Source organism: Oncorhynchus masou, chromosome 28 (genome assembly GCF_036934945.1).
Source record: "Oncorhynchus masou masou isolate Uvic2021 chromosome 28, UVic_Omas_1.1, whole genome shotgun sequence".
In the NCBI taxonomy this organism is placed as follows: Eukaryota; Metazoa; Chordata; class Actinopteri; order Salmoniformes; family Salmonidae; genus Oncorhynchus; species Oncorhynchus masou.
The window spans coordinates 66,567,079-66,711,257 of record NC_088239.1 but is presented as its reverse complement, the minus strand read 5'-3'; the positions used below and the strand labels follow the sequence as shown (position 1 = coordinate 66,711,257).

The window sequence follows — 144,179 nt, the reverse complement described above, 5'->3', positions numbered from 1 at the left end:
GGCTGAAAAAGATAATAAAAGAAAAATAGAAAAGTCGATAAAGGGTGAGGAGAAGCAGTACAACGGACTCTAGGAAGAAAAGAAAAGTCAAAGGGTGAGGAGAAGCAGTACAACGGACTCTAGGAAGAAAAGAAAAGTCAAAGGGTGAGGAGAAGCAGTACAACGGACTCTAGGAAGAAAAGAAAAGTCAAAGGGTGAGGAGAAGCAGTACAACGGACTCTAGGAAGAAAAGAAAAGTCAAAGGGTGAGGAGAAGCAGTACAACGGACTCTAGGAAGAAAAGAAAAGCCAAAGGGTGAGGAGAAGCAGTACAACGGACTCTAGGAAGAAAAGAAAAGTCGACGAAAAAGACAATCGAAATGATGGAAATGTTTTTGGAAAAGAAGGTCAATTGATTCAAGACATCCTGTATGACAGTAGGTCTGACTGATTGTAGTTCAAAACAGTGATGCACAAACTAATCTTGCACTTGGTTCTGAAGCCTAACTCTATGATATACAGTATATATATAAGCACTCATTGTCCAGTGCCGCTTTTTAAATATATATATATAACATTTAGGATAGAGGTAGCCTGTAGAATATGCATTCAAGTCGAGGCCTACACTGAACAAAATACAATTATATATATCGAGGCCTACACTGAACAAAATACAATTATATATATATATATATAATTGTATTTTGTTCAGTGTAGGCCTCGACTTGAGGAAAAGAAAAGCCAAAGGGTGAGGAGAGGTGTGCAATATTCATTGTAACATTTTAGTGCAACAGTCATGTGATTCATTCCCACTGAACATAAAGGTAACATTTAGGATAGAGGTAGCCTGTAGAATATGCATTCAAGTATGCATTCAAGAATGCATATTCTACAGGCTACCTCTATCCTAAATGTTACCTTTATGTTCAGTGGGAATGAATCACATGACTGTTGCACTAAAATGTTACAATGACAATGTTACAATGAATATTGCACTAAAGTACAAGTTCAAATGTTACAATAAAGTTACAATATTAATGTTGCACTAAAGTAACAATGTTGAAATACGTTGATGGTTGTTGTCTTTTTGTCTTTGCTCTCAGAATTCATATCGTGTTTTATAAGGGTTTTTGATGTGTACAATAGTCACACTAGAATGTGATGGGGCATTCTAGTGGCAATGCTGGGGACTGCTAGTGACAGACTTTTAAATGTCTTAAAACTTCTTGATGCGCCCATCCCGTTAGCGGAATCATTTTTGTCAACATCCGCTGAATTGCAGAGAGCCAAATTCAAATTAAATGACTAAAAATATTGAATTTTCATAAAATGGCGTGTCAGATTTCAAAAAAGCTTTTCGGCGAAAGCATACCAAGCGTTTATGTAAGGACATCTCTCTCAGTAGACAAAACATTACAAACAGCTAGCAGCCAAGTAGATTGGTCACGAAAGTCAGAAAAGCAATAAAATGAATCGCTTACCTTTGATGATCTTCGGATGTTTACACTCACGGGACTCCCCGTTACACAATAAATGTTCCTTTTGTTCCATAAAGATTATTTTATATCCAAAATACCTCCATTTGGTTGGCGCATTATGTTCAGAAATCCACAGGCTCGAGTGGTCACTACATTGCAGACAAATTCCAAATAGAATCTGTAAAAGTTCGTAGAAACATGTGAAACGTTTTTTATAATCAATCCTCAGGTTGTTTTTACAATATATAATTGATAATATTTCAACCGGGAATGTAGCTTCTTCAATAGGAGAGAGAGAGAAAATGTCTGCTCCAAGTAGTTGCACATGCAAAACGCTGCTGGCACCCAGCAATATAATGACCCGATGTGATCTTTCTCGCTAATTTTTCAAAATAAAAGCCTGAAACTATGTCTAAAGACCATGGGGAAGCCATAGGAAAAGGAATCTGGTTGATACCCCTTTAAATGGAGTGAAGGCAGGCAATGGAACAGAGAGTTTTCAGGATAAACAGCACCTCCGGGTTGGATTTTCCCCAGGTTTTCGCCTGCAATATCAGTTCTGTTATACTCACAGACAATATTTTGACAGTTTTGGAAACTTTAGAGTGTTTTCTATCCTAATCTGACAATTATATGCATATTCTAGATTCTTGGCCTGAGAAATAGGCAGTTTCATTTGGGTACGTTTTTCATCCAAACATCAAAATACTGCCCCCTTGTCTCAAGAGGTTTTAATAACTGGGTTGGGATATATATAATATGTTAATTGTGACCGACCATAAAACACACTTTTCACCTACTTTTCCATTAAAATTTCAAAAAATAATGATTAATTTCCTCAAAGGGTTACTAATGACACTTGATTTGGATATTTTCATGTCTGGGAAAAATTCAGGATTAAATGGGTTAACCAGCATGGCTACCACAGCATTCTGCAGCTATACGCCATCCCATCTGGTTTGCTCTTAGTAGGACTATCATTTGTTTTTCAACAGGACAATTACCCAACACACACCTCCAGAATGTGGAAGGGCTATTTGACCAAGAAGGAGAGTAATGATTTCATATTTCCATGTGTTATTTCATAGTTTTGATGTCTTCTTCAATGTAGAAAATAGTCAAAATAAAGAAAAAACCCTTGAATGACTAGGTGTGTCCAAACGTTTGAGCATGTGGACATTAAAGATGTGGACATTTTCACAACTCTTGGCACAAAAATGTATTCAGGTCATCAAAATGGTTTATGTTTAAAAACTCTGCACATTTGTGATCCACCGCCTCAATTCGATCTTATGTAGCAACATTATAGATTTTTTTTTTACATTGGATAAAAGTAGAGACTCCGCTACAAAATGGTATATCATACACTACAGTTGAGGAACAATGGGAAAGTTATTCTGCTTTGAAAGTTGTTGAACTTGATTAAACGGCCCTTGAATATTTTGGTACACCTGGAGAGCTCTTCTTTGTCTACATCTATTCAGCATCGCTCACACCCTCCTAAGCCTTATCCCCACCCATTTCTTTACACTAAGGAGAAACTCCAAGTAAAAATATACTTTATCTAGTCCTTGGTCTATATCCGAATATGACTTTGAAAGTGTCCAGATAAAAATATTGTATAACTATTTTATAATTACTAGATGATGCTTACCCAGACACTTGTCTAAATTGATGGGTCGTGAAAGAAATGCCATAAACACCCACCAATAACATCTAGCTAAGTGGATGGGACAATATTGTCTAAATATGTACACATGTTCATAAAATACAATAGATGGCCATAAATCACCCTCAGACACACCTGGCTCACTTGATGGTTATGTAATCATTCTCTTGCAAAGTGGTCCTTTGTTTCGATATGTAGATAGTTAGCTAGCTTGCTAACTAAACAATGAACCATAATCCCAACCCATAGATAGCTACAGTAAGGTGACCAGATTTCTGAAATTAAAACCGGGGACATTTCCAGTTCGGCAGTCAATATATCATTAAAATATCCAATGTTATTATCTATGAAATGAAAAAGGGGGACAATTCCGGTTTCATGTATTTAGTCTGACAGGCACACTGTGATAGAAAAAACAACTATATTACAGAAACATTACAGACAAGACAGAACTGTCCAATCTGAACAGTGGTCCTGGTAGTCTGGGTAGAATAAGAGCAGAAGAGAACATGAGCAAAAGTGAAGAAACAGACAATAGTATATGTGAAATACTTAACAACATAATAAAGAAATAAGACGATGATGTGATTGGTAACTACATAATATACTTATACCAATCTAATCTGTATATTTCTCAGAAGAATGTATCTTCTTCAGGATTACTCTGTCTTTGGCCAGCTTCTCCATGAACTCCTGGCAGGGGAGGTTGAAGTTTATCTTCACAATAAGCATGGCCTTGATGGTAGGAAAAGTGAACATATTTCTTGCTGCTGTCCATATATCATTCATTTATGAGAACACTCTCTCAACTGGTGCATTACTTCCAGGTAAGCACATGACAACAGACGCTAATCTAGCCACGTTAGTGTGTGGGATGTCATTCTCTTTGAAGTGGGTAACCACCGTGCTCCATATCTGACTAAGCAGTGTCTCAGATTCTTCAGATTCTCCATTCTTCAAGTGATCCCCCTTTAGGAACTCTTGCAGGCCAGTAACCTCGTCAAACAATGCATCCTCATTGATGGTCATATTGGGGCATTTTTCCTGCAGTGTGCATGCTGACTTCTGGATCTCTTCACGCTGAGGTTGTCTTTTTAAAAGGAGACCATGTAAATATTTTAGATTATCTGTGTGCTTTCCCCATGCTTGCAAGTAGTTCACAGCTGTAGTGAAGAAGCATTGGGATCTTTTGAGAAAGCTCTCTTTTAGACATTGCTCCATTTCCCTCTAGCTCTCTCAGAAGTCCTCTGACCAAAACTGGAATGAAGTTGTCATCACACCTTGTAGTCAATTTTCCCTCAATGTTTCTCAGAATTGCAGCTAACTCCACAGCACAGCGGTCCTGGCATTCAAGCATCTTGATCATGTCACTGAATATGGTCACGTTTCCATGAACAAAGGCCAGCCAAAGTTCAGTCAGTGGATCTTCGAACATTGCTCACAGGACAACAGGGCATTTGTCTTCAGAAAGAAAAAAGGATTTCAATGGCACATACCTTTTCAGCACTCTTTCTAGAGCAGGGAGCATGGACAGCCAGCGAACATTGCTGTGTCTGAAAATGTTATGGTACTCCTGGCCAACAAACTCACAAAAGCGCTTCAGTCTTTATACTCGGACGGTGAAAATATCCAAATATCTTTGTGAGCAGGTACTCAACATCAAGGGGAATCATAACCAAAGCTGTTCTGGCCGTGTTATGAATGATGTGGGCAGGACAACCTAAGCCAATCACCTCCCGCTGCAGAGCATTTTTAACTTTGGTATGGACATTGTCCCTCCCCAGCCTATTCAGTCCTTCAAAGTTGGTATTTGTGTTATTGGCAGAGAATGCCACGACTTTGTTTTGCAGGTTACATTTTTGGATGACCACCAGGACCTCAGCTGTAATCTCCTCTGCTGTTTCTCCTTTCAATTCAACAAAATCATGCAGTTTTGTTTCCACAGATGTGTTGCCACCATATATCTTACAATATCTGACTACTACTGGCAGCAGCTTTACATGTCCATGATTGGACGCATCAATGGACAGGGAAACAAATTCAAACTGGTCTAGGTCCTGTGTTACCAAAGTAGTTGCCCATGGTGTAACACGTTACTCACTATGACTTCACATTTTGTCCTAGCACATGTAAACTTCGGCTCATAAAGCTTTCGTGTCAGTTGTGCTGTGCAGTCCATAGATCAATAACTATGATTGTGTCGCATAGTGTGGTATGCAAAGACACCCACTGCACAGCTAAATCATATTCTTCTTGGGAAGAATGTGGTGACAGAGGGCATACCAACATGGGCAATCAAAGAGGCTTTATGCTTTTTGGTCTGTTGATGTTCTACCACTGCCGTTCTTCCCCCGCTGCCAATTGAAAAAGAAGAATTACAAAGGGTGCAGTTAACCATTCTATCGTCATGACCTGAGCATATAAATGGAAATTCTCTCATCATGTTGTCATTAAAATGGCACTTCCGTTTCTTGGAAAGAGCCATTGTGCCTCCACTGTCTGCTCTTCTTCACTCTCCTTGTGTCACTATTCTAACTCTCTTAACTTTTTCTTCTCCTCCAATCTTTCTCCTCCTCTTTTCTTCACTCATCTTCCTGCTCTTTAACTTTCCACCTCACTCTTCCACACTATCCTCGCTTCACTCTTTTTACTCCCTTAATTTTTCCTCTCCTTCTCCAATCTTTAATAATAAATACTACACTATTAGATAAAATACTTTGGTTAACAGATTCCCATTGCTTGCCTCTTTTTTTTATTTTATCTAAAAAAAATGGTTTGCAATAATACATTGGCAGGCTCTGTATTCATGTATTTACCTTTCCTCCTCTCTCTTTCACTCTTCTTCCTATCCAGTCTTCCTCCTCTCCACTCTAACAGAAAACATTATGCTAATATTATCCATAAAAATGTCAAAATATATTTTCACACTACTTATGCCAAACCATAAATTGTAATCTACAAATAAATATTCTCATCATTTAATTGTGCATTAATTTAATATAATCATATTTTCAAAATAGCGTGTCCACTGCATGTTTACATGTGAACATTTTTGAACCTAGCTCCCATGACAGTAGCTGGCTAACCGAGCTAGATAACTTAGTCAACATAGCTAATGTTAGCTAGCATAACCTATTTAAAACCTTATAGAGAAGAACATCTATCTATATAATAAATTGTGACAGTATAACATCATTAGTTAGTATCTCAAATGAGTGTAACTTTGCTTGTTTGTGGTGATGTTGTGGATTCACTTGACACTTGCTAGCTTCTGGCTGAGTTTTCCACAGCAGTTTTCTCTAAAACTATCGCGAGCAAGTAGTTAGTAGAAGAAGAGTGAATGAAGCTGCTGCAGCGAGCAGCCCCCTCTGCTGGACGAAACAAGCACAACGCGATTGAGACGTCAGCCGGTAGGCTCTGCTGCCCGGTCTTGCCACGTATAATATTATTTCACTTTGCAGTCTGTTTATAATGCACAGTTAAAAACGGGGACATTTCCGGGGACAGCTCCAGCCGGGGACAGGCCACCAAAAACGGGGACGTCTGGTCACCCTAAGCTACAGTACAAACAGATTGTCATAGCTAGCCACTATGCATGAAATGCTGGAGTATGACTCTGCAGGTAGCTAATGCTAACCAACTAGGTTCAATGTTCGCTAGCTAGCTAACATTAGGCTTTAACTAGCAATGTAAATGGCTTTCTGAGATATGAATAATAGTACTACACAGGTCATACACGTTACGTTAGCTAGCGAGCCAGAAAGCAAAGTTTGCTAGCTAGCTAACAGTAGGCTTTAACTTCTACGCTACTACGCTAGCCTGCGTGCTAGCGTCTACTCTGCGGCTTCCCTGTTCCATCTATTGCTGCCCCCTGGATCAAATGATCACTTGGCTACATAGCTGATGCCTGCTGGACTGTCTATTAATCACGGTTCTCCATTCTGTTTATTTTTTGTTTATCTGTCAGCCCAGCTGCGAACTCAGGCTCTGTGTGTAGTTAACCGACCCTCTCTGCCCATTCATCGCCATTTTACCTGTTGTTGTTGTTTTAGCTGATTAGCTGTTGTCTTACCCGTTGTTGTCTAAGCTAGCTCTCCCAATCAACACCTGTGATTACTTTATGCCCCGCTGAATGTCTCTCTCAAATGTCAATATGCCTTCTATACTGTTGTTTGGGTTAGTCATCATTGTTTTAGTTTACAATGGAGCTCCTAGTTCCACTCATACCTCTGATACCTCCTTTGTCCAACCTCCCACGCATGCGGTGACCTCACCCATTATAACCAGCATGTCCAAGGATGCAACCTCTCTTATCATCACTCAGTGTCTGGGTTTACCTCCACTGTACCCACACCCCACTATAACCCTGTCTGCACATTATGCCCTGAATCTATTCTACCATGCCCAGAAATCTGCTCCTTTTATTCTTTGTCCCAAACGCTCGAGGCGACCAGTTTTGATAGCCTTTAGCCGTACCCTCACTTTACTCCTCCTCTGTTCCTCGGGTGATGTGGAGGTAAACCCCAGGCCCTGCGTGTCCCCAGGCACCCTCATTTGTTGACTTCTTTGATCGAAAAAGCCTTGGTTTCATGCATGTTAATATCAGAAGCCTCCTCCCTAAGTTTGTTTTTTTAGCACACTCTGCCAACCCTGATGTCCTTGCCGTGTCTGAATCCTGGCTTAGGAAGGCCACCAAAAATGTTGAGATTTCCATACCGAACTGCAACACTTTCCGTCAAGATAGAACTGCCAAAGGGGGAGGAGTTGCAATCTACTGCAGAGAGTGCCTGCAAAGCTCTGTCATACTTTCCAGATCTATACCCAAACAGTTTGAACTTCTAATTTTAAAAATTAATCTCTCCAGAAATAAGTCTCTCACTGTTGCCGCCTGCTATCAACCCCCCTCCGCTCCCAGCTGTGCACTGGACACCATTTGTGAATTGATCGACCCCCATCTCGCATTAGAGTTCGTTCTGTTAGGTGACCTAAACTGGGATATGCTTAACACCTCGGCAGTCCTACAATCTAAGCTAGATGCCCTCAATCTCACATAAATCATCAAGGAACCAACCAGATACAACCTTAAATCCGAAAACATGGGCACCCTAATAGACATTATCATGACCATCTGCCCTCCAAATACACCTCTGCTGTTTTCAATCAGGACCTCAGCGATCACTGCCTCATTGCCTGTATCCGCTATGGGTCCGCGGTCAAACGACCACCCCTCATCACTGTCAAACGCTCCCTAAAACACTTCTGCGAGCAGGCCTTTCTAATCAACCTGGCCCGGGTATCCTGGAAGGATATTGACCTCATCCCATCAGTCGAGGATGCCTGGTCATTCTTTAAAAGTAATTTCCTCACCATCTTAGATAAGCATGCCCCGTTCAAAAAAGGCAGAACTAAGAACAGATATAGCCTAGGTTCACTCCAGACCTGACTGCCCTTGACCAGCACAAAAACATCCCGTGGCGGACTGCACTAGCATCGAATAGTCCCCGTGATATGCAACTGTTCAGGGAAGTCAGTCTCACTGATAATTCCCAAAGCCAACACCTAATTTATTTCCCTCACCATCTTTAAACATCAGCTATCTGAGCAGCTAACCGATTGCTGCAGCTGTACATAGTCCATCTGTAAATAGCCCACACAATCTATCTACCTCATCCCCATAATGTTTTTATTTACTTTTTGGCTCTTTTGCACACCAGTATCTCTACTTGCACATCATCTGCTCATTTATCACTCCAGTGTTAACCTGCTAAATTGCTCCTATGGCCTATTTATTGCCTACCTCCTCGTGCCTTTTGCACACACTGTATATAGACTTTCTTTTTTCTACTGTGTCATTGACTTGTTTATTGTGTTATTGGCTTGTTTATTGTTTATTCCATGTGTAACTCTGTGTTGTTGTCTGTGTCACACTGCTTTGCTTTATCTTGGCCAGGTCGCAGTTGTAAATGAGAATTTGTTCTCAACTAGCCTACCTGGTTAAATAAAGGTCAAATTAAAAATGTAAAAATGTAAAACTTGCAATGAAAAACACTTTCTGACAAAATTAGAAAACGTAACTAGACTCTTACTGTGTACATGGATGAACGCTTCATGGCAGCTTTTACATTTGGTTTGTAGCTAGCTACAGCTTGTTTTATCAAGTCACTTTGGTTCACACCGAACCTTGTGCAGAAAAGTAGTCCATCACAACTATTTCCCACTGATCTTTGTCGACAGAACCTGCTAAATTCTGGGCAGCAATGTGTTTGTGAGCAGTAGCAACTTTTGTAGATTTCTATGGCTAACGTTATATCTTTCAAAAAAGCTGCGGTAGCAAGGATTATCTACACATACTGCTCATGATATAGACAGAAGCGCACTACATGACAGACCAATCTGAACTCATCTCTCAGTGTGTCCAGCCCATCCATTATCTCAGTCAATCATAGCTAGCGGGAAGGTTGCTGGCTTTTTCCATGGCTAAACCAACCAGGCTCGTAATTTAACAATTGTATTTGTATTTACAGATGACATACACATTTGTTATTAAGGCACATGAAAGTTCACATGTTCCAGAAGGCATTTCTGCCAAAAAATGCATTTTGATTTAAAAAAAACTTTCAAATGCCTCCTGTGAAGTAGTGACTTGCGACATAAGCCTAATTTCTTGAAACAGGTCCCATTTTAATTTGACTGAGTACAACAAACAAATTCACAAAGTCATTTGATCACTGCACAAAATCACTCTTTCAATTTGGATACATATTCAATCTAAGTATCTGCTTTTCAAAATGCAATGCAGTATTCACTCACTTACTTTGATTACTATTTTCTTTGTCATGTTAAAAATAAAAATAAATATCACTTAATCAAACAGCTCAACTGGTAACTACTGAACCAAAAACATGTAGTGCCTAGTTCACGTATACAGTACCTTGCAAAAGTATTCATCCCCACTGGCATTTTTCCTATTTTGTTGCATTACAACTTGTCATTTAAATAGATTTTTATTTGGATTTCATGTAATGGGCATACATAAAATAGTTCAAATTTGTGAAGTGAAATGAAATGTTACTTGTTTCAAAAAAATTCAACAAAATGAAAAACGGAAAGGGTGTGTGCATATGTATTCACCCCCATTGAAGCCCCTAAATAAGTTTTGGTGCAACCAATTACCTTCAGAAGTCACATAATTAGTTAAATAAAGTCCACCTGTGTGCAATCTAAGTGTCACATGATCTCAGTATTTATACACCTGTTCTGAAAGCCCCCAGAGTCTGCAACACCACTAAGCAAGGGGCACCACCAAGCAAGCGGCACCATGAAGACCAAGGAGCTCTCCAAACAGGTCAGGGGCAAAGTTGTGGAGAAGTACAGGTCAGGGTTGGGTTATAAAAAAAAATATCAGAAACTTTGAACATCCCACGGAGCACCATTAAATCCATTATAAAAAAATGGTGAGAATATGGCACCACAAAAAACCTGCCAAGAGAGGGCCGCCCACCAAAAGTCACAGACCAGGCAAGGAGGGCATTAATCAGAGATGCAACGAAGCAACCAAAGATAACCCTGAAGGAGCTGCAAAGCTCCACAGCGGAGATTGGAATATCTGTCCATGGGACCACTTTAAGCTGTACACTCCACAGAGCTGGGCTTTACGGAAGTGGCCAGAAAAAAGCCATTGCTTAAAAAAAAATAAGGCATGTGGGAGTCTCCCCAAACATATGGAAGAAGGTACTCTGGTCAGATGAGACTAAAATTGAGCTATCTGGCCATCAAGGAAAATGTTATGTCTAGCGCAAACTCAACACCATCCCCACATTGAAGCATGGTGGTGGCAGCATCATGCTGTGAGCATGCTTTCCATCAGCAGGGACTGGGAAACTGGTCAGAATTGAAGGAATGATGGATGGCGCTAAATAAAGGGAAATTCTTGAAGGAAACTTATTTCAGTCTTGCAGAGATTTGAGACTGGGACGGAGGTTCACCTTCCAGCAGGACAATGACCCTAAGCATACTGTTAAAGCAACACTCAAGTGGTTTAAGGGGAAACATTTAAATGTCTTGGAATGGCCTAGTCGAAGCCCAGACCTCAATCCAATTGAGAATCTGTGGTATGACTTCAAGATTGCAGTACACCAGCAGAACCCATCCAACTTGAAGGTGATGGAGCAGTTTTGCCTTGAAGAATGGGCAGAAATCTTAGTGGCTAGATATTCCAAGCTTATAGAGACATACCCCAAGAGACTTGCAGCTGTAATTGCTGCAAAAGGTGACTCTACAGAGTATTGACTTTGGGGCGGTGAATAGTTATGCACGCTCAAGTTTTCCGTTTTTTTTTCACAAGAAAAAATATTTTGAATCTTCAAAGTTTTAGGCATGTTGTGTAAATCTATTTTAATTCCAGGTTGTAAGGCAACAAATAAGAAAAATGTCAAGGGGGTGAATACTTCCGCAAGCCACTGTATAGCTTGATAACTGCTGAACAAAAAATGATAGTGTAATTTATGTTTTCAATTGACATTTTAGTGATTCAGCAGATGCTCGAATCCAGAGGGATTTACAGAAGAAATTAGGTTTAAAACTTCTCTAGGGTAGGGGGCAGCATTCGGAATTTTAGATGAAAAGCATGCCCAAATAAAACAGCCTGCTACTTGGGCCCAGAAGATATGAGATGCATATAATTAGTAGAGTGTGGATAGAAAACACTCTAAAGTTTCCAGAACTGTTAAAATCATGTCTGTGAGTATAACAGAACTGATTTGGCAGGCGAAAACCTGAGAAAAATCCATTCAGGAAGTAGTTTTATTTTTGGTTTTGTAGTATTCTATTCAATGCCATTACAGTATCCATGGACATAGGACTCAATTTGCAGTTCCCATGCCTTCCACTAGATGTCAACAGTCTTTAGAAATTGTTTCAGGCTTGTATTCTGATAAATGAGGGAGTAAGACCAGTCTGAATGAGTGGACCCTACCGTGTCACAGAGCTTTTTCATTGCGCAATCCCGAGAGAGTGCCTTTCTTGTTTACCTTTTATATTGACGATGTTATTGTCCAGTAGAAATATTATAGATAAGTTAGGCTAAAAACAACCTGAGGTTTGAAAATAAATATTGTTTGACATGTTTCTATGAACTTTACAGATACAATTTGGATGTTTTTTGTCTGCCTGTTTTGACTGCGTTTGAGCCTGTGGATTACTGAAGAAAACATGCAAACAAAACTGAGGTTTTTGGATATAATGAGACTTTATCGAACAAAAGGAACATTTATTGAGTAAATGAATGTCTTCTGAGTGCCACCATATGAAGATCATCAAAGGTAAGGGATTAATTTTATCTCTATTTCTGACTTGTGTAACTCTTCTACTTGGCTGGTTACTGTTTGTAATGATTTGTCTGCTGGGCTATGTTCTCAAATAATCGTAAGGTATGCTTTCACCGTAAAGCATTTTTTAAATCTGACACCGTGGTTGGATTCACAAGAAGTTAATCTTTAAACCTATATAAAAAAAAAATTCTGAATTTTTATCATGAGTATTTCTGTTTGAATTTGGCGCTCTGCAATCTCACTGGATGTTGGCCAGGTGGGACGCTACATACCCTAGAGAGGTTATTAAGTGCCATGCTCAAGTGATCCAAGTCATATATGGATGTGGCTGCACTACATTATCATTATCCATTTATAATGTAATGTACAATGCATTGCTGAAATATCTAGGTTATACAGTGCCTTTGGAAAATATTCAGACCTCTTGACTTTTTTAAACATTTTGTTACGTTACAGTCTTATACTAATATATATATATATATTTTTAATTCTCAGACAAAGTGAAAACAGGTTTTGAGAAATTGAGATAAAAAAAGAAAAGAGAAATACCTTATTGACATAAGTAATCAGACCCTTTACTGTGAGACTCAAAATTGAGCTCAGGTGCATCCTGTTCCCATTTATCATCCTTGAGATGTTTCTACAACTTGATTGGAGTCCACCTGTGGTAAATTCAATTGATTGTACATGATTTGGAAAGGCAAACACCTGTATATATAATGGTCCCACAGTTGACAGTACATGTCAGAGCAAAAACCAAGCTTCTACTTCCTGACGGGCCGCCCCCAGGTGGTGAGGGTTGGTAACAACATCTGCACCCTGCTGATCTTCAACACTGGGGCCCCACAAGGATGCGTTCTGAGCCCTCTCCTGTACTCCCTGTTCACTCACGACTGCGTGGCCATGCACGCCTCCAACTCAATCATCAAGTTTGCGGACGACACTACAGTGGTAGGCTTGATTACCAACAACGACGAGACGGCCTACAGGGAGGAGGTGAGAGCCCTCGGAGTGTGGTGGCAGGAAAATAACCTCACACTCAACGTCAACAAAACAAAGGAGATGATTGTGGACTTCAGGAAAAATACTTATAGTATGTCACGTTCTGTCACGTTTTAAATGAAGTGTTTGTGGTTTTGTGACCCACCTGTCTGGCATGATTGACTATGTCCTATTGAGTTATTGTTTACTTATAGTAAACAATACTTATAGTATTTTTACTAAAGTACTTTTCACCACTGCTAATGAGTCCATATCTGGCCATAGGAAATGTCCATGTGTGTAATCCCAATATCATACAGTGTCTTCAGAAAGTATTCACACCCCTTGACTATTTCCACATGTTGTTGTGTTACAGCCTGGATTTAAAATGGATTACATTTAGATTTTTTTGTCACTGGCCTACTCGCAATACCCCATAATGCCAAAATGTTTTTAGAAATGTTTACAAATCAATAAAACAATGAAAAGCTGGTCTTAACTCATTAAGTATTCAGCCCCATTGTTGTGGCAAGCCTAAATAAGTTCACAAGTAAACATTTGCTTAACAAGTCATATTAATAAGTTGCATGGACTCACTCTGTGTGCTATACTAGTGTTTAACATAAAAAAACATGTATGACTACCTCATCTCTGTACCCCACACATACAATTATCTGTAAGGTCCTCAGTTGAGCAGTGCATTTTTAAACACAGATTCAACCACAAAGGCCAGGGAGGTTTTCCAATGGCTTGCAAAGAAGTGCACCTATTGGTAGATGAGTGAAAATGAAAATAAAGCAGACATTTAATATCCCTTTGAGCATGGTGAAGTTTTTAATTACACTTTGGATATTGTATCAATACACCCAGTAACTACAAAGATATAGGTTTACTTCCTAACTCACTTGCCCGGAGAGGAAATAAACCACTCAGGGATTTCACAATGAAGCCAATGGTGACTTTAAAACAGTTACAGAGTTTAATGGCTGTGATAGGAGGAAATGAGGATGGATCCACAACATTGTTGTTACTCCATATTACTAACCTGATTGACAGAGCAAGAAGAAGGAATCCTGTGGCTCAGTTGGTAGCGCATGGTGCTTGCAACGCCATGGTTGTGGGTTTGATTCCCATGGGGGACCAGTACTGGGGGGGGGGCAACATTTCCCCATTATTATTTTCTAAATCCTTCAAGGTCTGTCAAATTGGTTGTTGATCATTGCTTGACAACCATTTTCCAGTCTTGACGTAGATTTAAGTCAAAACTGTAACTCGGCCTCTCGGGAACATTCACTGTCTTCTTAGTAAGCAACTCCAGTGTAGATTTGGGCTGGATGTGTCAATGTGTAGTTCGTACATTCATAATCAGAATTATAATCAGAATTATAATGAGCAGAATTAATATCTTACCTCAAGTAGCCAAGAAATCCCTAGTTTGAAAGCTACAGTTTTTCTGGAAGCTGTGCTGTGCCATTTTCCCCTATGTGGGCCAGTCCACTAACAATTCGTGTTCAACCAATGAGCTTTAGCCCCTCCCCTTCAGCCCCTGAGTGACAGCTAGCAAGATACACACACAGCAGAGTGGGAGGGAGAGTAATGACGTGGTGCACATATCTGCACATATGTGACCTAGTACGATATTTTCTGGGATAACTTCTGGCTCTTGAGAAATACTTGCTAAAAAAGTCAACAAAAGTACCAGATAATCTCTTTAAGGCTATTGCCAATGGATAACCTTAGAGTTGACAAATACAGGCCTAGACTCAGGGAAAATAGACAGTTTGGGGGGGAAAGTCCACTCCGGAGAATGTCGTAAAATAGAATGGTCTTATTTTTCTGGTTGAATTCTTTGGTTTTAATCTGATTGGCTACCATACAGATAGTCTAAACCATAGTTTATAGGGTAATGTGGGGTAACTAGCCCACTCTAAGAACAATGTCCAACTGCTGACACAAAAAAGCAACGCTTGGTAAAAATTTGATATGTGGATGATGGTCATGCTTAGGCAAACAAACTATGAGGAGAAGTGGCTACAGTTTACACTTTTTTAGTTATTTAGTCCCGGGGTAACTTTGTCCTGATCATGCACACATTCTGATTGTGCCCACATTTTCTATACTAAAATGTGCCTCTTATCTGTCCACTGTGTCCGCATTGGGACCAGATATCCTGGTCTGTCCCTGTATGTACATTATTGGAAAGATATTCTTTCAAAATAATATTTATTTATTTTAAGACACATATTGATGACATAAGTCAATGATTTTAGAAGTCAGGATGATGATGATTTAAATGGTTTCACTGTCCAGATCTGTATACACTTGTAAGGGCAGGATGATCTGATCACAATGCCTCTTTTAATAATCTACACCTGTCTACAAATGTGGGCACAGTCAGAGCGAACAAGATCAGAACAAAAGATGCATGTTAGCACCAGGTATAAACAGGGCTTCAGAAAGAGTCCTGTTATTGCCTCCTTTCCTTCAACTCTGCACTGATGTGAAATAACTATGCAGGTGAAGTCAATAACTTAGCATATTGCTTTCTCCTCTTCTATGTTTTTAGATCAGTGCTGAGGATCGACAGGAGAGGAAGGAAAGAAGGCAGGAAAATGAATGAGTGGAGAGAAGACAAAGCCAGCCAAGACGAGGAGACAGGAGGTAGAGGTAAATAAGATGAACCCATACTGTATAAGAGCATTAAGATCAAGGAGAGGAGATGAGGAGTTGAAGCCAAAATGAGATAATTGAGGTGCACCCCTCATGTTTCCTGTCAGCAGGTGAAAGGACCAGGTAGTGTAGGTCCATATCTTTGAAGTGTAAAAGGACAGGACATCTCTCTCCTCTCAAATCGATCACCTTCTGTTTTATGCATTTGATTGGCATCATAGCAACCTGATAGCCACTTTCTCACTTAGTGTGTGTGTGTAGGAGTGTGTGGGCGAGTGTTAGCGCACAACTTAACAGGTCTCCACTCTCTCTTTAAGATGTCTGTATCGACATGATGTCACCCGTCTCTATGGGGCCACATGATTTAGTGAAGCAAATAATTGCTAATGTTATTTTGAAGTTTCAGTGAAGTTGGGTTCACTGTGTAATCTGAGTTCACACATTGTTCAGAATCAGTACTGCCGAAGGTGACAAAAAGCCACTTTGGGAGAAATAAAACAAGCAGATTGCAGGCTGCCTTTGTTCACAACTGAGTCACAGCAATTCACTTTGATAGTGAGTTTCTGAATCTCAGAGATGGATTGCATACTCAGATAGAAATACAGAGAGGTGGAGGGAGGAAGTATAAAGGGGAACAGGGAGGGAGATAAAGATACAAAGAGGAAGGGAGGACCAGAAGATCAAAAAGAGGGGGAGAAAGTTATACAACGAGAATCAGAGAGGGAGAAAATACAGAGGGAAACAGAGAGAGAACACACACACAGTGCACATACACAAACACACACATACACGGTGCACACATACAGGTGTATAATCCCAATACCTTATCTACACCTCCTGCAGGTCACATAGGAGGGAGATGGGGGACAGGGAATTGTTTTCCCCTCAACAATGAGAGCACATTATCTTATACCTTGTTATTTCCAGATGTATCTTGGCACTCCCTCCCTCCCTCCCTCCCTCCCTCCCTCCCTCCCTCCCTCCCCCTCCCTCCCTCCCTCCCTCCCTCCCTCCCTCCCTCCCTCCCTCCCTCCCTCCCTCATTCTTTCTTTCCCTCTTCCTTCCCTCACTCTCTCTCTCTCTCTTGCTCTCTCGCTCTCTCTCTCTGTATGAGAGCGAGAGAGAGCTGAATGAATAGTGTATGAGGAATTGGAGATTAATTTGTTTTTAATGTGCTGTGTCCATATTGGAGCAGAGAGAGAGGGGCTGGGCCGTTACAGTAACAGCAGCTGTAAGGGTTTGGATTACAGAGTAATAATACTACAATACTAATAATAATGTCCTCTTTAAATCTGCGTATTCCTTCAAAGCTCAGTTGTCCTGAGTCTGCACAACTCTGCCAGGACCTAGGATCAAGAGAGACACTCAAGTGTTTTAGTACTATATCTCTTGACACAATGATGAAAATAATCATGGCCTCTAAACCTTCAAGCTGCATACTGGAGCCTATTCCAACTAAACTACTGAAAGAGCTGCTTCCTGTGCTTGGCCCTCCAATGTTGAACATAATAAATGGCTCTCTATATCCACCGGATGTGTACCAAACTCACTAAAAGTGGCAGTAATAAAGCCTCTCTTGAAAAAGCCAAACCTTGACCCAGAAAATATGAAAAAATATTGGCCTATATCGAATCTTCAATTCTTCTCAACATTTTTAGAAAAGGCTGTTGCGCAGCAACTCACTGCCTTACTGAAGACAAACAATGTGTACGAAATGCTTCAGTTTGGTTTTAGACCCCATCATAGCACTGAGACTGCACTTGTGAAGGTGGTAAATGACCTTTTAATGGCATCAGAACGAGGCTCTGCATCTGTCCTCGTGCTCCTAAACCTTAGTGTTGCTTTTGATACCATAGATCACCACATTCTTTTGGAGAGATTGGAAACCCAAATTGGTCTACACGGACAAGTTCTGGCCTGGTTTAGATCTTATCTGTCGGAAATATATCAGTTTGTCTCTGTGAATGGTTTGTCCTCTGACAAATCAACTGTAAATTTCGGTGTTCCTCAAGGTTCCATTTTAGGACCACTATTGTTTTCACTATATATTTTAACTCTTGGGGATGTCATTCGAAAACACAATGTTGACTTTCACTGCTATGCGGATGACACACAGCTGTACATTTCAATAAAACTTGGTGAAGCCCCAAAATCGCCCTCGCTAGAAGCCAGTGTTTCAGACATAAGGAAGTGGATGGCTGCAAACTTTCTACTTTTAAACTCCGACAAAACAGAGATGCTTGTTCTAGGTCCCAAGAAACAAAGAGATCTTCTGTTGAATCTGACAATTAATCTTAATGATTGTACAGTCATCTCAAATAAAATTGAAGTACCTCGGCGTTACTCTAGACCCTTATCTCTCTTTTGAAGAACATATCAAGACTGTTTCAAGGACAGCTTTTTTCCATCTACGTAACATTAGCAAACATCAGAAACTTTCTGTCCAAAAATGATGCAGAAAAAATTTATTCATGCTTTTGTTACTTCTAGGTACTGCAATGCTCTACTTTCCGGCTACTCGGATAAAGCACTAAATAAACTTAAGTTAGTGCTAAATACAGCTGCTAGAAAAAAAAAGATCATATTACTCCAGTGCTAGCCTCCCTACACTGGCTTCCTGTCAAGGCAAGGGCTGATTTCAAGGTGTTACTGCTAACCTACAAAGCATTACATGGGCTTGCTCTGACCTATCTCTCTGATTTGGTCCTGCTGTACATACCTACACGTACGCTACGGTCACAAGACGCAGGCCTCCTAATTGTCCCTAGAATTGCTAAGCAAACAGCTGGAGGCTGGGCTTTCTCCTATAGAGCTCAATTTTTATGGAATGGTCTGCCTACCCATGTGAGAGACACAAACTCGGTCTCAACCTGTAATTCGTAAGTCGCTCTGGATAAGAGCGTCTGCTAAATGACTTAAATGTAAATGTAAATGTAATTCTTTACTGAAGACTCATCTCTTCAGTGGGTCCTAGGATTGATTGTAGTCTGGCCCAGGAGTGTGAAGGTGAACGGAAAGGCTCTTGAGCAACGAACCGCCCTTGCTGTCTCTGCCTGGCCGGTTCCCCTCTCTCCACTGGGATTCTCTGCCTCTAACCCTATTACAGGGGATGAGACACTGGCTTACTGGTGCTCTGTCATGCCGTCCCTAGGAGGGGTGCTTCACTTGAGTGGGTTGATATACTGATGTGATCTTCCTACCTGGGTTGGCGCCCCCCCTTGGGTTGTGCCGTGGCGGAGATCTTTGTGGGCTATACTCGGCCTTGTCTCAGGATGGTAAATTGGTGGTTGAAGATATCCCTCTAGTGGTGGGGGGCTGTGCTTTGGCAAAGTGGGTGGGGTTATATCCTTCCTTCTTCGGATGGGGCCACAGTGTCTCCTGACCCCTCCTGTCTCAGCCTCCAGTATTTATGCTGCAGTAGTTTATGTGTCGGGGGGCTAGGGTCAGTTTGTTATATCTGGAGTACTTCTCCTGTCTTATCCGGTGTACAAAGTGAATGTAAGTATTCTCTCTCTAGTTCTCTCTTTCTCTCTTTCTTTCTCTCTCTCGGAGGATCTGAGCCCTAGGACCATGCCTCAGGACTACCTGGCATGATGACTCCTTGCTGTCCTAACCTGGCCGTACTGCTGCTCCAGTTTCAACTGTTCTGCCTGTGACTATGGAATCCTGACCTGTTCGTCGGACGTGCTACCTGTTCCAGACCTAATATTGGACCATTCTGGTCATTTATGAACATTTGAACATCTTGGCCATGTTCTGTTATAATCTGGCCACCCCTCATAGCCTGGTCCCTCTCTAGGTTTCTTCCTAGGTTTTGGCCTTTCTAGGGAGTTTTTCCTAGCCAACGTGCTTCAACACCTGCATTGCTTGCTGTTTGTGTTTTAGGCTGGGTTTCTGTACAGAACTTTGAGATATCAGCTGATGTACGAAGGGCTATATAAATTAATTTGATTTGATGTTTCTGGGCTAGCCTGTCATGGGGCCCTGTGTTTTGGTTTATCATGTCACATGACCTGGATTTTAACCTTCATATATATATTTATATATCAAACTGTCCCCTTTCTTTTCTTTTTTTTACCAAGTTTTTATTTGTTTTGTCATTTTTTTGTTGGGGGTTTAGAGGTACAATATCAATTTCAATTCATATATTTTGCAATATATTCATGTTGACAATAGACATTCTGCCGGCTAAAGCAGGTGAGATATTAGTCCAATAACTGAAGTCAGATTGAATTGATTTGAACATTCTGTTAACGTTTCTGGCAATGGTTTTATCTAAGAAAATACATCTTTCTATTCCAACATATTTAGAATTGGAAACAATTGGGATTACGTAAGTAGAGATGGAGTCCTCCAAAGGGCAGATTTGGTCATATTTATTTTATAACTGGAACTGAATTTTTCTATGATCTCCAAAGCATTTCTGGGGGATTGAGATACATTGTCTAGAATCTAGATTAAGTAAAATATCATTGGATTATAATGAAATTACGTGATCTGTAGAATTAAGAGATGTTGGTGTAATTTATTTTGTTTGTCGAATTGCCTGGGCCAGGGGCTCCATAGACAATAAGAATAGTAGAGGTGAGATCGGCTCACCTTTCCTGCTACTTCTAGTTATTCTGAACTGAACAGAGCAGGTATTGCCTGTTATTACTATGGCTACTAGGGATGGCATATCATATTTTAATCATATTAATGAAATTGGAGTCAAGTCCCATATCTTCCAAAACAGACCAAAGACATGGCCATTCTAATCTATCAAAACCTTTTTCTATGTCTATCACACCTTGATCTGTTCACCTGTCTTGTGCTTGTCTCTACCCCGCTCCAGGTGTCACCCTTTCCCCCTTTATCCCCTGTGCATTTATACCTGTGTTTTCTGTCTGTTGACAGTTTGTCTTGTCTCTTCAAGCCTACCAGCATGTTTTTCTGTACTCCTGTTCTCTTTAGTCCCTGTTTTCTAGTGCTTCCTGTTTTGACAAACAGTTTTCTGCCTGCCCTGAGCCTGCCTGCCGTTCTGTACCTTTTGACACTGCCCTGAATTCCTGACCTTTGCCTGCCCTGACCCTGAGCCTGTCTTCAGATCTGTACGTTACGTACTCTATCTTGGATTACTGACCTTTGCTTGCCCTGACCCTGAGCCTGTCTTCAGATCTGTACGTTACGTACTCTATCTTGGATTACTGACCTCTGCTTGCCCTGACCCTGAGCCTGTCTTCCGATCTGTACGTTACGTACTCTATCTTGGATTACTGACCTCTGCTTGCCCTGACCCTGAGCCTGTCTTCCGATCTGTACGTTACGTACTCTATCTTGGATTACCGGCCTCTGCCTGCCCTAGACCTGTTGTTTGCTTACCCCCTGTTTTGTAAATAAACTTATGTGATTTGAACTGTCTCCATATGGGTATTATCCTAAGTTCTGATAGCGTCGAGAGCTGCCCAAGGAGCATTGGATTCTAATGAAGCATGGAAGATATGTAATAGACAACGGAGGTTATATGAGGATAACATTTTTTTTAACAAACCCGCTTTCATCATTTTTGAAAATAGTTTTATATCTGTGTTTATCAAAGATAGGGGGCGATAGAGAGAACACTCAGTGGCGTCCTTATCTTTTTTGAATAAATTAGTGCTGTATTGACATCCCTTCCAAATTAACCTTTGGTGAACAGCTGTTTCAATCATTTCAAGTAACAGTGGACCTAATTGGTTCCAACCAGGTGATTTGCCTTTATTTATGTTATGCCCTTTTGAGTTAATGGAGAGAGATTTGGGCTCCTAGCACGCTGGCTTCTACAGTTGAGAGAAGAGGAATTATTTTATAATTTAAAAAGGTCTCAGTCTGGCTTGGTGTGGGTTTACAAATAGTGTACAATTATTTATAGAAACAAGATCATATTTGGTTGATTGATTTAGGTTCTGATAGTAATTAACCTGATTCAGATTAAATAGTTGTAATATCCGCTATATTACTGTGAAGCTTGTTAGCCAGTAGACGACTGGGTCGACTGCCATTGAAGTAATGATAGAAACTGAAAGTGTATGTTGAGAACGCTCTAACGTCGTTAACAACTGATTCTGATATCTTCTGTCATTGTGATTTATTCAACCCAAATTCAAATGCAGTTGCATTGTTTGTTTGTTTTTCAATTTAAAGTTTAATTAAGTTTGTCAGTCAACCAACAAAACACATACCACATTCACAGATGTGACAGACTTAAAATAAAATAAATAAAAATGAGAACCCCCCCCCAAAAAAACTAATAACAAATAATGATTAAAAAATATATATATCTAAAACTTGCAGCAGCATTATCAAGGTTCTTATTAGCTATTTCCAGCCTTAGCTGAGATAGTTCCTGTAACGGCTTTCTTCCGTCGAAGGAGAGGAGGACCAAAATGCAGAATGCTTAGAGTTCATGGTTTTTAAAAAACCCGAAACAGTCCTATCTGGTGCAGAGAACACAAAGACAGGAAACAACCACCCACAAACACCAACACAAAACAAACTACCTAAATATGGTTCCCAATCCGAGACAATGACTAACACCGGCCTCTGATTGAGAACCATATCAGGCCATACATAGAAACGGACAAACTAGACACACAACATAGAATGCCCACCCAGCTCACGTCCTGACCAACACTAAAACAAGGAAAACACAAAAGAACTATGGTCAGAATGTGACAGTTCCATTGTTTTTAATAAAAGCTTTGATGGGGTCCCATAAAACCAGAGGATCATCGACTGAATTTTTGTTAATAATTTTGAATTCATTAAATTCACCTTCAAAATGTTGATATAAAATAGGATTTTGTAGTAAGGAAGCAATAAAGCTCCATCTTGTGGCTATTTTACGAGATTCTGATGTTTGCTTTTTGGTAGTAAGGATGATGATCAGATAGGCTCAAATGTCGAATTTCAATTGTCTTGAATAAAGAAAATAGAGGAGTAGATAATAGTATGAGATCGATTCGGGAGAATGTTTTGTGTCTGTTTGAATAGAAAGTGTACTATTTTACTTTAGGGTTATGAGCTCGTCATGCATCAATGAGGTTGTAATCAGAGAGTGAGTATATGTTGCGGAGCCTTGGTTGCCTGTGGATTGTAGTTGGTCTTATTAGATTGGTGCCGGATATACAGAATTGCATTCATGTCAGTCCCAATAACCAGTTGGAATTCAGTTAATTCTAACAACATGCTGTTCAGAGAATCAAACAAACTTTGGATCATATGAATTTGGAGCAAACACATCAAAACCTCTTAGATTTAAAGTCCCCTGTTTAGAGAAACTGTGTGGTTCTGGTTCCAGTTCCGACAGACATTGTAGCTTATTAATTAATCTGTGGACACCGTAGATCAAAATGGCTTGCATTGATAGCCCTGATTCCCATGGACATGGTAGTATATTGTCTGAGTTTGTGTGATGTAGGATCTGAAATCTGAAACCATTTGAAGCTGGGATATCCCTCTTACCATTTAATTTGCTCTTCTGACTGTCCATCAACTCCTGGCTGAACCCTATGTCACAGCAACGGACAAAGCACATGCCTGCAATCCTTACAGAGATTGCAGTTATAATGGTTAGTTGTTTTCAGTGGTGACCCATCATTCAACATTTGCCCACGAAGGACCGCCATGCTATCTTCCTATTCAAGTGAGCACAGCACAGCAAGATGTGTCCAAAAATGTATTGTATGCTGCTGCATAAATGATGTAATATGCCAGTGAGATATATATACTGTAGCTAAGAAAGTAATACTAAGTGAATGTTGTGTAGTAAGCTTTTAGTAACCCATGTGCCTCACCTTAATAATTTGGTCCTTTGTATTTATTTTTAATTTAACTATGCATGTCAGTTAAGAACAAATTCTTATTTACAATGACGGCCTTCCCCCGACCAAACCATAACAACGCTCGGCCAATTGTGTGCCGCACTATTGGACTCCCAATCACGTCCGGTTGTGACACAGCCTGGAATCAAACCAGGGTCTGTTGTGACACCGTTAGCACTGAGATACAGTGCCTTAGACCGCTGCACCACTCAGAGGCCCTTAGCCTACTGTTCTGACTTGGTGGTGCACATGTAGCCTATAGCCTGTTTTAGAGAAACGTTACCATTTAATATTGTAAGAGCTTTTATTGTCTGCTTATATGCCCCCTTTATTTATCCTACGGTTCTGACTTGGTGTACAGGGAGAATACTGTAAGAACGGCCCATGTTCTGAATTCTGTCACTTTGCATTTCAAAGGTGCTGAACAAATAGTTATATATTTCATTCTCTAGCAAGCACTCTTATCCAAAGTAGTTAATATATACATTTTAATATTTTTTTCATACTGGTCCCCTGTGGGAATCGAACCCACAAGCGTGTTGCTGCAAGTGCCATGCACCTCCAACTGATCAGTTGATTGGTAATATTGACTATGTCCATCCTAGCTCGCTCATTGTCTTAATCAAAATTACTGATTGCCTCTTATCCACTCATTGTCCCCTTAAGCCATAGTTTGTACATCTCAATTGTCATTAGGAATCAAATTTGTTGAAGCAAGTCAGCCATATCAGTTATGGTTTTTTTTACGGCAATAAATGAGCCTGAATTAACTGTTTCGCTGCCAGACAAGGCTCCGCTGATAGCCAGGTATAGCAGTGCTAAGGTGTTGGGACTTCTCTTGGGACAGTTTTATGTAGGCCCTAACAGTTTTGTGGCACCGTTTGTCACTGTTATAGTGCAATTAATGTTTTGTTTATTGTTGTGTTGTGTAGTGGCTTTGCTGGCATGAATGAAAAAAATATAATTTAACTTGCCCCACCAAGATTTACATGCGAAAATGTAGAAAGCATATACGTCATTTCAAGCCTTTATTCATCCAGTTTGTTGAATAGGAAATACATCATATAAAATATTTAATATTCTCATGTTTGTATCATATTTGTACTGTGAACTTCAGCTTGTGTCCTCAAAACTGACCACACCTCAGCAATTTATAACTATTTTTCCCAGAAAGGTGAGATTTTAACCTCTCGTGGAGTATGCAGTATTACTAGCTATTGTTTATGGGGATTAAGCAGATTACATTTTTGATTACATTTAGTTACATTTAACTGGTTTTATAAAGGCAATTTTCTTTCCATTATGGATACATATAATTTCTGAAAGTGATTCTGCCAACAAAAGAAGCTCGTCAAAGGTAAGGCATTAATTATATTTTTATTTCTGTGTTTTGTGTCACGCCTGCAGGGTTGAAATATGCTTTTCTCTCTTTGTTTACGGAGGTGCTATCCTCAGATAATAGCATTGTTTGCTTTCGCCGAAAAGCTTTTTTGAAATCTGATACGTTGGCTGGATTCACAACAGGTGGAGCTTTAATTTGTTATCTTGCATCTGTGATTTCATGAACGTTTGATTTTTATAGTAATTTAGTTGAATTTGGCGCTTTGCATTTTCACTGGCTTTTGGGACACTAGCGTCCCACATATCCCAGAGATGTTAATGAGAGAAATAAGTATTTGAAACCCTCTCAACAAGAAAGATTTCTGGCTCCCAGGTGTCTTTTATACAGGTAACGAGCTGAGATTAGGAGCACACTCTTAAAGGGAGTGCTCCTAATCTCAGTTTGTTACCTGTATAAAAGACACCTGTCCACAGAAGCAATCAATCAGATTCCAAACTCTCCACCATGGCCAAGACCAAAGAGCTCTCAGAGGATGTCAGGGACAAGATTTTAGACCTACACAAGGCTGGAATGGGCTACAAGACAGTTGTTGCGATTATTCACAAATGGAAGAAACACAAAATAACGGTCGATCTACCTCGGCCTGGGGCTCCATGCAAGATCTCACCTCGTGGAGTTGCAATGATCATGAGAACGGTGAGGAATCAGCCCAGAACTACACGGGAGGATCTTGTCAATGATCTCAAGGCAGCTGGGACCATAGTCACCAAGAAAACAATTGGTAACACACTACGCCGTGAAGGACTGAAATCCTGCAGCGCCCACAAGGTCCCCCTGCTCAAGAAAGCACATATACATGCCTGTCTGAAGTTAGCCAATGAACATCTGAATGATTCAGAGGACAACTGGGTGAAAGTGTTGTGGCCAGATGAGACCAAAATGGAGCTCTTTGGCATCAACTCAACTCACTGTGTTTGGAGGACAGGACAACTTCGCCGCATCAAAGAGACGATGGACGGGGCCATGTACCGTCAAATCTGGGGTGAGAACCTCCTTCTCTCAGCCAGGGCATTGAAAATGGGTTGTGGATGGGTATTGCAGCATGACAATGACCCAAAACACACGGCCAAGGCAACAAAGGAGTGGCTCAAGCAGAAACACATAAATTTAAGGTCCTGGAGTGGCCTAGCCAGTCTCCAGACCTTAATCCCATAGAACATCTGTGGAGGGAGCTGAAGGTTCGAGTTGCCAAACGTCAGCCTCAAAACCTTAATGCCTTGGAGAAGATCTGCAAAGAGGAGTGGGACAGACTCCCTCCTGAGATGTGTGCAAACCTGGTGGCCAACTACAAGAAACGTCTTACCTCTGTGACTGCCAACAAGGGTTTTACCACCAAGTACTAAGTCATGTTTTGCAGAGGGGTCAAATACTTATTTCCCTCATTAAAATGCAAATCAATTTATAACATTTTTGATATGCGTTTTTCTGGATTTTTTTGTTGTTATTCTGTCCCTCACTGTTCAAATAAACCTACCATTTAAAATTTTAGAATGATAATTTCTTTTGTCAGTGGGCAAACGTACAAAATCAGCAGGAGATCAAATACCTTTTTCCCTCACTGTAATTATAACATAAAGTTCAATTCTCATTTCTGGAAAAGGCTTAAAATAAAGGTTCAAATCCAGGTCATGTGACATGATTAACAATAACACAGGGCCCTAATATATGGGATGGCTTGGTTCTATTACACCTGCTTAGGGGTTAGCTTGGATTCTTAGAATAAGAGGTTTACAAGTGTGGGTGTACGTCCGTGTGAATGTCTGCGTGTGTGTGCGTCTGCGTCTGTGTGTGTGTGTGTGTGTGTGTGTGTGTGTGTGTGTGTGTGTGTGTGTGTGTGTGTGTGTGTGTGTGTGTGTGTGTGTGTGTGTGTGTCAGAGCTGGGATCAAATGTGTATCTGAGTATTTGTTATTTAAAATCAAATCAAATTGTCACATACGCCTATTTCAACAGGTGTAGTAGATCTTACAGCGAAATGCTTACTTACAAGCCCTTAACCAACAATGCTTTAAGAAATTAAGGAAAAAAAGTGTTAAGTAAAAAATAGAAAATAGAAAAAAAAGTAACAAATAATTAAAGAGCAGCAGTAAAATACAAGCAAGGCTATATGCAGGGGGTACCGGTACTGAGTCAATGTGCGGGACCACCGGTTAGTTGAGGTAATATGTACATGTAGGTAGAATTAAAGTGACTATTATAAACACAGAGTAGCAGCAGCGTAAAAGAGGGGTCTGTGTAGCCCTTTGATTAGCTGTTCAGGAGTCTTATGGCTTGGGGGTAGAAGATACAAAAATACACAAACAAAATGTATTTTCAAATACACAGCCCAAAACAAGAACATTTATTTTGAGTATTTGAATGGTTATTTGTAAAAACCAAATAGTCTTCCTAATTGTATTTGAAAGTGCTTTCCAATACTTGTAAAATACTGGTGTAAAATACTGCTGTAGACTCGACCTACATCTGTATGTGCTCTCAGTCACCTGGAGCTGCATGGCAAATGGTCCAGGAACACAAGGCAAGCACAAAGAACAACGCCCAAGGACTAGTGGCACAACGGTCTAAGGCACTGCATCTCAGTGCAAGAGACGTCACTACAGTCCCCGGCCCAGCGTTGTCTGGGTTTGGCTGGGGCAGGGCGTCATTGTAAATAAGAATTTGTTCTTAGCTGACTTGCCTAGTTAAATAAAAAATCAACCATTCCCCCTCTGAGGTGCCAAAATGTATCTCTCTGCTACAGTATCCAAAGGACTGAATACTGTGATTAAATAATGTTATAATATCTATGTGAAACTTGTTCAATGAGGATAACTCTGATGTATGATCTCTGTAGTTACTTGTATCTGCACAGAGTAAACTCTGAATGACTCTATTATGTAAAGGGGTGTCTTCTCATTAATTCTGTCTCATTTACATTGGTCTCATCTCCCACACAAGCCTCTAAATGCTGTGACACCCTGTGGAGATTGGGTAGGTTACTGTAAACTTGGTATAAGTTGATTGCTCAATGGTCGTTGGTTTTAGGTTGAAAGGTTACACCTTCAGATGTTATAAATGGAACTAAATGCCTTTGTTCTCTCTATTATCCTATATCCAGTCCATGGAGGAATGTTGTATGATCAATTCTAATGTCCTAGGCTTCTAGCCCTCTGGCCTACTAGGCATCTCTCTGTGCTTTGTCTTCAAAATTAACCTTAGGTTCTACATGCCTAGAAGTATGATTGGTAATGTTAGTAACTTAAGCTTCATGCCTTGTATGTGAATCCATTCATTGTACAATGTTAATTAAATATCTGCCATTGATATAGACAATTCTCAGACCAATTCTTGCTTGTCAACCTTGACTCATTGCCTAATGCTTGCTTGTTTATTTGAGGTATCTTTATGGAGCCAGTTAAACATTTTAATAGGCTAATTGCTTAGTCTTATTACGAGTTGCATGTGATGTATATATAATATACTGTGTATATACATATCACAAATGAATGCCCACTACACTATTTTGAAATGCATGGGAGTGTATTTCACTACTTTCTCTCTCAATTCAATTCAAGGGGCTTTATTGGCATGGGAAACATGTGTTAACATTGCCAAAGCAAGTGAGGTAGATAATATACAAAAGTGAAATAAACAATAAAAATTCAACAGTAAACATTACACATACAGAAGTTTCAAAATAATAAAAACATTACAAATGTCATATAATGTGTATATACAGTCTCTCTCTCTCTCTCTCTCTCTCTCTCTCTCTCTCTCTCACACCCAACCACACAGACCCACACAAGCACATACACAACCACACAGACCGACACAAGCACATACACAAACCCACACAAGCACACACACAATCTCACAGACCCACATAAGCACACACACAAACCCACACAAGCACACACACACACACACACACACAACCACACAGACCCACACACGCACATACACAACTACACAGACTGACACAAGCACAAGCACACACACACACAACCACACAGACCCACACAAGCACATACACAACTACACAGACCGACACAAGCACAAACACACACAAGCACACACACAAACCCACACAAGCACACACACAATCACACAGACCCACACAAGCACACGCACAAACCCACACAAGCACACACACAATCACACAGACCCACACAAGCACACACATACACAACCACACAGACCGACACAAGCACGAACATAAACACATCCTGATCTATGCTCATCAACCCTGCACTCACAGCAAACACACACACCATCTTCACTCTAACTATCTTATCTCTCACTTACAATAAAAATACTTCAAAAAGTGATTCCTTGTTTTTATTAGCTGCATCTTCAGTGATCAGAAGTCTCTACCTTCTCCTCTCTCTCCCTTTCCCTCTCTTTACTTATCTCTATTTCTCTCTGTCATTGGGTTGATGGGTATCTGAGCCCCAGTTGGAGACCTCTAGGATGGGAAATCATCTTAGCCCTTTCCCCTGGGAGTGTCATTCTAACACAATATTACTGGGCGTGTAAGAGGAGAGGAAAGGAGAGGAGAGATGAGATCAAGTATGGGTGAGGAGAGGGGAAGAGGGGAAATAAGAATATCAAATCTTATCACACCCTGCTATCCCTCTATCTGTCCTCTCGATCTGAATCACTCTCTCTGTACTACCCCTCTCTTTACCTCCATCTAACACATATGTCCTACCAATTACCTATACTTTAGGTTGTTATTGTGTACAGTTGAAGTCGGAAGTTTTCATACACTTTAGCCAAATACATTTATACTCATCTTTCCACAATTCACAATTTAATCCTAGTAAATAATCCCTGTCTTGGCTCAATTAGGATCGCCACTTTATTTTAAGAATGTGAAATATCAGAATAATAGAGAGAATGATATATTTCAGCTTTTATTTCTTTCATCACATTCCCAGTGGTTCAGAAGTTTACACATACTCAATTTGTGTTTGGTAGCATTGCTTTTAAATTGTTTTACGTGGTTCAAACGTTTGGGTAGCTTTCTACAAGCTTCCCACAAAAAAAGTTGGGTGAATTTTGGCCCATTCCAACTGACAGAGCTGGTGTAACTGAGTCAGGTTTGTAGGCCTCCTTGCTCGCACATGCTTCTTCAGTTCTGCCCACACATTTTCTATGGGATTGAGGTCAGGACTGTTAGTGCTGTCACGCCCTGGCCTTAGTATTTTGTGTTTTCTTTATTATTTTGGTCAGGCCAGGGTGTGACATGGGTGAATTATGTGTTTGTCTTGTCTAGGGGTTTTGTAGATTGATGGGGTTGTGTTTAGTGTAGTAGTCTAGGTAAGTCTATGGTTGCCTAGAGTGGTTCTCAATCAGAGGCAGGTGGTTATCGTTGTCTCTGATTGGGAACCATATTTAGGCAGCCATATTCTTTAGGTATTTCGTGGGTGATTGTTCCTGTCTCTGTGTTTGTTTGCACCAGAATAGGCTCGGTCACTTTGGTTTTTCTTTTTTCCTTGTTTTGGAAGAGAAGAGAAGAGAACGTGAGACGGGTGAGCCATTCTCCTTGCGGAGATGGTGCAAAATTCATCAACACGGTCGGTCCCTGGGATTGGGCTTGCCAACACGATTCGGTTTGCTTGGAAGGAAAAGGAGTTGGAGCCTTTAGGACGGGAAACTTTTGGAAGGACAATATTGATGGGGATTCTAAAGCTGACGGTGAAGGACGTGTTTTGTTTCCAAGGCAACTCGTTGGAGGGAGCATACGACGTGGCACTATATACAGAGGAGAAACATGATGATATCCTGAGAAGGGCAAGAGCAGTGGGAGGTGAGAGGCCGATGAGCCACTATGAAATAACAAGCCTGGTGAAGAACAACTTTAGGGTTGTAACTGTCAACATATACAACCCATACGTTAAGGACGAAGAGGTGAGGGCCTTTCTGGGGAGATACATGGATAACGTCTCCTCAGCAAGGCACCTCAAAGACTCTCTTGGGTTTTGGAACGGGAGGAGAGGTTTCCAGGCCCTCCTCAGGGAGGACCCAAAGGGACATGGTGGCTACCTCCATCCTCCTGCTATGTTCTCCCTGGGGGCTGACAGGGGGACGTTGTTTTATGCACGTCAGCCTCCATTTTGCAGGCGCTGTATGGCCTACGGCCATATCTTCGCCTCGTACAGCGCAAGAAAATGCAGATTTTGTGGATCTGGGGAGCACGAGGCGAGGGATTGAGACAAGCCTAAGGCGTGCCACGAGTGTGGCTCGTCAGCACTCGTCAGAGGTCATACGCGTCTGCGGCTGGTGGGGGAGCAGGGGCAGGGGATGGGGGAAGAAGAGGAGGGGAAGAGTACAGGTCCAGATGGGAAGGCCGCAAGGAAGGAGGAGGAGCAAGGAGCGGCGGATGGAAGAGAGAAGGAAACGGAAGGCACGGGAGTAGGAGAACCAGGAAAAGCAGCGGAAGAAGGCAAGCGAGTGGAGGAGCATGAGAGAGAAGAAAGCGAGAGAGGGGTGGTGGAGAAGGAGACAGTGGAAGAGCAAGTGGAGTGGGGGGAAAGTGCCCTGGTGGAAGAGATGAGGGGTATGGTGGAGGAGCTGGCGGGGGGTGAGGGTGGTATCTCTCCACTGCCGCCATCACCAAAGAAGAGAATGAAGAGGAGGGTGCGATTGGCCGACAATGAGAGGGAGGGGATGGTCAAGAGAGTGATGGGGTGGGAGAAACCTCTGGGTTGCTGCTGGTTTCCCCAGACCCTCAACTTCTGGTGGGTGGGGTCACACCTAACAAGACTCAGGACTGGGTACAGGAGGAGTTGGGGATTTTTTGTTTGGGGACTCAGCCTCCCCTATTTTTTTCCAAACCAGCTGCAGCACTGGGGAGGAGAGTGGGGGTAGACCCAGGGTGCAGGGCACCCCGGAGCCAAACACTATTCCTGCATCCTGGGTTGGTGAGATGGAGGAAGAGGGGGGGTTGTCGATGGTGTTTTCACAGGTAGATATGGAGCAGGGGAGCATCGGGTGAGTCTCCTGTTTTTGTTTTTTTGTGTCTGGGTTTAGTATTTGAGTGTATTACATGTTTTTATTTCATGGGGTTAACTTTACATTTGTAAGTTTAAATGTAAGGGGTTTAAGGGATTTTGTTAAGAGGAGGGTGGTTTTTAGTTATTTGGAGGGTGTGGGGTTTGATTTTTGTTTTTTACAGGAGGTTCACCTGAGGGATGGAGGGGATGTTAGTAGGTTTAAGAGGGAGTGGGACAAGGGGGACTCGGTTTGGGTTATTGGGGGGGTGCACTCATCGGGGGTAGGGATTTTGTGTGGGCACAGGGAGGTAAAAGTGGAGGGTTCTTTTCGGGTGATGCAGGGGAGGGTTATAGGGGTGGATGTCACGATAAGGGATTGTAAATTTAGATTAGTGGTGGTGTATGGGCCACAGGTGGTGGCAGACAGGAGGGAGATGGTGGACTGTCTGGTGCCCCTGTGTGTCACAAATAGGAAATTAGTGATAGGGGGGGATTTTAATACAGATTTAGGAATAGGGGGGGATAGCAGTGCAGGCGCCATCACCGGGCTAATGGCTTGCCATGGTCTGGTTGATGGTGGCCTGCACACTACTCCGAAAATGGCCGGTCCTACATGGCGCAACTCCAGGGGGTTGTGCGGAGGCTCGACTATATTTTTGTGTAAGTTGTCTGGGCGGCTGTTGCCTGTTTTCTTTTCGGATCACGACGGGGTGCTCCTGCAGGTGGGGTCGCCAGTCTGCCTCTTTGGTAGGGGGTACTGGAAGTTAGATCGGGAGGTGCTGGAGGAGCAGGCTTTTGTTGACAGGTTTTTTGGTTTCTTTTGGAGGCTTGAAGGCCTCCGGTCCATGTGCGAGGGTGTGTTAGAGTGGTGGGAATTAGTTAAGGTGAGGATTAGGGCTTTTATAATAGGGTATTGCAAGAGGAAAAAAAGGGAGGAAAGGAGGGAGGTGGATCGTATCCAAAGGTTAATTGAACTCGAATACGAGGCAGGCAACCTCGGCGGGTCGTTTGACTAGGAGAGATCCCCAACCCTAAAGGCGCAGCTCAGGGAGTTGCAGGAGCGGAAGGCTCGAGTTTTCCTGGAGCGTGCGCATAGTGGCTTTCTAGAACACAATGAGACTTGTTCTGCTATGTTCTTTAAGTTGGTTAGGGCCAGACAGAGTAGGAAGGTAATGCATGGCGTTAGGGAAGAAAATGGTAGTATAGTTAGAGAACCAGAGGATATGGTCAGGGTGACAACTGATCATTTCCAAGGTTTATTTAAGCAAAGGGAAGTAGATGTAGAGCAGGGAAATGTGTTTTTAGAACACTTGTCCAGGGGGTTGCCGGTGGACATTAGAGAAGTGATGGAGGCCCAGATCTCACTAGAAGAGGTTGAGAGCGCTCTTAGGAGGATGGGAAAAGGGAAGGTGCCTGGGATGGATGGGCTGCCGGCTGAGTTTTATCTCAAGTTTTGGGGTATACTTGGACCAGTGGTCCTCAAAGTCTTGAAGGCCATCCTTGAGACGGGGGTCCCGGGGGATCAATGGCTGTTGGTGTGCTGTCACTTTTATATAAGAAGGGGGAAGTAACAGACCTTGGCAACTGGCGGCCGTTGACCATGCTGTGTGTAGATTACAAGCTACTTGCAAAGGTTTTAGCAGACCGGTTGTGCACAGCCCTTCCCTACGTCGTCCATGAGGATCAGACGTGCGGGGTAGAGGGCCGCTCTATTAGATGGAACCTACAGTTAATCAGGGACTCCATCGCTTGGGTTGAAGATAGAGGATTGCCTTTAATGGTAGCAGCGCTAGATCAGGTGAAAGCCTTTGATCGCGTGAATAGATCCTTTTTTATTCAGAGTGTTAGGTCGATTAGGATTTGGGGAGAAGTTCATAGGATGGATTCGTACATTATATGTCGGAGCGGGGTGCCGAGTTAGTGTAAATAGTCACTTTTTGACCTCTCGTCTGGGGTCAGGCAGGGGTGCCCACTCTCGGCTCTCCTCTTCGTTCTGTACATGGAGCCTCTGGGGTCTGCCATTAGGGCAGACACAGGGGTGGAAGGCTTGCTGATCCCTGGAAGTGGTGGGCTGCGTGTTAAGATGACGCAGTACGCCGACGACACTTCCTTGCTCCTATGCAAGGACTTGTGCATGACAAGGTCCCTTGCCATCTTTGGGGATTTCACCCGAGCGTCGGGGGAGCGGTTCTGAACCATGCAAAGTCTTCCGTCAAGTTCTTCGGAAGATGGCGCGGTAGAACGGATGCGCCCGCGGGGTTATCTCTCTGTGAAGGGGCCCTGAGGATTCTCGGGGTCCATTTTGAGACCTCCGGCTCAGCGACGCTAAACTGGAACATGCGTATCGCAGTGGTACAGAGGAAGCTAGCAATGTGGAAGGCTAGGTATTTGTCATTTATGGACAAAGTCCTGGTCCTAAAGGTGGATATGTTACCGTCTCTTTTGTATTTGGCGTACATCTACCCATTGCCGGCTTGTCTGAGGAGGCCTCTAGTGAGGCTTGTGTTTCAGTTCATGTGGAGTGGCAGGTGCGAGTGGGTCGCCAGGGCACGCATGATCTGTCCCATCGGGGAGGGAGGTAGGGGGGTACCACATTTCCCCCTCAAGCTGGACGCAATTTTTGTTTCTTTCTTGTTAACGGAGCTTGCTCATCCAGTGATACACCCGTCCGGTTACCTCCTGCGGGTGTTCTTCTTGTATCAGGCGAGAAGCGTAATGGTGTGGTCTAACACGGGTCCTCGGGCGGAACAGCTGCCGTGGCACTTTGGTCATGCGGCCAAGTGGCTGCGTGCGCACCCTGAGGTTGAAGTTGCCCGGGTAGGTTTAGATCACAGGCACCTGTACGAGGAGGTCAGAAAGGCAGGAAGTCTGGCGCCTGTAGTGGGCATCTCGGAAGTGGTCTGGGAGGGAGTGCAGGTGCGGGGTCTGGACAACAGGCTCAAGGACCTGAATTGGTTGAGCCTCCATAAGTGCTTGCCGGTACGTTCCATCATGTACCGGTATAGTTTGGTGCAATCCCCCACCTGTCCAAGATCCTCTTGTGGCAGGGAGGAGACTGTGCACCATGTCTTTTGGGACTGTGCCTTTGCCGGAGTAGTATGGGCTAGGGCACGGGTGTTGTTAGGTTTGGTAAGGGGGGATTTTGTATTGACGTGGGCCAGGTTAGAGAGGGGTGTAGGGAGAGCGAGAGGGACGGATAGGGACAGGTTTCTGCTCTGGCTTCTCATGAGTCTCTTTAAACGGGGGCTGTGGGAAGCAAGGCAGAACATGGTGAAGACAGGGAGAGATTGGGGGGTGGAAAGGATAGTGAGGAGGGTGGAAGGAGATTTGAGGGGGAGGATGAAGAGGGAGGAGAGGAAGTGGGGGCAGCATGCTGCTCGGGAGAGGTGGAAGTGGGGTTTAGGGCTGGGTGTTATTTAGATTTGTAAGGGGATAGATTAGGGACGGGGAGATGGGGAAAGGTAGTTTGTAGGGTGACGGGGAGGGAAGATGCTCCCCTGAGGTTTTGTTTGGGGTTGTTGTTTAGTTAAATTAAAATACCATTATTGGAGTATGTATGAAAATTATGAGTTGTAAAGAATGAATGTATTGAAGGTAATAAATTATTTTTTATAAAAAAAATAAAAAAAATAGGGTTGTTTCGGTTTTTCGCGGTTCTTGTTTTTGTATATTGTTCATTTATCATCTTCATTAAAGATGTATAAAGATAACCACGCTGCATTTTGGTTCTCTCCTTCAATGGAAGAAAACCGTAACAAGTGCTATTATATGATACATGATACAATACCAGTACTTGTTGCATTTACAACTTATGTTGGCATATTGGCAGTTAATTAGAAAAAAATATTCTGGAATCATTCCTCTAAAACTGTCTGGTTAGCTACCTCATAAACATACAGGGCAGATCAATTATTCAAAATAACATTTACTTTTATTTGTATTTTTACCATATCTTATTACAGCACTGGCAAACCATGGTTGACCAGATCCCAAACCTTTATCCCATCAATAAGGTTCATGTCCATTCTAGTATTCTAATTCATAGTTCTATGGGACTAAACCTGACCCTTCACATTTACTAACATTTCTCTCACTGAGCTGACAGCACTGGACAGGATGGAGAGAAAGAGACTGATGGTGAGAGATGGAGAAGGAGAGGGACCAAGAAATGGGCTGAATGAAAGATTCAAAGGAGATATATGGAGAGGACATGAGAGAAAGAGAGAAGAACAGGGACAGATGTACATATTTGTATCCTACCAATGCACTGTAATGACATAACAGCTGTATAGAGCAAGATGACCTATAGGACAGACGAAATGACATACTGAAGGATAAATTGTCATTTTGGCCTTTCTTCTGAAACCTACAGAAACACACACACAGAGATAGAGTTAACTCTGATCATCTCTAAATCTCATCAGCTGTAACCAGGCAGTGCTCGTAAGCTTACACATACAGTTGAAGTTGGAAGTTTACATACACTTAGGTTGGAGTCATTAAAACTAGATTTTTTTCAACCACTCCACAAATTTCTTGTTAACAAACTATAGTTTTGACAAGTCGGTTAGGACATCTACTTTGCGCATGACACCAGTCATTTTTCCCAAAAATTGTTTACAGACAGATTATTTCACTTATAATTCACTGTATCACAATTCCAGTGGGTCAGAAATTCACAACCATTTAGTTAACTGTGCCTTCAAACAACTTTGAAGAAAATTGTTGGCATGGCTTTAGAAGCTTCTGATGGGCTAATTGACATCATTTGAGTCAATTGGAAGTGTACCTGTGGATGTATTTCAAAGCCTACCTTCAAACTCAGTGCCTCTTAGCTTGACATCATGGAAAAATCTAAATAAATCAGCCAAGACTTCAGAAACAATGTGTAGACCTCCACAAGTCCGGGTCATCCTTGGGAGCAATTTCCAAACACCTGAATGTACCACTTTCATCTCTACAAACAACAGTACGCAAGTATAAACACCATGGAACCAAGCAGCCATCATACCGCTCAGGAAGGAGACGCGTTCTGTCTCCTAGAGATGAATGTACTTTGGTGTGAAAAGTGCAATTCAATCCAAGAACAACAGCAGGTACAAAAGTATCTATATCCACAGTAAAACGAGTCCTATATCGACATAACCTGAAAAGCTGGGAAGAAGCCAAGGCTCCAAAACCACCATAAAAAGCCAGAGTACGGTTTACAACTGGACACGGGGACAAATATCATACTTTTTGGAGATATGTCCTCTGGTCTGATGAAACACAAATAGAACTGTTTGGTGATAATGACCATCGTTATGTTTGGAGGAAAAAGGGGGAGGCTTGAAAGTTGAAGAACACCATCCCAACCACGAAGCACGGGGGTGGCAGCATCATGTTGTGGGGGTGCTTTGCTGCAGGAGGGACTGGTGCACTTCACAAAATAGATGGCATCATGAGGGAAGACAATTATGTAGATATATTGAAGCAACATCTCAAGACATGAGTCGGGAAGTTAAAGCTTGGTCGCAAATGGGTCTTCCAAATGGACAATGACCCCGAGAATACTTCCAAAGCTGTAGCAAAATGGCTTAAGGACAACAAAGTCAAGGTATTGGAGTGGCCATCACAAAGCCCTGACATCAAGCCTATAGAACATTTGTGGGCAGAACTGAACGAGCCTACAAACCTGACTTCGTTACACCAGCTCTGTCAGGAGGAATGGGCCAAAATTCACCTTCTCGGAAGCTTGTGGAAGGCTATCCGAAACGTTTGACCCAAGTTAAACAAGTTAAAGGCAATGCTACCAAATACTAACTGAGTGTATATAAACTTCTGACCCACTGGGAATGTGATGAAAGAAATAAAAGCTGAAATAAATCATTCTCGCTACTCTCTGACATTTCACATTCTTAAAATAAAGTGGTGATCCTAACTGACATAAGACAGGGATTTTTTACTAGGATTAAATCTCAGGAATTGTGAAAAACTGAGTATTTGGCTAAGGTGTATGTAAACTTCCGACTTCAACTGTACAGTCGTGGCCAAAAGGTGAGAATGACACATTAATTTTACCAAATTCTGCTGCCTCAGTTTGTGTGATGGCAATTTGCATATACTCCAGAATGTTATGAAGAGTGATCAGATGAATTGCAATTAATTGCAGTCCGTCTTTGCCATGCAAATGAACTGAATCACCAAAAAACATTTCCACTGGATTTCAGCCCTGCTACAAAAGGACCAGCTGACATCATGTCAGTGATTTTCTCTTTAAACCCAGGTGTGAGTGTTGACAAGGACAAGGCTGGAGATCACTCTGTCATGCTGATTGAGTTCGAATAACAGACTGGAAGCTTCAAAAGGAGGGTGGTGCTTGGAATCATTGTTCTTCCTCTGTCAATCATGGTTACCTGTGTCACGATTGTTGAAATGGACGGACCAAGGCGCAGCGTGATTTATGTTCCACATGTTTATTTAATGTGAAACTCCTCAACAAAACAATAAACAAGCAACTAAACGTGACTATGTGGTGCAACAAGCACATACACAAACAATATCCCACAAATGCAGGTGGGAACAGGGACACCTTAAGTCCGCAAACCTGAAACCAAATGGGGGGTGACTAAAGTCAGTGGTTGCTACGGTGCAGGTCGTAGCCCCCGCCCAGACCCTGAATCCGGCCATGGCGCGGGCTGAACGTCGTGCCTGGACTGGGCATCGGCACAGAGGAAGGCTCCGGCCTTGGAGCGGGACTGGATGCCATGCCTGGACTGGGCACTTGCGCAGAGGAAGGCTCCTGCCTTGGAGCGTGACTGGGCATTGGCGCATGTTGCACCGGACTGATGACACGCTCCTCAGGTCGAGTGCGAGGAGCCTGCACAGGATGCTCCGGGCTGGGGAGGTGCACTGGAGGCCTAGTGTGTGGAGCCGGCACAGGTGGCACCGGACTGGTGACACTCACTTCAGGGCGAGTGTGGGGAGCTGGCACAGGACGTACCGGACTGTGGAGGCGCACTGGATGCCTGGTGTGCGGAGCCGGCACAAGAGGCACCAGACTGCTGACAGGCTCTTCAGGTCGAATGCTGAGCAGAACACACTTGGCCAAACATCAGCTCCATGTGCCACCCCCAAAAGAATCTTGGTTTCTGTGGCAGCGGACTGAAGATACGCTTTTCATGGCGAGTGCGAGGAACCGACACAGGACATACCGGGTTGGGGAGGTGCACTGGTGGCCTGGTGCCGGCACAGATGGCACCGTATTGATGACACGCTCTTCAGCACGTCTGCGCTGCAGCCTACTCCTCGCCTCCACCTCTCTCCGGTATCCCTCATTGAATTCCTCCACCGTCTGCCATTCGTGCTCTTGCACTCTCCGCTGCTCAGCCGACAGCTCCATGTTCCCCCCACCCAAAAATCTTGGGGTTTCTGTGGCCGCTGCCCCCAGCGTCGTTGCTGTCCTTCCTGAGTCCTCTGCGCCTCCCGCCAAGGAAGGGTCTCGCATCCACTCATGACCTCCTCCCATATCCAAAACTCCTTTACCTCATGAACTTGCTGCTTGGTCCTTGTTTGGTGGGATATTCTGCCACGATTGCTGAAATGGATGGACCAAGTGATTTGAGTTCCACATTTTCATTTAAAGTGAAACTTCTCAACAAAACAATAAACAAGCAACGAAACTTAACTACGTGGTGCAACAAGCACGTACACAAACAATATCCCACAAATGCAGGTGGGAACAGGGACACCTTAAGTATGATCCCCAATTAGAGACAACGATAATCAGCTGCCTCTAATTGGAAACCACACTCAATCCCAAACATAGAAATACATCAACGAGAACACCCCCTAGTCACACCCTGACCTACAACACCATAGAGAACCAAGGCCTCTCCATGGTCAGGGCGTGACAACCTGCAAGGAAACACGTGCCGTCGTCATTGCTTTGCACAAAAAAGGGCTTCACAGGCTAGGATATTGCTGCCAGTAAGATTGCACCTAAATCAACCATTGCTCGGATCATCAAGAACTTCAAGGAGAGCTGTTCAATTCAGGGCGCCCAAGAATGTCCAGCAAGCGCCAGGACAGTCTCCTAAAATTGATCCAGCTGCAGGATCGGGGCACCACCAGTACAGAGCTTGCTCAGGAATGGCAGCAGGCAGGTGTGAGTGCATCTGCACGCACAGTGAGGCGAAGACTTTTGGAGGATGGCCTGGTGTCAAGAAGGGCAGCAAAGAAGGCACTTATCTCCAGGAAAAACATCAGGGGCAGGCTGATATTCTGCAAAAGGTACAAGGGTTGGACTGCTGAGGACTGGGGTAAAGTCATTTTCTCTGATGAATCCCCTTTTCTGATTTTTTTGTGGCATCCGGAAAAAAGCTTGTCCGGAGAAGACAAGGTGAGCGCTACCATCAGTTCTGTGTCATACCAACATTAAAGCATCCTGAGACCATTCATGTGTGGGGTTGCTTTTCAGCCAAGGGAGTGGGCCCACTCACAATTTTACACAGCCATGAATAAAGAATGGTTCCAACACATCCTCCTAGAGCAACTTCTACCAACTGTTCAGTAACAGTTTGGTGACGAACAATGCCTTTTCCAACATGATGGAGCACCTTGCTTGGCGGATTGCAGAGGTCATGAAAAAGAAGGTTCAACACTGCAAATATTGACTCTTTGCATCAACTTCATGTAATGGTCAATAGAAGCCTTTGACACTTAGAAAATGCTTGTAATTATACTTAACATACAGTACTCCATAGTAACATCTGACAAAAATATCTAAAGACACTGAAGCAGCAAACTTTGTGGAAATTAATATTTGTGTCATTCTCAAAAGATTTGGCCACGACTGTATGTACACAAGTATTCAGACCACTTGACTTTTTCCACATTTTGTTACGTTACAGGCTTATTCTAAAAATCATTGTTTTTTCCCCTCAGCAATCTGCACACAATACCCCATAATGACAAAGCAAAAACAGGCAAAATTTGCCCAAATTTACAAACAAATAGATATTAAATATTACGTTTACATAAGAATTCAGACACTTTACTCAATACGTTGTTGAAGCACCTTTGGCAGCGATTACAGCCATGATTATTTTGGGGTTTGACGCTACAAGCTTAGCACACCTGTATTTGGGGAGTTTCTCTCATTCTTCTCGGCAGATCCTCTCAAGGTCTGCACAGCTATTTTCAGGCCTCTCCAGAGATGTTCGTTTGGGTTCAAGTACGGTCTCTGGCTGGGCCACTCAAGGACATTCAGAGACTTTCAGAGTCTCGAAGCAACTCCTGCGTTGTCTTGGCTGTGCGCTTACAGTTGTTGTCCTGTTGAAACCCCAGTCTGAGGTCTTGAGCATTCTGGAGCAGGTTTTCATGAAGGATCTCTCTGTACTTTGCTTTCCCTCGACCCTGACTAGTCTCCCAGTCCCTGCTGCTAATACCATTCTTCACCCTAGGGATAGTGTAAACAAATCAAATCAAATCAAATTTTATTTGTCACATACACATGGTTAGCAGATGTTAATGCGAGTGTAGCGAAATGCTTGTGCTTCCAGTTCCGACAATGCAGTAATAACCAACAACTAATCTAACTAACAATTCCAAAACTAATTTCTTATACACAGTGTAAGGGGATAAAGAATATGTACATAAAGATATGAATGAGTGATGGTGCAGAGCAGCATAGGCAAGATACAGTAGATGGTATCGAGTACAGTATATACATATGAGATGAGTATGTAAACAAAGTGGCATAGTTAAAGTGGCTAGTGATACATGTATTACATAAGGATGCAGTAGATAATAGAGTACAGTACTCTTAAACTCGGACATAACAGAGATGCTAGTTCTAGGTCCTAAAAAACAAAGAGATGTTCTGTTGAATCTGACAATTAATCTTGATGGTTGTACAGTCGTCTCAAATAAAACTGTGAAGGACCTCGGCGTTCTCTCTTTTGACGAACATATCAAGACTGTTTCAAGGACAGCTTTTTTCCATCTACGTAACATTGCAGAAATCAGGAACTTTCAGTCCAAAAAGTATGCAGAAAAATGTATCCATGCTTTTGTCACTTCTAGATTAGACTACTGCAATGCTCTACTTTCCAGCTACCTGGATAAAGCACTAAATAAACTTCAGTTAGTTCTAAAAATGGCTGCTAGAATCTTGACTAGAACCATCAAATTTGATCATATTACTCCAGTGCTAGCCTCTCTACACTGGCTTCCTGTTAAGGCAAGGGCTGATTTCAAGGTTTTACTGCTAACCTACAAAGCATTACATGGGCTTACTCCTACCCAGCTTTCCGATTTGGTCCCGCCGTACATACCTACACGTACGCTATGGTCACAAGACACAGGCTTCCTTACTGTCCCTAGAATTTCTAAGCAAACAGCTGGAGGCAGGGCTTTCTCCTATAGAGCTCCATTTTTATGGAATGGTCTGCCCATGAGTGTAGTCTGGCCCAGGAGTGTGAAGGTGAACGGAAAGGCACTGGAGGAACAAACCTACCTTGCTGCCTCTGCCTGGCCGGTTCCCCTCTCTCCACTGGGATTCTCTGCCTCAAACCCTATTACAGGGGCTGAATCACTGGCTTACTGGTGCTCTTCCATGCCGTCCCTAGGAGGGGTGCGTCACTTGAGTGGGTTGAGTCACTGATGTGGTATTCCACATCCCCCCCCCCTTGGGTTTGTGCCGTGGGGAAGGTCTTTGTGGGCTATACTCGGCCTTGTCTCAGGATGGTAAGTTGGTGGTTGAAGATATCCCTCTAGTGGTGTGGGGCCTGTGCTTTGGCAAAGTGGGTAGGGTTATATCCTGCCTGCTTGGCCCTGTCTGGGGGTATTGTTGGATGGGGCCACAGTGTCTCCCGACCCCTCCTGTCTCATCCTCCAGTATTTATGCTGCAGTAGTTTGTGTCGGGGGCTAGGGTCAGTCTGTTATATCTGGACTATTTCTCCTGTCTTATCTGGTGTCCTGTATGAATTGAAGTATGCAATCTATAATTCTCTCTCTTTCTCTCGGAGTACCTAGGTCCTTGGACCACGCCTCAGGACTACCTGGCCTGATGACTCCTTGCTGTCCCCAGTCCACCTGATAGTGCTGCTGCTCCAGTTTCAACTGTTCTGATTGCGACTATGGAACCACAACCTTTTCATTGGATGTGCTGCCTTGTCCCAGACCTGCTGTTTTCAACTCTCTAGAGACACAGGTGTGGTAGAGATACTCTGAATGATCGGCTATGAAAAGCCAACTGACATTTACTGTGATTATTATTATCTGACCCTGCTTGTCATCTCTGAACATTTGAACATCTTGGCCATGTTCTGTTATAATCTCCAACCGGCACAGCCAGAAGAGGACTGGCCACCCCTCATAGCCTGGTTCCTCTCTAGGTTTCTTCCTAGGTTTCGGCCTTTCTAGGGAGGTTTTCCTAGCCACCCTGCTTCTACACCTGCATTGCTTGCTGTTTGGGGTTTTAGGCTGGGTTTTTGTACAGCACTTTGTGACATCAGCTGATATAAGAAGGGCTTTATAAATACATTTGATTGATGTTTATTTTTCTAAAAACATGTTTCCACTTCATCATGATGGGGTAGTGTCTGCAGATTGATGAGGATTTTTATTTATTTAATCAATTTAGGAATATTGCTGTAACGTAACAAAATGTGGAAAAAGTGATGGGATCTGAATGCTTTCCAAATGCGCTGTATATAACAGTGGTATCCAGTTGATCTAGTAGAACTAATCCCTGGCTCTCGTGGAGGATTCCAAGCACTTCGTCCATAGTGCAGGATTTCATTTCCAATTCAGTTTGATTTGGGTGGAGCCGCAAGCCATGTCAGAAAGTGCATAAAGGAGGGAGATGAAAACCAAGCTTCAATCATTTTTTCAAGGGTGCAGTTAGAGTGGAACGTTAGTAGGTTGGAGAATTAGGGTGGCGAGTTGGTGAATAAGTGGTTGGAGAATTAGGGTGGCGAGTTGGTGAATAAGTGGTTGGAGAATTAGGGTGGCGAGTTGGTGAATAAGTGGTTGGAGAATTAGGGTGGCGAGTTGGTGAATAAGTGGTTGGAGAATTAGGGTGGCGAGTTGGTGAATAAGTGCACAGGGTTATGGTGTTTAGGGGGCCGACTTAGCTGATAGTGAAGGTAGATTGAGTCTGAAGTTATCAGTGTTGGACCAGACCTGGGGGTACCACTTTTTCCAGAACTGGAAGTTAGTTCTGAGGATAAATAGTTTGTTTTAGCTTGAACATGAGCATCTACAGATATACAAACTCAAAAACGAGAATGGTGTAATAACATGCTGTTATACACAACACACACACTCCCCCGCCTCAACATTTGCTTTTTGGCAGACATACCCTCTCCACTGCAATCACAGGACTGTAGGGGCCCGGTTTCCATGACAGCAATTATCACTTTGATCCTCCAATCAGGGGGCGGCCTCAACAGTAAATGTGCTTAATGAAGTAAGTGTTGGCACTGGCTCGCGATGACAGGCTGTGTTTTTGTGTAACGGACACCACACTGTTTGCTTAGTGAGGAAGCGGTACTCAAAACCCTTTAACCACTGCCCTGCTAGCACATGAATGCCTTCCTGAAGCGTCTTACCTGTCGCGCCACATGAAAAGCTAACTATTGGAACACTTCAGGCTGAGGAGTTATATTCAAGTTATATTCTAGTGCTTAGCAAGGCAGACGGGTGTTCGCACGCACAAGAAATTATTGGATTTTTTTTGCAACACTCGTGTACTGCAACATGGCAGGTGAGGTTTGGATGAAAGAGAGACAGAGGAAAAAAAGAGAGGTGGGGTGTGTGGGTGGGTGGGAGACTGACAAGCTAGAGATTACACCGATCTGCTCTATCTGTATGCAGACTATGCTGTCTTCCTTCACCATAATAACCACCATGCTAATATTGACATGGTTGATAGAGGTTAATAATTGAAAGTGTTGACTATTTATCTCTCTCTCTCTCTCTGTGTGTAATCTTTCCATATTCAGGCAGCCTGCAGGCCAGTGCTTTTGTTCCCATTTCTCAGCTGCGTATCAAATAGAGAAATACATGTGTTAATGAGCTGGACGTGATGGGTGGCATGTGTGCGTGTTGGCGTGTTAATAGGCTAATGAGCAACAGCTTGATACAACCGCAGTGTGTGTGTGTCTGGGAATAAGTTAAACAGACCATCAGCTATCCTTCACAATCAGTTACAGCCAGATGTCAATGAAGTGGCCAAGGCGTCGGGGGCCAACTTTCACAAAAGAGACACCGAAATACAGCGATGTACCCAGAGAACCTGTAGTGAGAACACACACACACACAAACAGAAATACAGCAGGGTCAGAGAGAGGAAGGTCTGACTGACTCAGATACATCGGGCTGATCTGACCCTAGTAGCCCCGGGCTGGAGCTGACAGGAGGCTCTTGCAGCAGACATGCCCATAGACATTAAGCCCTCCATGGGGTGGATGACAGGGTCAGACACCCTGGACCTCAAGGAGGGGAGACCAGGCCAGCAGCAGCCTGAAGGCAGGACAGTTTCCTCCACATCAGACCTCTGTGTCTGGAAAGAAGGAGAGAAGAGAGAGAGAGAGAGAGACAGGAGTTGCATTGCAATAGAGTGAGAGAGAGCGAGAGAGAGAAAAAGGAATGAGAAGGAAAGAAGAGCAGTAAACAAGTAGCATCCTCTCTGCATCTTAGTCAGCCCAGCTTACATAATCCTCCTGGGTTCTCGTCCCTAAACCCATAGCCTTTCTCCATCCTTTCTATATACCTCTTCACCTCTCTATGCCATTCACCCTCTCCCTTATCACTCATCATACCCCCCTCTTGTTCTCTCTACACCCTCCCAACCTCCTTTCCTTCAGTATAAATCATTTCCCAAGTTGCCCTGCAAGTCTGGCATTTCTCAGACCTGTAGGACGTGACTGTCCTTCTCTCTTCGACCCCCTCCCTCCCCCTTCATCCTATTCACTCTTCCTCCTCTCAAACTCTCCCCTCTAAGTGAGAGTAAATTAGTAGTAATGTGTAGAGGAGAGGGCAGTAAAGAAGGACCAGGAATAATTCCTAAATACGCAGAAAAAAGCATACACACACACACACACACACAATGATTAATTGGGCATCAATGTCCTTTCCTTTCAGTAACCATGGAAACCCAACTTCATAGGCCACAGGGGATTATAGCCCTGGGCAAATCTCCAGTGACAACCTAAACCTAGGCTATTCCCTCTCCATTTAGTTGCCCTATATGGGGACCAGGGTGCCATTTAAATGTAGTCCACTCTATGGGGATATGGTGTCATTTAAAAGGAGTGCACTATACGGGATGTGTCATTTAAAAGGAGTGCACTATACGGGATGTGTCATTTAAAAGGAGTGCACTATACGGGATGTGTCATTTAAAAGGAGTGCACTATACGGGATGTGTCATTTAAAAGGAGTGCACTATACGGGATGTGTCATTTAAAAGGAGTGCACTATACGGGATGTGTCATTTAAAAGGAGTGCACTATACGGGATGTGTCATTTAAAAGGAGTGCACTATACGGGATGTGTCATTTAAAAGGAGTGCACTATACGGGATGTGTCATTTAAAAGGAGTGCACTATACGGGATGTGTCATTTAAAAGGAGTGCACTATACGGGATGTGTCATTTGAGACACAGTTGGTGCCTTTGAACGAATTCACATATTTCTTGCCACAATAGCACCACCAGCACTGTGGTAAGACTTGGGTCATCATCAACATACTATGAAAGAGAATGGAATAACACTAATGAGGCTATGATTCAAGACTAAAAAACTGAGACATTTGTTGATGTTCTGTCTGATACAGGATGAATTGTGGCGAGAGCATGACAGAGATGTAGACAAGCTTGAAACAAACAGCTGTTCCTCACTCCAAACTAACCAGCTCTATGACTCCCTTACAAAGTGTGAAGAACTGGCCAGATATGATGTGGTTTTATAATGACACCAATCGGTCAGTGCCTGAATAACATCTGATGTCATTTTATAGGATGTCTATGGAACATCTGAAGAGAAACACACAACTGGGATCATCTGGTGGTAAATATTACCCTCTGCTGGTGACTCCACAAGTTGCAGAAGCAAGTCATATCGAATCAAATCAAATATGATGTCGCATGCACCAAATACAACATCGTGAAATGCTTACTTAGAAGCCCTTAACCATCAATGCAGTTAAGAAAATATTTACTAAATCACCTAAAGTAAAAAATAAAAAAGTAACACTAATGAGGCTATATACAATGGGTACCAGTACCGAGTCAATGTGCAGGGATACAGGTTAGCTGAGGTCATTTGTACAGGTAGAGGTAAAGTGACTGTGCATAGATAATAAACAGTGAGTAGCAGCAGTGTAAAAACAAAGGGGGGGATAAAGGCAAATTGTCCGGGTGGCCATTTGATTAGCTGCTCAGCAGTTTTATGGCTTTGGGATAGAAGCTGCTCAGCAGTTTTATGGCTTTGGGATAGAAGCTGCTCAGCAGTTTTATGGCTTGGGGGCTTGGGGATAGAAGCTGCTCAGCAGTTTTATGGCTTGGGGACAGAAGCTGCTCAGCAGTTTTATGGCTTGGGGATAGAAGCTGCTCAGCAGTTTTATGGCTTGGGGATAGAAGCTGCTCAGCAGTTTTATGGCTTGGGGACAGAAGCTGCTCAGCAGTTTTATGGCTTGGGGATAGAAGCTGCTCAGCAGTTTTATGGCTTGGGGACAGAAGCTGCTCAGCAGTTTTATGGCTTTGGGATAGAAGCTGTTCAGGAGCCTTTTGAACGTATACTTGGCTCTCCGGCACCAATGGCCGAGTCTTTGACAATTTTTTGGGCCTTCCTCTGATACCTCCTACAATATAGGCACTGGATGGCAGGAAGCTTGGCCGTACCCAGTTTGTTGGTGATGTGGACACTAAGGACCTTGAGAAACTCGACCCGCTCCACTGCCCCGTCGATGTGAATAGGGGTGTATTTGGACCTCTTTTCATGTAGTCCACAATTATCTCTTTTGTCTTGTTCTCGTTGAGGGAGAGGTTGTTATCCTGGCACCACACTGCCAGGTCTATGACTTCCTCCCTATAGGCTGTCTCATCATTGTCGGTGATTGTCGGTAATTTCACAAAAGTTCCGAACCTATATACATTCTACAGATCCCGCATGCTTTACATTGTTTATCTTGTTATTAGTCCCACCCTTCAGCTCCACTCAATCCCTCCCAACTGTCTCTCAACATCATCCATTTCGGATTTCTACTTGCCATATATTTTTCAACTGTGCTGTGATGTTTCACAAAATAATTGAACCCTCCTATTCTCATAGCTTCTACAGATTGTAAATTAAAAATAAACATTTTTGCTAAAATAATTATTATATTATTGATTGATTGACTATGGCTTTTCAAATCACCCAGCATTGCTATCTGTGGTGTTAGTTCCAGGCAAATGATGCAATTCTTCAGCCATTCCTGGACCTGTGACCAAAAACGAGCTACATATGGACAGTATCAAAATAAATGTTCAAATGACTCTCCCTCTTCACAGCAGAATCTGCAGAGCTGGGAAGATTGTATCCCCCCATATATGTAACATTCTATTAGTTGCAAGAATTTTGTATAGTAATTTATATTGAAAAAAAAATAACTTAATGATGGTGTAGGAGTTGTGCTTTGTCACGCAGTCGTGGGTGAACAGCGAGTACAGGAGGGGACTAAGCACTCACCATTGAGGGGCCCCCGTGTTGAGGATCAGCGTGGCAGATGTTTTGTTGCCTACCCTTACCACCTGGGTGCAGCTCGTCAGGAAGTCTAGGATCCAGTTGCAGAGGGAAGTGTTAAGTCCCAGGATCCTTAGCTTACGGCACTACGGTGTTGAACGCTGAGCTGGAGTCAATGAACAGCATTCTCACATAGGTGTTCCTTTTGTCCAGGTGAGAAAGGGCAATGTGGAGTGCAATTTAGATTGCATCATTGGGGATTTGTTGGTCTGGTATGCGAATTGGAATGTATCTAGGGTTTCTGGGATGATGGTGTTGATGTGAGCCATGACCAGCATTTTAAAGCACTTCATGGCTACCGACGTGAATGCTATGGGGTGGTAGTCATTTAGGCAGATTACCTTCACTTTCTTGGGCACAGGGACTATGGCGGTCTGCTTGAAACATGTACAGTTGAAGTCAGAAGTTTACATACACTTAGGTTGGAGTCATAAAACTCGTTTTTCAACCGCTCCACAAATTTCTTGTTGACAAACTATAGTTTTGGCAAGTCGGTTAGGAAATCTACTTCGTGCATGACACAAGTAATTTTTACAACAATTGTTTACAGACAGATTGTTTCACTTAAAATTCACTGTATCATAATTCCAGTGGGTCAGAAGTTTACATACACTAAGTTGACGGTGCCTTTAAACAGCTTAGAAAATTACAGAAAATGTCATGGCTTTAGAAGCTTCTGATAGGCTAATTGACATAATTTGAGTCAATTGGCGGTGTACCTGCGGATGTTTTTCAAGGCCTACCTTCAAACTCAGTACCTCTTTGCTTGACATCATGAGAAAATCAAAAGAAATCAGCCAAGACCTCAGAAAATAATTGTTGACCTCCACAAGTCTGGTTCTTCCTTGGGAGCAATTTCCAAATGCCTGAAGGTACCACATTCATCTGTACAAACAATAGTATGCAAATATAAACACCATGGGACCACGCAGCTGTCATACCGCTCACACATTCTGTCTCCTCGATATGAATGTACTTTGGTGAGAAAAAAAGCAAATCAATCCCAGAACAACAGCAAAGGGCCTTCTGAAAATGCTGGAGGAAACAGGTACAAAAGTATCTATATCCACAGTAAAACGAGTCCTATATCGACATAACCCGAAAGGCCGCTCTGCAAGGAAGAAGCCACTGCTCCAAAACCACCATAAAAAAGCCAGACAGTTTGCAACTGCACATGGGAACAAAGATCATACTTTTTGGAGAAATGTCCTCTGGTCTGGTGAAACAAAAATATAATTGTTTGGCCATAATGACCATTGTTATGTTTGGAGGCTTGCAAGCTGAAGAACACCATCCCAACTATGAAGCACGGGGGTGGCAGCATCGTGTTGTGGGGGTGCTTTGCTGCAGGAGGGACTGGTGCACACACAAAATAGATTTCATCATGAGGGAGGCAAATTATGTGGATATATTGAAGCAACATCTATGTGATGAAAGAAATAAAAGCTGATATAAATAATTCTCTCTACTACTATTCTGACATTTCACATTCTTAAAATAAAGTTGTGATCCTAACTGACATAAGACAGCAAATATTTACTAGGATTAAATGTCAGGAATTGTGAAAAACTGAGTTTGAATGTATTCGGCTATGGTGGATGTAAACTTCCGACTTCAACTGTAGATATTACAGACTTGGTCAGGGAGAGGTTGAAAAGGTTGACACTTGCCAGTTGGTCTGTGCATGCTCCGAGTACACATCCTGGTAATCCGTGTGGCCCCATGACCTTGTGAATTTTGACGGAGAGCATGATCACACAGTCGTCCGGAAAAGTTGGTGCTCTCATACATGCTTCAGTGTTGCTTGCCTTGAAGCAATAATAAAAATGCATTTAGACTGTCAGGTAGGCTCACGTCACTGGGCAGCTCGCAACTGGGTTTCCCTTTGTAGTCCGTAATAGTTTGTAAGCCCCTTCACATCTGAGTAGAGTGTTGGAAGCTATTTTGTAGATGACATCGCCGAAGTCGAGGATCGGTAGGATAGTCAGTTTTACAAGGGTAAGTTTGGCGGCGTGAGTGAAGGAGGCTTTGTTGCGGAATAGATTGCCAACTCTAGATTTGATTTTAGATTGGAGATGTTTGATATGAGTCTGGAAGGAGAGTTTACAGTCTAGCCAGACACCTAGGTACTTAGATGTCCACATATTCTAGGTTGGAACCATCCAGGGTGGTGATGCTAGTCGGGCGTGCGGGTGCAGGCAGTGAACGGTTGAAAAGCATGCATTTGGTTTTACTAGCGTAAGAGCAGTTGGAGGCCACGGAAGGAGTGTTGTATGGCATTGAAGCTCGTTTGGAGGTTAGATAGCACAGTGTCCAAGATATTGTTTAGTACCTTGAGCGTGGCTGAGGTGCATCCGTGACCGGCTCGGAAACCAGATTGCACAGCGGAGAAGGTATGGTGGGATTTGAGATGGTCAGTGACATGTTTGTTGACTTGGCTTTCAAAGACCTTAGAAAGGCAGGGCAGGATGGATATAGGTCTGTAACAGTTTGGGTCCAGGGTGTCTCCCCCTTTGAAGAGGGGGATGACTGCGGCAGCTTTCCAATCCTTGGGGATCTCAGACGATATGAAAGAGAGGTTGAACAGGCTGGTAATAGGGGTTGCGACAATGGCGGCGGATAGTTTCAGAAATAGAGGGTCCAGATTGTCAAGCCCAGCTGATTTGTACGGGTCCAGGTTTTGCAGCTCTTTCAGAACATCTGCTATCTGGATTTGGGTAAAGGAGATCCTGGAGAGGCTTGGGCGAGTAGCTGCGGAGGGGGGGGGGGGCTGTTGGCCGAGGTTGGAGTAGCCAGGAGGAAGGCATGGCCAGCCGTTGAGAAATGCTTGTTGAAGTTTTTGATAATCATGGATTTATCGGTGGTGACCGTGTTACCGAGCCTCAGTGCAGTGGGCAGCTGGGAGGAGGTGCTCTTGTTCTCCATGGACTTCAGTGTCCCAGAACTTTTTGGAGTTAGAGCTATGCAAATTTCTGCCTGAAGAAGCTGGCCTTTGCTTTCCTGACTGACTGCGTGTATTGGTTCCTGACTTCCCTGAACAGTTGCATATCGCGGGGACTATTCGATGCTATTGCAGTCCGCCACAGGATGTTTTTGTGCTGGTCGAGGGCAGTCAGGTCTGGAGTGAACCAAGGGCTATATCTGTTCTTAGTTCTGCATTTTTTGTGAATGTAAGTATTCTCTCTCGAATTCTCTCTTCCTTTCTCTCTCTCTGAGGACCTGAGCCCGAGGTCCATGCCTCAGGACTACCTGGCATGATGACTCCTTGCTGTCCCCAGTCCACCTGGCCGTGCTGCTGCTCCAGTTTCAACTGTTCTGCCTGCGACTATGGAACCCTGACCTGTTCACTGGAATGCTACCTGTCCCAGACCTGCTGTTTTCAACTCTCTAGAGACAGCAGGAGCAGTAGAGATACTCCTAATGTTCGGCTATGAAAAGCCAACTGACATTTACTCCTGAGGTGCCTTCTTGTTGCACACTCGACAACTACTGTGATTATTATTATTTGGACCATGCTGGTAATTTATGAACATTTGCACATCTTGGCCATGTTCTGTTATAATCTCCAACCGGCACAGCCAGAAGAGGACTGGCCACCCCTCATAGCCTGGATCCTCTCTAGGTTTCTTCCTAGGTTTTGGCCTTTCTCGGGAGTTTTTCCTAGCCACCGTGCTTCTACATCTGCATTGCTTGCTGTTTGGGGTTTTAGGCTGGGTTTCTGTACAGCACTGATTTTTTTTCCCCCCTCTGGTTGCATGTGACATGCTGGTAGAGATGAGGTAAAACAGATTTGTCTGCCTGCATTAAATTCCCCATCCATTAGTAGCGCCGCTTCTGGATGAGCATTTTTCTTTTATTAGACATCTCCCACCAGCTGATATTGACAAACAGACACACCACCACCCCTTTTCTTCCCGGACGTAGCTGCTGTTCTGCCGATGCACAGAAACCCCAGCCAAATGTATATTATTTGTGTCGTCGTTCAGCCAAGACTTGGTGACACAAAAGATGTTACCGTTTTTAATGTCCATTTTGTAGGAGTCTTGAACTGAACTCATCCAGTTTATTCTCCAATTATTGTACATTGGCCAATGGAATGGATGGTAGAGGCGGGTTAGCCACTCAAACTAATTATCACATGGTCACCACTGGACCTCAGTCTTTTTTTCATGCAAATGAAAGGGATTTGGGCCTGGTCTGGGAGAAACAATATCCTTCAGACTCATTAAAGAAAACAATCTTCGTCCAGTTACAGGTGACTAGTCGCTGTTCTGATATCCAGAAGCAAAAACATTGAAAAAAATTGGTTAAGAGCCCGTACAACTTAATTTATCTCCTCCGTGCCATTAGCTCACTCTTACAAAAAAAGCAGGGTACTATACATTACACCACAATGAAAACTGTCAAAATAAGTGCGACAATCAGTCCTTGAATACACCATTATGCGTCAACTTCTCAGATCCAGATAACCTAAATCTTAATTTTGGCTCGAGGGCCACGTTGGGATTTCGAAATTAGAGTGCCACTGATTTTTTGTTGACAGATTTGCTGGTCAAAAACTGGCACTCATTTCTAATTATATAGGTCTATTATCATTTCTACATACTTTCCATCTGGTTTTAGAGATTTAGTATTATTTAAATTAACACAAGCTGTATTTAGCCCACCCCTGACCAAAACCATCACGCTATTCTACATCACCACCGAAACAGCAAGAGGAGTTAAGGAGTATACTTTATTGATTTGATAAGACCAAGTGTACAGTACATACATCAACGTAAACTGCTGTTTCAATGGAATTGCTTGAAAAATAATATTGCGTCCCACACCATTAGGCCTTCGGTAAGTTTTAAACAATAACTGGTCCTGTGATCAGACTGACATTGAGGTTAGATTTTCAAGTAGACATTAGGATGAGATAAAGAAATTGGACAGCAAACACATGATTAAAAGAAACCAAAGGGTAAACAGAGGCCCAACATTCTAATTTTAAACACCTAACTCCCCATGCAAATACACTTCCTGAAAGAACATTGAGATTTGACATCACCATCTAACCCCCTTCATCCTAAAGAAGCTGGAATCTTTCAGTGAATGTAATGTCATGTAAAGGTACTAGGTGATGTATGTATATAAGAGGGCGTATATTTTAGTGGGGCAGCTCGTGGGGCACCAGTTTGTAGTGGGAGCCACATGAGGGACAGCGCTGAGCATCGCCCTGATGGAGCCAGAACCACACCACTGCAGTGTTATCCTCCTCACCTAGAGAGAGAGGAAGGGAGGGAGAGATCAGTTGAAGGAGACATTAGATATGAGCAGGAAGGACAACCCTCAGACAGCCATGACAAATCAGAGTGGTACAGCTTCTGGCCACAGAACTACCAGACAGCTGTAGAATGACTAATATAAAGCTAGTCACATACAGACACAGCCCACAATCCTCTTGGTAGTGATAGAGGGCACCAGATGGGGGTCAGCCTTTGAGCCAGCATACTCTTTGGGCTTCAACATGCTGTAGGGGTCCTGGAAAGAAATCACACAAGACAGGTTCAGTTTTAGACCTAGGTATGACTTGGTGACATGGAGAACAAAGCGCACAGAAACATTAAGGATCCTAAATGTGGCTAGAGGCATGTTGGGCCAGTGATGAGAACAGCGTGAGATTACTGCCAAACTAATTCATACTTGACCGGTGTCACGTAAATGTTGGCCATAGCAACACAGTTGACGCAAATAATATTAATTTCAAACAAATGTAATCTCGACTCACCGCGCCCTGTTGCGCAGCCTTCATAACTATCTTCTCCAGACCAGTGGCCTGCTCCTCGTCGGTGGGGATTCCTGAAAACATGGCATCAGTGTTAGCTAGCAAGGTTAACAGGTTAGTTGGCATTAGCTAGTTTAAAAGTTAGCAGTGGGCTACTTCCGCGCTAAACACATTCAATGATAAAATCGACACGGATAGCTCGCTGACACGCTAGCTAGAACCCTAAGCTAAGGTACCATCTTTGATTTTTTTGTTTAACCTTTATTTAACTAGGCAAGTCAGTTAAGGACAAATTCTTATTTTTGACGGCCTAGGAACAGTGGGCTAACTGCCTTGTTCAGGGGCAGAACGACAGATTTGAACCTTGTCAGCTCGGGGGTTTGAACTTGCAACCTTCCGGTTACTAGTCCAACGCTCTAACCACCTGCCGTCCCTTTGACAAAGGTCGCTATATAAGGCAAAATAGCTCAATATAGGACATGAAAACATCTGCTCAGCTAGCTACTTAATGAGAACAATGTGGACAGATTGAAAATTGTATTTTGATACAACGAATATTGTGATAACTTCGCTAGAAAGCCTTGCGCCATTGCCTGGCAATTCATCGCCTGTCCTTGGCAAGACATCAATATGTCAAATACGATGCTTCTGCCCAAAACCTCCACATTACGGACTCACCACCAACCGCCATGCCGCGGGTGAGTGCAGGGACCGGGGCGGCCCGGCAAGTTGTAGCGGCCCTGACGGCCGAGCGAAGCAATAACCTTGCAGCCATTTCTCCTTCTGGTCGAAAGCACTGCTGTATAAGAAGAGGTCGCAATACAACTGGCAGCACACTGATGACGTTTAATATTTACGTGACAGTCGCATTATTCTGACGTCTGTGCTCTTGTATTTAAAAAATAGACGCGTCCAAGGCTCGAGTCGTTGACTAACGTTACCTGAAAAGGTAGGCTATGAATATACTTTATCATGCAAACTGATTCAACCTTTCGTTCCCAAAACAACTAAGAAAACATTGCTGTCCAATCAGTAGGCCTACATGACATCAACTGTTAATAATCTATTTTTTATTTAACCTTTATTAAACTAGGCAAGATTAGTCCAAATGAATACACCGTCCCCATTTCATAGAAGGGGGATGAGCATAAATAATCTAGAACTCAAAAAAAGATTAAGCACATGGAAACAGTTGGACATTCATCTTTATTTATTGAAAAGTGGATCAAAAGCAAAAGTCTGACAAATTCAAGACACACATAAAACCCCAAACATCCCCATAATCCCATAGAAGACTGCTAGTCTGAGACCTGACTAAAACCAGACAATCATAAAGACTAGAATACACTGACATGAGCTCTGTTGTAGATTAAAATACAGTAATCAAGTGACAGTCACTTTCCCTGACATCCCTGATAAGCCATGCACCCCCATTCTCTTCTCTTTCTACTTATAAACCTAATATCTGTGCAGAGAGAAAAACATCCCCCTTCCTACCCTTGTATTGTTCGCATTGGTCGCAGTCAGAATGATCTGATGCTCTAATTGGTTGTACAGGCATGTGGGAGGGCTTTGGAACTACAGGAGATCAACGTAATTAGCAGGGAACATTCCGTAGTGTCCATCCGGTCCGTAGCCTCTCCACCAACCCACATCCTCCATGTCTATCACTATGATGATGTCATCAGGATCAAAGGTAATCTCAGAGTCGTCAGCTGAGGAGGAGAGGAGAGAAGGATGAAAGAAGATTAAATTCAATACAACTTTATGGATAGAGATGAGATAGGGATGAGTGGTGCCAGAAGAGATGAAAGAAGGGAACAATATGAGGTGGGACATCAGAGAAAAGATTAGAAAAGCAAAGAAGGATCAGATGAAAGAAGATGAAATGAGAAAAAGAGAGGGACTTGATTTGAACCCAGAGCTGGGCAACACTCACTGGCTTGGTAGTCATACAGAGCCCTGGCACGCACATCCTGTCCACTGGCCTCCTCTCTCTGCTCCAGCACCTGAGAGAGATTGTTCAAGTGATAGGAAGTTAAAGAAGATTTGAACAGAATAAAACAGTGGAGTCATAACACCACAGAATTTTCCAACCTATTTGGAATAATATTTGATAACATGGCTAAGAGCAACGTCATCATACTTCCTGTAGACTTACTGTGGGTGTGTCCTGGTAGATATCATCATAAATGTTATCCTCTTCATTTGTTGCTGCCAATGGCAGGAGCTCGTATACCTCATCTAGGTCAATGTGCCCCTCTCTACCCTGAATCAGGCCGACAACTGTTGGCTCTGAGAGATTCAATATTTAAAGACCCTCACCAGCTGTAGTTTTTAAGTGGTAACAATGTGAGAGTGGAAATGAGTTTGCGTTTGTGTGTGAGGTGGAGACCTACCGTCCTCCGGTGCTGGTGCTGTGTCCTGTGTATCATCATCAAAATCATCTGACCAGTACTCCTCTTCAGTGAAGGAAGACTCTGTGACACACATACACACACATATTATTTAGACAGCCTTATCACTACAACATGAATCAGCCTGTGGTGGAAAGAGTTAGCTGCATGCCTGTATGCATGCGTGTTTGGCTTGTGGGTTGGACATGTGAGTGTAGGGCTGCTGGTGCCTCAGGCTGTAGGAACACAGTAGCAGGGGTTTCTGGGAGTAGAGGAGCAGTGCGTTCTGGGAGCAGAGAAGTAAAGGGGTTAAAGGCTTAGCTATGATACAGATGTGTGTGTGCATTCATGTGTGCATGTGTGTCTGACTTGTCGGTTGTACAGGTGAGAGTGGGGCAGCTGCTTCTGGGAGAAGTGGAACAGGGTTTAAAGGGTTATCTATGATACAGGTGTGTGTGTGTGTGTGTGTGTGTGTGTGTGTGTGTGTGTGTGTGTGTGTGTGGGTGGGTGCATGTATTACCTGCGGGTTGGACAGGTGAGAGTGGGGCTGCCTGTCCCTTAGGCTCTGAGAGCAGAGCAGGTGTTTTTGGGACCAGTGGAGCCGGGGCTTCTGGGTGAAGAAAAGCAGGGTATTGTGGGGAACGTGGTTCGCTGGGTGTTTCTCTCTCAGTGGACTTCTGAGTCAGGAAGTGGCTCTGCAGCTTCCCTGAGGGAGGGGGAGAGGGGAATAATATGTGTTATATGTTATTGGGGCGAGGGGAATGTGTGTTATATGTTATTGGGGCGAGGGGAATGTGTGTTATATGTTATTAGGGCGAGGGGAATATGTGTTATATGTTATTAGGGCGAGGGGAATGTGTGTTATATGTTATTGGGGCGTGGGGAATGTGTGTTATATGTTATTAGGGCGAGGGGAATGTGTGTTATATGTTATTGGGGCGAGGGGAATGTGTGTTATATGTTATTAGGGCGAGGGGAATGTGTGTTATTTGTTATTAGGGCGAGGGGAATGTGTGTTATATGTTATTAGGGCGAGGGGAATGTGTGTTATATGTTATTGGGGCGAGGGGAATGTATGTTATATGTTATTGGGGCGAGGGGAATGTGTTATATGTTATTGGGGCGAGGGGAATGTGTTATATGTTATTGGGGCGAGGGGAATGTGTGTTATATGTTATTGGGGTGAGGGAATGTGTGTTATATGTTATTGGGGCGAGGGGAATGTGTGTTAAGGGGGGGCAGAATGTGTTATTGATATGTCATAATGATTTATTGCTAACTTTATTAAGTGTGTTTAGCTTGACCAGTTTTCTATATCGATACCCACCTGGTTGCTTACCTATAAAACACTATTACAACATTCTAGGTGATTTTACCAGGTCTGGAGCTGGGTGTGTTGTCCAGTGAGGCACTCTGCTCTCTCTTTTTAAACAGCTCTCTGGGGTTCAAGGACCTCTGGGAGATCAGACGTGCTGCCTCCTGACACACACACACACATACACACACACACACACGCACACGTACACGCACACGCACACGCACACGCACACGCACACGCACACACACACACACACACACACACACACAAAGTTCAGTAAATTATGACATATTGAACACACAAACACAGTGAGTGAGTGCGGACTCTCACGTTTGCTTTTTGTACAGATGCAGGTCTTATCCTCTGAGAGTTCTGACGCTCATTGTCATGCTGCTCCTAAAAAGCAGACACACCCACAAAAACACACACACTCAAATAAGTTTGGAATACTGCAACTCACAAAAGCATTTTGTGCAATGCATAGAAATCACACATAGTACCACATAAAAGGCTCACCGGCTGATGTTGTTCCTGGTCTCTATATCCTGACTCCTGCTGCTTCTGGTAAGTCCTGTCAAACGGACACACACACAGACAATATTATATGATTGAGCATATGTTTGTGTGTGTCTCCGCATGTGTGCGTGCATCTGTGATGACTGACTTTGCCTGGTCGATTTGAGAGGTTCTCTCCTTTGCCCTCATTTCTCTCTCTGCAGCCTCCTTTTCATCCCTCTGTTTTCGCTCTCTTTTCACCCTTTGCCTCTCCTCCTCCACTCTCTTGTTCTCCTCCTTCTGACGCACCTCCTCATCTCTCTGAGAGAGAGAGTGAAAGAGTAAGAAATGTAACATTCTGTTGGAACCAAACTCCCAAAGAACCAGCAGCAGAGTAACTCAAAACAGGATTGCATACCACATTAGGAATAGGGAGATAACAATATAGTATAGTATTACTTTTGTCTGTAATTTTGTTGTCTTAAGAGCAAGGACTTCAATGTAGCTTACTCGTCACATACGGCAAATAAAATGTAGGCTTGGCTATCTGAGAAGGTCTACCTGAGATTGGGCCCAGAAGTTGTCCTTGTTGGTTTGCAGAATCTCATCCACAGCATTAGTCTTCTGGTACACCGACCCCTGAAACACAACAACTCTGCTGCTAATGACTGGAACGAATTGCAAAAATCCCTGAAGCTATAGACTCATATCTCCCTCACTAACTTTAAGCATCAGCTGTCAGAGCAGCTCACAGATCATTGCACCTGTACATCGCCCATCTGTAAATAGCCCATCCAGCTACCTCATCCCATATTGTTATTTATTTATTTTGCTCCTTTGTACCTCAGTATCTCTGCATGCACATTCATCTTCTGTACATCTATCACTCCAGTGTTTATTTGCTAAATTGTAATTGCTTCTCCACTACTGCCTATTTATTGCCTTACCTCCCTAATCTTACCTCATTTGCACACACTGTATATAGATTTTTTTCCCAATTGTGTTATTGACTGTACGTTTGTTTATTTCATGTGTAACTCTGTATCGCACTGATTTGCTTTATCTTGGCCAGGTCGCAGTTGTAAATGAGAACTTGTTCTCAACTGGCCTACCTGGTTAAATAAAGGTGAAATAAAATAAATACAAACATTACAGCTGTTTGTGTGTTGTGTCAAATCAAATTGTATTGGTCACATACACATGTTTAGGAGACGTTATTGCGGGTGTAGCAAAATGCTTGTGTTTCTAGCTCCGCCTGTGCGGTAATATCGAACAAGTAATATATAACAATTTCACAATATATACCCAATACACATACATCTAAGTGAAGGAATGGAATTAAGAATATATAAATATATGGACAAGCAACGTCAGAGCGGCATAGACTAAGATACAGTAGAATAAAATAGAATACAGTATATACATATGAGATGATTAATGCACAATATGTAAACAGGGTAGGGTAGCCTAGTGGTTAGAGCGTTGGACTAGTAACCGAAAAGTTGAAAGTTCATATCCCCGAGCTGACAAGGTACAAATCTGTTGTTCTGCCCCTGAACAGGCAGTTAACCCACTGTTCCTAGGCCGTCATTGAAAATAAGAATTTCTTCTTTACTGACTTGCCTGGTAAAATAAAGGTTAAATAAAAAAAGTGACTATTGTTCCATTTTTTTAAGTGGCCAGTGATTTCAAGTCTATGTACAGTTGAAGTCCAACGTTTACATACATCTTAGCCAAGTACATTTAAACTCAGTATTTCACAATTCTTGACATTTAATCCTGGTAAAAAGTCCCTGTCTTAGGTCAGTTAGGATCACCGCTTTATTTGAAGAATGTGAAATGTCAGAATAAAAGTAGAGAGAAGGATTTATTTCAGCTTTTATTTATTTCATCACATTTTCAGTGGGTCAGAAGTTTACATACACTCAATTAGTATTTGGTAGCATTGCCTTTAAATTGTTTAACTTGGGTCAAACTTTTTGGGTAGCCTTCCACAAGCTCCCCACAATAAATTGGGTGAATTTTGGCCCATTCCTCCTGACAGAGCTGGTGTAAATGAGTCAAGCTGGTAGGCCTCCTTGCTCGCACATGCTTATTCAGTTCTGCCCACAAATTTACTATAGGATTGAGGTCAGGGCTTTGTGATGGCCACTCCAACACCTTGACTTTGTTGTCCTTAAGCCATTTTGACACAACTCTGGAAGTATGCTTGGGGCCATTGTCCATTTGGAAGACCCATTTGCGACCAAGCTTTATCTTTCTGACTGATGTCTTGAGATGTTGCTTCAATATATCCACATAATTTTCCTCCCTCATGATGCCATCTATTTTGTGAAGTCCACCAGTCCCCCCTTCAGCAAAGCACCCCCACCACATGATGCTGCCCCCCCGTGCTTCACCATTGGGACAGGTGTTCTTCGGCTTGCAAGCATCCCCCTTTTTCCTCCAAATATTGACGATGATCATTATGGCCAAACAGTTCCATTTTTGTTTCATTAGACCAGAGGACATTTCTCCAGAAAGTACGATATTTGTCCATGTGCAGTTGCAAATGTAGTCTGTTTTTTTTATGGCGGTTTAGGAGCAGTGGCTTCTTCCTTGCTGAGCAGCCTTTCAGGTTATGTTGATATAGGACTCGTTTTACTGTGGGTATAGATACTTTTGTACCTGTTTCCTCCAGCCTCTTCACAAGGTCTGTTGCTGTTGTCCTGGGATTTATTTGCACTTTCCCCCCCATAGTACATTCAACTCTAGGAGACAGAACACGTCTCCTTCTTGAGCGGTATGATGGCTGCGTGGTCCCATGGTGTTTATACTTGAGTACCATTGTTTGTACAGATGAACTTGGTACCTTCAGGCGTTTGGAAATTGCTCCTAAGGATGAACCAGACTTGTGGAGGTCTACAATTCTTTTTCTGAGGTCTTGGCTGATTTCATTTGATTTTCCCATGATGTCAAGCAAAGAGGCACTGAGTTTGAAGGTAGGCCTTGAAATACATCCACAGGTACACCTCCAATTGACTCAAATGATGTCAATTAGCCTACCAGAAGCTTTTAAAGCCATGACATAATTTTGGGGAATTTTCCAAGCTGTTTAAAAGCATAATCAACTTAGTGTATGTAAACGTCTTAAATTTGTGATACAATGAATTATAAGTGAAATAATCTGTGTGTAAACAATTGTTGGAAAAATGACTTGTGTCATGCACAAAGTAAATGTCCTAACCGACTTGTCAAAACTATAGTTTGTTAACAAGAAATTTGTGGAGTGGATGAAAAACGAGTTTTACTGACTCCAATCTAAGTGTATATAAACCTCCAACTTTAACTGTATATAGGCAGCAGCCTCTAATGTGATAGTGATGGGTATTTAACAGTCTGATGGTCTTGAGACAGAAGCTGTTTTTCAGTCTTTCAGTCCCAGCTTTGATGCACCTGTACTGACCTCGCATTCTGGATGATAGCGGGGTGAACAGGCAGTGGCTCGTGTTGTTGTTGTCCTTGATGATCTTTTTGGCCTTCCTGTGACATCAGGTGCTGTAGGTGTCCTGGGGGCAGGTAGTTTGCCTCTGGTGATGCATTGGAAAGACCGCTCCACCCTCTGGAGAGCCCTGCGATTGCGCGCTGTGCAATTGCCTTACCAGGCGGTGATACAGCCCAACAGGATGCTCTCAATTGTGCCTCTGTAAACGTTTGTGCGGGTTTTAGGTGCCAAGCCAAATTTATTCATCCTCATGTGGTTGAAGAGGCGCTGTTGCGCCTTCTTCACCACTGTCCATGTGGGTGGACCATTTCAGTTTGTCAGTGATGTGTACGCCGAGGGACTTGAAGCTTTCCACCTTCTCCACTGTGGTCCCGTCGATGTAGATAGGAGGATGTTCCCTCTGCTGTTTTCTGAAGTCCACAATCATCTCCTTTGTTTTATTGACATTGAGTGAGAGGTTATTTTCCTGGCACCACACTCCCAGAGCCCTCACCTCCTCCCTGTAGGCTGTCTCATCATTGTTGGTAATCATGTCTCCTACTGTTGTGTCATCTGCAGACTTGATGATTGAGTCGGAGGCGAGCTTGGCCACGCAGTCATGGGTGAACAAGGAGTACAGGAGAGGGCTGAGCACGCACCCTTGTGGGGCTCCAGTTATGAGGATCAGCGAAGTGGATGTGTTGTTTCCTACCTTCACCACCTGGGAGCGGTCTTTCAGGAAGTCCAGGACCCAGTTGCACAGGGTGGGGTTCAGACCCTGGGCCTCAAGCTTAATGATGAGCTTGGAGTGTACTATGGTGTAGAATGCTGAGCTATAGTTAATGAACAGCATTCTTACATAGGTATACCTCTTGTCCAGTTGGGATAGGGCAGTGTGCAGTGTGATGGCGATTGAATCATCCATCTGTGGATCTATTGGGGCAGTATGCAAACTGAAGTGGGTCTAAGGTGACAGGTAAGGTAGAGGTGATATGATCCTTAACTAGCCTCTCAAAGCACTTCATGATGACAGAAGTGACAGCTAAGGGGCAATAGTCATTTAGTCCAGTTACCTTTGCTTTCTTGGGTACAGGAACAATTACATTTACATTACATTTAAGTCATTTAGCAGACGCTCTTATCCAGAGCGACTTACAAATTGGTGAATTCACCTTCTGACATCCAGTGGAACAGCCACTTTACAATAGTGCATCTAAATCATTAAGGGGGGGTGGTGAGAAGGATTACTTATCCTATCCTAGGTATTCCTTGAAGAGGTGGGGTTTCAGGTGTCTCCGGAAGGTGGTGATTGACTCCGCTGTCCTGGCGTCGTGAGGGAGTTTGTTCCACCATTGGGGGGCCAGAGCAGCGAACAGTTTTGACTGGGCTGAGCGGGAACTGTACTTCCTCAATGGTAGGGAGGCGAGCAGGCCAGAGGTGGATGAACGCAGTGCCCTTGCTTGGGTGTAGGGCCTGATCAGAGCCTGGAGGTACTGCGGTGCCGTTCCAATGGTGGCCATCTTGAAGTATGTGGGGACAGCAGACTGGGATATGGAGAGATTGAACATGTCCGTTAACACACCAGCCAGTTGGTCTGTGCATGCTCTGATGACGCGGCTAGGGATGCCGTCTGGGCCAGCAGCCTTGTGAGGGATAACACGCTTAAATGTCTTACTCGAGACGGCCACAGAGAAGGAGAGCCCACAGTCCTTGGTCGCGGGCCGCGTCGGTGGCACTGTGTTATCCGCAAAGCGGGCAAAGAAGGTGTTTAGCTTGTCCGGAAATAAGAGGCCGGTGTCCGTGACGTGGCTGGTTTTCCTTTTGTAGTCTGTGATTGTCTGTAGACCCTGCCACATATGTCTCGTGTCTGAGACGTTGAATTGCAACTCCACTTTGTCTCTACACTGATGTTTTGCCTGTTTGATTGACTTGAAGAGGGAATAACTAAACTGTGTGTGTGTGTGTGTGTGTGTGTGTGTGTGTGTGTGTGTGTGTGTGTGTGTGTGTGTGTGTGTGTGTGTGTGTGTGTGTGTGTGTGTGTGTGTGTGTGTGTTCTCACCACAGGCCCTCTGGGTATGTCATATTTCTGTGTCTCTTTGGTTTGCAGAATCTCATCCACAGCATTAGTCTTCTGGTACACCGACCCCTGAAACACAACAACACATTACTCTGTGTGTGTGTGTGTATATGCTTGTGTGTGTGCATGAGTGTGTGTGTGTGTTCTCACCACAGGTCCACTGGGTACATCGCTGTATTTCTGTGTCTCTTTGCGAAAGTTAAAGTTGGCCCCCGACGCCTTGGCCACTTTACTCATGATGCTCTCTGGCTCCACGTCATCCTCTCCCCGTGCATTGATGGTCACATGGGCACCCTGCAGGAAAGAGATTGGTCAGAGAGAGAGTCTACACAGCGTGAATTTAGAGAATTAACATTTTGGAGCATCTCTCTCTTTAATGCAGGTAAAACTCACCCGTAGGAAGTTACCCATGGAAATGACATGGTTGGCGCACTGTCCTTTCCGAGAGTCCTTTACCCCTTCACCTGTCTAAAACACACACACACAAAGGTGAATGGCTGATTCGACAAAGGTCTCTAGTGATTGTTATGCTTCGAGGGTGGTGTGTGTGTGTGTGCGTGTGTGCTACTTACCCAGTTGATGAGGACATATTTACACAGGCCAGAGTTGGGGTCCTTGACACGACAGAAGGCATACATCACCTTCCCACTGCTCAACTCCTCCACCATCTCCTCCAGACCGCCGTCTACATATAGATACACATACACACAAATCGAACGTGGGCCGTCAACTAGCTAAACTAAAGCCTACATGGTATGGTGTATCTTTAGTTTTCATACAACAAATTCCCTGAACCCCCCCCATTACACACATGCACAAACAACTTATATTGCAGACCCACACTCACCTCCCTTCTCTGCCAGGCGGATGTCATTGGTGTTCCCCTCATAGGTGAACAGAGTCCTGTAGACAGACAGAAAATCAACTGGAAGATTCTCTCTCTCTTGTCATTGCTGAATCACAAACACACACATACAGATACAACTGTGATACCAAATCAACTGATCTAATCCTTCTCTCAGTTCTTGCTCACCAGTTGGTATCAGACTTCACATCCACCACTTCTTTATACGCGGCCGTGAGTGCTGCTCCGTTTTTACTTAGATTCACCGACATTCTCCTGTGTGTCTATCTGTGCCGTGGCATCCACTGCGTCAAAGAAACCGCAGCACCAAAACTTTATCCAGGAAATAAGAAATGGTCTCTTCAGTTGGAGTAGCTAAGATATACTGAATGATGAAAGAGCACTCTAGTGGGTAAAGGCAGAACTTCCAATGACAAGCGAGTCTTGTACCAAGGGGATTCTTTCAGCTTTGTCAAAACTGGGATGGATCAGGACCAAATCGGCAAAATAATGGTCTCCTCTCTGTGTCAAAGTAAGATTCAAATATTTTACCTAGAGAAATCAAGGAAAGAGGACCGCTAACACACACAGGCTGTCCGAGCTGATTCAGTATGAAGGAACTACTACACACACACCCCTCTGAAACTTGTCGGGGCAGTGTGTGTGTGTGCGTGGACGCATGTGTGTGTGTGTGTGTGTGTGTGTGAGAGAGAGAGAGAGAGAGAGAGAGAGAGGGAGTGAAAGAAACCGGTCAGGGCAGAACCAGAAAAGTCAATTTTTTTAGATTGGTGTTGCAGTACTGCAAGTTCTTCAGTACAAGCAGGTCGGCATTTTTCTTCTAGCTACCAATCCTGCTAACTATTCAGGTGGTGGAAGAGTCTACTGTAAAGGGACTGAGGGTGATTGCTGGTTAGACTACAGAAGGTTCACAAACATCAGCCTTGTTGATAAGTAGATCTCCACTCTTTCTCTATCCTATCACATACTCTCTTTCTATCTCATTATCTCTTTGCTGTTGGTGAGCAGTTCCCTCTCTCCCTCCTTTTCTCTCCCTGCCAACCCCCTCTCTCTCTCTTGCACGCTCTCTCTCTCTGTGTGTAGATGAGCACCCTCCAGCTTCCTCTTTTACACACACACACACACACACACACACACACACACACACACACACACACACACACACACACACACACACACACACACACATACTGAACATACACTAGCTTTCTCAGGAACAAAAGAGGGAATTCCTTTTCACCAATGCACACAGACAGACGTAGAGGCGTAGACACAAATACACTCACACACACACACACACACACGCACACTATTTCAGATGTAGTCTAATCCCTTGTCTCCTTTGCGGGTGGTTTTATTATGAGGGAGGGGGGCATGACACTCATCATTCCCAACACCCCCATCATACACACGTTTGCACAAACACACTATTGTGCAATAGTATTATGTTAGCTTGGAAATGCCTGTGGTTTGCTAGAGGGTTGAGTGTCAATTTTGTAGCAAGGACTTGCAGTCACATAATCTTCATCATAATCATTAGCCTACCATTACATCCTTCAGTTCTCTCCTATGAATATGCACATGAAGCCAGATGGAATCCAATATAATTCAGTGTGGTGAAACAACAGTAAAACTGAGCGATATTCAGTGCGGACGTCTTCCCTCCCCACTTTCTTCCTCCTGTCTCCCTTTTTCCCTCCTCCCCCACCCCCAGTCTCCCGGCGGCGGCCTAGCTCTTCCTTCCACTCCACCTCAGAAACACCAAGCGACTTGTATTATTTCCCATGCGACCATATACACGCACACAACCAGCGACTAACTTTTTCTCAAACTCGCAAGGATTGCATTTTCTATTTTTGAAGGATAATGGACGACAAAATAATTAAGAAAGTAGGCTTGTGAGCTGACTTTTCTTCGGGCTGATTTTATTCGGGAGGGTAACGTTAAGTAGGAGGAGAACGTATGTGCAGGAGAACAACTTATGTGCGTGCGTGTTTGAAACTTCTGCGACGTACAACTTTCCATTGTTTTCCCTTTCAGTTTTAAGACATTGCTAGTTGTTTTTACATCAGTATACGGTTATTCGTGGGATCGTCGTTGTGGGTTGTAACGTTAGCTAGTTTTTCTAGCCCAAAATAAAAGACGCGACAAGAAACGAGTGGAACAACTCCAGGAATCGACTAGCTAGTTAACTAGTTAGCTTAGCATGGCTAACTGACGTTAGCTAGCTAACAATTAACAGTCGTTGGATGCTTATTTTTGCAGAGTTTGCAACAACTCGCTTTGTTCATGGCTAATCTCGTTACTACCACTGGAAATCGTGGAAATCCAAATAATACAGTGTACTAGCTAGCTAACGTTAGCAGGGTGTTTTGAAACTCGGTGGGTACGACATCCCTTACACGGCAAGACAACAGTGAGTGTGTTTTTAGAAATTCAAGATGCCGCAGTTGGACGGAGGAGGAGGAGATGATTTGGGAGCCAACGATGAGTTGATCTCGTTTAAAGACGAGGGGGAGCAGGAGGAAAAGACCGCCGAGAATGTGTCCTCTGAGCGGGACCTGGACGATGTCAAGTCTTCACTGGTCAATGAGACGGAGAACAGCAGTTCGTCTGACTCCGAGGTAGCTAACTTTACTAGCTAGCCAGCTAGGGACAGAAGATTGAATCACTATACAAACAACTACGGTACTAACCTTTTCCTTCTAGCTACCAATCTCCAGTGTTTTTTGGCAAACAACGTTTGTGTGTGTTTGTCAGCAGGCAGTCAGTCATAGACGTCCCCAGCATCACATACCGGATTGGGAGAGTTATGTCAGGCAGAGAGAGTTCGTTGCAGAAGGTAAAACACGTCAAACTCATTTTAAAACTATAACACTGTATACCTGTAACTCTCACTTTGATCCTTCACATGAGTGCCCCCCTCTCCCCACTTTTCTCTATGTCCCCCTCTTCATCCTCTCCTCCTTTATCTCTCCCTCCCAGTCCATTCCTTTATTTATCAATTCATTTTTAAAAAAGTCGTGGGGAAAGAGTTAGGTCATCTTACACCCCTTACAAGAAACACTGAACATATAGCAATAAATCAACAACCACAAGCATTCTTGTCTTGTCGGCAGCTCTGCAGAGTGGTGACTAGCTGGCACAGTCATACAATCTGATAATCTGATTAAACACACTGCAAACTTAAATTAAGACCAAAAAGCTAATTTTTGTTTAGATGAATTTTTGCTTTATAGCGAATTATGACTTTGCAGCTAGAACATCTAGTGGAAACCGCTCAGTTCTTCCTCCAGAATCCTCCTCTCTCCAGCCTCATTTTCCCCCCCACACCCCCCATTTCTCTCAATTCAATGAGCCCTGTTGACAAGAGATGTCACTGTCTTACATGCTAACAAAGCAACTAAACAGATTATAATAGATTGACAACAATCCATCCCTAGTCTATCCCCCAGCTCTGAGGAGGCAGTTGGTCAATGGTAGTTGGTCAATGGTTGTTGAAGTTAACTCGGACTGAATTTTTTCAATCCAATTTAGGCTCTCTGTTGGCATGGGAATCATATGTTAACATTGCCAAAGCAAGAGAAGTAGATAATAAACAAAAGTTAAATAAATGGAAATTAACAGTAAACAATACACTCTCAGAAGTTCCAAAAGAATAAAGACATTTCAAATGTCTATATACAGTGTCTCTCTCCCTCTAACTCCCAGCTCTGAGGAGACAGCAACACGACAGTGGGTTGTTCAAGGCATCTCTGTACGCTGGCTATCCCTTACTGATGATCCCTGACCTGGGTAACCTAACCAACCTGGGCCACTTGGGGAACCTTGGTAACCCCTACCTTTCTCCTGGAGTCCTCTCACCCGGCTCCAGGACGGTGAGTCAGTCACATGCACGCAGAAACATGCATCACATACTGCCACTCTGTTATTGTTCTTATAATTTTTGCAAGTAAGGCTGCTGTACTAACATGGCTGTCTGTGTGTGGTGTCTGGCGGTGTGTGTATCGACTGTGTGGGATGTCTGTTGTGTGGTTATAAGGGACAGTGAATGATGAGTTGTGTGTGTGCGCTCCGACTCTGAGCAGTGTGATGTATCTCATAGCGATTAATGGTGTGTTAACACACTGGCACTACCGCAGCAGACAGGCCCCAACACACCCCTGATAAAACACTGTTGCTGGAATGTGTGTGACAGAGTGAGCGAGGGGGGAGAGAGAGGCTACAGTATTTCATCACCATCCATGCGTAACTATGCTACAGTTGTAGCTAACCTTGTTTTTTTTTTGTTTCCTTTCTGTGTTTTGGGATTGAGGTTAGAGGTCGACCGATTATGATTTTTCAACGCCGATACCAATTTTTGGAGGACCAAAAAAAGCCAATACCGATTAATCAGCTGTTTTTTATACATATTTGTAATAATGACAATTACAACAATACTGAATGAACAATGAACCCTTTTATTTTAACATAATACATCAGATCTATTTAGTCAAGTAAATAATGAAATGTTCAATTTGGTTTAAATAATGCAAAAACAGTGTTGGAGAAGAAAGTAAAAGTGCAATATGTGCCATGTAAAAAAGGCTACCGTTTAAGTTCCTTGCTCAGAACATGAGAACATATGAAAGCTGGTGGTTCAATATTCCCAGTTCTTCAATATTCCCAGTTAAGAAGTTTTAGGTTGTTATTATAGGAATTATGATGCGTCGACACCTTCTCTATACCATTTGTATTTCATTCACCTTTGACTATTGGATGTTTTATTGGCACTTTAGTATTGCCAGTCTAATCTCGAGTTGATAGGCTTGAAGTCATTAATAGCGCTGTGCTTCAAGCATTGATTGCTAAGAGCTGCTCACAAACGCAGTAAAGTGCTGTTTGAATAAATGCTTACGAGCCTGCCACTGCCTACCTACCACCGCTCAGACTGCTCTATTAAATATCAAATCATAGCTTTAATTATAATAAACACACAAAAATACAAGCCTTTGGTCATTAGTATGGTCAAATCCGGAAACTATAATTTCGAAAACAAAACGTTTGTTCTTTCAGTGAAGTACGGAACTGTTCCATATTTTGTCGAATGGGTGGAAACCCTAAGTCTAAATATTGCTGTTACATTGCACAACCTTCAATGTTATGTCATGATTAGGTACAATTCTGGCAAATTAATTACGGTCTTTGTTAGGAAGAAACACCGTTTGCAATGAGCCAGACGGCCCAAACTGTTGCATATACCCTGACACGGCTTGCACTGAACGCAAGAGAAGTGACAATTTCCCTAGTTAATATTGCCTGCTAACATTTATTTTAACTAAATATGCAGGTTTAAAAAATATATATGCTCTGTGTGTTGATTTTAAGAAAGGCATTGATGTTTATGGTTAGGTACATTTGTGCAATTTACGTGCTTTTTTCACGAATGCTCCCGTTTGGCGAAGTTGAAGTAGGATGTGATTTGATGATAAATGAACAGGCACCGCATTGATTATATGCAAAGCAGCACAAGCTAGTTAACCCAGTAATATCATCAACCATGGGTGGTTATCTAGTGATTATGTGAAGATTGATTGTTTTTTTTATACGATAAGTTTAATGCTTGCTAGCAACTTATCTTGGCTCCTTGCAGCCACAAGGTCAATTTGACGCTACACTGCTGTAACAGATGGCCTGCCAACCAGTTTCCTCATGGATTGCAATGTAATCGGCCATAATCAACGTCCAAAAAGGCAGATTACCGATTGTTATGAAAACTTGTAATTGGCCATGCCGATTAATCGGTCAACCTCTAATTGAGGCCCTCTTTGGGTATCTTCACTCTGAATTGTGTATGTGTAAGTAGACAAAAAGCTAACATTCCGATCAAAGGTTTTATAAGTTGATGTGGAAATGTTTCCCTTCAACACAACTGGTAGTAGTTGCTCTTTTTTTGTATACATTAACTCCACACCCTGTCTGCCTGCCTTTGCATTCCCCTCCCCAGGTATTAATGGGATATTGTTGTCATGAGGAGGAGGCGGAGAAGCTGAATGGACCTAATACTGTTCTCAATAGGGGATCATCCCCACACAGTGGTTGATACTCCTTCCTTCTCCCCAAGCCTTCCTCCCCTATTAGATGGTGATAGAGATGCCCACTTCTCTGTCTGAGAGAAGATAAACATACTAATGTTAACCCCTTAAATGTAGGGATGCACCAATATTACGTTTTTGACCGATACCCGATAATACATTTTTTTGCGGCCTTTTTAGCATTCTAATACAGTTAGAGTTGAAACACGCACGGACCTGCTGTTTCGTTGTTCATTTGTTCAATCGTTTCATTCTCAACAAGGATTTCATCATACATGTCAAGCAGTGAAGTTTCAGCTCTGTCTATCCGTGGCCTCTTCTCTCGGGGGGCCTCTTCAGTGCGCACTGTCACTGTGTCCGTTTCTATCTTGTCCAGCTGTGTCACGTAAACCCTGTTTCTTGTATGCATCGAAGTAGCGGTCCTTGTACCTAGCATCGAGCATGCTGGCGACACAGTAAAGAGGCTTCATAGAGAATGACACAGGTTACTTGTTCACAGCCTCTAGTAGAGTACTTTTGCAAGTTCTGTTGAGCAGCGTTTCAATGCCATGACAGAGGGTGTCACGTCTGCTGCAGACCCTTTTGATGAGCTTATTTCTCCAGTCAGTTGTTCAAATGGAGCTAGGAGTGTTTTCATGTTTCCAAGTTTCTAACATGTTCTCAAATGCAATTGAAATGGCAGCAGCAGTATGAGAATCAGCACATTCTTGAGCATGCAATAAGGCTTTCCTCAGTATGAAATCCTTGTCGACCCACTGTGCTGTTAGACTCAGCATGCTCATGGGGCTGTTATCGCTGGTCCAAATGTCAGTTGTGAAATTAATAGCAGTGATGCCCATAGCAAGTAGCTCATGAATGTGCATTTCAACGATACTGTAGAGCAACATCTGAAAAATAGTGCCTGCTTGGAAGTGTGTACCGGGGCTCGAGGTGCCTGACCAGTCGGCGAAAGCCAACACCATCCACGACAGAGAACGGTTGAGGGCAATGTCAAGGGCAATTCTCTTGGCGTTAATGGATTTTACCTTTGAGGTGTCTCGTTGAAATGTTCTTACTTTTTCAAATGACTGCTCAACTTGAACTTGTTTAGTTGTTGGAAGTGTGCACTTAGTTTTTTTTCTGCTTTTCTTCTAAATAGTCGCCTAACGTCTGGGGGTGATGCACTTTCAAATGAGTAATTAGGTTTGTGGTATTGATAGATTTCACTTTCTCCCCTCAGGAAATAATAGCAGCACAAACATTGCATATGGCCTTTTTGTTATCTTCCTCTGAAACTTCAAAGTAGATCCACACAGCAGACATTGTGGGCCAGGTTAGGAATACTGTGTTGCGCGTGTAGCGTTGTATTTTTCGTGGCGTCATTACGTCATCTACCTAACGTTATATAGGTATTACATGTCAGCTTTGACATCGGTGTTAAACTAGACATTTGTCCGATGTGTTCATTTTTGGCTAATATTGTCCGATTCTGATATGCTTACCGATATATCATGCATCCCTACTTAAATGTAAAGTCCACATGTTTGGGGAGCCTATTAGATTTTTAATTTTTTTTTTTATTCAGTTCAATGATAACGCTAGCCCCTAGCTGCAAGAGCAGGGTGTCTGTCTGCAGAAAGCTGAGTATCTTGGTTATTCATCTGTGCCTTAATCTTTGGTGTGGCCTCAATCTGCCTGACTAACCGGTGTCTGTATGTAGCCTCGCTACTGTATATAGACCGTCTTTTTGCTGTTGTTCTATTTCTTTACTTACCTATTGTTCACCTAATACCTTTTATGCACTATTGGTTAGAGCCTGTAAGTAAGCATTTCACTGTAAAGTCTACACCTGTTGTATTCGGTGCACGTGACGAATAAACAGCAACAGATTTCATCTCTATAATTTCATCGCTTTAGCATAAAATATCGCTTCTCAAGGAAGAAAAAAGAGGGGGGGAACTAAGAATATCGAACAGGAAGCTAGAAAAAAGACTGCTATATATACCGATCTCGGATCAGGGGAGCGATTTGGGCAGCGATTATTTCGACTCAGCCGAGGAAGATTGCTTTCTAGAAGAATAGGATCCACTTTTAGCTCTGTAAGTAAATTATTTTCATGACTTAATATCGATAATTTACTAAAAAATTAAATATATTCTGCTATTTGTGCTTTGGATCTGCTATTTGTGCTTTGGATTTAGGTTACATAGGCCTATGTAACAAGTAATTTCTGTTTCATATTAGTTCACTGTTCTACGTTTCATCCTTGTAACTTTGGAGAGGCCACTAAACTCTCCTAGCCATTGTTTATTTGTGGTTCTCACTGTTTGCATTGTGTGTGCTACACACGTATGTGAGTCACTGTATAGATACAGTTTCGGCTTAGTGTGTTTACAGTAATATTTTGTAAATATAGTCAACTGTAATTCTGTGTCTTCAATATATACATTTATTTAATTCACAAGAGATTGGAGGAATCAGAGGATATGGAGGATGACATTTGGGCACCATCCCTCCCCATCAAGCGCCCCAGCCGGTCAACGTCTTCACCCACACTGCTATGTCAATCACCCCATCTGATGGTTCCACATCCACTTTTAATAGACCTCTTGAAAAAGAAAATAGTGTCTTGTGGCACCATTCATCCTAACAGAATCGGTTTCTCCAAGACTAAGATAAACGACATAGCAAAGACAGGGGAGAGGGGGACCATACTGTCGATCAGGACTAACAAGCTGCTCTTTGTGAAATGGAAGATCACTAGCGAAGTAACCATACTCACCACACAGCATAAGGCATTCAATAACAACCATGTTTCAAGGAGGGTGAAAAGGGAAGAATATCTCAATTCCTGTTTCTGTGAAGGACTACAATGCTGTTTTGGGGGGTGTCGACCTATCTGATGTTCTGATAGGCTACTACCAGGTCTTCCACAAGACCAGGAAGTGGTAGAATTTTTTTTTTTTTTTACACTTTGTGGACATTGCTACAGTAAATACTTTCATTCTCCACAAGCATATGGCCAAAGCAAAAGGTCAAGCTCCTCTTTCCCAGTTGGCCTTCCGAGAGCAGCTGGTGTTGGAAATAGCTGAATTGGGGGCCAAAAGCAACCTCCTAACCATCAGAAGACCACCCACTCAAGGTGAGTGCCGCTATCTAACACGCATGACAAAAGGAAAATCTGGAGGGTAAAATGCCAGATCTTCTGTCCGAAATGTCAGTTCGCTTTTTGTTTCCTGGTAGAGAGGGACTGCTTCAAAGACTCATGACATGCACAAGCTACGGTGAAAGTGAAATCTAATCATCTACACCCGGGATGTAAAACGAACACGACTGCCATTTGTAAATAGTAAAGCTTATTTCTATTTTTGGACCTTTTTTTTGTGAAGGACACGTGTGTAACCAAGTTAGTTTATGTACAGTACCAGTAAAACGTTTGGACACACCTACTCAGTCAAGGGCTTTCTTTATTTTTACAATTTTCTACATTGTAGAATAATAATTAACACATATAGAAACATGTATTAACCAAAAAAGTGTAAAACAAATCAAACCAATGTTATATTTGAGATTATTCAAAGTAGCCACCCTTAGCCTTGATGACAGCTTTGCACACTGTTGGCAGTCTTTCAACCAGCTTCACCTGGAATAATTTTTTTGAAGTTCCCACATATGCTGAGCACTTGTTGGCTGCTTTTCCTTCACTCTTCCTTCACAATCCCAAACCATTTCAATTAGATTGAGGTCGGATGATTGTGGAGTCCAGGTCATCTGATGCAGCACTCCATCACTTTCCTTTTTGGACAAATAGCCCTTACACAGCCTAGAGATGTGTTGGGTCATTGTCCCTTTGAAACACAAATGATAGTTCCACTAAGTGCAAACCAGATTGGATGGCATATCGCTGCAGAATGCTGTGGGAGCCATGCTGGTTAAGTGTGCCTTGAATTCTAAATAAATCACAGACAGTGGCACCATCACACCACCACCTCCATGCTTCACGGTGGGAACCACACATGCGTAGATCATCCGTTCACCTACTTCGTGTCTCACAATGACACGGCAGTTGAAACCAAAAATCACACATTTTGACTCATCAGACCGAAGGACAGATTTCCACTGGTCTAATGTTCATTGCTTGTGTTTTTTGGCCCAAGCAAGTCTCTTCTTTTTATTGTTGTCCTTTAGTAGTGGTTTCTTTGCAGCAATTCGACCATGCAGGCCTGATTCACACATTCTCCTCTGAACAGTTGATGTTGAGATGTCTGTTACTTGAACTCTGGGAAGCATTTATTTGGCCTGCAATTTCTTAGGCTGGTAACTTTAATGAACTTATCCTCTGCAGCAGAGGTAACTCTGGGTCTTCCTTTCCTGTGGCGGTCCTCATGAGAGCCAGTTTCATCGTAGCGCTCAATGGTTTTTGTGACTGCAAGTTCTTGAAATGTTCCAGTTTGACTGACCTTCATGTCTTAAAATAATGGACTGTCGTTTCTCTTTGATTATTTGAGCTGTTCTTGCCATAATATGGACTTGGTCTTTACCAAACAGGGCTATCTTCTGTATACCACCCCTACCTTGTCACAACACAACTGATTGGCTCAAATGCATTAATTTGTGGAATTTCTTTCCTTAACTTTTAACAAGGCACGCCTGTTAATTGAAATGCATTCCATGTGACTACCTCATGGAGTTGGTGGAGAGAATGTCAAATGTGCAAGGCTGTCATCAAGGCAAAGGGTGGCTACTTTGTAGAATCTCAAATGTACAATATATTTTTAATTGTTTAACACTTTGTTTTTGTTACTACGTGATTCCATGTGTTTATTCATAGTTTTGATGTCTTCACTATTATTTTACTATCCTGGAATGAGTAGGTGTGTCAAGTTTCGACTGGTACTGTGTATCTGTTGCTTTTATATTGTTTTTGTAAACAGTTAATTTGTATGTGGGACCAATACATTGGATATGCCCTAGGCTAAACTTTCAGGCACTTTGGAAGGTTGAAAAACACTTGGATGTCCCCCGACACTACCACAATGTTTGAGAGATGTTGGTGTTGTAGAGATTTTGTTTTTATAGTGAACAATAACTTTTAGACACATCCAGTGTGCAAAAACAGTGCAATTACCACATTTGGACACTTTGGAGAAGTGAAAGGACACTTGAATGTACCCTGGATACCCCATAACACCACTACAATGTTTAAGTGAGGTTGATATGGTAGAAATTGTGTTTTTATGCTGAACAAATAGCATTTAGGGATTGCAAATATGTAATGGCACTGGAATTGTCTAATTTACAGACATATCAAAATCAAATCAAACTTTATTTGTCACATGCGCCAAATACAACAAGTGTGGACTTTACTGTGAAATGCTTACTTACAAGCCCTTAACCAACAGTGCAGTTCAAGAAGAAAATACCGACATATGCCACTTTGGAGAGGTTTAGGGACACTTTGAAACGTCCCGTGACCACACCTAACACCACTTACTAAAACCATCAATACATTTTTTTCCCTGATTGTTCACATGTTGTGGAAGCCATCTAACGTGTTTCCAGCTCTGGGAATCAATTCACTTATAGATTGTCATTGAAAGATGACTTTCAAAATAAAAAAAGTTATTTTGTGTGTGTGATCTTGTGTATTCTGAACTATGTAACTCCTATCTTCTGACCATTTCCGCATCTCCCAGATGTCTTCTTTCTAAATATACCAAGTTTTGGCATGTCAGAATCATGTAATTACACATGAATAGCAGTTACTTTTGGGTATGTCTATTTAGGTGAAAATCAACATTGTCATTACATTTAAATGGTTAACTGTAGAATAGCCAGAAATGGCACTGACAGAAAGGGGAGCCGTGCTTCTAGCTTCTAGGCAACTTTACAGTATTTTGTTTTTGTAAAGTCATGGCCAAAAGTTGAGAATGACACATTAATTTCCACATAGTTTGCTGCTTCAGTGTCTAGATGTTTTTGTCATGTGTTGCTATGGAATACTGAAGTATAATTACAAGTGTTTCATAAGGAGTCAAAGGCTTTTATTGACAATTACATGAAGTTGATGCAAAGTGACAATTTTTGCAGTGTTGACCCTTCTTCTTCACGCACTCTGCAATCCGCCCTGGCATGCTGTCAATTAACTTCTGGGCCACATCCTGACTGTTGGTAGCCCATTCTTGCATAATCAATTCTTGGAGTTTGTCAGAATTTGTGGGGTTTTGTTTGTCCACCCGTCTCTTGAGGATTGACCACAAGTTCCCAATGGGATTAAGGTCTGGGGAGTTTCCTGGCCATGGACCCAAAATATCGATGTTTTGTTCCCTGAGCCACTTAGTTATCACTTTTGCCTTATGGCAAGGTGCTTCATCATGCTGGAAAAGGCATTGTTCGTCACCAAACTGTTCCTGGATGGTTGGTAGAAGGTGCTCTCGGAGGATGTTGGTACCAGTCTTTATTTATGGCTGTGTTCTTAGGCAAAATTGTGAGTGAGCCCACTCCCTTGGCTGAGAAGCAACCCCACACATGAATGGTCTCAGGATGCTTTACTGTTGGCGTGACACAGGACTGATGGTAGCGCTAAACTTGTCTTCTCCGGACAAGCTTTTTTTATGGATGCTCCAAACAATCGGAAAGGGGATTTATCAGAGATAATGACTTTACCCCAGTCCTCAGCAGTCCAATCCCTGTACCTTTTGCAGAATATCAGTCTGTCCCCGATGTTTTTCCTGGAGATAAGTGCCTTCTTTGCTGCCCTTCTTGACACCAGGCCATCCTCAAAGTCTTCGCCTCACTGTGCATGCAGATGCACTCACACCTGCCTGTTGCCATTCCTGAGCGAGCTCTGTACTAGTGGTGCCCCGATCTCGCAGCTGGATCAACTTTAGGAGACGGTCCTGGCGCTTGCTGGACTTTCTTGGGTGCCCTGAAGCCGCCTTCACAATTGAACCACTCTCCTTGAAGTTGTTGAGGATCCGATAAATGGTTGATTTTGAGTCTTACTGGCAGCTATATCCTTGCCTGTGAAGTCCTTTTTGTTCAACGCAATGATGACTGCACGTGTTTCCTTGCAGGTAACCATGGTTGACAGAGGAAGAACAATGATTCCAAGCACCACCCTCCTTTTGAAGCTTCCAGTCTGTTATTCGAACTCATCCAGCATAACAGAGTGCTCTCCAGTCTTGTCCTCGTCAACACCCACACCTGCGTTAACGAGAGAATCACTGACATGTCAGCTGGTCCTTTTGTGGCAGGGCTGAAATGTAGTGGGAATGTTTTTTGGGGGGGTTTCAGTTAATTTGCATGGCAAAGAGGGACTTTGCAATTAATTGCAATTCATCTGATCATTTTTCATAACATTCTGGAGTATATGCAAATTGCCATCATACACACTGAGGCAGCAGACTTTGTGAAAATTAATATTTGTGTCATTCTCAACTTTTGGCCACGACTGTATGTGTTATTTCTTAGGTTATTAGGCCAGATTCTTTTTGTGTACTTACATACAGCCGGGAATCACTTTTGGATATCAGAGTGACTCACCAGCATTATGACCAGGAATACGACTTTCTTGAATTGGATCCTTTGTCCGTATCCCCCAAGGCAGTTTAACTGATTCCAGAGGCTGATCTAAAACATCGCCAGAGGAGAAGAGGTATTCAGAGTGGACTTCTCTGGAAGAATTTCCTTCAAATGACACATCAGGACTTGTAACGCACTCTGTTGCACGGAAACATTGCATTTGGCTTCTCAGTTCATCGCTCAGACAGGAATAAATATCTCTCTGGGAAGAAGGAGCGCGGGGGTGTATGTTTCATGATTAACTATGATTGTGATAACATACTCAAGTCCTTTTGTTCACCCGACCTACAATATCTCACAATCAAATACCGACCATGTTACCTCCGGAGAGAGATTTATCTTCGGTTATAGTCACAGCCGTGTATATTTTGCTGGGGTTTTTAACAAAGAAAATGTGAGGAAACCGCTGCCGAAGTTCTATCAACACATTGACTGTAGTAATTTGCGTTGCTAAAACACTCGACCACTGCAACTCCAGCTCCCGAGATGCCTACATAGCCCACCCCTTCCCTCCCTTCGGCAAATCTGATCACGACTCCATTTTGCTCCTCCCTTCCTATTGGCAGAAACTCAAACAGTAAGTACCCGTGCTAACGACTATTCAAAGTTGGGCTGACCAATCGGAATCCACACTTCAAATGGTTTTGATCATGTTGACTGGGATATGTATCCTCTGAGAATAACATTGATGAATACACTGATACAGTGACTGAGTTTCTCATGAAGTGTATAGGAGATTGGGTTGTACCCACTCTGACTATTAAAACCATACAAACAGTGTAGTTATTCCCTCCGCAATGTAATCAAACAGGCAAAACGTTAGTATAGAGACAGTGGAGTCGCAATTCAACACGACGTATGTGGCAGGGTCTACAGACAATCACGGACAACAAAGAGAACCAGCCTAGTCACGGACACCGACGTCCTTCTTCCGGACAAACTAAACCCCTTTGCCTGCTTTGAGGACAACACAGTGCCACAGAAGCGGCCCCCAACAGTGAATGTGGGCTTTCCTTCTCTTTGGCCAACGTAAGACATTTTAAGCGTGTTAACCCTCGCAAGGCTGCTGGCCTACACGGCATCACTAGCCGCATCAGAGCATGCGCAGACCAGCTGGTTGGTGTGTTTACGGACATATTCAATCTCTCCCTATCTCAGTTTGCTGTCCCCACATGCTTCAAGATGGCCACCATTGTTCCTGTACCAAGAAAGCAAAGGTAACTGAACTAAATAACTTTTGCCTCATAGCACTCACTTCCGTCATCATGAAGTGCTTTGAGAAACTAGTCAAGGATCATATCACCTCTAACTTACCTGATACCCTAAACCATTTCAATTTGTTTACCACCCCAATAGATCCATAGACGATGCAATCGCCATCACACTGCACACTGCCCTATCCCATCTGGACAAGAGGAATACCCATGTAAGAATGCTGTTCATTGGCTAGAGCTCAGCATTCAACACCCAAAGAACACTTCCACTTCGCTGATCCTCAATTCATACAAATAGACTTGAAATCACTGGCCACTTAAATAATGTTTACATATTTTGCAGTACTCATCTCTTATGTACAGTTGATGTCGGAAGTTTATATACACCTTAGCCAAATACATTTAAACTCCGTTTTTCACAATTCCTGACATTTAATCCTAGTAAAAATTCCCTGTCATAGGTCAGTTAGGATCCCCACTTTTTTGAAGAATATGAAATGTCAGAATAATAGTAGTGATTTATTTCAGCTTTTATTTATTTTGTCAAATTCCCAGTGGGTCAGAAGTTTACATCCACTCAATTCGTATTTGGTAGTATTGCCTTTAAATTGTTTAACTTGGGTCCCTTTACACGTGTGTGTGTGTGTGTGTGTGTGTATAAGGTAGTAGTTTTGGAATTGTCAGGTTAGATTACTCGTTGGTTATTACTGCATTGTCGGAACTAGAAGTACAAGCATTTCGCTACACTCTCATTAGCATCTGCTAACCATGTGTATGTGACAAATAAGATTTGATTTGATTTGTACTGTTGGAGCTAGAAACGCAAGCATTTCGCTACACACGCAATAACATCGGCTAAACATGTGTATTTTACTAATTACATTTTATTTGATTGAACTGAACCATAGCATACCATCTATCCTCACCGAAATATGGACCAAAAACTCTAGGGGTGAAATCAGATTGTCACAGAAGGAGATATCTCCTCTCCAGGACTAGAAGTAAAACTTTTATATAATTTCAGCCAGTAATTTTGAAAGAGGTGCTCACAAGCCAAAATGTTAATTTAAAAAAAAAAAATTTAAGTACTATATCTGTTTCGTATGATGTTACGTCCTGCTATGATTATTATTTATAATAACATCCATACTGACATTTTTTTTTATAGTGTACAATAATGTTGCAAATTTTTTTGTGCTTTAGAACCTGGGCTGCATCTTTTAAGTCTAGCTCTCCAGGACTAGGGAAACTCGAAAAGCTGTTTCCCATGGATACTGTAACCCCAGGGAGAGTTGTTCAGGAACCCTTTCCCCTTTTAACACGCACCCTTTTTTGTCTCCTTTTTCTCCCCAATTTCATGGTATCCATTTGGTAGTTACTGTCTTGTCCCATCGCTGCAACTCCCGTTCGGACTCAGGAGAGGCGAAGGTCGAGAGCCGTCCGTCCTCCGAAACACAACCCAGCCAAACCGCACTGCTTCTTGACACAATACCCACTTAACCCGGAAGCTAGCTGCACCAATATGTCGGAGGAAATACTGTACGCCTAGTGATCATGTTAGCGTGCATTGTGCTCGGCCCGCCACAGGAGTTGCTAGAGCACAATGGTACAAGGACATCCCTGCTGGCCAGCGTCCACTCTTCTGGGAAGGGTTCCCACTAGATGTTGGAACATTGCTGCGGGGACTTGCTTCCATTCAGCCACGAGACCATTAGTGATTCATTACTCCAGAGAACGCGTTTCCACTGCTCCAGAGTCCAATAGCGGTGTGCTTTCCACCACTCCAGCTGACGCTTGGCACTTTGCATGGTCTTGTTAGACTTGTGTGCGGCTGCTCGGCCATGGAAACACATTTCATGAAGCTCCTTACAAACAGTTATTGTGCTGATGTTGCTTCCAGAGGCAGTTTGGAACTTGACAGTCAGTGCTGCAACCAAGGACAGACGATTTTTACGCATTTGGTCACTCGCTTGTCCCTTTCTGTGAGCTTGTGAAGTCTACCACTGAGCCGTTGTTGTTCCTAGACGTTTCCACTTCACAATAACAGCACTTACAGTTGACCGGGGCCGCTCTAGCAGTGCAGACATTTGGAAACGTGGCATCCTATGACTGCTACGCTGAATGTCACTGAGCTCTTCAGTAAGGCTAATCAAATAAAATAAAATTTTATTTGTCACATACACATGGTTAGCAGATGTTAATGCGAGTGTAGCGAAATGCTTGTGCTTCCAGTTCCGACAATGCAGTAATAACCAACAAGTAATCTAACTAACAATTCCAAAACTAATTTCTTATACACAGTGTAAGGGGATAAAGAATATGTACATAAAGATATGAATGAGTGATGGTGCAGAGCAGCATAGGCAAGATACAGTAGATGGTATCGAGTACAGTATATACGTATACATATGAGATGAATAATGTAGGGTATGTAAACATTATATTAGGTAGCATTGTTTAAAGTGGCTAGTGATATATTTTACATCCTTTCCCATCAATTCCCATTATTAAGGTCCTGGAGTTGAGTCAGTATGTTGGCAGCAGCCACTCAATGTTAGTGGTTGCTGTTTAACAGTCTGATGGCCTTGAGACAGAAGCTGTTTTTCAGTCTCTCGGTCCCAGCTTTGATGCACCTGTACTGACCTCGCCTTCTGGATGATAGCGGGGTGAACAGGCAGTGGCTCGGGTGGGTGTTGTCCTTGATGATCTTTATGGCCTTCCTGTAACATCAGGTGGTGCAGGTGCCCTGAAGGGCAGGTAGTTTGCCCCCGGTGATACGTTGTGCAGACCTCACTACCCTCTGGAGAGCCTTACGGTTGTGGGCGGAGCAGTTGCCGTACCAGGCGGTGATACAGCCCGCCAGGATGCTCTCGATTGTGCATCTGTAGAAGTTTGTGTGCTTTTGGTGACAAGCCGAATATCTTCAGCCTCCTGAGGTTGAAGAGGTGCTGCTGCGCCTTCTTCACGATGCTGTCTGTGTGAGTGGACCAATTCAGTTTGTCTGTGATGTGTATGCCGAGGAACTTAAAACTTATTACCCTCTCCACTACTGTTCCATCGATGTGGATAGGGGGGTGTTCCCTCTGCTGTTTCCTGAAGTCCACAATCATCTCCTTAGTTTTGTTGACGTTGAGTGTGAGGTTATTGTCCCGACACCACACTCCGAGGGCCCTCACCTCCTCCCTGTAGGCCGTCTCGTTGTTGTTGGTAATCAAGCCTACCACTGTTGTGTCGTCCGCAAACTTGATGATTGAGTTGGAGGCGTGCGTTGCCGCGCAGTCGTGGGTGTGAACAGGGAGTACAGGAGAGGGCTCAGAACGCACCCTTGTGGGGCCCCAGTGTTGAGGATCAGCGGGGTGGAGATGTTGTTGCCTACACTCACCACCTGGGGGCGGCCCGTCAGGAAGTCCAGTACCCAGTTGCACAGGGCGGGGTCGAGACCCAGGGTCTCGAGCTTGATGACGAGCTTGGAGGGTACTATGGTGTTAAATGCCGAGCTGTAGTCGATGAACAGCATTCTCACATAGGTATTCCTCTTGTCCAGATGGGTTAGGGCAGTGTGCAGTGTGGTTGAGATTGCGTCGTCTGTGGACCTATTTGGGAGGTAAGCAAATTGGAGTGGGTCTAGGGTGTCAGGTAGGGTGGAGGTGATATGGTCCTTGACTAGTCTCTCAAAGCACTTCATGATGACAGAAGTGAGTGCTACGGGGCGGTAGTCGTTTAGCTCAGTTACCTTAGCTTTCTTGGGAACAGGAACAATGGTGGCCCTCTTGAAGCATGTGGGAACAGCAGACTTGTATAGGGATTGATTGAATATGTCCGTAAACACACCAGCCAGCTGGTCTGCGCATGCTCTGAGGGCGCGGCTGGGGATGCCGTCTGGGCCTGCAGCCTTGCGAGGGTCAACGCGTTTAAATGTTTTACTCACCTCGCCTGCAGTGAAGGAGAGACCGCATGTTTCAGTTGCAGGCCGTGGCAGTGGCACTGTATTGTCCTCAAAGCGGGCAAAAAAGTTATTTAGTCTGCCTGGGAGCAAGACATCCTGGTCCGTGACTGAGCTGGATTTCTTCTTATAGTCCGTGATTGACTGTAGACCCTGCCACATACCTCTTGTGTCTGAGCCGTTGAATTGAGATTCTACTTTGTCTCTATACTGTTTGTTTGATATTGTTTGATAGCCTTACAGAGGGAATAGCTGCACTGTTTGTATTCGGTCATATTACCAGTCACCTTGCCCTGATTAAAAGCAGTGGTTCGCGCTTTCAGTTTCACGCAAATACTGCCATCAATCCACGGTTTCTGGTTAGGGAATGTTTTAATCGTTGCTATGGGGACGACATCTTCAACGCACGTTCTAATGAACTCGCACACCGAATCAGCGTATTCGTCAATGTTGTTGCCTGACGCAATACGAAGCATGTCGCAGTCTTGGAGTGTGGAATCAGCTAGGTCGGACCAGCGTTGGACAGACCTCAGCGTGGGAGCTTCTTGTTTCAATTTCTGTCTGTAGGCAGGGATCAGCAAAATGGAGTCGTGGTCAGCTTTTCCGAAAGGGGGGCGGGGCAGGGCCTTATATGCGTCGCGGAAGTTAGAATAACAGTGATCCAAGGTTTTGCCAGCCCTGGTGGCGCAATCGATATGCTGATACATTTTAGGGAGTCTTGTTTTCAGATTAGCCTTGTTAAAATCCCCAGCTACAATGAATGCAGCCTCAGGATGTATGGATTCCAGTTTGCAAAGAGTCAAATATAGTTAGTTCAGAGCCATCGATGTGTCTGCTTGGGGGGGAAAGTATACGGCTGTGATTATAATCGAAGAGAATTCTCTTGGTAGATAATGCGGTCTACATTTGATTGTAAAGAATTCTAAATCAGGTTAACAGAAGGATTTGAGTTCCTGTATGTTTCTGTGATCACACCACGTCTCGTTAGCCATAAGGCATACGCCCCCGCCCCTCTTCTTACCAGAAAGGTGTTTGTTTCTGTCGGAGCGATGCGTGGAGAAACCCGCTGGCTGCACCGCCACCGAGAGTGTCTCTCCAGTGAGCCATGTTTCCGTGAAGCAAAGAACGTTACAGTCTCTGATGTCCCTCTAGAATGCTACCCTTGCTCGGATTTCATCAACCTTGTTGTCAAGAGACTGGACATTGGCGAGAAGAATGCTAGGAAGTGGGGCACGATGTGCCCGTCTACGTAGTCTGACCAGAAGACTGCCTCGTTTCCCTCTTTTACGAAGACGTTTTTTTGGGTCGCCGGCTGGGATCCATTCCGTGAGTGTCTCTCCAGTGAGCCATGTTTCCGTGAAGCAAAGAACGTTACAGTCTCTGATGTCCCTCTAGAATGCTACCCTTGCTCGGATTTCATCAACCTTGTTGTCAAGAGACTGGACATTGGCGAGAAGAATGCTAGGAAGTGGGGCACGATGTGCCCGTCTATGTAGTCTGACCAGAAGACCGCCTCGTTTCCCTCTTTTACGAAGACGTTTTTTTGGGTCGCCGGCTGGGATCCATTCCGTTGTCCTGGTTGAAAGGCAGAACACAGGATCCGCTTCGCGAAAGTCATATTCTTGGTCGTACTGATGTTGAGTTGACGCTGATCTTATATTCAGGCTGTTCTACTGCCAATGTTTGTCTATGGAGTTTGCACGACAGTGTGCTCGATTTTAAACACCTGTCAGCAACTGGTGTTGCTGAAATAGCCAAATCCGCTAAATTGAAAGGGTGTCCACATAATTTTGTGTGTGTATATAGTGTACCTTCGACCTTCATTTGAAAAGAACTTTGCTTGGAAAACAATAAAAAGGCGTCAGTATTACTGTTTGTCCGTCTTGAGACACCGTGGCCAGTATACACTCCCTCAAAATAATTAGACTTAATCTAAGAACTCGGAATCTGTCATTAATTGTGACGTTTTTGCTGAGGTGATCTTAGTCACTCAATGTTAGATTTAACTTGGGTGTTTGGTGCCGTGAAGTGAAGAAATGTGCATGAAAACGAGTCATGTCTCGTTGAACAACAAACACTTCATCGAGGAGTCCCTACTGTTGACCAATCACCAACGAAGTGGCGTTGACTTTGGCTTGCCTCGAGGGAAAAATTCTTGCCTGATGCCAAAACGTCACAAAATGTCATCATAATATATGCATAAACTGTTTTGGATGGGAAGCTTGCAGAAGCCTTTCGAGTTAGGCAGGAGATATTAAGATGGCGCCGAAGAACATGGCTGACGTTTTACATTCTCCCAACCAAAATTCTGCAATTTTGTTATTTTTTTCAGTTTGTGTAACTTATTGTGTAGATAATGTTGCTGCTGCCGTCTCTTATGAACGAAAATAACTTCTGGACATCAGAACAGCAATTACTCACCGCGGACTGGAAGAAACTTTTTCCTTTAACGAGTCTGATGAGAAGTAGTATATCCTGCTTCCACTGGAACCTGCACAGATCCACACCTTCTGCATGAAGAAAAGATGCCGGAAAAATGCAGATCGGGGATCCTTCTGAGAATCCGGAGGCGAGCGAGTGAACTCCCACTGCCATCCGTTCTTCTTGCTAACGTACAATTATTGGAAAATAAAATTGATGACCTACGATTTAAGATTATCCTACGAACGGGACATTAAAAATTGTAACATCTTGTGTTTCACAGAGACGTGGCTGAATGAAGAAATGGACAATAAAGAGCTAGTGGGATTTTCCATGCACCGGCAGAACAGAGACGCTACCTCTGGTAAGACGAGGGATGGTGTGTGTGTCTATTTGTCAATAACAGCTGGTGTGCAATGTCTAATATTAAAGAAGTCTCGAGGTATTGCTCGCCTGAGGTAGAGTACCTTATGATAAGCTGTCAACCACACTATCTACCAAGAGAGTTCTCGTCTGTATTATTCGTAGCCGTCTATTTACCACCACAAAGCGACGCTGGCACTAAGACCGCTCTCAACCAACTGCATAAGGCCATAAGCAAACAAGAAAATGCTCACCCAGAAGCGGCGCTCCTTGTGGCCGGGGGCTTGAATGCAGGCAAAATTAAATCCGTTTTACCAAATTTTACCAGCATGTCACGTGTAAACATGGGGGGAAAAATTCCTGGACCACCTTTACTCCACACACAGAGATGCATACAAAGCTCTCCCCTGTCCTCCATTTGGCAAATCTGACCACAATTCTATCCTCCTGCTTACAAGCAAAACCTAATGCCGGAAGTACCAGTGACTTGCTCAATACTGAAGTGGTCAGATGATGTGGATGCTTCACTACAGGACTGTTTTGCTAGCACAGCACAGACTGGAATATATTCCGAGATTCATCCAATGGCATTGAGGAATACACAACCTCAGTCATCGGCTTCATCGGTAAGTGCATCGATGCAGTCATCCCCACAGTGACTGTACGTACATATCCCAACCAGAAGCCAAGGAATCCAGGCAACATCTGCATCGAGCTAAAGGCTAGAGCTGCCGCTTTCACAGAGCGGCAGTTTATAAGAAATCCCGCTATGCCCTGAAGACAAACAAGCAAAGCATCAATACAGTATTAAGATTGAATCCTACTACACCGGCTCTGACGCTCGTTGGATGAGGCAGGGCTCGTCGAATGTGGCAGTGCTTGAAAACCCAGACGCGAGCTGCCCAATAACGCGAGCCTACCAGACGAGCTCAATGCCTTTTATGCTCACTTCGAGGCAAGCAACACTGACGTATGCACGAGAGCACCAGCTGTTCTGGACGACTGTGTGATAACGATCTCGGTAGACGATGTGAACAAACCTTTTAAACGGGTCAACATTCTCAAAGCAGCTTGGCCAGACGGATTACCAGGACGTGTACTCAGAGCATGCGCAGACCAACTGTCAAGCGTCTGCACTGACATTTTCAACCTCTCCCTGACCAAGTCTGGAATACCTAAATGTTTCAAGCAGACCACCATAGTCCCTGTGCCCAAGGAAGCGAAGGTAACCTGCCTTAATGATTACCGCCCTGTGGCACTCCCGTCGGTAGCCATGACATGCTTTAAAAGGCTGGTAATGGCTCACATCAACAGCATCCTCCCCGACACCCTAAACCCACTCCAATTCGCATACCGCCCCAACAGATCCATAGATGATGCAATCTCAATCGCGCTCCACACCGCCCTTTCTCACTTGGACAAAAGGAACACCTATGTGAGAATGCTGTTCATCAACTACAGCTCAGCGTTCAACACCATAGTGCCCACGAAGCTCATCACTAAGCTAAGGACTCTGGGACTAAACACCTCCCTCTGCAACTGGATCCTGGACTTCCTGACAGGCCACCCCCCAGGAGATAAGAGTAGGCAACACCACATCTGCCATGCTGATCCTTAACACTGGGGCTCCTCAGGGGTGTGTACTTAGTCCCCTCCTGTATTCACTGTTCACCCACGACTGGTTGCCAAACACGACTCCAACACCATCATTAAGTTTACTGACGACACAACAGTGGTAGGCCTGATCACCGACAACGATCACTCCACACTGCCAGGATAATGACCTCTCCCTAAATGTGAGCAGGACAAAGGAGCTGATCGTCTACTACAGGAAAAGACGGGCCGAACAGGCGGGCTGTAGTGGAGCGGGTCGAAAGTTTCAACTTCAAGTTCCTTGGTATCTACATCACCAACGAACTATCATGATCCAAACATACCAAGACAGTCGTGTAAAGGGCACGACAAAACCTTTTCTCCCTCAGCAGACTGAAAAGATTTGGCATGGGCCCCTTGATCCTCAAAAGGTTCTACAGCTGCACCATCGAGAGCATCCTGACCGGTTGCATCACTGCCTGGTATGGCAACTGCTCGGCATCTGACTGCAAGGCGCTACAGAAGGTGGTGCGAATGGCCCAGTACATCACTGGGGCCAAGCTTCCTGCCATCCAGGACCTTAATAGGCGTTGTCAAAGACTCCAGTCACCCAAGTTGTAGACTTCTATCCCCAAGCCATAAGACTGTTGAGCAATTCATAAAAAGTGCCACCGGACTATTTACATTTACCCCCCCCCCCCCCCCTGCTGTACACTGCTGCTACTCACTGTTTGTTTGTTACCGAGTCACTTCGCCCCCACCTACATGTACAGGTTACCTCAACTAGCCTGTACCCCTGCACACTGACTCGGTACCGGTGCCCTGTCTTTATATAGCCTCGTTATTGTTACTTTTTATTATTACTTTTTTATTTTGGCTTACTTGGTTAATATTTTCTTCTTCTTGAACTGCACTGTTGGTTAAGGGCTTGTAAGTAAGCATTTCACGGTAAGTCCACACTTGTTGTATTCGGCACGTGTCACATAAAGTTTGATTTAATTCCAGTGTTGGAGATGGAGGCAGAAGTGTGGCTCAGGTTGCTCTCTCAGCAATCTTTCAACTTACACAATCGGTGTTCAGTCATCCCTGGGCGTTAGTGCATTTCAGAAAGGAATGGATGGAGAGATTAGTGACTGTTCTAACATACCTCTCTTGTATGTGTACAGGTTGGTGGTGATAGTCTTCTCTCCTGTTATTTTAAGACCAGTGAGACAATATGGAGTCAAAACAGGCAATAGGGCCTCAAACTTAACGTAACACACACTGCAACCTTTACACACACACACACTTGTACATTATATCGTATTTGTGTACTCAAATGGGACAATGAGGTCAGTTTCTCTAAGTCTGCAGTAGGGATGTGCATGGTTATTTGAATATTGTGTATTGAGTATTCATTTGTACAAAAAAATGAAAGATATGCCTATTGTAACACCAAAGTTTTTTTCTAAATTAAATTATCCATGTCATTTTTGTGTTCAAGTATATACCGTGACATTTCAAATGATGTAATATAATAAAACAAACTTTAGAATTTGGTTTTTATGACGGTGCACCATAAAAAGATCGGTAGCCTTCACGTGTGTAATGTTGCCTTGTTGTTTATCTTGGCCAATCAAAGCGACAGAGGCTTAATGTGTAGGAAGTGGAGTGGGAGTTGACTAATGCAATGCAAGATGGAATAAAATTACGGAATTTAAAGTTAGCAAAATGGGAAGGAGTAGGCTACAACGAGCAACCAAAAAGCAGGCTGCTGTTTTATCTGAATGGGGTTGGGGAGAAAGTGCAGCCTCATAGCCTAGCTAGCCATAACTGGCTAGCTTGGCTAATTACTGAGCTAGCTTCTTTATGCAAGCTAGCTTCTCTAGCGAGCTAGCTTCTTACTGTCAAGACAGGCACTGTTGTATGGGATGATCAATAACATTGTGGCTGCTACAAGTTAGGTAGTTTTGGCTGAAGCCGACTTGTCTCGCTCTCCCTCCGTCTGCTCGCTCCCATCTGAACTCACAGATGGAAGCTGCAGCAATAGAGTACCAGCCTCTCCTTCTCGGCAGATTTGCAAAGAAAAAGACATCTCAGACTGGCCAATAAAATATTAAGATGGGCAAAAAAGAACAGACTTTGGACAGAGAAACTCTGCCTAGAAGGCCAGCATCCCAGAGTCGCCTCTTCACTGTTGACGTTGAGACTGGTGATTTGCGGGTACTATTTAATGAAGCTGCCAGTTGAGTACTTGTGAGGCGTCTGTTTCTCAAACTAGACACTAATGTACTTGTACCTCTTGCTCAGTTGTGAACCGGGGTCTCCCGCTCCTCCTATTCTAGTTAGAACCAGTTTGCGCTGTTCTGTGACGGGAGTAGTACACAGCGTTATACGAGATCTTCAGTTTCTTGGCAATTTCTCGCCTGGAATAGCCTTAATTTCTCAGAACAAGAATAGACTGACGAGTTTCAGAGGAAAGTTATTTTGTTTCTGGCCATTTTGAGCCTGTAATCGAACCCACAAATGCTGATGCTCCAGATACTCGAACGAGTCTAAAGAAGGCCAGTTTTATTGCTTCTTTAATCAGCACAAAAGTTTTCAGCTGTGCTAACATAATTGCAAAGGGGTTTTCTAATGATCAATTAGCCGTTTAAAATGATTAACTTGGATTAGTTAACACAATGTGTCATTGGAACACTGAAGTGATGGTTGCTGATAATGGGCCTCTGTAGATATTCCATAAACAGCTGTTTCCAGCTACAATGGTAATTTACAACATTAACAATATCTACACTGTATTTCTGATCAATTTGATGTTATTTTAATGAACAAAAATGTGCTTTTCTTTCAAAACCAAGGACATTTCTAAGTGACCCCAAACTTTTGAACGGTAGTGTGTATATATATATATTTTTACCTACCTAGTTTGCAGCGAGAAATTGACGTGGACTTAAATTCCTGTTTCTCTCGCTGAACTTCAAAAATGATTCTGTTGTATTCTGCAATCAAATGTTTTTGCAACATACAAAGAAAGCTAAATTATGCTACCTACTACTGTTTACAGCTTTTTATTTATGGTGAATAGTGTTTGCAAAACTGGTTATGGAACCTATTATGCTAAATTAAGGAGGCTGGGGGGTGTTGGTGTTTGTGTGGTTTGTGTCTTGGTGTTTTATAAGAAGCAGTATGTTTAGCCTCCAGCTGTGCAGTGACTTCATGATAGAGCAGCTCACTCTGTATTGTTCAGGGATAAAGAGAGAGAGAAAGGGAGAGTGTATATGTGTGTAGGCTTCATCAGTATGGTATTTCAAACAGCTGGTTTCAGTTAGAGCTCACAGCTAGAACTTCCTGGGGCCTTGGGGTGGGTGGGTGTGTGTGTGTGTGAGAGAGAGGTAACAATAGAGAGTATGGAGGAAGAGCTGCTCAGCCTCTCACACACTTTTTCTCCTTGTGCAGTGTACACACACTCCCTGCACAGGCAAACACCTATGTTCTTGTGGTCCTCATTATTTTAGTTTTATTTGGCCTGCTACACAATGGGACCCTTATTCATGATGTGTGTGCTACGTTAGTTTTTTCATCAACTGTAGTCAGCGACTCAATGTAGCATGTTGGTCTGCTGTGAACAAAACTGGGACCCATTTTGTGATTGCGAATTCATCAGTAACCCCTCATAATCACAACACAAGGAGTTCTACTATGACTTTGGAAGTGCATGGCTGGACAAACAAAGTTTCGGTCCCTGGGAAGGAACCTTTCATAGGCCCATCTCTTGGAAATGGTGAGAACGTTAAGCAAATGTTCTGCAATTCTACACATTTTATCATGGGGCAGAGAGAGACCTTTGCAGTTTTAAAGTTTAAATTACAGGACATTTATGCCTGTAATTGTTGGATACCAATATCCCAGTGAGCATCCCAGGCCCAGGTGACCAAGGGTTACACAAACTGTAGATTAATAATATTGTATTACACTCTCTAAACGTATTCCACGGAGCCCTTGGCCAAAATTTGTTTGAGCTGTTAGTAATATTAATTTTTTAAAGAATATACTCCCTGCAGTACCTCCGCAGACTCTGTCCACTTTGAGAACCCCTGCATTATACCTGTCACACACATTCTCTCTCCCCCTCTATGGCACATCTTACGACTCCTCTCTCGACCTCTAGGTCACTTTGCACCTCAAGATTCTTGTCCCTACACAGATACTAGACTTCTCTACTCCTGCAAATTGCCATGTCCATTTTTAGCCCCCTCGCTTATCCCTTCTTCCTTCCTGTCTCACTTCCTTTGAGTGGAGACTGACCCCTGAGCTGTTGTAGTTTACGTCAATGTGTTCTCCCTTATATGCATTTGGCAGTGGTGCACTGCCGCTGCTAAATCGTGGCCGGGGTTTCGGGAAGGTAAAACATTTTCAGTGTAAGCGTAAACGGCTAAAACCAGATATAAAGTATGTAGAAAAGATTGAGAGCAATACATTTTTTTAAATTAGATTATATTTGAGAGCTAACAATCACCAAAATAAAAACTACATCCAGGGAGAATCTGAAATTACCAAAATGTCACGGCATCAAATCCAAGTTTATTTGTCACGTGCGCCGAATACAACAGGTGTAGACCTTAAAGTGAAATGCTTACTTACGGGCACTAACCAATAGTGTGGAGGGGGGAAAAGTGTGTGTGTGTGTGTGTGTGTGTGTGTGGGTGTAGGTAAGTAAGTAAAGAAATAAAACAACAGTAAAAAGACATTTGAAAATAAGAGGAGCAAGGCTACATATAGACACCGGTTAGTCAGGCTTATTGAGGTAGTATGTACATGTAGGTATGGTTAGAGTGACTATGCATATATGATGAACAGAGAGTAGCAGTAGCGTAAAAATAGGCGTTGGCGGGTGGTGGAACACAATGCAGATAGCCCGGTTAGCCAATGTGTGGGAGCACTGGTTGGTCGGGCCAATTGAGGTAGTATGTACGTGAATGTATAGTTAAAGTGACTATGCATATAAGATTAATAGAGAGTAGCAGCAGCATAATAGAGTGGTTGGGGGGGGGCGCACAATACAAATAGTCCGGGTAACCATTTGGTTACCTGTTCAGGAGTCTTATGGCTTGGGGGTAAAAACTGTTGAGAAGCCTTTTTGTCCCAGACTTGGCACTGCTTGCCATGCGGTAGTAGAGAGAACAGTCTATGACTGGGGTGGCTGGGGTCTTGGACAATTTTTAGGGCCTTCCTCTGACACCGCCCGGTGTAGAGGTCCTGGATGGCAGGAAGCTTTGCCCCAGTGATGTAGTGCGTACTGAGCCATACGCACTACCCTCTGAAGTGCCTTGCGTTCGGAGGCTGAGCATTTGCCGTACCAGGCAGTGATGCAACCGGTCAGGATGCTCTCGATGTTGCAGCTGTAGAACCTTTTGAGGATCTCAGGACCCATGCCAAATATTTTTAGTTTCCTGAGTGGGAATAGGCTTTGTTGTGCTCTCTTCACGACTGTCTTGGTGTGTTTGGACCATTCTAGTTTGTTGTTGATGTGGACACCAAGGAATTTGAAGCTCTCAACCTGCTCCACTACAGCCCCGTTGATGAGAATGGGGACGTGCTCGGTGCTCCTTTTCCTGTAGTCCACAATCATCTCCTTGGTCTTGGTTACGTTGAGGGATAGGTTGTTATTCTGACACCACCCGGCCAGTTCTCTGACCTCCTCCCTATAGGCTCTCATCGTTGTCGGTGATCAGGCCTACCACTGTTGTGTCGTCTGCAATCTTAATGATGTGTTGGAGTCGTGCCTGGCCATGCAGTCGTGGGTGAACAGGGAGTACAGGAGGGGTCTGAGCACGCACCCCTGGGGAGCTCAAGTGTTGAGGATCAGCGTGGCAGATGTGTTGCTACCTACCCTCACCACCTGGGGGAGGCCCGTCAGGAAGTCCAGGATCCAGTTGCAGAGGGAGGTGTTTAGTCCCAGGTTCCTTAACTTAGTGATGAGCTTTGAGGGTACTATGGTGTTGAACGCTGAGCTGTCGTCAATGAATAGCTTTCCCACATAGGTGTTCCTTTTGTCCAGGTGGGAAAGGGCAGTGTGGAGTGCAGTGGAGATTGTATCATCTGTGGATCTGTTTGGACGGTATGCAAATTTGGAGTGTATTTAGAGTTTCTGGGATAATGGTGTTGATGTGAGTGAACAGGGAGTACAGGAGGGGTCTGAGCACGCACCCCTGGGGAGCTCAAGTGTTGAGGATCAGCGTGGTTTGTTTCAGTAACTCAGATCGCATAAGAGCAAGGCATAAGCCATGACCATTGCAGAATTGCAGGAGATTAGCTTTGAAACTGCAATTTGTCTCTTAGCCCCCATGACAAATGTATAAAATTGCAGGAAACAAGCTTCAAAACTGAGAGTATTTCAATCTTCCTCATGGTAAAATGTGTATAATTGCAGGAAATTGGCTTTAAAATAAAGGTGAAATAAAAAAAAAACATTTAATTTAGTCTGCGGCCAAGAGGGCTTCTAAAACCACACCATTGTCCATGCCCACTACCCCTTCCACCCTGCTAACTTGAGCGCTAGTTGTGTGTGCACTGCTTTTCTAAAAGCAAGCGTTCACACATATAAACCTTAATGTAGAGAGACGTGCAGCTGGGGCCTGACTGATACACTCACCAGATAGAGGGGGGAGGGGTGTGTCTGTGTGTGTCTGTGTGTGTGTGTGTCTGTGTCTGCATACATAATCTGACCCAGACCCATGTGGAGAGTCATCGGAGTACACTCTCTCACATTCTGCAACACACACACCCTCCCTCGTACGTCCCTCCAAAGACACTCCTCTTCATACCCGTTTCACGATATGTCATATTTGTCCATTAAATCTTTTTTAATATGTAGTGCATGCAAACAATGAATCAAAGTGGTATGTTTTAAATCACGCTCGCTCTCTCTAGTATCTACAGATGAAGTGGCCCATGCTGGATGTTCCTGGAACTTCTGCTTTAAAAGACCCTCGCTCTCCCTCCCCTGCTCACATGGTGAGTGTGTGTGCACTACAGTCTAGTGACTGTGCAGTGACATCACTTGCTCTGACACATAACATGTAAAAGGACAACTGTACGTAGCAAGTAAGCTTCTAGCTTTTACGTACTTTATTGAAGTACCTTGTTTTTATTACATAACTTACCCTGGTTAGTTACCCTGCTCTGCTACTATCAGCCATTTAGCATGTCTCCCGGAGTAACCACACATGGCACTCGGGTGACCTGAATCGTGTCCTCCCTCACCCTCTCCAGGCTCACACACACACCCTCCTGACCTCCCTCAAACCAGCTGCAGACAGACAGACGCTGGAATGTTAAAGCTGAATGGTGTTAATCCGTCCAGAGACAGAGGACTTTAGCACCTCCGGGTGGTGTGTGTAGCGATGGCTGTGTGTGTTCTGATACAGAGACCAGGACCGTGAGTGTGTATGTAACGGAGTGTGTGTTCGGTATCTGAGGATATCCCTGAAGACCTGGTGGAGGACTCACCCCCAGTCACTGATACAGCCAGTCAGCCCAGAAACAACCGCAGGCCTTAGGGCCAGGGCTCATGTCGATTTGAAAGCATTGTATAGCTGTTCCAAATCTAATCACTGCCTGTTCCCTCTCTATCTCCCTCTCTCCTCTCTTTTTCTCTCTAGTCCAATAAGGTACCAGTGGTGCAGCATAGTCACCTGTCCCCCTTTTCCCCACTCCTGTCCTACAGTCCAGACCCCTTCCCTCCACGGACACCCCCTCCTCACCTCTCAGCTGACACGGGTATGAAAGTTCCTCTCCTCTCATCCCTCTTTCTGCTTTTGTCTGGAATACTCAGTATTAATGTTAAAACCTAGGTGATTCACATTTTACGTTTGATATCTGTCAGATGACACTTGTCGCCATATAACAGATATATATGTTGCTCTCCAGGTCTTCCCCCCACCCCCCACCCAGCAGAGCTCTCTCCTTACTACCCTCTCTCTCCTGGAGGCATGGAACACATGACACACCCGCTGAGCTGGCTGTGAGTCACACACACGCCCATTCAAACTCTCATGATGAATACAATAATGGTTTGGTTTAGTTTATTTTGCAAACAATTTTTAGCACAACATATGTTATTACAAAATTGACACTGTTTCCCCTCCCTCGTTTTCTGTCTCCAGGCAGGGCCAGTCCATGTACAGTATTCCAGTGGGGGGGTTTAGACCATCCTACCCTGCAGCTCTCGCCCTAAACTCTTCCATGTCCAGGTACAGCTCACCTAATCACTCACACACATCCACGTATCACTCCTCTGGAGACTACATACTGTGATGACTGGACTTCTGTAAAGATTGCAAACATGTCATTTAATTGTTATTTATGTTTGTGGTATGGTGTGTGTTTGACAGCTTTGTGTCCAGTCGTTTCTCACCCCACATGGTCCCGCCTCCCCAGACGTCAGTCCCCCACCCTGCCATCGTTTCCACAGCGATCAAACAGGAACCGAGAGACAGCAACCAGCACGGGTAAGCACACACATAGCTCTTTAAACCACACACCTTTCTCACACCCCCGTTGCTGACTCCGTAACTCTGTGCTGTGGTGTGTGTAGGAGGTGTGCTGTGTCTATGGGGGACAGAGAGGAGGAGAAGAAGCCTCACGTGAAGAAGCCTCTGAATGCCTTTATGCTGTACATGAAGGAGCAGAGACCCAAGGTGGTTGCTGAGTGCACGCTGAGGGAGAGCGCTGCCATCAACCAGATTCTGGGACGCAGGGTGAGTGGCAGTGTGTGTGTATGCATGCTCACACACGGTCATTGTTTGTACGATGTGTGCGTTCATGCTGAACGTTGTGGTCAATGACCTATGCTCCAGAAGGGAGTGTGTGTGTTAACCCTGTGTGTCTGTGCGTCTGTCTACAGTGGCACACTCTGTCTCGTGAGGAGCAGTCGAAGTACTATGATATGGCCCGCAAGGAGCGACAGCTACACTCCCAACTCTACCCTGGATGGTCAGCTAGAGACAACTACGTAAGTAGTAATTATTTAGTAGTGATTTGATTGGTTGCTGAGTGGTGGTGGTGGAGGACGTGATGTGATTGTGTGTGTGCAGGGGAAGAGGAAGAAAAGGAAGAGAGATGGCAGGCCAGAGGCTGCTCCAGAGGGACAGATGACACACCCCCAGTCAGCTGCTCCAGAGGGTAAGAACCACCTAATACATTCAAGATCAGAGCAATATGAAGATGTGAAAAGTGACTTACTCTGTTCTACTTAATGACATAACTGGGAAGTAACAGCAAGACTGATCAGTGTGTTTTTATTTTGTCTCTAGAGCACTTCTCCGCGCAGCTCAAGAAGTCGTGTGTGTCGTATGGAACTCAGGAGAGACCCAGTGTGTCTCACACACACCTGACACACACACACCTGTCCCAGGCTAGTCCCGCCTCCTCTCTGGACTCTCCAGCCACGCCCACCACTGCTCTGGCCTCCCCTGCTGCTCCCGCACCCACACACACCGAACACACACACTCACACTCCGAGCACACACATCCTGAGCAGGTCCAGCCCCTCTCCCTCACCACCAAACCCCCTCGTCTGCAGTCACACAGGGACACGCACGGTCAGGCTTACACCCACATCCAGTCTCACACACATTCACATGTATTAACTCACACACACCTCCCCCTGCCCCCTACCCCCAATACCTCTTCATCCCCCTACTCTCATCCCCCATTTTCTCTCCACATGAGCTCATCCAGCAAACATACTCCACCACTTCTGTCTCGACCAATCCCCTTTGCCTCTGGCTTAGCTCCTCCCACCTCTATCCACCAATCAACAATGAGCTCCCATCATGCCATGCTCCAGTCCCAGCCACTCTCCCTCGTCACTAGAAATAATAGTTAAAACCCAAAGACGCTAACCACAGATCTATGTTCAGATTCCTCTAAGGCCAGCTGTAATCTTAAGCATTACACTACCCCTAACCACAGATACCTCTAAACCCTGTCTAATCATGGGTGGGATGAAAAAATATATGACCCCCTATCAGTGTGTAGGAGAGTCCACTCTACTATGTGGGCAGGGGTGAACAACTCCTTGAGGGCTACATGATGCTCCAGCCTAGCAACACACACAATTGAAATAGTGTTTGAATAGAGGTTTAAATTAAGATCATTATTAATTGATTAGCAGAATCATGTTAGTGATTGGGGGGAAGCCTGCAACACCCCCTGTTTGTTGCTTTAGGATTAGGGTCAATTTCTTCCTACTTTTTTAATTGCTTTTTTTTTGTCTGTAAATAAACTTTTTTTTAAACATTTTATAGATATTAGACCAGGTTTTATATTAGTATGGAAAGGAAACAATTATTGGTCAATATTTGACCACACCTCTTAACTTGTCTTCATGTAACTACATTTTTTTGTGAAATGGTATTGCAACATCTTACCTTTTTTTGTATTAATTTGTCCAATTTGCTACTTGTATAAAATACAAAAAAGGAAAGGTAAATTTTTTAAGAAAAATAGATCAAAGTATGTTTGTCTTTGTGGTAGTAATGTGTGTAGATCTGTTTTCCCTCCCTCCCCTATTCTTTTATAACCCCCCTTGACTTGAGTCTTGATAATAAACATCTACTTATTTCTGAAACGTGTCTGTTCCTGTGTTGTCTTTGCCTTTGGTAGCAGTCTTTCTAATAAACACACTGCATCTTCAATGGATCTCATCATTGAAGGTAGGTGTTTCCTATGAACCTCAATGTTTGACCAGCACAAATAAAATGTGCGTGCTTAGTCCCCTCCTGTTCACCCATGACTGAGTGGCCAAGCACGACTCCAACACCAAGTTTGCTGCCGATAACGGTGGTAGGCCTGATCACCGACAACGATGAGACAGCCTATAGGGAGGTCAGAGGCCAGGATAACAATCTCTCAATGTGAGCAAGACAAAGGAGATGATCGTGGACTATAGGAAAAGGATGGCCAAACACACCCCCATTCACATCGACGGGGCTGTAGTGGAGCGGCTTGAGAGTTTCAAGTTCCTTGGTGTCCACATCACCAACAAACTATCATGATCCAAATACATCAAGACAGTCGTGAAGAGGGCCTCAGGAGACTGAAAAGATTTGGCATGAGTCCCCAGATCCTAAGTTCTACAGCTGTACCATTGAGAGCATCCTGACCGGGTTCATCACTGCCTGTTAAGGCGCTACAGAGGGTAGTGTGTACAGCCCAATACATCCCTGGGTACAAGCTTCCTGACATCCAGGACCTATATACTAGGCGTTGTCAGAGGAAGACCCAAAAAATTGTCAGACTCCAGTCACCCAAGTAATGCTGTTCTCTCTGCTACCGCATGGCAAGCGGTACCGGAGTGCCAAGTCTAGGTCCCAAAAGGGTCCTTAACAGCTTCTACCCCAAATCAATAAGACTGCTGAACAATTAATCAAATGGACACTCAGACTATTTACATTGATACCTCCGCCCCCTTTGTTTTTACACTGCTGCTACTCACTGTTTATTTTATATGCATAGTCACTTTACCGCTACCTAAATGTACAAATGACTTCGACTAACCTGTACCCCCCCACATTGACTCGGTACCCCCTGTATATAGCCTCGTTATTGTTATTTTGCTATTTATTTTGTAAAAGTTTTTTTACTTTAGTTTATTTAGTAAATATTGTCTTAACCAACAATGCAGTTCAAGAAATGAAGGGCTTGTAAGGTCTACACCATTTGTTTTTGGCGCATGTGACAAGTAACATTTGATTTGGATTTGAGATGTAGATATGATCTGTTCAAGAACAAGTTTCCTCAACTCAACCTTTATTACTACAATAAAGTGCACAGTCACTGATCTAATCGTCTTACAATCGGAGCAAGGCTGAACTTGGGTATTTGGAACGCAGACGTTGTGTGTGTGTGTCTGTACCAGCCCAGGGTGAACTCAGCAGGTAGTCTAGGGGTTAAGAGCAAGTAACTGAACTTACCTTGTTCGAATCCCTGACCAGGTAAAAAAAAATCTGTTGATGTGCCCTTGAGCAAGGCACTTAACCCTAACTGCTCCTGTAAGTCCTGGATAAGAGCGTCGGCTCATTGGCTAAAATGTAAATGCGTAGGTGTATAGTTTCAGTTGCTCTACTAAATTGAATCAGCTGGTTGAAGGAACTCCCAGGTTAATGATTAAACATGTAACTCTTATGGTCATGACCTCAGAGTTCCTCAGCAGAGAGTCCGTTTTACTGTAAATGAGTCTTGAGAGCGGCAGGTGATAGTGCTGACAAGTACATTTGTATCAGTGATGTGTGTGGTAGGTGTTTATGAGGTGGTTTATCAGTGTGCTTTGTTTGCGGTAGGTAATTATGTGCCAGTGTGTATCAGGTGACAGGCGTTCATGTTATGTGTTCTTCTTTCCCTGTCTTGTCTGTCTGGGGAAAGGCCTATAGTCCTTCTCACAGCTCAGTATGTGGGTTCAAAGAGTAAGGACGCATTCCAGCAATCTTTTTACTTTTCCTGTTGGAAAAACAATATCCCACCTATACAGTAATATACACACACTTAAGGGTTGCACAAGTTCAAACTCAGTCAGCCATTCAAGGAGTTGGTCTCATGGACTTCCCCATGCTTGCGGGAACAATAGTTGAGAAATAGAGAACCCCACTTGTGCCATGTCATGAGGATACCTGGGCCACTTATTGAGATGTTCCTTTTAAGTAAATGAGGTGAGAAGGAGACTGTAGTGTGACTTTGATCTTTTAGTCTACCTGGACTGGTGTTCCTCCTACAGCAGAGGTACTCAAATCTGAGCCTGCTGGTGCACTGGTCTGGCGTAAAGCTGTCTTCTTCAACTTACTCTCCGTCTCACAGTACCAGTCTGAGCGCTACAACTTAGGAATACAGTCTTGTCTCAGTTAAAATACTAAAAACACCTTGAACATTAGATTTATCAAATCAATGAATTAATGAAAAAAATATATTGTCACACACTCAAAAATATATTGTCACACACTTGTCGTTTTTAACACACTCAACATTGAGCATGTGTGTTCAACTTACAAGGAGTTGGTCTGATGGACTTCCCCATGCTTGCGGGAACAATAGTTGAGAAATAGAGAACCCCACTTCAAATCAAATCAAATTTTATTTGTCACATACACATGGTTAGCAGATGTTAATGCGAGTGTAGCGAAATGCTTGTGCTTCTAGTTCCGACAATGCAGTAATAACCAACAAGTAATCTAACTAACAATTCCTAAACTACTGTCTTATACACAGTGTAAGGGGATAAAGCATATGTACATAAGGATATATGAATGAGTGATGGTACAGAGCAGCATAGGCAAGATACAGTAGATGGTATCGAGTACAGTATATACATATGAGGTGAGTATGTAAACAAAGTGGCATAGTTAAAGTGGCTAGTGATACATGTATAACATAAGGATGCAGTCGATGATATAGAGTACAGTATATACGTATGCATATGAGATGAATAATGTAGGGTAAGTAACATTATATAAGGTAGCATTGTTTAAAGTGGCTAGTGATATATTTACATCATTTCCCATCAATTCCCATTATTAAAGTGGCTGGAGTTGAGTCAGTGTCAGTGTGTTGGCAGCAGCCACTCAATGTGTGCCATGTCATGAGGATACCTGGGCCACTTATTGAGATGTTCCTTTTAAGTAAATGAGGTGAGAAGGAGACTGTAGTGTGACTTTAATCTTTTAGTCTACCTGGACTGGTGTTCCTCCTACAGCAGAGGTACACAAATCTGAGCCTGCTGGTGCACTGGTCTGGCGTAAAGCTGTCTTCTTCAACTTACTCTCCGTCTCACTGTACCAGTCAGAGCGCTACAACTTAGGAATACAGTCTTGTCTCAGTTAAAATACTAAAAACACCTTGAACATTAGATTTATCAAATCAATTAATGAAAAAAATATATTGTCACACACAAAGTCGTTTTTAACACACTCAACATTGAGCATGTGTGTTCAACTTACATTTAATGGATGTCATAAGGTGAATTCACCAATTTGTAAGTCACTCTGGATAAGAGCGTCTGCCAAATGACTTAAATGTAAATGTAATTGAATGGTTTCAAAGAAAAGCATAGAAGCAGAAGCTTAGCCTTAGGTTGCCATTTGAATTAAAGAAATAGACTCAAATAACATAGTATACCGTTCATTATCTATAATATTTTAAGATGCATCAGTTGTCTTTAAAGGAAGACGCCATAATAATCTACTCTGTGGTGAAACCACCAACACCTCCAGATCTTTTCCTTTATCCACATATCTGATCTTTACAATGTTCTGTTTCTATTATGCACACGAACATGTACACAAGTAACAGAGTGGAAATTCTGTCCCAAACTTCGCACAAACTCACAACCCTCTGGCTAACAACACATTGAAAGTCATCCGTACTAATGTAGCTGATAGAGCAAGTCTACCCTGTCAATCTGTGAGCGACAAGTGTCTTTAGTTCTCACAAAGACTTCGGGTTTAGCTTATAGATGGTTTGCGAGGTCTGTTGTACTCTGTGTTGGCCAATGTCGTTGCAGAAAGCCCATTGGCCCCGCCCTCCTTCTCGGGCTCGGCGAATGGGAACACCTCTCTGGTCAGTCGCGATACGAAGCAAGGCATTTCCTTCTTCCCTCCCAGCAGACGACCTTTGGCCTGGAAGCCAAAGGCTACACGGTGGGAGAGGCGTGTCAGTAGGCGTGTCAGCTCCAAGGCTCTGCCCCCTTCCTCCTCCAATAGGATGCAGAGTGTCTGGAGGAAGACAGCCCCCAGAGGGTGCATGAAGGCCCCGTAACCTGGCGTGGTGGCGTACATCACCGCTGTATCCATGGGGATGGACAGGTACTGAGACAGAGTGTCCTCAATGACATCACTTCCTGCTGAATCCGTCTCCACTGTCACCCCATCATCCAGCTCACCCCCACGACACGCCTAGGGAGAGAGAGAGAGAGAGAGAGAGATGATTACTAATGATGATTGTCATATCACTGACTGATTTTTTGTTGTGGATGTGGTGATTGATGATAATGGTACTGACCTGGATAAAGAACAGTTTGGTCTTTCCCTCCATGTGTGAGTTGTTGAAGCAGGAGAAGATGTGGGACAGTCTAACCGGCCTTCCGTCTGCCCCGAACACACAGCCCTCCTCCCCGTGAGACGACAGCACTGCCAGGAAACACTCCTTCACCGGCCGCTCGCTCTCTGCAATCAATCAATGCATCAATCAATCAATCAATTAATGAAATTGTATTAATTTATAAATGTTTTGTCAGAAGGTGCTTTCCTGGCCTAGACCCACTAAGAGTTAACAGCAGCACAGTGGCAAGGAAACAGTCCCTAAAAGGAAGAAACCTTTAGAAGAATCAGACTATGGGTCGGCCCATCCCTCTCTGGCTGTACTGGTTAGAAGAAGAAACATTAATCGAACATTATCTCCCCTGTTGGGTCATGTGATGATGGTGGTATGTGATTCCTCAGAACAGTTTGCTTTAGTGAAAGATTAGCTTATCCATCTGTCATCCTGTCTGCAGGTCACAGCACGGTGTGTGCATATGTCCGCAGGTGTTTGCACAGTAATTATTAAACAGGTGTGTATAGGACTGTGTCATCCTTTATTACTAGGACATTCTGTCTCGTGAGTGTGCGTGTCTGTGTTTGTGTGTGTCATCATTTCATTCTGTCTGCACGCCATACATACAGTATTTCAAATCTCCTATGATTACTACTGTAAGTAACTGTAAATAACAATGAATGGTGAAGAATCTATCCTCTGCCTCAGGTTAAAGACAGGTTAAAGAAGGATTTTTAAGCCTTGAGACAATTGAGACATGGTTTGTGTGTGTGCCATTCAGAGGGTGAATGGGCAAGACAAGAGATACAATCTGTTAGGAAGGTGTCCTTAATGGTTTGTTCTGTACACTCTGTTTATGTGTGTGTGTATACACTGAGTGTACCAAACATTAAGAACACCTTCCTAATATTGCAGTGTGCTCCCCCTTCTGCCCTCAGAATAGCATCAATTCGTCGGGGAATGGACTCCCCAGGGACGCTGGCCCATGTAGACTCCAATTCTTCCCACAGTTTGGTCAAGGTGGGGTCTGGGACCTACAACCATACCCTGTTCAAAAGCACATAAATCTTTTATCTTGCCATTTCACCATCTGAATGGTACATATATACAATCCATTTCTCAGGGCTTAAAATTCCTTCCTAACCTGTCTCCCGTTCATCTACAATGATTGAAGTTGATTTAACTAGGGACATCAATAAGGGATCATAGCTTTCACCTGGATTCACCTGATCAGTCTATGTCATGGAAAGAGCAGGTGTCCTTAATGTTTTGTACACTCATTGTAGGTTTTCAATTGTTTTATATTCAGGCCTGCAGAGGACTCTGTGACCGTCCCCTAATTGCTAACATTACGTAATAACGCTGATATGTTTGATAAAATGGATAAAACCAGGATATAAAGTATTTGTTACTGTTTTAGAGCTGATGTAGAGCAGGGGTGTGTGTGTATAAGGTATGTGTGTGTCTGTGTGTGTTACCTGTCTTGAAGAGTGTGTACATCTCACGAGAGGTGAGGTCAGTGTGTATGTCCACTCTGTATCCCAGTCTGGTCAGGGTACGGTGGAGTCTTTTGGCGTCTTTCTCTGCCCCTGGCCTCCTGCACAGTGGTACACCGTGGTCAAAGTTCGACACTGCGACCAGGACAGCGCGGTTACACTCGTCATCGCCAGACTTTGTCCGTCTCCACAGCGGCATTTCCAAACATATAGAGACCATTGGTCCAGTTGGTCGCTGCAGTCTGGTTCCTCTCAAGGTTTCTACCAATCCCTTTGGAGTCTCAACCTATCCCTTGCTTCTGTCGTCTCTGCTTGCTCTCTGGGGGTTCAGGTCTGATTCACTGTCTCTGACAAATGTACTAGTATATTGTGCACAAAAGTCCAATGTGATAGAAAGAGTGTGGATCAGAGTACCGAATGGAGTGACTTCTCTCTTGGGGTAAGGTTCAACAGGTAAGAGCCACCTGAATACACCACCAGCAGGTAAATATCCACCTGAATACACCACCAGCAGGTAAATATCCACCTGAATACACCACCAGCAGGTAAATATCCACCTGAATCCTAAGTTCTACAGCTGTACCATTGAGAGCATCCTGACCGGGTTCATCACTGCCTGTTAAGGCGCTACAGAGGGTAGTGTGTACAGCCCAATACATCCCTGGGTCCAAGCTTCCTGACATCCAGGACCTATATACTAGGCGTTGTCAGAGGAAGACCCAAAAAATTGTCAGACTCCAGTCACCCAAGTAATGCTGTTCTCTCTGCTACCGCATGGCAAGCGGTACCAGAGTGCCAAGTCTAGGTCCCAAAAGGGTCCTTAACAGCTTCTACCCCAAATCAATAAGACTGCTGAACAATTAATCAAATGGACACTCAGACTATTTACATTGATACCTCCGCCCCCTTTGTTTTTACACTGCTGCTACTCACTGTTTATTTTATATGCATAGTCACTTTACCGCTACCTAAATGTACAAATGACTTCGACTAACCTGTACCCCCCACATTGACTTGGTACCGGTACCCCCTGTATATAGCCTCGTTATTGTTATTTTGCTATTTATTTTGTAAAAGTTTTTTTACTTTAGTTTATTTAGTAAATATTGTCTTAACCAACAATGCAGTTCAAGAAATGAAGGGCTTGTAAGGTCTACACCATTTGTTTTTGGCGCATGTGACAAGTAACATTTGATTTGGATTTGAGATGTAGATATGATCTGTTCAAGAACAAGTTTCCTCAACTCAACCTTTATTACTACAATAAAGTGCACAGTCACTGATCTAATCGTCTTACAATCGGAGCAAGGCTGAACTTGGGTATTTGGAACGCAGACGTTGTGTGTGTGTGTGTCTGTACCAGCCCAGGGTAAACTCAGCAGGTAGTCTAGGGGTTAAGAGCAAGTAACTGAACTTACCTGGTTCGAATCCCTGACCAGGTAAAAAAAATCTGTTGATGTGCCCTTGAGCAAGGCACTTAACCCTAACTGCTCCTGTAAGTCCTGGATAAGAGCGTCTGCTCATTGGCTAAAATGTAAATGCGTAGGTGTATAGTATCAGTTGCTCTACTAAATTGAATCAGCTGGTTGAAGGAACTCCCAGGTTAATGATTAAACATGTAACTCTTATGGTCATGACCTCAGAGTTCCTCAGCAGAGAGTCCGTTTTACTGTAAATGAGTCTTGAGAGCGGCAGGTGATAGTGCTGACAAGTACATTTGTATCAGTGATGTTTATGAGGTGGTTTATCAGTGTGCGTTGTTTGCGGTAGGTAATTATGTGCCAGTGTGTATCAGGTGACAGGCGTTCATGTTATGTGTTCTTCTTTCCCTGTCTTGTCTGTCTGGGGAAAGGCCTATAGTCCTTCTCACAGCTCAGTATGTGGGTTCAAAGAGTAAGGACGCATTCCAGCAACATTTTTACTTTTCCTGTTGGAAAAACAATATCCCACCTACACAGTAATATACACACACTTAAGGGTTGCACAAGTTCAAACTCAGTCAGCCATTCAAGGAGTTGGTCTCATGGACTTCCCCATGCTTGCGGGAACAATAGTTGAGAAATAGAGAACCCCACTTGTGCCATGTCATGAGGATACCTGGGCCACTTATTGAGATGTTCCTTTTAAGTAAATGAGGTGAGAAGGAGACTGTAGTGTGACTTTAATCTTTTAGTCTACCTGGACTGGTGTTCCTCCTACAGCAGAGGTACTCAAATCTGAGCCTGCTGGTGCACTGGTCTGGCGTAAAGCTGTCTTCTTCAACTTACTCTCCGTCTCATTGTACCAGTCAGAGCGCTACAACTTAGGAATTACAGTCTTGTCTTGTCTCAGTTAAAATACTAAAAACACCTTGAACATTAGATTTATCAAATCAATGAATTAATGAAAAAAATATATTGTCACACACAAAGTCGTTTTTTAACACACTCAACATTGAGCATGCGTGTTCAACTTACATTTAATGGTTTCAAACAAAAGCATAGAAGCAGAAGCTTAGCCTTAGGTTGCCATTTGAATTAAAGAAATAGACTCAAATAACATAGTATACCGTTCATTATCTAGAATATTTTAAGATGCATCAGTTGTCTTTAAAGGAAGACGCCATAATAATCTACTCTGTGGTGAAACCACCAACACCTCCAGATCTTTTCCTTTATCCACATATCTGATCTTTACAATGTTCTGTTTCTATTATGCACACGAACATATACACAAGTAACAGAGTGGAAATTCTGTCCCAAGCTTCGCACAAACTCACAACCCTCTGGCTAACAACACATTGAAAGTCATCCGTACTAATGTAGCTGATAGAGCAAGTCTACCCTGTCAATCTGTGAGCGACAAGTGTCTGTAGTTCTCACAAAGACTTCGGGTTTAGCTTATAGATGGTTTGCGAGGTCTGTTGTACTCTGGGTTGACCAATGTTGTTGCAGAAAGCCCATTGGCCCCGCCCTCCTTCTCGGGCTCGGCGAATGGGAACACCTCTCTGGTCAGTCGCGATACGAAGCAAGGCATTTCCTTCTTCCCTCCCAGCAGACGACCTTTGGCCTGGAAGCCAAAGGCTACACGGTGGGAGAGGCGTGTCAGTAGGCGTGTCAGCTCCAAGGCTCTGCCCCCTTCCTCCTCCAATAGGATGCAGAGTGTCTGGAGGAAGACAGCCCCCAGAGGGTGCATGAAGGCCCCGTAACCTGGCGTGGTGGCGTACATCACCGCTGTATCCATGGGGATGGACAGGTACTGAGACAGAGTGTCCTCAATGACATCACTTCCTGCTGAATCCGTCTCCACTGTCACCCCATCATCCAGCTCACCCCCACGACACGCCTGGAGAGAGAGAGAGAGAGAGAGATGATTACTAATGATGATTGTCATATCACTGACTGATTTTTTGTTGTGGATGTGGTGATTGATGATAATGGTACTGACCTGGATAAAGAAGAGTTTGGTCTTTCCCTCCATGTGTGAGTTGTTGAAGCAGGAGAAGATGTGGGACAGTCTAACCGGCCTTCCGTCTGCCCCGAACACACAGCCCTCCTCCCCGTGAGACGACAGCACTGCCAGGAAACACTCCTTCACCGGCCGCTCGCTCTCTGCAATCAATCAATGCATCAATCAATCAATCAATTAATGAAATTGTATTAATTTATAAATGTTTTGTCAGAAAGTGCTTTCCTGGCCTAGACCCACTAAGAGCTAACAGCAGCACAGTGGCAAGGAAACAGTCCCTAAAAGGAAGAAACCTTTAGAAGAATCAGACTATGGGTCGGCCCATCCCCCTCTGGCTGTACTGGTTAGAAGAAGAAACATTAATCGAACATTATCTCCCCTGTTGGGTCATGTGATGATGGTGGTATGTGATTCCTCAGAACAGTTTGCTTTAGTGAAAGATTAGCTTATCCATCTGTCATCCTGTCTGCAGGTCACAGCACGGTGTGTGCATATGTCCGCAGGTGTTTGCACAGTAATTATTAAACAGGTGTGTATAGGACTGTGTCATCCTTTATTACTAGGACATTCTGTCTCGTGAGTGTGCGTGTCTGTGTTTGTGTGTGTCATCATTTCATTCTGTCTGCACGCCATACATACAGTATTTCAAATCTCCTATGATTACTACTGTAAGTACCTGTAAATAACAATGAATGGCAAAGAATATTTCCTCTGCCTCAGGTTAAAGACAGGTTAAAGAAGGATTTTTAAGTCTTGAGACAATTAAGACATGGTTTGTGTGTGTGCCATTCAGAGGGTGAATGGGCAAGACAAGAGATACGATCTGTTAGGAAGGTGTCCTTAATGGTTTGTTCTGTACACTCTGTTTATGTGTGTGTGTATACACTGAGTGTACCAAACATTAAGAACACCTTCCTAATATTGCCGTGTGCTCCCCCTTTTGCCATCAGAATAGCATCAATTCGTCGGGGAATGGACTCCCCAGGGACGCTGGCCCATGTAGACTCCAATTCTTCCCACAGTTTGGTCAAGGTGGGGTCTGGCACCTACAACCATACCCTGTTCAAAAGCACGTAAATCTTTTATCTTGCCATTTCACCGTCTGAATGGTACATATATACAATCCATTTCTCAGGGCTTAAAATTCCTTCCTAACCTGTCTCCCGTTCATCTACAATGATTGAAGTTGATTTAACTAGGGACATCAATAAGGGATCATAGCTTTCACCTGGATTCACCTGATCAGTCTATGTCATGGAAAGAGCAGGTGTCCTTAATGTTTTGTACACTCATTGTAGGTTTTCAATTGTTTTATATTCAGGGCTGCAGTGGACTCTGTGACCGTTCCCTAATTGCTAACATTACGTAATAACGCTGATATGTTTGATAAAATGGATAAAACCAGGATATAAAGTATTTGTTACTGTTTTAGAGCTGATGTAGAGCAGGGGTGTGTGTTTATAAGGTATGTGTGTGTCTGTGTGTGTTACCTGTCTTGAAGAGTGTGTACATCTCATGAGAGGTGAGGTCAGTGTGTATGTCCACTCTGTATCCCAGTCTGGTCAGGGTACGGTGGAGTCTTTTGGCGTCTTTCTCTGCCCCTGGCCTCCTGCACAGTGGTACACCGTGGTCAAAGTTCGACACTGTGACCAGGACAGCGCGGTTACACTCCTCATCGCCAGCCTTTGTCCGTCTCCACAGCGGCATTTCCAAAAATATAGAGACCATTGGTCCAGTTGGTCGCTGCAGTCTGGTTCCTCTCAAGGTTTCTACCAATCCCTTTGGAGTCTCAAACTATCCCTTGCTTCTGTCGTCTCTGCTTGCTCTCTGGGGGTTCAGGTCTGATTCACTGTCTCTGACAAATGTACTAGTATATTGTGCACAAAGTCCAATGTGATAGAAAGAGTGTGGATCAGAGTGCCGAATGGAGTGACTTCTCTCTTGGGGTAAGGTTCAACAGGTAAGAGCCACCTGAATACACCACCAGCAGGTAAATATCCACCTGAATACACCACCAGCAGGTAAATATCCACCTGAATACACCACCAGCACGTATATATCCACCTAAGCTGTGTCTCAGCTTCTTTAGAATGTCAGTTTAAAGTCTGTGTGTTTATGAGTCAGGTTCAGGTGTGTATGTATTTATACTGCAGCTGAACACTGTTCCAACTTGCAGACAGATGGGCTACCGCCAATAGCCCTGCCCTTTACACTAACACACCTGGAAGGCCAGAAGTGGAATATCAGGATCACATGCTGTTGCGTCACAGTATTACCTAACTCTGCTCTTTCTGTTTGTCCCTCATTTCCTTCTACATTCATCTACTATGTTCTTTTCTGTCTGCTGGGAAAGCCATCTCAGTGAAACCCGTGTTAGCTCATCTCTGGACTTAACCATATTTCACAACCTATACTATAGCAGTGGATAACCAGCTCATCTCATTTGTAAAGGGCTTGCTGGGCAGACTGTTATCAATAGCTTCACTTTCACAAAGACTCAAAGTCACATTGTATAAATAGGAGTAAGTGGTTCTGAATAATCACATTACTCAGGGAATGCCAATTTCAGAAAATTTAACCAGCTATATTCACCTACATAACCAGAAAGAACTGACGACTGGAATGTTTTGCTTTTTAGTTGTTGTTAGGGATGGTTGTGAGTGCACGAGGAAGCAATTCAAGGTTTGTATAATTAATGATTAATAATAATCAAATGTAAGAACTTAAAATGTTCACTGAACAAAAATGTAAGCGCAACATGTAAAGTCTTGAAATAAAATATCCCAGAAAGCTTATTTCTCTCAAATTTTGTACACACATTTTTTTACATCCCTATTAGTCTATCTATTCCTTTCTTTAATCTTTTGGCATAAACCAGAGCAATCAATTTGTAATCAACATTGAGAGAAGGGTCTTTATCGGGCTTTGGAATCATTGAAATATGGCCCTGTTTCATAGTGGAGCCCATTTTCCCATTTTCAATGCAATCTTGAAACATATTAAAAATAGGGTCTTCTATTAACTGTCACGCCCTGATCTGTTTCACCTGTCCCTGTGATTGTCTCCACCCCCTCCAGGTTTCGCTGAGTTTCCCAAATGTATTTAGCCCTGTGTTTCCTGTCTCTCTGTGTCAGTTTGACTCGTAAGTTTCCAAGTCAACCAGCGTTTTCCCGTTCTCCTGCTTTTTGCATTCTCCTTTTTCTAGTCCTCCGGTTTTGACACTTGTCTTTTTCTGGACTTTGTACCCAGCTGCCTGACCATTCTGCCTGCCTTGACCATGAGCCTGTCTGCCACTCTGTACCTCCTGGACTCTGATCTGGGTTTGACCTTTTTGCCTGTCCACGACCATTCTCTTGCCTACCCCTTTGGATGAATAAACATTGTAAGACTCCAACCATCTGCCTCCCATGTCTGCATCTGGGCGTCGCCTTGTGCCTTGATAGTAACTCCCCAAACTGTTTATGGAATTCAACTGACAGGCCATCAGGGCCAGGTGATTTCCCTTTTTTCATTGAATTCAGAGACTCTCTAATTTCTTCAGTTGACACAGATGAATCAGCAAACTGATTGGAAATCATCCTCAGTTACAGGGACATAATTCTGAATGTGGTAAATGTAGCTTTCACAACCATCTTCCGGAAATTGTGAGTTGTTTGAGTTTTAGTGACCTAAAGAGAAATTGATGTTCAATTGTGTCAAAGGCTTTATATAATTGACAAATGTTAATATTGTATTGGGATCTTTGCATAACACATTACATTTGAGTGCAGTTATAGATTTTCTTTTGTAGTTTCTTTTTTCAAGTGCAAAAAAGTAACTAGTGTTTCTTTTCCACTCTTCAATCCATTTTGCTCTTGATCTGACAAAGGCCCCCTTCCCCAGAGCCATGTAGAACTGTTCTAATTCTAGTTGTAAAGATTTTAATATAGACTTGAGATAATTATCTTTCTTTAGAAAACTGTCAACCCTTTTACTCATGCTCATCAACCCTTTTACTCTAAGGTTCTTTAACTTCACTAGGGTAGGGGGCAGCATTCAGAATTTTGGATGAAAAGCGTGCCTAAATTAAACTGCCTGCTACTCAGGCCCAGAAGATAGGATATGCATATAATTAGTAGATTTGGATAGAAACACTCAAATTTCAAAAACGGTTAAAAAATAATGTCTGTGAGTATAACAGAACTGATATGGTTGGCGAAAACCTGAGGAAAATCCAACCAGGAAGTACTATTATTTTGAAAGGCTGTTTTTCCATTGAAAGCCTATCCACCATACAGAGACTTAGGACCCAGTTCATGAGCTCTGTGGCCTCCTCTACATGTGGCCAGTCTTTAGGCATTGTTTCAGGCTTTTACTATGAAAAATGAGGGAGTTACAGCACTTTCAATCAGTGGCCAGTGGAAATTTCCATTCATCAGCCATGCGCCCTGAACGAGAACGCGCCTTTCTTGTTTCTCCTTTCCTATTGACAAAGCTTTTGTCCGGTTGAAATACTATTGAATATTTATGACAAAAACAACCGGAGGATTGATTTTAAACATCGTTTGGTATGTTTCTACTAACCTCTATTGTACTTTTTAAAAACCTTTCATCTGGACTTATCAAACAAAACAAACATTTATTGTCTAACACGGAGACCTGGGAGTGCCACCAGATGAAGATCATCAAAGGTAAGTGATTCAATTTAATGCTATTTCTGACTTTTGTGACACTCTCCTTGGCTGGAAAATGGCTGTATGGGTTTCTGTGGCTAGGTGCAGACCTAACATAATCGCAAAGTGTGCTTTCTCCGTAAAGCCTTTTTGAAATCTGACACAGAGGTTGCATTAAGGAGTTTATCTTTATTCGTATGTTTAACACTTGTATCGTTTATCAATGTTTATGATGAGTATTTCTGTAATTTGAGGTGGCTCTCTGCACTTTCACCAGATGTTTGTTTGAGACAATGCATTTCTGACCATAACGCACAAATGTAAACTGAGATGATTTTTGGATATAAATATGAACTTTATCGAACAAAACATACATGTACTGTGTAACATGAAGTCCTATGAGTGCCATCTGATGAAGATCATCAAAGGTTAGTGATTCATTTTGTCTCGATTTCTGCTTTTTGTGAGTCCTCTCTTTGGCTGGTAAAATGGCTGAATGGTTTTCTGTGACTAGGTGCTGACCTAACATAATCGCATGGTGTGCTTTCGCAGTAAAGCCTTTTTGAAATCTGACACTGTGGTTGGATTTACAAGAACTTTATCTTTAAAATGGTGGATAATACTTGTATGTTTGAGGAATTTTAATTATGGGATTTCTGAATGTTTTGAATTTGGCGCCCTGCAATTTCACTGGCTGTTGTCGAGGTGGGACACTAGCGTCCCACTTGTACCAGAGAGGATAAGTGCATCAGCGCTTTGTCACATTTAATGGCTACAACTCTGACTTTATATTTGAACAATTCCCATCTACGTCCATGACCCAAGTCTTTTCTTGCAAAAATATATTTGGCTAACAATTTAATGTTTCCAATGAGAATAGGATCTTTAAGAAAAGTATTGTTTAATTTCCAATATCCTCGAGTACCTTTTAGATTTTTTAGTAGCTTGTAAATTCAGGGAAATCAAGTGATGATTATAATGAACACGATGGGAAACAGAGAGCTGGTTTCAAGCGCAGGGCACAGAAGGTGTTTATTGTTAAAACTTCTTATGGCATGGGGGCAGTATTTCGACATCTGGATGAGAAGCGTGCCCAAAGTAAAATGCCTGTTACTCAGGCCCAGAAGCAGGATATGCATATTATTGGTAGATTTGGATAGAAAACACTCTAACATTTCCAAAACTGTTAAAATAATGTCTGCGTATAACAGAACTGATATGGCAGGTAAAAACCTGTGGAAAATCCATCCAGGAAGTGGGATTTTGTTGATGTGGATACTTTTCAAATTAATGCATATAGAGTATCTAATGGGTTAGTACCCAGTTAGTACCCAGATACTATTAGGATGTATTCATCTGCATGTTTTGACCGCCTTTGAGCCAGTGGATTACTGAACAAAACGAGCCAACAAAACAGAATTTTGGGGATATAAAGAGGGACTTTATCAAACAAAACAAAAATGTATTGTGTAGTTGGGAACTCTTGTGAGTGCAACCATATGAAGATCTTCAAAGGTAAGTGATTAATTGTATCGCTATTTCTGACTTTTGTAATTCCTTTACTTGGTTGTAAAATGTTTATATGCTTTTATAAGCGGGGCGCGGTCCTCAGATAATCACATGGTATGATTTTGCCGTAAAGCCTTTTTGAAATGTGACAAAGTGGCTGGATTAACAAGAAGTTAATCTTTAAGCCGATGTATAACGCTTGTATTTTTGTATGAATGTTTATTATGACTATTTCTGTATTTTGAATTTGGTGGAACGCCTGCGCCAGTGGAAGCCTGCGCCAGAGATGGACCACAGGAGGAGGCAGGTAGCTGGGTCCAGGGGCAGGCAGAAGGTCATACACAGGGGGTCCAAAAAGGCAACAGTACAGGCAGGGAAAGGGCTAGTTACATCATCCGGGAGCTCAGGCAATGGATTGATAACGGGAAATCTGATAGGCTAAAGTACAGACAGGGAATAGGCAAAAGGCAGGCAAAAACTATCATACACGAGAGGGTTAAATTATGGGAAAAACTGAGCTCTGAATAGAAGTGTGTCACAAAACAAACAATACCTCACAATAACAGGGTGCAAAGAACTGAACTAAATAGCGTGTGATAATGACATACAGGTGTGTGAACAGGTGATCAGAATTCAGGTGATTGGGATCTGGAGAGTGAGCTTCTTTCAGGGGATCTACGTGTTTGAGAGCGTGAGTTGGAAGCAGACCTTACAATGATCAGAAAAGGGAGCCAACTGATGATCTACATCTATAACAAATTGTAACAGAACGGGGGAAATTAGGAATACTACGTGACATAGTTTTGTTGGTCCAGGTATAACCCCTTGCCTCCAGATTGAAATAACGCCAGGCATCATCAATGGAGAGATCCATGCATAATGAAGTGATGATAATGAAATTTTGAGAGCTTTGACTCGTTTGGAGGAAAACGATCAGCAGATTCATCAGGTGTTTCATTAAAATACACTGAAATAATTAGAAAAGCCTCTGAGTATTTGTTGCATAAATCCTGTAATTTTCTGGTAAGTTGGGTAAGAGGGGTCTTATTTGCAGCATGTGAGTTATGTCCATATACATTGCAAATGATGAAAATAGCATTGTCAAGTTCAACAGTTACTATGACCCATCTCCCATCCTGTGAAGTGGATGTGGATTCTATAATGTCGCCTTTAAACTTGTGAATAAGTGTCAAAACGCCAGCAGAATGGTTTGATCCATGACTGAAATAGGCCATTTCTCGCCATTGGGATTTCCAAAATTTAAAATAACTTTCACACAAATGAGTTTCCTGAAGAAGGACAACATCTGCGTTTACAATATAAAAATAAGTCTTTCCTTTTTGTAAGATCTCTCAAACCCCTAGCATTCAGACTAACAACATTGAGTGAGTTGAAAATGAACTCCTGCATTAAAAAAAGAAAGAACACAAACTAGATAACAGAAGTAGTAATGTGAACAATAAAACAACCTTGAGGGGGTTACTCCGATGGAAAACTACGCTCAGCTAAGGTAGAGGTGGTTATCAGTATAACAAACATCTTTTTATCCATTTTTTAGTTGGCAAGTGTTCATGAGTTGTAGTTTAAACTGTACATTTACTCGTGGCAGTACATGAAATGTACTCGTGGCACCACTCACAGTTCCAGTATGATTCATGTCAACAGAGTTACCCATTTTGGGATTGCAGTTTCTTCAGCTCATTCTCTAGGAACGTTATCTTTTCCTTGTTCTCGCTCACAATTTTGTGAAGCTGACTCAGAGTCTCTGACAAATTATGGATCTTCTATGATGTTTTGTTGGTAGCCCGCCCTATGATGGACACTTTGGAGAATGTGGAGTGTTGTTTAGTAGACAGGGATTGGATTGCAGAGAAAAGTTCACTTCACCTTTTTCACCGGTGGTTTTTAATTGGAGTCTGAGGTAAAGAGGTTGCAAGGATTTCATCCTGGTCTGTCTTGTTCTTTCTCTTGCTTGAGCTTGCATCATCGTGTGTATCCATGCTGTTCTGACTCTCCTCGTAGCTAGCTAGCATGCCTGCCGTCTTCTGTGAGGCTTGGATATTCCGTCATCTGTTGTCTTTCTGTTGTGTTCTTCCCATTCAACTTGACAAAAACTAACTCTAAACTTGCCCCATGTCAATAAAACAAGTTATCGTTAGTTTATTTCAACATTGATAGCCAATATTAGACTGTAAACCACCTAACCCTCAATGTTGCTTTTATAAACGAGAAAACACTCCCTCTCACAGCGACGCCATCTTGACTCCGCACAGGTTAAGTAATAATAACCCCCTCATCCTACAAGACAATCGGTTGAGTGATGCCATCTGACTTAAGACAATGCCAGATCCCTATACACCCTGTGCCCAATGATGGTATGTTTATCACCCAGATCCCCATGCTTACTATGCCCAAACATGGTATGTTTATCTTTTAATTTTTTTAACCAGGCAAGTCGGTTAAGAACAAATCATTTTTTACAATGACAGCGGGTTAACTTCCTTGTCCAGGGGCAGAATGACAGATTTTTACCTTGTCAGCTCAGGGACTCGATCTAGCAACCTTTCATTTACTGGCCCAACACTCTAACCGCTTGGCTACCTGTCACCCCTTATCACCTAGATCCTTATATTCACTATGCCCAAACATGGTATGTTTATCACCCAGATCTCTATACTCACTATGCCCAAACATGGGTATGTTTATCACCCAGATCCCTATACTCACTATGCCCAAACATGGTATGTTTTTCACCCAGATCCCTATACTTACTATGGTATGTTTACAGGATTTATGGGAACCTAGCTGAACGTGTCTGGCAAATCGATTCTCTCAAGTGATGTTCAGACGAATAAAGAATAGACAAATATGAATAATAACACTATACTGCTCACTGGCTGTTTCTCAGGTTGTGACAGGAGGCCACAAATGTGGCTGCTAAAACACAGCATTTTGTTCTTTCACTAAATTGTTTATTAGTTTGGGATGAGATTTTTTATGTAGCGATTCCATGTATGCGTTGATATATAAAACGACTCAAGATTCAATACTTCTGTCACGCCCTGACTATATAGAGCCTTTTTATTCTCTATTTTGATTAGGTCGGGGTGTGACTTGGGTGGGTATTCTAGGTTGTTTAGTTCTATGTTGGCCTGGTATGGTTCCCAATCAGAGACAGCTGTTTTTCGTTGTCTCTGATTGGGGATTATATTTAGGCAGCCATTTCCCCACTGTGTGTTGTGGGGTCTTATTTTTGTGTTGTTGCCTGTGAGCACTCCAGAACGTCACGTTTAGATTATTCTTTGTTGTTTTGTTGTGCGGTTCACTTCAAATAAAAGATGTTGAACCGATTTCACGCTGCGCTTTGGTCTGAATGTGATTACGACGATCGTGACAACTTCGTGCTTTTCAGCTAAAATGATTGTACAGAATTCTTGCCACCAACAAGATGTTGAATATTTAGAGCATACAATCAACGCAGCTCTGCAGATTTTGTTGTGAGGATACAGAATCATTAGACCATTTTTTCTGGTATTGCCCTCAGGTAGCCTGTTTCTGGACTGGCTGAAAATGCATAACATTAATCTGAAATTGACCCTAGAAATAGTATTGTTGGGAGATCTGGAGTGACCAGTTCAGTCAATTACTAATACACTAAAACTCTTCGTGTTTATCTTCAACTTACAATATGTGGAATCTATTCGATTAGATAGATTCAAATTGTATGTTTAAAATCACAGCATAGTTGAAAGATATGTGGTGCATAGAAATCCAAAGACGGTGGCCAGCAGAGATAAATGGGATGGGCTGAGGGAAGCTGAGGGTTGGTATGTGGAATTGGAGACAAGTGGAAGTGGAGTTGCTGGGTGGGGGTTAGAATGAAGATAAAAGTAAAATTAAGTTAAAAGAAAAAGTAAGCTTGAATGACACTGAGGAGCAGTGATGTTACAGCTAATACCTGTTTTCCCGAGGCTGATGCCGCACAGGTGTTTGTACACCTATACACACACTCTCATTCAAATGCACACACGAGCAAATACACGGACACACACATACTCACATGTAAATAGTGTCATACATGCATTCAAACAGATACAGTAGGCCTTGCTGTTATGCTTTTTTGTTGTCCTTGATGTCTTTTGTTTTTTTGCATTGTTGTTTTCTGTTTTCCTTTTTTCTCTCTTTTATTCATTTTTATGGTTGTTGGTGTGTGTGTGGGGGAGGGGTCTCAGATTGTTGAGGAGCAGCTCTTGGGGGAACTGTGGAGGGAATCTTGGAGGGCTGGTGGCCTGGGGGTTGGGAGCTTGGGCCAGTGGCTGATAGGTCACAGATTCGGGTCCCCATTTTTTACCTTGTATGAGATCTGTCAACGTGCTCTTGAGCAGGGCGTTGACCCTGGTTGCTTCTGTGGGTTTCTCTAGATGGGAGTCTGTTAGATGACTGATGTGATGTAGATGTTTTGTGGATTCAGTGCAAATAGATTGAATGTTTCAAATATGAAATTAAAAAACAAAAAAATATATTTTTTAAAGTTTGTCTTCATCATTTAGGTTGTCTAATTCTTCGTATTGTTTTATAATTTGGGGGAAGAATGTATTTCTTATGTCAGAATATCTGTCACAGTATATCTCTTCCTGGGGCCAGAATGAGCACAGCCTGTCCTCTCTGGTCAGCCAGGTTTGCCTGTGATGACCATTCTCTATGGCTAGTTTGTGATCACTGAGTTTGTTAATAGTGCTTTCCTCATTTTTCTATCATTTACAGTGGTCAGTCTGCCACCATGTACCGTCTGTTTAGAGACAAATAGTATTGAAGTTTACTTAGATTTTTTGTGATTTCCTTCCAATGGGTGATATATTTTGATTTTGATTTTGTGATAATTTGGTAGGGCCAGATTTTCTGAGTGTTGTCCTTAGGCTTTGTTGGGTTGGTAGTGGTTAGTGAATTGAGCCACATGACCAGCTGGCTGAGGGGTGTCATGATCGTTGGTTGAATTAATGGACCAAGGCGCAGCGTGCATAGAGTTCCACATATTAATTAGATGAAACTCACAGAAAACAATAAACCGCAAAACGAAACGTGAAACTAATGTAGTGCTCGCAGGCACCTAGCCATAGACAAGATCCCACAAAAACCCAGTGGGAAAAGGCTGCCTAAATATGATCCCCAACGATAGACAGCTGGCTCTGATTGAGAACCATACCAGGCCAACATAGAAATGAAAAAAGTAGACTACCCACCCTAGTCACACCCTGACCTAACCAAAATAGAGAATAAAAAGGATCTCTAAGGTCAGGGCGTGGCAAGGGGACTCTTCTCTATGGTCACCTCTTGGTAGTTAAGGACTTGGTAATGGTTGGATTGGGGGTCACTTGTTTTTAAATTATTATAACATTTGGTGGCTCTTTTTTTAGATATTAATCAGAAGATTAGGGTGTGTAGGATATATATGTGATCTTATGTTCGATAATTTGGTAGGAATCCAATTTGACTTTTGCTCAGGACATTGTGTTCACTGAGAAAGTGCAGTAATCTGCTGTTCATGATGGCGCAGAATATTTCCTCTCTCTAGATCTATCCTCCCATCAACGTTCTGCCGTCTCTCTCTCGTCTGATGAAGTCAGCCATCGGAGAAGGGATGAAACGCGTAGACCACTTGGATGTCTCCAACCAGCTGGCACACACGCACACACACACACACACACACACACACGCACACACGCACACACACACACACGCACACACACACACACACACACACACACACACACACACACACACACACACACACACACGCACACACGCACACACGCACACACACGCACACACACACACACACACACACACACACACACACACACACGCACACAGACGCACACACACACGCACACACGCACACACACACACACACACACACACACACACACACACACACACACACACACACACACGCACACAAACACACACACACACACACACACACACACACACACACACACACACACACACACACACACACGCACTGCTCAACAACGTTCAGCACTTCTGCTAGGAAAATCTGTGATCGTGTACGTGTGTTTGTATATATAGTTTGTGTGTTATAATATAGGTAAGGATGTGCAGGCGATGAAGGCTGTGGTGGGAGAGGAGGCTCTCACGCCTGATGATCTGCTCTACCTGGAGTTCCTACAGAAGTTTGAAAAGAACTTCATCGCCCAGGGTACACTGGTGTGTAGGGGAGGAGGAGGGGCTGTGTGTGTGTTTTTATAACATCTCATTTCATTCTCTCTGTTCTCGGAGCCTATGAAAACAGGACTGTGTTTGAGACGCTGGACATCAGCTGGCAGCTGATGAGAATCTTCCCCAAAGAGATGTTGAAGAGAATCCCTCAGAGCATCCTGGCAGAGCTCTATCCCCGCTTGAAGTAACGATGACAACATAGAGAGGCACAGTGATTTACACACCACTCAAGCCCTTCCCTCGTCTCTCTCTCTCTCTCTCTCTCTCTCTCTCTCTCTCTCTCTCTCTATATATATATATATATATATATATATATATATATATATATATATATATATATATATATATGGGTGTTTCTGTTCTAACATTGATATTTCTGTTCTGTCTGTATCATAATGACTAGTACTGATACTGTCACTCCAGCAGACTACACTATGCTATGTTTCTGCACACACACAGACAACATCTTGCCCTCACCATTAAGCCTGTATGAACCAGAGAAGTAGGATAAGCACATGAGGGAGATGTTAGTGTCTAAGCTAGAGAGATTCTCTCTGACCAGCAGAGCCAAGTAGCCTGGTACTAGGACCTGGAGTTTTCCCTGGTCAGATCACATGGTTAGGAAAACCTCCTGGTCCTAGTTGTTGGATGTACTGGATGGATGAATGGATAGATGAATTGATGGTCGGTGAATGGTGTGTCAGAAGTCAGAGGGATGGTGTGGTGTGTATTTAAGACGATATGTAGATGCACTGTCGATCAGTGATGATGCAGTGATGATGCATGTGCATGACAGATGAGATTACGCCGAACAGCACATTTCACTCAGTGATTTTTTGGACATTTTCAATGGTCTTTTGTTATGACCAGATTGTTGCCTGTGTGTTGTTGCCGCTGGTATGTTTTGAAGAGATTAGTGCTGTTTTTGCAGTGTCAATCCAAATGCTTAAACTTACTTTTGTATATGAACTAAAACCAGACACGCAACTAAACAGATGCCTATTGTCATTCCTGCCTATTTAACTATATGTGCCATCTATATATTTCTCTATATTGTGTGTGATATTGTAGCTGCACCTTCAACACGCACACTGTGGTTTAGTAATGACGATGTCTTGTTATTTACATTGAAGACTCCTGGAGCAGATGGATATATTTCTGTCTGTTTCTCTATATTCTTTGGAATATATTTTGGTATATGTCTCCATTTCAGTATGATTGTTTAGTGTCGTTTCGGTCTAAATGCTCACATGACTGTTCATCTTTTTGGAATGTGTCTGTACAGTAAAGGAATAAACGCTGCTTGCCCTCTACTGTGGTTCCTGGCTCTTTATGCCATACAAATATTTTGTCTGAAAATGATTGAGTCAATGTTTTTTCAATGGATGTCTTACATTGACGGATGATGGACAATGCGATGGAGGTGATTGTCTGACAAAAAAACACACATTCTCTATCCATTTACGTATACAACTCATCCGAAAGTACTCGTCACACAGTTACAGTCACAATCCTCTGTGACTGCAAAGAAGATGCAGTGCAGTATAAGGCCACATGGTAGTGCTGTTGGTCTGTGTAATAACGGATGTGATGAACCTCTCCTCTCTCTTCAATCAGCACATCTACACCTAACAGGTAGACTGTCTGCAAGTCGTGACAACTGCACTCTACTGAAAACGTGCTGAGAAACAAGCTGGTTTGATCTTCAATCCCACTGAGAACAGATAGGATAGGGGTTAATGTTGATATTTAGGAAGGTAGCGAGGAGAGAAGGGGGAGCGAGAGGAGATGTGTGTGCAGAGTGCTGTGTGTTCCATGGTGTCCTCATACACACAGACAGTTTGTTCTCTCTCTTTCTCTCTCTCTCTCTCTCTCTCTCTCTCTCTCTCTCTCTTTATCGGTCTCCCTCTCGCTTTCCTCCCTGCTCTGCCAGACTCACACCTTCACTGAACACCTCTCTGTGGGGCGGAAATGGGCTGTATCCTCCCTGGTGTGTCTGGGTGTGCATTTGTGTGTGTGTTTGTATGTGTGTGTGTGTGCGTGCATGTGTCCACGTAGCTGCACGTGTGTAGGGGGTCAGTTGAGTCCTAGAGTGAGCTGAATCACTGCATGTAAATCAGCCATACCAGCTGAGAAGAACAGACACACACACACACACACACACACACACACACACACACACACACACACACACACACACACACACACACACACACACACACACACACACACACACACACACACACACAGTCAGACACAAGGGTAAGTCTTGTCGTGGGGTGGCTTTTTTAGAGGGCATGTGTGTTTATCATTCCTCAAAGCCTGAGTGTGTCTGCCATGATGACACACACTGTCACATCTCATAGATCACAACACACACCCACCCTCACGCACACACATACAAATGATTGTGTGTGTGAGGAGTGTTGTTATGCGGGGTGTCACATGCTGAGATTCTCCTCCATTCTGTCACTCGTATCGTTTTATTAATCAGCCGTATGTGTTAGTGTGTGTGTGTGTGTGTCAATAAGAGTTTTTCAGGGTAGATCAACTCTTATGATTTTCCCACACACATGGAATTATTCATGAGCTGTCTGCATGTGATGAAAAAAAGATAACACACATAATTAAAGTAATGACATAGGGATACACACACACACCACTAAAATGGCAAAATGTGACAGAGCAGTAGAGTGTGAATGGTAATAGTCAGAGGACTATTATTATTATTATTATCTATTGAATCAATATTTAATTGAGTCAACCTTAACCCTTTTCACAGTCTCTATGGGCTTTTCACTGTATTGAAGGGGACACACACAATGTGCAGCACAAGAATAGAGGAGCAAAGAAGAGGGTGGAGGAGAGGAAATGAGAGAAGACAGGAGGAGAGGAAATTTGAGGAGATGAGAGCGGAGGAGAGTTGATGAAAGAGAAGGCAAAAGAAGGAGACGAGAGGAGACGAGAGGAAAGGAAACGAGAGGACAGGAGAGTGTTTTTCTGGGTTGTCTGTGTCTAGCATGGTGTGTGTGTGTGTGTTAGTGTCTGAGTGACCTGTGTTTGAACCGCAAGTGCAGGAACGAGCAGTGCTCAAACTTTCAAAGGCACACACACACACATACGCACACACGCACACACGCACACACCGCACACACCACACACACACACACACACACACACACACACACACACACACACACACACGCACGCACGCACGCACGCACGCACTCACACACACACACACACACACACACACACACACACACACACACACACACACACTCACTCTAAATAATGTATTATCTGTCCTGATTCCTTCAATTATGTAAATAGGAGTCGTCTTCTCCTTGGGGACAATAGTGGTGAATAAGGCCTTGTTAGGAGGGTAAATGACAAGAAATGAACAGATTGGAGAGGAAAGTGAGAGAGGGCGAGGTCACACATCTCCCTCACTGCATAACAAGTAGACCCTGAACAAAGAGAGTGAGTGAGAGTGTGTGTGTGTCAGTGTGAGTGTGTGTGTGTGTGAGAGAGAGAGAGAGAGAGAGAGAGAGAGAGAGAGAGAGAGAGAGAGAGCGAGAGAGAGAAGCGATGGAGGTAGCGAAAGTGTACAATGAAGTCTATATGGAAACATGCCCCTTACTTCAAGTTGTGTTTGTACCTTAACAATATTTAGTTATTTTCTCTCTATCACAATAATTCTCTCTCTCTATCCAGGTATATTATTACCACTGTGACTTGACCAGAGTTTAATTTCTCCTGACACCCGCTCACAGCGCATGATTCTTGAATCATTTCTGACCTACCTTTCCACTTATTGCTCTTTAATTTTCCTCCATTCATGCTGTCTCTATCTGGTGACTCATCTGATAATCAGGTCTTTCCTTTTCACCCAGGACAACCAATCAGAGAAGAGCAGTTAAGTGGCTTTAGAGAAATAATATTGATCTTTGGCCCCGCTGTTTGTGTTCTTCTCTGTGTTTACAGTCTAGAACTCATGTTTTGCTGCTGCTTTATCACATTTAACTATGTGACTATGTAACTTTGTAATATAAAGAGAACAAGAGAGTTAGAGGAAAGGACAGGACAGAGTAGAGACATGCAAGGTGGAATTCACATATTCAGCTTATCAGCTGTAACAGCGTGTGTGTGTGTGTGTGTGTGTGGAGGGTGGGGGGGTGGCGGGGACTCTAAGTAGAATTGAGGAAAAGTTGGGTGACATTTACAGCTTCATCACAACTACAGAGTCAAGCAACGCTCAGGTAGTCTACTGAAAATGGAAAATGTTTGTATGAGTCAGTAGCAATTAATGTCTGTAAGTCCATTAGTGTTTATCTTATGTTCACTGAGAGAGAGACAAAGAGAGAGAGTGAGAGACAGCGAAATATTATTATTATTTTAATTTTATTTAACCTTTATTTAACTAGAAAAGTCAGTTAAGGACAAATTCTTATTTACAATGGCAGCCTTCTGGGGAACGATGGGTTAACTGCCGTGTTCAGGAGCAGAACCACAGATTTTTACCTTCTCAGCTCGGGGATTCAATCCAGCAACCTTTCGGTTACCACTAGGCTACCTGCCGCTCCAAGATAGATAAAAAGAGGATGAAAGAGAAAGACAGAGAAAGAGAGAGAGAGTGATGCAAGCAGAAATGACAGCATCCCATTACTGCTAGTGTGACACAAAGCATGCTGGAAGCCATGCTGACACACACACAGCACTGCTATTCTGTCAACTAATCATCACCCATTTAGTGTGATGAGCAAGAGTCAATGGAGAGAGTAATGACTGACACATTACCAATACAGCTGTGACATCACAAATCACAGCATAACATATGCGCAAGCACAGACATACACACTCACACACTCACACAGACACACTCGACTAAAACATTTAGCATGTTGTATAGTAACACATTCTTTGAAATGCAACCATTTAAATAACACATTCAACATTCAAAACACTGATTGAAAGGGACTGGTAAAAACAATGTCAACAACAATGTTTTGAAGCTTGTGTTTCCTGTATGAATGAGAGACCTAGGCCTCCAGTGGTGTATTAGATGGCAATGGTGACTAGCAGGTGTTAGTGGAGTGGAAGGAGGGAATTGTGGCTCCAGGAATCTAAGTTTAGGGTTTTTTATAGGCTGGAAAGAGCAGAAGGCTATCATCTTGCATTAATCTTGTACAAAAAAAAAATAAGAAAAATGTAAATATTTGTGGCAAAAAGCAAAGCTAGGTAACAGTCACACTACCCCAATATATCCCTGTAATATGTATATCTACCATGGAGGGTTCTAGCACAATGTAATATGGATGTCTTCCATACAGGGTTCTAGCACAATGTAATATGGATGTCTTCCATACAGGGTTCTAGCACAATGTAATATGGATGTCTTCCATACAGGGTTCTAGCACAATGTAATATGGATATCTTCCATACAGGGTTCTAGCACAATGTAATATGGATGTCTTCCATACAGGGTTCTAGCACAATGTAATATGTATATCTACCATGGAGGGTTCTAGCACAATGTAATATGGATGTCTTCCATACAGGGTTCTAGCACAATGTAATATGGATGTCTTCCATACAGGGTTCTAGTACAATGTAATATGGATGTCTTCCATACAGGGTTCTAGCACAATGTAATATGGATGTCTTCCATACAGGGTTCTAGCACAATGTAATATGTATATCTACCATGGAGGGTTCTAGCACAATGTAATATAGATATCTTCCATACAGGGTTCTAGCACAATGTAATATGGATGTCTTCCATACAGGGTTCTAGCACAATGTAATATGGATGTCTTCCATACAGGGTTCTAGCACAATGTAATATGGATATCTTCCATACAGGGTTCTAGCACAATGTAATATAGATATCTTCCATACAGGGTTCTAGCACAATGTAATATGGATGTCTTCCATACAGGGTTCTAGCACAATGTAATATGGATGTCTTCCATACAGGGTTCTAGCACAATGTAATATGGATATCTTCCATACAGGGTTTTAGCACAATGTATTATAGATATCTACCATGGATGGTTCTAGCACAATGTAATATAGATATCTTCCATACAGGGTTCTAGCACAATGTAATATGGATGTCTTCCATACAGGGTTCTAGCACAATGTAATATGGATGTCTTCCATACAGGGTTCTAGCACAATGTAATATGGATGTCTTCCATACAGGGTTCTAGCACAATGTAATATGGATATCTTCCATACAGGGTTCTAGCACAATGTAATATAGATATCTACCATGGATGGTTCTAGCACAATGTAATATAGATATCTTCCATACAGGGTTCTAGCACAATGTAATATAGATATCTTCCATACAGGGTTCTAGCACAATGTAATATGGATGTCTTCCATACAGGGTTCTAGCACAATGTAATATGGATGCCTTCCATACAGGGTTCTAGCACAATGTAATATGGATGTCTTCCATACAGGGTTCTAGCACAATGTAATATAGATATCTACCATGGAGGGTTCTAGCACAATGTAATATAGATATCTTCCATACAGGGTTCTAGCACAATGTAATATGTATATCTACCATGGAGGGTTCTAGCACAATGTAATATAGATATCTTCCATACAGGGTTCTAGCACAATGTAATGTGGATGTCTTCCATACAGGGTTCTAGCACAATGTAATATGGATGTCTTCCATACAGGGTTCTAGCACAATGTAATATGGATATCTTCCATACAGGGTTCTAGCACAATGTAATATGGATGTCTTCCATACAGGGTTCTACACAATGTAATATGGATATCTTCCATACAGGGTTCTAGCACAATGTAATATGGATGTCTTCCATACAGGGTTCTAGCACAATGTAATATGTATATCTACCATGGAGGGTTCTAGCACAATGTAATATGTATGTCTTCCATACAGGGTTCTAGCACAATGTAATATGGATGTCTTCCATACAGGGTTCTAGTACAATGTAATATGGATGTCTTCCATACAGGGTTCTAGCACAATGTAATATGGATGTCTTCCATACAGGGTTCTAGCACAATGTAATATGTATATCTACCATGGAGGGTTCTAGCACAATGTAATATAGATATCTTCCATACAGGGTTCTAGCACAATGTAATATGGATGTCTTCCATACAGGGTTCTAGCACAATGTAATATGGATGTCTTCCATACAGGGTTCTAGCACAATGTAATATGGATATCTTCGATACAGGGTTCTAGCACAATGTAATATAGATATCTTCCATACAGGGTTCTAGCACAATGTAATATGGATGTCTTCCATACAGGGTTCTAGCACAATGTAATATGGATGTCTTCCATACAGGGTTCTAGCACAATGTAATATGTATATCTTCCATACAGGGTTTTAGCACAATGTAATATAGATATCTACCATGGATGGTTCTAGCACAATGTAATATAGATATCTTCCATACAGGGTTCTAGCACAATGTAATATGGATGTCTTCCATACAGGGTTCTAGCACAATGTAATATGGATGTCTTCCATACAGGGTTCTAGCACAATGTAATATGTATATCTACCATGGAGGGTTCTAGCACAATGTAATATAGATATCTTCCATACAGGGTTCTAGCACAATGTAATATGGATGTCTTCCATACAGGGTTCTAGCACAATGTAATATGGATGTCTTCCATACAGGGTTCTAGCACAATGTAATATGGATATCTTCCATACAGGGTTTTAGCACAATGTAATATAGATATCTACCATGGATGGTTCTAGCACAATGTAATAATGATATCTTCCATACAGGGTTCTAGCACAATGTAATATGGATGTCTTCCATACAGGGTTCTAGCACAATGTAATATGGATGTCTTCCATACAGGGTTCTAGCACAATGTAATATGGATGTCTTCCATACAGGGTTCTAGCACAATGTAATATGGATATCTTCCATACAGGGTTCTAGCACAATGTAATATAGATATCTACCATGGATGGTTCTAGCACAATGTAATATAGATATCTTCCATACAGGGTTCTAGCACAATGTAATATAGATATCTTCCATACAGGGTTCTAGCACAATGTAATATGGATGTCTTCCATACAGGGTTCTAGCACAATGTAATATGGATGTCTTCCATACAGGGTTCTAGCACAATGTAATATGGATGCCTTCCATACAGGGTTCTAGCACAATGTAATATGGATGTCTTCCATACAGGGTTCTAGCACAATGTAATATAGATATCTACCATGGAGGGTTCTAGCACAATGTAATATAGATATCTTCCATACAGGGTTCTAGCACAATGTAATATGTATATCTACCATGGAGGGTTCTAGCACAATGTAATATAGATATCTTCCATACAGGGTTCTAGCACAATGTAATGTGGATGTCTTCCATACAGGGTTCTAGCACAATGTAATATGGATGTCTTCCATACAGGGTTCTAGCACAATTTAATATAGATATCTTCCATACAGGTTTCTAGCACAATGTAATATGGATGTCTTCCATACAGGGTTCTAGCACAATGTAATATGGATGTCTTCCATGCAGGGTTCTAGCACAATGTAATATGGCTGTCTTCCATGCAGGGTTCTAGCACAATGTAATATAGATATCTACCATGCAGGGTTCTAGCACAATGTAATATGGATGTCTTCCATGCAGGGTTCTAGCACAATGTAATATGGATGTCTTCCATGCAGGGTTCTAGCACAATGTAATATGGATGTCTTCCATGCAGGGTTCTAGCACAATGTAATATGTATATCTTCCATACAGGGTTCTAGCACAATGTAATATGGATGTCTTCCATACAGGGTTCTAGCACAATGTAATATGGATGTCTTCCATACAGGGTTCTAGCACAATGTAATATGGATGTCTTCCATACAGGGTTCTAGCACAATGTAATATGGATGTCTTCCATACAGGGTTCTAGCACAATGTAATATGTATATCTTCCATACAGGGTTCTAGCACAATGTAATATGGATGTCTTCCATACAGGGTTCTAGCACAATGTAATATGGATATCTTCCATACAGGGTTCTAGCACAATGTAATATGGATGTCTTCCATACAGGGTTCTAGCACAATGTAATATGGATGTCTTCCATACAGGGTTCTAGCACAATGTAATATGGATGTCTTCCATACAGGGTTCTAGCACAATGTAATATGGATGTCTTCCATACAGGGTTCTAGCACAATGTAATATGGATGTCTTCCATACAGGGTTTTAGCACAATGTAATATGGATGTCTTCCATACAGGGTTGGATATCTTCCATACAGACATTCCTGTTTACCTAGACACCTGGACAGACATTTTGCAGTCGATTTTGAGCGACCTGGCTGCTACAATAGCCTATCATATTTGATTTGATTGCTGCAAAACATTTGAATTGCACATTCAAATTCTTTCTTTTTAAATAAAGAAACATTGATTGAATGTAACTGGTGAAGAAATGTAAACACTTGTATTGATTTGAAGCTTGTCTTCTCTTCTCTTCTCACTCTGCCAATTTACCAATCAATTCATGTTTATTATTGTTAATAAATGCTACTGATTGGCCAGATTACTCAGTCATCATGTTCAGTAGGCATAAAACGGCATAAAACATAAAAAGAAGCAAAAAAAAGAAGCAAATACATGAAGTTGATCAATAATAACAGAGATATTTTGGTTCTGTGTTGCTCTGCTACAGTGTGCTCGACTGAACCCAACCCAGGTTTCCCTCTGGTGTTGTCTTGTCTGTTGTCTGCAGGTCCTAGTTCAAATACACACAAAAAAACATGTTTATGTACACAATATTTGGTGAGGGAAAGAGATGCAGGCCTTTTCTGACTGTCCGGAACATAACATAGCAGTAGACCAGATCCTGTGTGTCACCTTGTCTGTGTCTGGTTATTTTAGGTGGTTTGGACAGTTCTGTCTTCCAGAGTGGATTCTGTTTGGACGACCTTCCTTCCGTCTGTCTTCAGGCTGGCTCTCTATACCTGTGTGTGTGTGTATGTGTGTGTGTGTGTGTGTGTGTGTGTGTGTGTGTGTGTGTGTGTGTGTGTGTGTGTGTGTGTGTGTGTGTGTGTGTGTGTGTGTGGGTGTGTGTGTGTGCGCACTCATGTGTCACGTTTGCACTTGTGTGTGGCCATCACATGCTGTGAAAAAAAATAACATTTGTTTCAGCTAATTATTATTAAGTAATTGGTTCCACTGACTTCTTTTTGTTTACGCAACTTTTCAGTATAAGAGTTACCTGAACTTAAACAAATTAGTTTCACTTAAGAAAAAATTCAGTCAACCTAAAATGATGTGTTTGCTCAACATGTTTCACATGTTCATTCACCTAGAAATTCATATTTTGGCATCTTACCTAAAACACACACACACACAAAATGTTTTCCATTTATATATTTGACACATGTTGACATACATTTCTTTTTTTTCTCTTCTTTTTTTTATTGAACCTTTATTTAACTAGACAATTCAGTTAAGAACAAATGAATGACAGCCTACCAAAAAGCAAAAGGCCTCCTGTGGGGACCGGGGCTGGGATTTAGCTGGTAACAGCTAAAAATATGTTACAAACATTATTGGGCACAGACAGTAGCACAAAGGGCAAGAAGGTAGAGACAACAATTCATCACGTGAAGCAGCCAGCAACTGTCAGTACGAGTGTCCATGGCTGAGTCTTTGAATGAAGATAAAACAGTCCAGTTTGAGTGTTTTTTGCAGCTACCATGTTGTGATTACATTGTGCATGTTAATTTATACATTCATCATTATTCAACACCTTGGATATGAACTCCTAGGGAGAGGACAACCATGTATGTGTCAGTTATCAGTTAATCTGACTATTCTCTCAATCATTGATTTGATTGACATATTTCAGCAATTTAATTTTTCTCTGTAGTTGTCTAATGTTTGTGGGGCATGTTAATCTGTTGTAATGTTACACCTAAGTCACTATGATATATACACACTTATTTTCTTGAGTGTACTTTTAACAGAGCTGAGATATACTTTGAAGTACGAATTGTAGCAATACATGAAAAATCAGTCTTTGACACCAACAAGGGAGTTTAGCAGGAAGATTGGACTGATTGGACTGCCGTGAATCAAGAGGTTGCGAGTTCAAATCTGAGGTGAGGACATGTTGAAAATTAATTACTGTAAAAATGCATTTCAACAATGTATGTGTCAAATATTTAAGTTGAAAACAATGAATGTTAACAGCACTGTGTGTGAAACAAGTTCTACAGTCATTTTTAGGTTAGATGCCAAATATGAATTTCTAGTTGAATGAACATTTGAGACAAAGATATCAATTTAAGTTTACTGAATTTTTGCCAACATTTTCTCAAGTTAGAGCTAAGTTCAGAGACATACATATGGGCATATTCACATGCAAACACACCTCAGCAGGTCTAACCCCTGACAAGGTAAAGAGACAGTTTAAAGACTCTAATCAGTGGAGCTGTTTAACCTGTCTGAACTCTTACCTGACTCTAATCATAGCTTTCTGTCTCCCCCTCTTTCTCTCCCTTTATCTCTCTACCCCCCCCCTTTCTCTCCCTCTATCTCTCTACCCCCCTCTTTCTCTCCCTCTATCTCTATACCCCCCCTCTTTCTCTCCCTCTATCTCTCTACCCCCCTCCCACTTTCTCTCCCTCTATCTCTCTACCCCCCCTCTTTCTCTCCCTCTATCTCTCTACCCCCCTTCCCACTTTTTTTTCTCTCTTTGCGTGTGTATTTGTGCGTGCATGTGTGCGGCTGTAATCACAGCTGCTGGATTTAAACCTGATGGTAATTAACCACCAGCTCGACACTGAAATGATCAGCTGAACGGAAGGTGTCACAACACCGGCTATAACTTCTCTTAGTGCAACAGGCCTGGTCACAACACCTGAGTGCAGCACCTGGTTCAGAGACACACAGAGCAGGTCAACATCTCCACATGTTGTTATCTTACTGTCTTACCCTAGAACACAGCACTGTTTATAGCTGCTCTCTGTGTGTGTGTGCATGTGTGCTTGTGTGTACCTGTGTGTGCATGCGCGTGCATGTACGTGTGTGTGTGTCTGTGTGCATTTTATTTGACACACTCACTAGTACAGTGAAATGCTTAACTTGTAAACCCTACCCAACAGTGCAGTATTCTAAATATAGTGTAATGAATAAAGAATAAAGAGATATAAGGAATAAGAGAATAAGCTATTTACAAGGTCAGTGCCAGTATGCAGGGATAATGGATTGTATGAGTTAGATATGTGTATGTACTGTAGGTAGGGATTAAGAGCTATGACTGGTGGCAGGATAAATACTACTAATAATACCAATAATACTAATAATAATAATAGTAATAATAATAATAATAATAGTAATAATACTACAACTAATAATAATAGTAATAATAATAGTAATAATAATAGTAATAATAATAGCAATAATAATAATGATAGTAATACTACTACTACTAATAATAATAGTAATAATAACAATAGTAACAATAATAGTAATAATAATAAATAATATTAATAATAATAATAGTAATAATAATAGTAATAATAATAATAGTAATAATAATAGTAATACTACTACTAATAATAATGGTAATAATAGTAATAATACTACTAATAATAATAGTAATAATAACAATAGTAATAATAATAATAGTAATAATAATAGTAATAATACTACTACTAATAATAATAGTAATAATAATAGTGATAATAATAATAGTAATAATAGTAATAATACTACTACTAATAATAATAGTAATAATAATAGTAATAATAATAGTAATAATAGTAATAATAATAATAGTAATAATAGTAATAATACTAGTACTACTAATAATAGTAATAATAGTAATAATACAACTACTAATAATAATAGTGATAATAATAGTGATAATAATAATAGTAATAATAGTAATAATACTACTAATAATAATAATAGTAATAATAATAGTGATAATAATAATAGTAATAATAGTAATAATACTACTACCAATAATAATAGTAATAATAATAGTAATAATAATAGTGATAATAATGATAATAATAATAGTAATAATAGCAATAATAATAATAGTAATAATAATAATAATAATAATAGTAATAATAATAATAATAACAGTAAATGGTGTAGCAGCAGAAGTGGGTGTGTAAGTACGTGTTAGTGTAAGTGTGTGAGTGTGTTAGTATGTTTAATTTTACGTTTATTTAACTAGGCAAGTCAGTTCAGAAAAAATTCTTATTTTCAATGATGGCCTAGGAACTGTGGGTTAAAACTGCCTGTTCAGGGGCAGAACGACAGATCTGTACCTTGTCAGCTCGGACTAGCAACCTTTCAGTTACTAGTCCAACGCTCTAACCACTAGGCTACCCTGCCGCCCCAAGGTAGCCTAGTGGTTAGTGTGCTAGTGTGAGTGTGTTAGTGTGTTAGTGTGAGGGTGTTAGTGTGTTAGTGTGAGTGTGTTAGCCTGTTAGTGTTAGTGTGTTTGTGTGAGTGTGTTAGCCTGTTAGTGTGAGTGTGTTCGTGTGAGTGTGCTAGTGTGAGTGTGTTAGTGAGTGTGTTAGTATGTTAGTGTGAGTGTGTTATCGTGTTAGTGTGTTAGTGTGTGAGTGTGTTAGTGTGAGTGTGTTAGTGTGATTATATGAGTGTGTTATTGTGAGTGTGTTAGTGTGAGTGTGTTAGTGTGTTAGTGTTTAAGTGTGAGTGTGTTAGTGTGAGTGGGTTAGTGTGAGTGTGTTAGTGTGAGTGTGTTAGTGTGTTAGTGTGAGTGTGTTAGTGTGTTAGTGTTTAAGTGTGAGTGTGTTAGTGTGAGTGTGTTAGTGTGAGATTGTAAGTGTTAGTGTGTGAGTGTGTTAGTCTGTTAGTGTAAGTGTGTTATCGTGTTAGTGTGTTAGTGTGAGTGTGTTAGTGTGTTAGTGTTAGTGTGTTAGTGTTAGTGTGTTAATGTGAGTGTGTTAATGTGAGTGTGTTAGCGTGAGTGTGTTGGTGTTAGTGTGATTATATGGGTGTGTTAGTGTGAGTGTGTTAGTTTTTTAGTGTTTAAGTGTGAGTGTGTGAGTGTTAGTGTGTTAGTGTGAGTGTGTTAGTGTGAGTGTGTTAGTGTGACTGTGTTAGTGTGACTGTGTTAGTGTTATTGTTAGTGTGAGTGTGTTTGTGTGAGTGTGTTAGTGTTAGTGTGAGTGTGTTAGTGTGAGTGTGAGTGTGTTAGTGTGAGTGTGCTAGTGTTAGTGTGTTAGTTTGAGTGTGTTAGTTTGAGTGTATTAGTGTTAGTGTGTTAGTATGAGTATGCTAGTGTGAGTGTGTGAGTGTGTTAGTGTTAGTGTTAGTTTGAGTGTGTTAGTGTGAGTGTGTTAGTGTGTTAGTGTGAGTGTGTTAGTGTCAGTGTGATTGTGTTAATGTTAGTGTGTTAGTGTGAGTGTGTTAGTGTGAGTGTGTTAGTGTGTGTGTGTCATTGTGAGTATGTTAGTGTCGGTGTGTTAGTGTGAGTGTGTTAGTGTGAGTGTGATAGTGTGAGTGTGCTAGTGTGAGTGTGTTAGTGTGAGTGTGCTAGTGTGAGTGTGTTAGTGTGAGTGTGTTAGTGTGCGTGTGTTAGTGTGAGTGTGTTAGTGTGAGTGTGCTAGTGTGAGTGTGCTAGTGTGAGTTTGATAGTGTTAGTGTGTTAGTGTGAGTGTGTTAGTGTGAGTGTGCTAGTGTGAGTGTGTTAGTGTGAGTGTGTTAGTGTGAGTGTGTTAGTGTGAGTGTGTTAGTGTGTGTGTCATTGTGAGTATGTTAGTGTCGGTGTGTTAGTGTGAGTGTGTTAGTGTGAGTGTGATAGTGTGAGTGTGCTAGTGTGAGTGTGTTAGTGTGAGTGTGCTAGTGTGAGTGTGTTAGTGTGAGTGTGTTAGTGTGCGTGTGTTAGTGTGAGTGTGTTAGTGTGAGTGTGCTAGTGTGAGTGTGCTAGTGTGAGTTTGATGTGTTAGTGTGTTAGTGTGAGTGTGTTAGTGTGAGTGTGTTAGTGTGAGTGTGTTAGTGTGAGTGTGTTAGTGTGAGTGTGTTAGTGTGAGTGTGTTAGTGTGAGTGTGTTAGTGTGAGTGTGTTAGTGTGAGTGTGCTAGTGTGAGTGTGTTAGTGTGAGTGTGTTAGTGTGAGTGTGATAGTGTGAGTGTGTTAGTGTGAGTGTGCTAGTCTGAGTGTGTTAGTGTGAGTGTGATAGTGTGAGTGTGTTAGTGTGAGTGTGTTAGTGTGAGTGTGTTAGTGTGAGTGTGATAGTGTGAGTGTGTTAGTGTGAGTGTGTTAGTGTGAGTGTGATAGTGTGAGTGTGTTAGTGTGAGTGTGTTAGTGTGAGTGTGTTAGTGTGAGTGTGTTAGTGTGAGTGTGTTAGTGTGAGTGTGTTAGTGTGAGCGTGATAGTGTGAGCGTGTTAGTGTGAGTGTGTTAGTGTGAGTGTGTTAGTGTGAGTGTGCTAGTGTGAGTTTGATAGTGTTAGTGTGTTAGTGTGAGTGTGTTAGTGTGAGTGTGTTAGTGTGAGTGTGTTAGTGTGAGTGTGTTAGTGTGAGTGTGTTAGTGTGAGTGTGTTAGTGTGAGTGTGTTAGTGTGAGCGTGATAGTGTGAGTGTGTTAGTGTGAGTGTGATAGTGTGAGTGTGTTAGTGTGAGTGTGATAGTGTGAGTGTGTTAGTGTGAGTGTGTTAGTGTGAGTGTGATAGTGTGAGTGTGTTAGTGTGAGTGTGTTAGTGTGAGTGTGTTAGTGTGAGTGTGTTAGTGTGAGTGTGTTAGTGTGAGTGTGTTAGTGTGAGCGTGATAGTGTGAGTGTGTTAGTGTGAGTGTGATAGTGTGAGTGTGTTAGTGTGAGTGTGTTAGTGTGAGTGTGTTAGTGTGAGCGTGTTAGTGTGAGTGTGTTAGTGTGAGTGTGTTAGTGTGAGTGTGTTAGTGTGAGTGTGTTAGTGTGAGTGGGTTAGTGTGAGTGTGTTAGTGTGAGCGTGATAGGTTGATATAAATGTAAAGTGGACTGACAGGTGACTGGTAGCAGGAATATGTAAATGATCCTGGTAGTATACTTATGGTAATATATACAGTACATGTCAACAGGAGTATTAGTGGCCAGTAGCAGGATAAATAGAAAGATACTAATGGTCGTGGAATTCAATAATCAATGAACAGCAGCGTAGTGGTAGTAATACATCTAATCAACAGTCATTTTAGCAGCAGCGTAGGTGTGAGGGGGAGCAGTAGGTATTAGCAATACAACAGTCTTATGGCCAGGAGATAGTATCTGTTTAGGAGTCTGTTGGTCTGAGCCGTGATAAACTGGTACCGCCTGCCTGATGTGAGCATGGAGAACAGTTCATGTCTAGGGTGGTTGAAGTCAATGGCAGTTTTTCGGGCCTTTCACAGACACTGCCTGGCATGTACATCCTGGATAGCTGGGAGCTCACCCCCAGTTATGTGTTGGACTGGCAGCACCACCTTCTGTTGGGCCTTCCAGTCGAGGGTGGTAATGTTGCCATACCAGACGATGATACAACCAGTTCCCAAGGATCTGATGGGCCATGCCAAATAGTTTCATTCTCATGATGGAGAAGAGGCACTGCAGCACACGACTGTGCTGGTGTGAGAGGACCATGGTTTGGACACCAAGGAATTTGAAGCTCTTGACCCTCTCCACTGCGGCCAAGTCTATAGGGATGGGGGATGTGCACCTGCCCATGTTTCCTGTAGTCCACGATCAGCTCATTGGTCTTGCTGACATTAAGAGAGAGGTTGTTGTCCTTGCACCACACTGCCAGGTCTCTGACCTCCTCCCTCTCTGACCTCATCGCCGTTGGTGATCAGGCATACCACCGTCGTGTCCTCTGCAAACTTGATGATGGAGTTAAAGTTGTGCGTGGCCACACAGTCATGGGTGAACAGGGAGTACAGGAGGGGTTTAAGCACACGCCCCTGGGAGGCCCCGGTGTTGAGGGTCAGTGTGGTGGAGGTGTTGTTACCTACTCTAACCACCTGGGGAAGTCAGTCAGGAAGTCCAGGATCCAATTGCAGAGGGAGTTGTTAAGTTCCAGGTCAAGCTTGCAGGGCACTATGGTGTTGAACGCTGTGCTGTAGTCAATGAACAGCATCCTCACATAGGTATTGCTCTTTTTTTAGGTGGGAGAGGGCAGAGGGGAGTGCAATTGGGATTGCGTCGTCTGTGGATCTGTTGGGGCCCAGCATGTCTGGGATGATGTAGTTGATGTGTGCCATGACCAGCCTTTCAAAGCACTTCATTATTACTGATGTGATTACAGTTTGTGTGTGTTTGTGTTTGTGAGTGTGTGTGTGTTTGTTGCTGTGTGGTCCAGAGCTTTAGCTGATTTATGGTCCCAGTCGGAGCCTCATAGCTTAGCTTAGACGGATTTACAACAAGACTACACACACACTCACACACACACACACACACACATACACACACGCACACACACACACACACACACACACACACACACACACACACACACACACACACACACACACACACACACACACACACACGCACACACGCACACACGCACACACGCACACACGCACACACGCACACACGCACACTCGCACTCTCTCTCTCTAATCCCACTAAGCTAACACAAGTCACATTCATAAAACCCGCTCAGATGTGGCCAAGCCAAAAACCTGCAGCTTTGTACACCCGTGTGTATGTACCTACAGCTTTATCAATCTGCATGTGATGGCTCTCTAGGGTCGTCGTTGTATTAATATGGGCCGAGGCTGCTCAGAGATTCTGCTCAGATGAAGAGAGATAGAGAGATCCCTTTCTTTTCTCCCTCTCTGTGTGTCAGTGATCTAAACTCCTTTAGCATTAGTGTTCCTCACCTTACAGAGGTAGACGTACTGCTGCATCACCTTCAGTCAAACACATCATCAATGTTTTAGCACCACTTAACTATATCTGTCCTCCCAGCCTCTCAGTGTGTGTGTGTGTGTGTGTCTGTGCATGCTTGAACGTGTGTGTGTGAGGCAGGGCTGTCAAACAGACTGTGAAGAGCTCCAATGGATTTGTTCTCATAACCTCAAATGACAGGGAAACACCTGCAGAGTGTGTGAGCTATGAATCATGAAGGATACACTGTGCTGCTGGTACGTCACATCTGATCCTAGTTCTACCTTTAACATGATCATACCAGACACACACACTTCATTAGCATAGTTATAGACACTCTCACCTCACACTAGACACAACTGGACTTTCTAGGAAATATGTGATTAAAAGTTGAACAGTGTGAGTGTTAAAGACAACCCGGCTTGTCTACTACTTACTTCAACTACATACTGTGTACTAATTGTACTACATACTATTTAGAATATACTGTTTAGTACAAACAAAAGCAGTAAACAACAAATATCAACATACTAGGTTCATCCTACTGAGTATGCCTCATCTAATGTGCAATTGCGTTCATTCCCGCCATTGGTTCATCGCTTCCCCTCAGCTGATTATCAGCTGTTATCAAACACACGTGGGTCTCGAAAGACGAGCATGTGTGTGAGAGAGAAAAATAGTGTGCACATGTGTGAGTGTGTTTGTGTTAATATGTGTGCTTAACCGTGTGTCCATCCCTCCCTACTCCCCAGGTCTAGGTAGTCAGGGTGGGTAAAATGCTTTGAGGCTATTTGGTGATTATCTGTAGAATAATGTTTCACACAATGTCCCTGTCAATGACTGCAGCACTTACCCTGGTATGTGTGTGTGTGTTGGTGTGTGTGTGTGACCTTGGTAGAGCTTCTATCTGAGATTGATAGCTCAGACAATGGGTCTGTCTGCTATTCAAGACAATCACACACCATTTAACTCTCCCTTTATCTCCCGCTCTCTCTCTCTCTCTTTTTTTTATTTCCCCCCTCTCTCTTTCTCTGTCTTTGTCTCTTCATCCCTTCTCTCCTCTACCCTTTCTTTTCTCACCCTCTCCCTTCTTAGCCACCCACCACGCCCCCCTTTCCCTACCACCTCGTCTCCCTCTCTTTCTGTCTTTCTCATCATTCTCCCTTCTACAAATCCCTTTCTCCTCATCCCATCCCATCCCTCCTATCCTTCTCTTCTCCCTCACTCTCTCCTGCTCTCTAGTTGGTGCTGACAGTTGGACAGGTTTCCAAGGCGGCAGGGTTCTTGTCTCTGAATGTGGTCCACTTACACCTATGACTGCTTATAATGACTTATAATGGGCACTTAGACCATCCTGCTCTGAGGAAATTGAGAGGGATTAGTCCTGTCACTCAAGGGAGTGATATGGAGGTGTGTGTGGGGGTGAATGTATATGTGTGTGTGTGTGTGTGTGTGTACGTGCGTGTGTACGTGTGTGTTTGCGTGCGTGCACACGTGCATGTTTGTGTGTGTGTGTGGACCTACTTCCCAAGAGTGAGAGCATCGTAGTTCAGAATTAGCAAATAGTTAAGATCATTTTCTCTCCAGATTTGTGTGTGCGTATGAGTGTGTGTGTGTGTGTTAGCTAAGATGATGGTTTGTCTCTCTAGGTGACACTGTCCTGTGGTCTTGCAGCTACAAACAGACAGACCTGGTTGCTATAGAGACTACACTGGAACCGTAGCATATCTGTGTTTTGAACGTTGGTCAGCCACAGTTAAAACGCTCCCACTATAATCAATGAGACATGCCAGAGAGCACTGGTCACAGCACATCAGTGGAACAGCACATCTGTGAAGTAGCTGTCTTTTTATGCTTCAAGTCTATTTTCAAGGGTTCTATGTGTCTGTAAAGTGTAAACAACTGATAAAAATATCCTGTGCTTCCATGGTTTCGCAATCAAAAACAGAACACTCCTGGAATGCTCACAGAACACCCACCGAATGCATGGAACACACATTTGCTGTGTAGTTTTGGGTTCAGGGCCAGGGCCAATATTACTAAACATTGCATCAGGTGTATTTTCTGCGAAGAAACAGGTCAAATTGTGAGGACAGATGCTGGGGGAGAGGAGAAGGAAGTACAGGGAGTGAACATTTAATGGATAAACAGACATGAAACAAAACAAGGAAAATATAACGACATTAATGCAGACACAGGGAAGAAACTGAGGAAGTGACAGATTTAGAGGAGCTAATCAGTAAGGTAATAGAGTCCAGGTGAGACCCATGAAGCGCTGATGCGAGTAACGATGGTGACAGGTGTACGTAATGATGGCACGCCTGGCGCCCTCGAGCGCCAGAGAGGGGGAGTGGGAGCAGGCGTGACAGTACCCCCCCGCTAGGGGTGCCACCCGGTGTCCCACCTGGGCGAGCCGAGGTATTGAAGTCCGACAGGCTGGCTGAAGCATGGACGCCCGACGATCCGGCTGAGGCGTGGGAACCTGATGAGCCTGCCGAGCCAACCGAAGCAAGGAAACCTCTCGAGCCAGCTGAGGCGTGGAAGCCTGACGAGCCAGCTGAGGCACCCCCGGTTCCTTCGGCGGCAGCAGCACCCGAACCCGACGTTACCAACCAAAACAAAACAAAACTCCCTGATGCTTCCAATATTGGTGTCTGCATTCTGTGAGGACAGACGCCAGGAGGCGAGAAGCAAGTACAGGGGGTGAACCTTTAATGGATAAACAGACATGAAAACAAGGACAACTTCTGGACAAGGAAAACAATGACAATAATGCAGACACGGGGAAGAAACTGAGGAAGTGACAGATATATGGGAGGCAATCAATAAGGTAATAGAGTCCAGGTGAGTTTAATGAAGCGCTTATGCGCCTAACAATTGTGACAGGTGTGGGTAATGATGGGCCACCTGGCGCCCTCGAGCACCAGAGAGGGGGAGCGGGAGTGAGAGCAGGCGTGACACAAATAAAGGTGAACACAGGAAAAGAACATGCAGTAAGAGTTAAGATTGTGCTTGCAGCTACATTGAACAAAAATATAAACACAACATGTAAAGTGTTGGTCCCATGTCTCATGAGCTGAAATAAAATATCCCAGAAATTATCTGTGCACAAAAAGTGTGCACAAAAAGCTTATTTTTCTCAAATGCACAAATTTGTTTCCATCCCTTTTATTGAGCATTTCTCCTTTACCAAGATAATCCATCCACCTGACAGGTGTGGCATATCAAGAAGCTGATTAAATAGCATGACATCATTACACAGGTGCACCTTCTGCTGCAGGGACAATAAAAGGCCACTCTAAATGTGCAGTTTTGTCACACAACACAACGCCACTGATGTCTCAAGTTTTGAGGGAGCGTGCAATTGGCATGCTATCTGCAAGAATGTCCACCAGAGCTGTTTCTAGATAATTTAATGTTAATTTCTCTACCATAAGCCGCCCCCAACATCCTTTTCGAGAATTTAGCAGTACGTCCAACCTGCCTCACATTCGCAGACCACGTGTAACCACGCCAGCACAGGACCTCGACATCCGTCTTCTTCACCTGCAGGATCATCTGAGACCAGCCACCCAGACAGCTGATGAAACTGTGGGTTTGCACGACCAAAGAATTTCAGCACAAACTATTCAGAAACTGTCTAAGGTAAGCTCATCTGCGTACTTATTGTCCTCACCAGGGTCTTGACCTGACTGTTATTCGGCGTCGTAACCCACTTCTGTGGGCAAGTGATCAACTTCAATGGCCACTGGCACGCTGGAGAAGTGTGCTCTTCACGGATGAATGCCGGTTTCAACTGTACTGGGCAGATGGCAGACAGCGTGTATGGTGTCATGTTGGAGAGTGGTTTGCTGATGTCAACGTTGTGAAAAGAGTGCCCCATGGTGGTTGTGGGTTTATGGTATTGGTAGGCATAAGCTACGGACAATGAACACAATTTCATTTTATCGATGTCAATTTGAATGCACAGAGATACCATGACGATATCCTGTGGCCCATTGCTGTACCATTCATCCACCACAATCACCTCATGTGATGATAATGCATGGCCCCATGTCACATGGATCTGTACACAATTCCTGGTAGCTGAACATTTCCCAGTTCTTTCATGGCCTGCATACTCACCAGACATGTCACCGATTGAGCAGGTTTGGGATGCTCTGTATCTAAGTGTATGACGGGGTGTTCCAGTTCCCGCTAATATCCAGCAACTTCGCACAACCATTGAAGAGGAGTGGGACAAAATTCCACAGGCCACAATCAACAGCCTGATCAACTCTATGCGATGCAGATGTGTCACACTGCATGAATCAAGTGGGGGTCACACCAGATACTGACTGGTTTTCTGTTTCACGCCAATACCTTATTTTTATAGGCATCTGTGACCAACAGATTCATTTCTATATTCCCAGTCATGTGAAACTCGTAGATTAGGGCATCATGAATTTATTTCAATTTACTAATTTCGTTAAGTGAACTGTAACTAAGCAAAATATTAGAAATTGTTGCATGTTGTGTTTATATTTTTGTTCAGTGTAGATCAAGCACTGTGTGGTATTTGATTTAGGAGGTGATCACTCATCAACAATATTCTATGAATCGTATCAGGTACGTGTTCTTTAACACTGTTTTGTGACATTCTCATCATAAGCTGTTGAAATGTAAATAGTACCCTGCCCCAACGCCTGAACTCTCTATTCTGTCTGTTTATCATATCAATGCCTTTATCATCAGAGGTGAGAGATCTGGTTGATAATAACAGTTTCTATTGTGTCTCTGGTAGAAAGAGTTTCAGGTTATAGCTTTGATGTCGGTGTTTCATCCCCTGGGGGAAAAAACAGGGTTCAGCTTAACACCTGGCTGGTTGTCTCTCCCTCTCTCCCTCTCACACATAGTCCCTTGCCAGCACTCCCAGTAGGTTCTGTAATTAATGTGGCATTGGTTGTCCGGCTGTTAGCTATTTAGCCATGGCACGCTTACTGATAGCGGTTTTAGTGTGTGTGTGTGTGTGTGTGTGTGTCGGCTCTGTGAGCTCAAGCCACAGTAAGCTCATTATCCAGCCAGGTCGCTCAAGATCCACTGCGGAATTCAACGTCCATCCAGGTAAGCAGGACGTCGGGAGATTACTTAAAAACTGGCCACTAGGGGCAACCGTGACCGCTATCATCATCAAATAGGCTTGGTTTTTCTGGGGTGTTGTGGACGGGGATGGGGGATGGGCATAAGCCACAAGCTCCGGCTCCCTA

General features: G+C 42.9%; 5 protein-coding genes across 8 annotated transcripts; 1 reads left to right on the top strand and 4 right to left on the bottom strand.

Annotated features, from left to right (window-relative positions):
• Nucleotides 1-53,813: 53,813 nt before the first annotated feature.
• LOC135518111 (cytochrome c oxidase subunit 5B, mitochondrial-like) lies at nt 53,814-55,694 on the bottom strand. Its single transcript, XM_064943015.1, has 4 exons — nt 55,543-55,694; nt 54,868-54,938; nt 54,521-54,620; nt 53,814-54,359 (listed from the first exon to the last, which is right to left on the bottom strand). The coding sequence occupies exons 1-4, from the start codon at nt 55,637-55,639 to the stop codon at nt 54,247-54,249; spliced, it is 381 nt and encodes a 126-aa protein (XP_064799087.1). The 5' UTR covers nt 55,640-55,694; the 3' UTR covers nt 53,814-54,246.
• A 357-nt stretch (nt 55,695-56,051) lies between these two features.
• LOC135518110 (drebrin-like protein B) lies at nt 56,052-100,736 on the bottom strand. Of its 2 annotated transcripts, none has more exons than XM_064943013.1 (16): nt 100,607-100,736; nt 65,461-65,516; nt 65,186-65,298; nt 65,007-65,081; nt 64,764-64,907; nt 64,596-64,682; nt 59,635-59,712; nt 59,243-59,394; nt 59,095-59,149; nt 58,909-58,974; nt 58,637-58,739; nt 57,781-57,966; nt 57,264-57,344; nt 57,026-57,159; nt 56,804-56,873; nt 56,052-56,579 (listed from the first exon to the last, which is right to left on the bottom strand). In XM_064943013.1, exons 1-16 carry the CDS (start codon nt 100,711-100,713, stop codon nt 56,443-56,445), a joined length of 1,644 nt encoding a protein of 547 aa, XP_064799085.1. In that variant the 5' UTR covers nt 100,714-100,736; the 3' UTR covers nt 56,052-56,442. The 2 variants fall into 2 exon arrangements, with proteins under 2 accessions (XP_064799085.1, XP_064799086.1); XM_064943014.1 differs by lacking the exon at nt 100,607-100,736 and adding an exon at nt 65,647-66,123.
• On the top strand, nt 67,168-99,255 carry LOC135518109 (transcription factor 7-like 1-B). Of its 3 annotated transcripts, none has more exons than XM_064943010.1 (12): nt 67,168-68,099; nt 68,239-68,317; nt 69,187-69,353; nt 95,559-95,642; nt 96,290-96,407; nt 96,558-96,651; nt 96,794-96,880; nt 97,022-97,138; nt 97,225-97,387; nt 97,534-97,641; nt 97,724-97,811; nt 97,943-99,255. In XM_064943010.1, the coding sequence occupies exons 1-12, from the start codon at nt 67,917-67,919 to the stop codon at nt 98,515-98,517; spliced, it is 1,863 nt and encodes a 620-aa protein (XP_064799082.1). In that variant the 5' UTR covers nt 67,168-67,916; the 3' UTR covers nt 98,518-99,255. The 3 variants fall into 3 exon arrangements, with proteins under 3 accessions (XP_064799082.1, XP_064799081.1, XP_064799083.1); XM_064943009.1 differs by having other exon boundaries at nt 68,236-68,317; XM_064943011.1 differs by lacking the exon at nt 95,559-95,642 and having other exon boundaries at nt 68,236-68,317.
• Nucleotides 100,737-102,080: 1,344 nt separating the features above from the next.
• LOC135518108 (caspase-7-like) lies at nt 102,081-105,765 on the bottom strand. The gene is made up of 3 exons (XM_064943008.1): nt 105,191-105,765; nt 103,680-103,843; nt 102,081-103,573 (listed from the first exon to the last, which is right to left on the bottom strand). The coding sequence occupies exons 1-3, from the start codon at nt 105,426-105,428 to the stop codon at nt 103,124-103,126; spliced, it is 852 nt and encodes a 283-aa protein (XP_064799080.1). The 5' UTR covers nt 105,429-105,765; the 3' UTR covers nt 102,081-103,123.
• A 1,854-nt stretch (nt 105,766-107,619) lies between these two features.
• On the bottom strand, nt 107,620-110,821 carry LOC135518107 (caspase-7-like). Its single transcript, XM_064943007.1, has 3 exons — nt 110,146-110,821; nt 108,635-108,798; nt 107,620-108,532 (listed from the first exon to the last, which is right to left on the bottom strand). The coding sequence occupies exons 1-3, from the start codon at nt 110,381-110,383 to the stop codon at nt 108,083-108,085; spliced, it is 852 nt and encodes a 283-aa protein (XP_064799079.1). The 5' UTR covers nt 110,384-110,821; the 3' UTR covers nt 107,620-108,082.
• Nucleotides 110,822-144,179: the final 33,358 nt, after the last annotated feature.

Coding starts and splice junctions, on each gene's coding strand:
- LOC135518108 (XM_064943008.1), bottom strand. CDS start 105,428: ATGGTCTCTATATGTTTGGAAATGCCGCTGTGGAGACGGACAAAGTCT. Junction 103,844..105,190: donor GTACACACTCTTCAAGACAG/GTAACACACACA, acceptor GATTGATTGCAG/AGAGCGAGCGGCCGGTGAAG. Junction 103,574..103,679: donor CCAAACTGTTCTTTATCCAG/GTCAGTACCATT, acceptor CTCTCTCCCTAG/GCGTGTCGTGGGGGTGAGCT.
- LOC135518111 (XM_064943015.1), bottom strand. CDS start 55,639: ATGGCTGCAAGGTTATTGCTTCGCTCGGCCGTCAGGGCCGCTACAACT. Junction 54,621..54,867: donor AGGCTGCGCAACAGGGCGCG/GTGAGTCGAGAT, acceptor ATTTCTTTCCAG/GACCCCTACAGCATGTTGAA. Junction 54,360..54,520: donor GAGGATTGTGGGCTGTGTCT/GTATGTGACTAG, acceptor CTCTCTCTCTAG/GTGAGGAGGATAACACTGCA.
- LOC135518110 (XM_064943013.1), bottom strand. CDS start 100,713: ATGAGCCGACGCTCTTATCCAGGACTTACAGGAGCAGTTAGGGTTAAG. Junction 65,082..65,185: donor AATATGTCCTCATCAACTGG/GTAAGTAGCACA, acceptor TGTGTGTTTTAG/ACAGGTGAAGGGGTAAAGGA. Junction 56,874..57,025: donor TCTACCAGGACACACCCACA/GTAAGTCTACAG, acceptor AATCTCTCTCAG/GTGCTGGAGCAGAGAGAGGA.
- LOC135518109 (XM_064943009.1), top strand. CDS start 67,917: ATGCCGCAGTTGGACGGAGGAGGAGGAGATGATTTGGGAGCCAACGAT. Junction 97,642..97,723: donor GGTCAGCTAGAGACAACTAC/GTAAGTAGTAAT, acceptor GTGTGTGTGCAG/GGGAAGAGGAAGAAAAGGAA. Junction 97,812..97,942: donor CCAGTCAGCTGCTCCAGAGG/GTAAGAACCACC, acceptor TTTTGTCTCTAG/AGCACTTCTCCGCGCAGCTC.
- LOC135518107 (XM_064943007.1), bottom strand. CDS start 110,383: ATGGTCTCTATATTTTTGGAAATGCCGCTGTGGAGACGGACAAAGGCT. Junction 108,799..110,145: donor GTACACACTCTTCAAGACAG/GTAACACACACA, acceptor GATTGATTGCAG/AGAGCGAGCGGCCGGTGAAG. Junction 108,533..108,634: donor CCAAACTCTTCTTTATCCAG/GTCAGTACCATT, acceptor CTCTCTCTCCAG/GCGTGTCGTGGGGGTGAGCT.